Source organism: Lampetra planeri, unplaced genomic scaffold (assembly GCF_965212315.1).
Source record: "Lampetra planeri unplaced genomic scaffold, kcLamPlan1.2.h2 scaffold_164, whole genome shotgun sequence".
Taxonomy (NCBI): domain Eukaryota; kingdom Metazoa; phylum Chordata; class Hyperoartia; order Petromyzontiformes; family Petromyzontidae; genus Lampetra; species Lampetra planeri.
This window is the reverse complement of record NW_027614372.1, coordinates 61,825-186,142: the sequence shown is the minus strand read 5'-3', so window position 1 is coordinate 186,142 and position 124,318 is coordinate 61,825. Positions and strand designations below refer to the sequence as shown.

General features: G+C 56.2%; 3 protein-coding genes across 3 annotated transcripts; 1 reads left to right on the top strand and 2 right to left on the bottom strand.

Annotated features, from left to right (window-relative positions):
* The first annotated feature begins 12,159 nt into the window (after positions 1 to 12,159).
* On the top strand, positions 12,160 to 79,500 carry LOC144739662 (multiple PDZ domain protein-like). The gene is given in 38 exon segments (XM_078622588.1): positions 12,160 to 12,261; positions 17,181 to 17,230; positions 17,966 to 18,210; positions 20,851 to 21,006; positions 22,198 to 22,346; positions 25,356 to 25,539; positions 29,837 to 29,986; positions 31,054 to 31,137; positions 31,913 to 32,110; positions 33,710 to 33,812; positions 34,497 to 34,585; positions 35,017 to 35,374; positions 36,380 to 36,517; positions 37,672 to 37,751; positions 37,918 to 38,064; positions 38,949 to 39,092; positions 41,059 to 41,145; positions 42,191 to 42,559; positions 43,144 to 43,353; positions 43,755 to 43,958; positions 46,498 to 46,569; positions 47,416 to 47,491; positions 49,407 to 49,605; positions 51,252 to 51,296; positions 54,228 to 54,305; positions 55,557 to 55,646; positions 55,937 to 56,117; positions 56,947 to 57,057; positions 61,641 to 61,718; positions 62,434 to 62,565; positions 64,239 to 64,376; positions 66,144 to 66,323; positions 66,669 to 66,752; positions 73,149 to 73,289; positions 73,291 to 73,341; positions 73,825 to 74,054; positions 74,849 to 74,972; positions 76,423 to 79,500. Coding segments are annotated over 37 exon segments (5,268 nt in total). The 5' UTR covers positions 12,160 to 12,261; positions 17,181 to 17,214; the 3' UTR covers positions 76,570 to 79,500.
* A 1,702-nt stretch (positions 79,501 to 81,202) lies between these two features.
* LOC144739663 (uncharacterized) lies at positions 81,203 to 95,380 on the bottom strand. Its single transcript, XM_078622589.1, has 4 exons — positions 94,862 to 95,380; positions 85,818 to 86,694; positions 83,987 to 84,073; positions 81,203 to 81,443 (listed from the first exon to the last, which is right to left on the bottom strand). The coding sequence occupies exons 2-4, from the start codon at positions 86,560 to 86,562 to the stop codon at positions 81,262 to 81,264; spliced, it is 1,014 nt and encodes a 337-aa protein (XP_078478715.1). The 5' UTR covers positions 86,563 to 86,694; positions 94,862 to 95,380; the 3' UTR covers positions 81,203 to 81,261.
* Positions 95,381 to 95,618: 238 nt separating this feature from the next.
* LOC144739661 (uncharacterized) lies at positions 95,619 to 116,249 on the bottom strand. Its single transcript, XM_078622587.1, has 6 exons — positions 116,051 to 116,249; positions 110,833 to 111,038; positions 107,711 to 107,880; positions 105,341 to 105,432; positions 97,041 to 97,139; positions 95,619 to 95,762 (listed from the first exon to the last, which is right to left on the bottom strand). The coding sequence occupies exons 2-6, from the start codon at positions 111,033 to 111,035 to the stop codon at positions 95,619 to 95,621; spliced, it is 708 nt and encodes a 235-aa protein (XP_078478713.1). The 5' UTR covers positions 111,036 to 111,038; positions 116,051 to 116,249.
* Positions 116,250 to 124,318: the final 8,069 nt, after the last annotated feature.

The window sequence follows — 124,318 nt, the reverse complement described above, 5'->3', positions numbered from 1 at the left end:
TGCTTAAGCGGCAAGTGCTACATTGGACAGACGGGACGTAACATTAGTGCAAGACTAAAAGAACAGCAAAAGGAACATTAAAATCTCCCAATCGCAGTTGTCAGCAGCGGCAGAACATGCTCGCCAACGAGGACATTCAATTCGATTTTGATAACTTTGAAGTGTTGTCGTAAAACTAATTATTACTGGCCAAGACTAATTAGAGAACCCATCGAAATTGAGAAGACATAATTTCAACCGCTGTGATAGCTACAGACTCGGCGCAGCCTGGAAGCGTATTAATAACTAATACACAACACACATTGCAGTTCCTTATAGAAGAGTCACATGCTAAGTGGCTGATTACTGATCTTACTTAATTTGGAGCTTTCGTGACTGCAGGAATTACTCTTTGGTTCTTTCGGTAAAGTCACGTATAAAGAGAAAATAATAAATTAAATATCTTCTTGGTTTTTTCGGTAAAGTCACGTAGAAGGGAAGTAATAAAATAATAAAAATAAAACATAATAAAATGAAATTTTTATTATTTTATTACTTCCCTTCTACGTGACTTTACCGAAAAAACCAAGAAGATGAATCCCTGCAGTCACGAAAGCTTTAAATCGAAATAAATTAAATACTAGCATACGACGTTTCGATTGCAACACAAGCAATCATCATCAGGTATAAATGAAATAGTAAACACAAATCTAGTATACTTAGAAATGTAATGTAATACAACAGAGAGTCGGATAACATAACAGTCAACACCCTACCTGGTTGATTACGTTCTTCCTGAGAATGCTTTAGTATACCAGATTTGTATTCCTATTTCATTTATACCTGACGATGATTGCTTGTGTTGCAATCGAAACGTCGTATGCTAGTATTTCATTTATTAGTTTATCTTTATACGTGACTGGTAGGTTGTTGACTGTTATGTTATCCGACTCTCTGTTGTTTTACATTACATTTCTAAGTATACTAGATTTGTCTTTCTATTTCACTTATACCTGATGATGATTGCTTGTGTTGCAATCTAAACGTCGTATGCTAGTATTTAATTTATTATTTTCTCTTTATACGTGACTTTACCGAAAGAACCAAAGAGTGATTACTGATCTATTATATAATTGCAATACCTCCCCCCACCTCCGCCTCTGATCTCGAAACGTGATGGGGTTCAACAACGATGACATCATCCTGAACTATATAAAACAGAAGCAGGTGGATGGCTTCACTATTCTGGCAAATCGCCCCGAACATGCTGGATGTCATTACCAGCGAAACGTCGTACAACTCAAATGCTAAATGTTGTGGATCCACTCTTCAAACACACCGGGTGGGTCTTCTTGGTTCTTTCGGTAAAGTCACGTAGAAGGGAAGTAATAAAATAATAAAAATAAAACATAATAAAATTATTCTCACGACGTTTCGGCCACAACGCAAGCAGCCGTCCTCAGGTGAAAACCAGGTCCGTCTAGGCGACAGAGTCTGGTTTTCACCTGAGGACGGCTGCTTGCGTTGTGGCCGAAACGTCGTGAGAATAATTTTATTATGTTTCATTTTTCTTATTTTATTACTTCCCTTCTACGTGACTTTACCGAAAGAACCAAGAAGATGAATCCCTGCAGTCACGAAAGCTTTAAATCAAAAATCACACCGGGTGGGCTGAAGAAGTAACTCATTGGCGTTCTGTTCACGTGACACAATTTCCAACTGATTGGCCGTGTCGGGTGGTGGAGGGTCGCGACACATTTACAAATAACGCGATCTCACCCCAAAAAACCTTGACTATGAATCTTTGTCTTTGGTCATCTTGCCAAGTGTCTGGCTGGCTGGTTGCCAGGTTGGATTGAGTGGCACTGTGGGTGGGTTTGTTGACAAAGTTCCCCCGTGTAGCCTTCAAACAGACTGTTGGGGCAAGTGCTGCCGGCGAGTAGCAGCACCTACGAAGGCCGGCGCGATGGGGTGGGTGGCCAGCACCACGCACGCACGGCCGCCTTTGTCTCCCCGGTGGCGGTGTTTCTACGCACCGCGCCAGGTACTCATTCGAGGCCGGGTCGACCTAGGGGAGACCCAGCACCGGTTCAGATAATCGTCGCTGGTCTTTGTTGGCCGTGAGCGAGAAGCGAATTCTGGTCGCCGGGTTCGCAGCGCAGCGCTAACCGTGAGTGGGTGGGTAGGTCGGTCTGTGGCTTCGTGGGGGATGAGTGTGGGCAGGCAGGCGAGTGGGTGCATGGGTGAGTGGGTATCACGACCAACACCAGTAACAAGTCGACCCCGAGGTCTACTCAGCCTCAAATGAGTCGCCATTGGGGAGACAAAGGCGGTCGGGCGTGGGTGCAGGCCAACCAACCCCTCAAGTGCCGTGCCCGGCCTTTCATCGGGTGCTGCTGCTACTCGCAAACAGCACTTGCCCCGACAGGCTGTTAGAGGCTACACGGGGGATCTATGTCTTTGTCTCCTTCATAGGCCCTGCTGCTACTCGCAAACAGCACTTGCCCCAACAGTCTGTTAGAGGCTACACGGGGGATCTTTGTCTTTGTCTCCTTCATAGGCGCTGCTGGTACTCGCAAACAGCACTTGCCCCAACAGGCTGTTAGAGGCTACACGGGGGATCTTTGTCTTTGTCTCCTTCATAGGCCCTGCTGCTGCTACTCGCAAACAGCACTTGCCCCAACGGTACGTGAAGGCTATACGGGGGATCTTTGTCTTTGGGCAGGTGGGTGGGCACGGCTGGTGACTTGCCAACGCGGCAGATGGTCACGAATGCTTTTGATGAGATTTTAAAAAAATTGTGCCTCTCTCTCTCTCTCATTTTAACTCTCTCTCTGTGTCTGTCTCTCCCTTTAACTCTCTCTGACTCTCCTTCTCTCACTCTCTCTGTCTCTCTCTGTCTCTCTGCCCGGACCCATGTTCACGGCAGCCAAGACGACAGATGGGGGGGTGGGGTGGGGGGGTGCTCCGGTGCCCCCGTCTGCGCCCCCTCTGCCGCTCACACAAATGGCCAATCGTGAAAACCACGCAGCGCGTCGCTTTGCAGAGTGTGGGGGGTGGTGGTGGTGGGTGGGTGGTGGGTGGTTGGTGGTGGGTGGTGGGTGGTTGGTGGGTGGTTGGTGGTGGTGGGTGGTGGTGGGTGGTGGTGGGTGGTGGTGGGTGGGTGGTGGTTGGTGGTGGATGGGTGGTGGTGGGTGGTGGTGATGGTGAGTGGATGGGTGGTGATGGTGGGTGATGGGTGGTGGGTGGTGGTGATGGTGGGTGGATGGGTGGTGATGGTGGGTGGTGGGTGGTGGTGGATGGGTGGGTGGTGGTGGTAGTGGGTGGTGGGTGGTGGTGGTGATGGTGGGTGGTGGGTGGGTGGTGTTGGGTGGATGGGTGGTGGTGGGTGGTGGTGGTTGGTGGATGGGTGGTAGGTGATGGTGGTGGGTGGTGGTTGGTGGTGGGTGGTTGGTGGTGGGTGGGTGGTGGTGCCCGTGCCAGCTTGTGGGGGGGGGGGGAGCGGTGGCGCAGCGGTCAGGTTCCATTCCCTCTCGCGAGCCGCCACCAAAGCATCGGCGACGGTCAATCCGAGCGGCTCCCGGGTCTCGCCGTAGGTTTGGCTCGGCCTCAAACAGACGAGTAGCGCCGGGTGCCGGTGGTGTGTAAATATCGCCCCGCTAGGGAGACAAAGGCGGCCGGGCGTGTTTTTCTAGCCGCGCGCCCTCTCCTCCTAATCGTGTACCACAGCGCCGGCCTTCAGAGGTGCCAACAGCACTTGCCCCGCTAGTCTGTTGAGAGGCTACACGGGGGACCTTTGTATGTGTCAATACCTCCACCGTGGGTCAGAGGTCGCAAACGGGTTTTGATTCCTTACCCGTACCCGGCCGCACCAGGCTCGCAATCGGGTGCCCGATACCCGTACCCTACCCGATACCCGGCTACCCGTACCCGTCCGGGTATCGGGTAGGGTACGGGTATCGGGCACCCGATTGCGACCTCTGGGATGAAGCCATGTTGCAGGCGCGGGTGGGTTGATTCTAGGAACTTGAATTGTGAGAAGAGACAAGACGTTGGGAAATGAGTGACAAACGGTGACTCGCCAGTGACTCACGGTCTACCCGTACCCGGCCGCACCAGGGTCGCAAACGAGTACCCGTACCCGGCCGGGTACGGGTAGCCGGGTATCGAGTAGGGTACGGGTATCGGGTACCCGATTGCGACCTCTGCCGTGGGGGCTTTGCCAGGTAGGATGGGGGTGGTTTGGTGTTGCGTCTGTCCGTGTTTGTGTGATTGTTTACCTTGCCTCTGCTTGGCACTTCGATCGCGTTTCTGTGATTGTGTTGTTGTTGTTGTTTCTACTGGAAGTCCGTGAGAGAGAGAAAGACAAAGAGAGAGCTTTGCATCTCATCGGATTTCCTCCTGCAGTATAAAATAATTGTTCCGACTCTGCGTGCTCATGCCAGCATGCGCATGCCAGTGAACGCGCTGGAACGCCTCACTGGCTCGCCTTGGGCCCTCTCAGCCTCGCCATCTGTCCCTTCGAAACATGCCAACCTGCTGTTCCTCCTCCTGTCCCTCCGACATAATAATAATAAAACACACGGGGGAACTCCTCTACTTACGAACGAGTTGACTTCCAGAGGTCTGCTCGTGAGTGGATTTGTTTGTAAGTCCCAAATTGATTCCCGTCGATTCCAAACGCGTTGTACGGCGGTGTACACTAGACGCGGGGGATGGCTTTAAAAGTTGTATAATCTCCTGTAGATGTAGATGCCACTGGTTCTTCACGTTCTGCAGATGTAGACGCCACATGTTTTTCACGTTCTGCAGATCTAGATGCCACTGGTTCTTCACGTTCTGTAGATGTAGATTCCACTGGTTCTTCATGTTCTGCAGATGTAGATGCCACTGGTGCTTCACGTTCTGCCGATGTAGATGCCACTGGTTCTTCACGTTCTGCAGATGTAGACGCCACATGTTTTTCACGTTCTGCAGATGTAGATGCCACTGGTTCTTTACGTTCTGTAGATGTAGATGCCACCACCGCCATTTATTGCACGGCGGTTAAACTCACGACTCTCGGACATACGGACCAGGTTTGTTCGTATCTCTGAAAATTCGTAAGTCGAATATTCGTAAGTAGAGTGGGCCCTATAACAATCTCCTACAGCACCCACAGCAGGGGCCGACCGCCATCAGCCATCATGAGCGAGGTGCTGCAGCAGCTCTCAAGCCGAATCGATGTATTCATACTGCAGGAGGAATCCGATGAGCTACAAAGCTCGTTTTTTCTCACAGGCACGGGGTAAGAAGGATACAACAACTAAACGCAATATTTTAAAAAAAATACGATCGTGATGCAAAGGACAACGAATCAACCACGCACATTACAAATCAAAATATAAAACCATCACCATCCTACCAGGCAAAAGCCCGCTGAGGTATTGACATATTTTTTCAAAAGCGACCTGGCAATCACAAATGAAAGCGTCACGAAAGATTGCCCATCGTTAGGGCATTTGCAGCACCAACAGGAGGACGTGGGTTCGATCCCGGGCACTGCCGCCTGCTGTGTATTTGGAGTCTGCGTGTCTCGAACTCTCTCTCTCTCCGCGTGGTCGCGTGGATTTTATCATCCGGGTCCTCCGGTTTTTAAATCCTTTATATTAAGTTCGCTTGCTTGCTTAGGACCGTGCAAATCTTTCGGTCGTTTTTTTAACCCACTTCCCGTGATCCAATCGAGCTGACATTTTCCACACAGACTCGTTGTGCGTGACAATTAATGTTCGTTACATTTTTTTCCCAAAATGTTACACTTTTTAGGACAAAAAATATAATATTTAATTACCAACTGCTTAATGGTGCCATGCAATCATCTGACCCATAGGTGGCAGCCATCTCAAGCCAGAGGACGAGAGGATTCTAGCCGCCACGCATATAAAGGATTTATAGTGAAAAACTTTGTTTTTACGGGTTATACTTATTCCCCTCCACGTTTAGAACCGACATCACGCGTTTGGAGTTATTTGGCCACTGCTATAAATGTCCACGTGATGATGATAATGATGATAAGCCGCCAATTCGTGGAGCTATCGTTTGTGATAGCCAACTCGCTCCTGAAAGGGAGCTGTGTACAGCTCAGGAGGCCTCACCTGGTAACATAAAAAAATAGTGGAAGTTTTAGTTTCATAGACCACAGGGCCACACGAGCTAGCGCCGTCTGTGTGTGTGTGTCTGTGTGTGCCTGGTTGTGTGTGTGTCTGGTTGTGTCTTTGTCTTGTGTCTGTATGTGTCTGTGTGTGGTACTATCGCCGTCTCTGTGTGTGTGTCCGTGTCTGTCTAGTTGTGTGTGTGTCTGTGTCTCTGTGTGTGTGTCTTTTGTCTTGTGTCTGTATGTGTCTGTGTGTGTCTGTATGTGTGTGTATGTGTCTGTTTGTGTCTGTATGTGTGTGTCTGTGTGTGTGTGTCTGTGTGTATGTCTGTCTGTCTGTGTGTGTCTGTGTGTGTCTGGCTGTGTGTGTGTGTCTGTGTGTCTGTGTGTGTCTGGCTGTGTGTGTCTGTGTGTGTGTCTGTGTGTCTGTGTGTGTCTGTGTCTGGCTGTGTGTGTGACACTAGCGCCGTCTGGCGGTGGTGCAGCGGTTAGCGCCACCGCTGCGCTGTGAACCCGACAAAAGCCCCCGAGTTCGATTCCCTCGCTCACGGCCAACGACAGCGGTGGCGAATATCTGAACCGGTCCCCCGAGGTTCTCTCCCCTAGGTCGACTCAGCCTCAAATGAGTATCTGGTGCTGGCCACCCACCCCACCCACCGCCTCGTGGCGCCGCTCGCTCACAGCACTTGCCCCGAGAGTCTCTGGAGGTTACACGGGGGACCTTCGTCTTTGTCGTCCACACCAAAACAACAACAGTCCCAGACTACACCAAGACAACAACAACAGCAACAACAACAACAGTCCCAGCCAATGCAAACCCGCACAGCAAACTACCGAGAAAAAAATTCGTCAAAAATGAGTTTCGACGTTTAAAAATCAAATCGTTCCCATTTCATCGGCTCGCTCCGACCGGGGCATCGTCCAATCGCATCGCCATCAATCGTCGATGAGCAGTGGGACGAGGTCTCGAACGAAGATGCCATCGATCCATGCCCTTTGGTTCTTTCGATAAAGTCACGTGGGTAGAGAAAAAAGTAATGGATCACGGCGTTTCGATCGCAACAACAAGCGACGGTCTTCAGGTGAGAGTGTGGATTCAGGTGAGAGTGTGGATTCAGGTGAGAGTGTGGATTCAGGTGAGACTATGGATTCAGGTGAGACTATGGATTCAGGTGAGACTATGGATTCAGGTGAGAGTGTGGATTCAGGTGAGAGTATGGATTCAGGTGAGAGTGTGGATTCAGGTGAGAGTGTGGATTCAGGTGAGAGTGTGGATTCAGGTGAGAGTGTGGATTCAGGTGAGAGTGTGGATTCAGGTGAGACTATGGATTCAGGTGAGAGTGTGGATTCAGGTGAGAGTGTGGATTCAGGTGAGAGTATGGATTCAGGTGAGAGTGTGGATTCAGGTGAGACTATGGATTCAGGTGAGAGTGTGGATTCAGGTGAGACTATGGATTCAGGTGAGAGTGTGGATTCAGGTGAGAGTGTGGATTCAGGTGAGAGTATGGATTCAGGTGAGAGTGTGGATTCAGGTGAGAGTGTGGATTCAGGTGAGAGTGTGGATTCAGGTGAGAGTGTGGATTCAGGTGAGACTATGGATTCAGGTGAAAGTGTGGATTCAGGTGAGAGTGTGGATTCAGGTGAGAGTGTGGATTCAGGTGAGACTATGGATTCAGGTGAGACTATGGATTCAGGTGAGAGTGTGGATTCAGGTGAGAGTGTGGATTCAGGTGAGAGTGTGGATTCAGGTGAGAGTGTGGATTCAGGTGAGAGTGTGGATTCAGGTGAGAGTGTGGATTCAGGTGAGAGTATGGATTCAGGTGAGAGTGTGGATTCAGGTGAGAGTGTGGATTCAGGTGAGAGTGTGGATTCAGGTGAGACTATGGATTCAGGTGAGACTATGGATTCAGGTGAGAGTGTGGATTCAGGTGAGACTATGGATTCAGGTGAGAGTGTGGATTCAGGTGAGAGTGTGGATTCAGGTGAGAGTATGGATTCAGGTGAGAGTGTGGATTCAGGTGAGAGTGTGGATTCAGGTGAGAGTGTGGATTCAGGTGAGAGTGTGGATTCAGGTGAGACTATGGATTCAGGTGAAAGTGTGGATTCAGGTGAGAGTGTGGATTCAGGTGAGAGTGTGGATTCAGGTGAGACTATGGATTCAGGTGAGACTATGGATTCAGGTGAGAGTGTGGATTCAGGTGAGAGTGTGGATTCAGGTGAGACTATGGATTCAGGTGAGAGTGTGGATTCAGGTGAGAGTGTGGATTCAGGTGAGAGTGTGGATTCAGGTGAGAGTGTGGATTCAGGTGAGAGTGTGGATTCAGGTGAGAGTGTGGATTCAGGTGAGACTATGGATTCAGGTGAGACTATGGATTCAGGTGAGAGTGTGGATTCAGGTGAGACTATGGATTCAGGTGAGAGTGTGGATTCAGGTGAGACTATGGATTCAGGTGAGACTATGGATTCAGGTGAGACTATGGATTCAGGTGAGACTATGGATTCAGGTGAGAGTGTGGATTCAGGTGAGAGTGTGGATTCAGGTGAGAGTGTGGATTCAGGTGAGAGTGTGGATTCAGGTGAGAGTGTGGATTCAGGTGAGAGTATGGATTCAGGTGAGAGTGTGGATTCAGGTGAGAGTGTGGATTCAGGTGAGAGTGTGGATTCAGGTGAGAGTATGGATTCAGGTGAGACTATGGATTCAGGTGAGAGTGTGGATTCAGGTGAGAGTGTGGATTCAGGTGAGACTATGGATTCAGGTGAGAGTGTGGATTCAGGTGAGAGTGTGGATTCAGGTGAGAGTGTGGATTCAGGTGAGAGTGTGGATTCAGGTGAGAGTATGGATTCAGGTGAGAGTGTGGATTCAGGTGAGAGTGTGGATTCAGGTGAGAGTGTGGATTCAGGTGAGAGTATGGATTCAGGTGAGAGTGTGGATTCAGGTGAGAGTGTGGATTCAGGTGAGAGTGTGGATTCAGGTGAGAGTGTGGATTCAGGTGAGAGTGTGGATTCAGGTGAGACTATGGATTCAGGTGAGAGTGTGGATTCAGGTGAGAGTATAGATTCAGGTGAGACTATGGATTCAGGTGAGACTGGATTCAGGTGAGAGTATAGATTCAGGTGAGAGTGTGGATTCAGGTGAGACTGGATTCAGGTGAGAGTATGGATTCAGGTGAAAGTATGGATGCCTGAAGTCACGAAAGCTTCAAGTCAAGAATGCCATCGATCGTCGCTGAACAGCGGGGCGAGGCCTCGAACTAAGATTCTGCCGATGGATCGGCTCGAAGGCGGCAGCTGATTCAAAACGATAATCGCACTTCCGCCCTAAGGGATCCTGGGACACAATCCCACAAACCCCGTGAGGGGGGACTGGGGGATGACGTCACCTGCCAGAAGGTTCTGGAAGGGAGGCGTGTCTAGGGCGGAGCGAGCCACGGACCTGTACATCAGCCGGACCTCTGAAGGGGCCGGCTCAGTCATCTCCAAGCCGAAGACCCAAGGGGCCGTCCATAAATGACGTCACGCGATTTTGGACGATTTTTGACCCCCCCCCCTGTCGTCACACGGCGTCAGAAAAAGTCAGACCCCCCCTCAAATATGACGTCACAAAGCTCTGCCCCCCCCCAAAAAAAAAAACATGCTTCAAATGGCTTTAAACTATTGTCATTGTAGTGCGTATTTAATGTGGCGCTGCACTCTGATGTTGTAGGAGAAAACATTAATTAACGTGTTGTCTATATTTATTAAAAGTTGCGCATTTTGATGTGAAGACACATTTCTCAAACCCCCCCTCCCTCGTCACACATCGTCACAAATGTCTGACCCCCCCCTTCCCCCCTAGGTGCGTGACGTCATTAAGGCCGGAGCTGAGTGGAGGGCTCAGAGCTAGAGTGGCCCCAGTGTTCAAGTTCATTGATTAGGTGTAGCCCTAAATTTCATTCAGACGCTGTCTTTCCGACAGACCTGTTCTTCACCTGAGGACGGCTTCTTGCGTTGTGGCCGAAACGTCGTGAGAATTGTATTTTATTATGTTTTATTTTTATCATTTTATTATTTCCCTTCTACGTGACTTTACCGAAAGAACCAAGAAGAGGTATAGCCCTGTGAGCCATTCGGCCCTTGAATCGGGTGCAACCGCAACAAACAAAAAACAAAAACATGAACAAAAATACATCTTAAAGTGACTATGTGACTGAGTGCAAACAGAAAATCTTAGAAAAGACAGCAAATATTGCAGAAAAAGCACCGTACACCAACGCTGTGTGCAAACATCCCAGGGGGATGCAAGTCAAACAACAACAACAACAACAACCACAAGACAACTTAGATTAAGGCCATCAGTCTAACTCCGTACTACAACAACACAAACATGGCCAAACCAAAAAACGTTTCGAAATCACCAAAATAAAGCCATGAAAGCAATGTAACAGTGATCATAGGAACTGTGACGGAATTTTTACAATAACGACATAAACAACATGGACCATCACCAACACCCTGCAGCCATAGCTGGCGGCAGGTATCGGGTGAAAGGGGCCGTTACCCCTTAGTGTTAGGGACCCCCTGTGTTCAGAGCAGTTCAATAAATATCGTGTTGCCTCACAGAAGTTCTCCCCTCTGGTTATTGGCCCACTACATACACCAAGGCCGTATTTATAATATATATTGGGGGGGACACATAAATATGCTAAATTCCTCTTTATATGCAAATTATTTTGTCAAGGCGCCCTTCCCCCCCCTTCCAACCCAGCTTAAATATACGCTCCAAGCATGGTGCTGTTTCATTCAGACGCTGTCTCCCCGACAGACCTGGTCTTCACCTGAGGACGGCTGCTTGCGTTGTGGCCGAAACGTCGTGAGAATTATCTTATAATGTTTTATTTTATTATTGTATTATTTCCATTCTACGTGACTTTACCGAAAGAACCAAGAAGATGATTGTGGTTATGGTTGTAATCTCTGCCATTACATACAATGAAACAATAAAATATAAAAAAAACAGAGCAATGTCATACAATACACTATGAGACATTATTGTTAAAAATAAAAAAAGTCCATCCTATGTGTTAGGGAATTTTTTAATATTGTAGGCAGGAAATTCGTTTTAAAATTTAGATTTTTTTTTTTCTGGGGGGGGGGGGGAAGATTTGGTCCCCCCCAATGTTGACTCCATGGCTACGGTCTTGACATACACATACGTGAAATAAGTAACCTGGAGTATGGAAGGCGAGGACATGAAATGAAGGGGTCTACAAACATCACATTGGTGACACACTGAGATAGTAACAGGCACGCGCTTATTGCCCGCGCTCCATCCAGTTACTGAGGGGTTGCGCAATCAGAGGGGAGGCAGAGCTCGTCGCTGCCTCACCTCTCGTCTCTCCCTATATTTGCAGCGGAACTCCGCAAATTTGGCGATTTTGACGATAAAAATGATTGGAATCGTACAAAAATGGCATTTATAACACAGATCAGTGGGAAAATTTTAATATTTATTTTATTTGGTTATTTCTTTTTTTTTACTTTTAGTAACAACTATTTTCATTGGAGTATGGCAGGTGAGGCTCTGCCTCCCCTGCCTCCCCTGACCGCACGTACCTGGGTTTTTACTTTGTGTGTTCGGCAGCGTTAACCACTGCGCCACCGCTCCCCCAGCCTCATCCCCCCTCCCCCACTTCCCCCGGGTGGCCCCGCCCCTCGGTTGACCCGGCTGGGTCACGTGGTGTGGGCTACCACCGCTACCCCAACCTCCCCCCCCGCTTCCCCCGAGTGGCCCCGCCCCTCGGTTGACCCGGCTGGGTCACGTGGTGTGGACTACCACCGCTACCCCAACCTCCTCCCCCCCGTTACCCCCGGGTGGCCCCGCCCCTCGGTTGACCCGGCTGGGTCACGTGGTGTGGACTACCACCGCTCCCCCAGCCTCCACCCCCCCCGCTTCCCCCAGGTGGCCCCGCCCCTCGATTGACCCGGCTGGGTCACGTGGTGTGGACTACCACCGCTACCCCAACCTCCCCCCCCCCCGCTTCCCCCGAGTGGCCCCGCCCCTCGGTTGACCCGGCTGGGTCACGTGATGTTTGCTGCCCCCACCCACCCTCACCACTCTAACGGGACCGATCGGAGCAGCGGCAGCCCTCGGATCAGTCATCGTCGGCCAGGTTTGTACCTCGTTCTTTAAGAAAACAAACAAACAACAACAACGACAACAAACTAACTAACAAACAGCGGGCGGGCGGGCGGGCGGCGGAACCTTAAGCGGTCATCGCGGAGCGCGAAGAAGTTAAAAAATAAACTTCGCGGCCGAGTCGTCGTCATGACGACGACGACCGCCATCGCTGACCCACCACCATCCACAAACAACAACAACGACGACGACAACAACAGCAACGACAACAACAACGACAACAACATCGAGCAGCAGCAGCAGCAGCAACAGCAGCGGGCAGGGCAGGGGGGAGGTATGGCGGGGCTTGCGTTGTTAGCAGCAGCGGCTGGCTGAGGCAGGCCGGGCAGGCCTCGGCGGGGCGCGGGTGACCGCGACTCGCTGCGGCGGCTGCTGCTGCTACTACAGCCGGTGGTGGTGGTGGTGGTTGTGGTGGTGGTGGTGTTGGTAGTAGTCAATGTGGTGGTGGTGGTGTTGGTAGTAGTGATTTGTGGTAGTGATGGTGGTGGCGATGGTGGTGGCGGTGATGGTGGGGGTGATGGTGGTGGTGTTGGTTGTGGTGGTGATGATGTTGATGGGTGGTGGTGATGGGGGGGATGGTGGTGATGGTGGGTGGTGGTGATGGTGGGTGGTGGTGATGGTGGGGGGTGGTGGTGATGGTGGTGGTGGTTGTAGTGGTGGTGGTGATGGTAGTAGGGATCGTGGTGGTGTTGGTAGTAGTGATTGTGGTAGTGGTGATGGTGGTGGCGATGGTGGTGGCGGTGATGGTGGGGGGTGATGGTGGGGGGTGATGGTGGTGGTGTTGGTAGCAGTGATTGTGGTAGTGATGGTGGTGGCGATGGTGGTGGCGGTGATGGTGGTGGTGTTGGTAGTAGTGATTGTGGTAGTGATGGTGGTGGCGATGGTGGTGGCGGTGATGGTGGGGGGTGATGGTGGGGGGTGATGGTGGTGGTGTTGGTAGCAGTGATTGTGGTAGTGATGGTGGTGGCGATGGTGGTGGCGGTGATGGTGGTGGTGTTGGTAGTAGTGATTGTGGTAGTGATGGTGGCGGTGATGGTGGGGGGTGATGGTGGGGGGTGATGGTGGTGGTGTTGGTAGCAGTGATTGTGGTAGTGATGGTAGTGGTGATGGTGGTGTTGGTAGTAGTCAATGTGGTGGTGGTGGTGTTAATAGTAGTGATTTGTGGTAGTGGTGATGGTGGTGTTGGTATTGGTAGTAGTGAATGTGGTGGTGATGGTGGTGGTGGTGTTGGTAGTAGTGATTGTGGTAGTGATGGTGGTGGTGATGGTGGTGGCGATGGTGGTGGCGATGGTGGTGGCGGTGATGGGGGGTGATGGTGGTGGTGTTGGTTGTGGTGGTGATGTTGATGGGTGGGTGGTGGTGATGGGTGGTGGTGATGGGTGGTGGTGGTGATGGGTGGTGGTGATGGGTGGTGGTGATGGTGGGGGATGGTGGTGGTGGTGATGGGGGGTGATGGTGGTGGTGTTGGTAGTAGTGATTGTGGCAGTGATGGTGATGATGGGGGTGATGGTGGTGGTGATGGGGGGTGGTGATGGGTGGTGATGATGGGTTGGTGATGGTGGTAGTAGTGATGGTGATGATGGGTGGTGATGATGGGTTGGTGGTGATGGGGGGTGATGGTGGTGATGGGTTGGTGATGGTGGTAGTAGTGATTGTGGTAGTGATGGTGATGATGGGTGGTGATGATGGGTTGGTGGTGGTGGTGATGGGGGGTGATGGTGGTGATGGGTTGGTGATGGTGGTAGTAGTGATTGTGGTAGTGATGGTGATGATGGGGGGTGGTGGTGGTGTTGGTAGTAGTGATTGTGGCAGTGATGGTGATGATGGGTTAGTGATGGTGGTTGTGGTAGTGATGGTGATGATGGGTGGTGATGATGGTAGTGATGATGGGTGGTGGTGGTTGTTGTGATTATGATGGGTGGTGATGGTGGGTGTGATGATGATGATGGGTGGTGATAGTGGTATTAGTGATTGTGGTAGTGATGGTGATGGTGGTGATGATGGATTAGTGATTGTGGTAGTGATGGTGATAATGGGATAGTGATGGTGGGGGGTGATGGTGATGATGGGATAGTGATGGTGGGGGTGATGGTGGTAGTAGTGATTGTGCTAGTGATGGTGATGATGGTAGTGATGATGGGTGGTGGTGGTTGTTGTGATTATGATGATAGGTGGTGATGGTGGTGGTAGTGATGGTAGTCGTGGTGATTGATGATGACGATGGTGATTATTATGGGGGTGATGGTGATTATGTTGCTGCTGATGACGCTGGTGGTGGTTGTGGTGATGGTGCTGGGGAGCGGTGGTGCAGCGGTTAGCGCTACGCTGCGCTACAAACCTGTCGCCCCGAGTTCAATTCCCGCTCACGGCCATCAACACCCAGTGACGATTATCTGAACAGGTCCTGGGCCTCCCCTAGGTCGACTCAGCCTCAAATGAGTACCTGGTGCGGTGTGTGTGAACATCGCCACCAGGGAGACAAAGGCGGCCGGGCGTGGTTCTGGCTACCCGTAGGTGCTGCCCGCTAACACCACTTGCCCCAGGAGTCTGTTGAGGCTATACGGGGCATCTTTGTCTTTGATGGTGCTGCTGATGTTGGGGTTGATGATGGTGATGGTGGTTGTGGTGATGTCGTTGTTTGTTGTCAATAGACTTGTTGTCATAGGCGTCGCCATGCATTGATTAATCCACAAGTGGTTGCTTATTTACTGGCTGCTGTTGCGGTTAAGATGATGATGGTGGTGATGATGACGGTAGTGGTGGTGATCATAATGATGATTGTGGTTGTCGGGAGAGTGGTGGTGCTTCGCTTAGCGCACTGCATTACGAACCCGGCGAGCCGAGTTCGATTCCCGCTCGCGGCTAACACGTGGTGACGATTATCTGAACCGGTCCTGGGCCTCCTGCCCTAGGTCGACTCAGCCTCAAATTAGTACTCGGTGCGGTGTGCAGTAAACATCGCCACCAGGGAGACAAAGGCGGCCGGGCGTGGTGCTGGCCACCCACCCCCTAGGGTGCCGTGCCGGCCTTCATAGGTGCTCGCTAACAACACTTGCCCCTACAGTCTGTTGAGGCTATACGGGGGATCTTTGGGGAGAGCGGTGGTGCAGTGGTTAGCGCACTGCACTACGAACCCGGCGACCCGAGTTTGATTCCCGCTCAATCCACTGCTGGATGAAGGCCCCACCCCCAGCCCCCACCCTCTCCTTACACACCAGGCGGTTCACAGGAATTATCTGACCATACTTCACCACGCTGGGCACCGGGTTGACGAACGCGGGAAGCGCACCTTGGAGCATAGTGCGGTGCGGCGCAACAACCGATTGAGTTACAGGGGTCATTTCAATAAATAATGAGCCACGTGGAGTCTCACCGCTGCCCCCCCCCCCCCAATGCCATCCTTGGCCGCCGTCACGAGCTGCTGGCGCGGGCCTCGTGCCACGCTGGATTCTTGAATCCATCTGTGAGCGGCTGTTGCGCATTTTCCTCCGGTTTCCTCCCCCCCGCGCCCCGCCCCCATCCGAAGCGAAACCTCATTGCTCGAGCTGCTGTCGCCACCCCTGTGGATTCCCGCTCCTGGGCGGAGACCTCCCCCACTCTCCTCCGCACGTTCCTTTCCTTGGTGAGTCTTTGGGTCTTTCTGTGAATCTACACGAGTCTATGGGCGCTCTGTGCGAGTCTATGGGCGCTCTGCGTGAGTCTGTGGGTCTCTGTGCGAGTCTATGGGTGTCTGCGTGAGTCTGTGGGTCTCTGTGCGAGTCTATGGGTGTCTGCGTGAGTCTGTGGGTCTCTGTGTGAGTCTATGGGTGTCTGTGTGAGTCCGTGGGTCTCTGTGCGAGTCTATGGGTGTCTGTGTGAGTCTGTGGGTCTCTGTGCGAGTCTATGGGTGTCTGTGTGAGTCTGTGGGTCTCTGTGCGAGTCTATGGGTCTCTGTGTGAGTCTATGGGTGTCTGTGTGAGTCTGTGGGTCTCTGTGCGAGTCTATGGGTGTCTGTGTGAGTCTGTGAGTCTTTGTGCGAGTCTATGGGTGTCTGTGCGAGTCTATGGGTCTCTGTGTGAGTCTACGGGTCTCTGTGTGAGTCTACGGGTCTCTGTGTGATTTTATGGGTCTCTAAGTCTATGGCGCTCTGTGCTAGTCTATGGGTGCTCTGTGAGTCTACGGGTGTCTGTGTGAGTCTGTGGGTCTCTGTGAGTTTTCGTGTCTCTCCGTGAGTCTATGGGTCTCTGTGTGAGCCTGGATCTGTCTGTGAATCTACACTAATCTACGGGTCTCTGTGTAAGTCTCTGTGTCTCTGTGTGAGTCTATGTGTTTCTGTGGGAGTCTATGGGTCTCTCTGCAAGCCTATGGCTCTCTGCGTGAATCGACGCATTGAGATCATTTCCATTATTTTACTGCTATAAATTTCCACGCGATGATAAGCCACTTCGTTGGGCTGTCATTCCTGGCCAGGTCGCTTCTGAAAAAGAGCTCCAGTGCATAGCTCTTGGCCACGGAACCGGCGGTCGTGGTTCCATTCCCAACCACGGCTCACGTCAGCGGCGAGTGGTATCTGAACCGACTCCGGGACTCCGGGCCCCCCTCTCTCTCCCCCCTCCACCCTCACTCACTAAACCCGCACTGACCAGCCGCGGTGAAGTATGGTCAAGGAACCTCCGTGACCAGGGGCAACCTCAAATAACAAGGAAGAGCCGTTTTTTGTTGTTCGAATTCTGTAAAAAAAAGAAAACACGACTCAATATTGATGAAAAAATAAGAATGTGTTTTTTTGGGTTTTTTTACGCAGGTGGTGTTAAGATATTTAAAAAGTAAGTATATACCTTGATAGACAATGTCACGAGGTAGTCGCAGGTTTGACCTCCCCCCCCCCTCTCTGTCTCTTCTTTGCTTCAACAGATCGCAACCGCGCATCAAACGCACCGCCGGAGGAATGCCGGAAAATCCAGGTGCATAAAATGTTGACGAGCGTCGCTTTTCCGATCGTTGTTGTCTGGTGGTGGTGAGGTGGTGGTGAGGTGGTGGTGGGGTGGTGGTGGGGTGGTGGTGGGGTGGTGGTGGGGTGGTGGTGGTGAGGTGGTGGTGAGGTGGTGGTGGGGTGGTGGTGAGGTGGTGGTGGGATGGTGGTCTGTTGATCTCTCTGGGTACTTGAACCCTCGCCAGCAATCTCTCTGGGTACTTGAATCCTCACCGGTGATCTCTCTGGGTACTTGAACCCTCGCCAGTGATCTCTCTGGGTACTTGAACCCTCGCCGGTGATCTCTCTGGGTACTTGAACCCTCGCCAGTGATCTCTCTGGGTACTTGAACCCTCGCCTGTGATCTCTCTGGGTACTTGAACCCTCGCCGGTGATCTCTCTGGGTACTTGAACCCTCGCCAGTGATCTCTCTGGGTACTTGAACCCTCGCCAGTGATCTCTCTGGGTTCTTGAACCCTCGCCAGTGATCTCTCTGGGTACTTGAACCCTCGCCAGTGATCTATCTGGGTACTTGAACCCTCGCCAGTGATCTCTCTGGGTACTTGAACCCTCGCCAGTGATCTCTCTGGGTACTTGAACCCTCGCCAGCGATCTCTCTGGGTACTTGAACCCTCGCCAGTGATCTCTCTGGGTACTTGAACCCTCGCCTGTGATCTCTCTGGGTACTTGAACCCTCGCCGGCGGTCTCTCGCTTGGTGGCACCCAGCGGACCTGCAGGGCGCCGTGGCTGCCGTGGAGCGGCTGCAGGCGCGGCTGCGCGAGCTGAGCGCCGGCAACGGCGACGCCAGCGGCGGTGGCGGTGCCGCCGACGACGACGACGGCGGCGGCGGGGACGGCGACGCGATGGACGTGTGCGAGCGGCGGCTCGGCGCCCTGCGGGCCACCCTGGAAAGCCCCCTCTTCCAGCAGATCCTGCGCCTGCAGAGCTCCGTCCGGCACCTGCGTGACAAGGTGAGGTCGGCAAACGCCAAGTCGGAATCGGAAATGGGCATCCATCGCGGCGCGTGCATCCTCGCGGCGACCGCCACGGCGGCGGCTTTCGGCTCGGCCGTCGAAACGAAGACGGTGGTCGCTGTTCATCGTCGTCGTCGCGCGGCGCTTTCAGATGCTGCTGCTCCTGCGGCCGTCTGGACCGCTCTCTCCCGATATTCGGAAGCCACTGGGAACTACGGTGCACTTTCAAATCATCGTCGTCTAGATTGACAAACTTGATTTGAAGCTTTCGTGACTGCAGGAATGCATACTCTTTGGTTCTTTCGGTAAAGTCACGTGGGTAGAAAACAAAATAATAGATCTCGGCGTTTCGATCGCAACAACAATCAATCGTGACGGGGCATTATAATGATCCGAGGGGGGGAGGGTCAATATAATGCCCTGTCACAGCGGCTTGTTTCTGTTTCTCACCTGAAGACGGTTGCTTATTGTTACGATCGAAACGTCGTGATCTATTATTTAGTTTTCTACCCACGTGACTTTACCGAATGAACCAAAGAGTATAGATTGACAAACTCGTTTCTTTCGTGCCCGCTTGTGGCGCTTAGTGTTGCAGTCCTTCGCGCGGACCTCCGATTAGCGTACAGAGTCGTTGTTTTTTTCTTGAGAAATCCGAAGAGCTACAAAGCTCTGTTTCGCAGATGCCCGTGCGGTGCGTGGACCGTGCGAGTGCCGCGTCCGCCGTTCGGCACGGAGGGCAGGGGCAGGGCACGGGACGACGATTCGGGTGGCTGGCGTCGTCATGGGCACATTCCCCTCGGGATGACGCACCACGGCAAATCATCGCTCCCCTCCTGCCAGATTAATTCCCACCGTTTTGCAGGCCGCTGCTCACCCTATGCCACCCCCACCCACCCACCGGCCCCACCCACACTCCCCACACCCCCCAACTCTTCTGCCGTGGCATTCTAGGAATGTTCATCTCTCCAGACCGTGGGTGTCTGGAGGCCCACGTGTGTGTGTGTACGTGGCGGTCGCGACGGGCTGTGGTCCCGGCTGGCAGAAGCGCTGCGGATAGCACGGGCGTGTCCTCGGACACGTGTTCATGTTGTTAATGCACAAGACGCAAACGTACAAGGCGCCGGGGTGAGGGCTGGTTAGCAGATGGGAGGTGTTGGGTACGTGTTGGGTACGTGTTGGGTACGTGTGTGCGTGTGGCACAGTAGAGGGGAGGGCATAACTGGGTGCATCTGCCAGTTATCTCAGTCCTGTCGGCCGGGCCTTCGACACTTCACGCGGCCTCAAAGTGCACCTGGCCTGGCACAGGTGTGGATTGGTAGTGGTGTGCGCGTAGGCAGTGGGGAGCGGTAGTGCAACGGGTAGCGCCCTACAAACCCGGCGACCCACCAATGCCAGCGACGATTATCTGCACCGATCCTGGGCCTCCTCCCCTAGGTCCACTCAGCCTCAATTGAGTACCTGGTGCGGCGTGTCGTAAACATCGCCACTCGGGGAGACAAAGGCGGCCGGGCGTGCCGCTTGCCGCCCAACCCCTTCGTGTGCCGTTCCGGCCTTAATAGCTGCCGCTGCTGCTCGCAAACAGCGCTTGCCCCGACAGTCCGTTCAGGATACACGAGGCCCATCTTTGTCTCTGCACCTCGCCAATGCAGCGAGGATCACGTAACGGCCACACGCTCTCCCGTTTCCCTTTCAAGGCAGTAATGGGGTTTAAAGGGCTCAGCCGTGAGGTTACCCGTTGCTCTGTTTGGCTTGCGCTCGGAATGCAGCCGCAGCAGCAGCAGCGATAAGAGAGATTAATTGCATCCTACAGAGTTGAGACCCACGCAGAATTCCACAGCGGTACCCACTCGGCACACACACAGCCTCGCAGCGACAAGGGTCTGGGTTCGATTCCGGACTCCAACACCGGTGTGTTAGAGAGTAAAGCCACAACATCTTGTTGTGGGTTTACTTTCTAACACACCGGTGCGATGTACCAGTAACGCATTGGCATGTGTTTTATTTTGCGACAAACCTTACTAATTGAACCCACGACCTCCTGTACACCAGGCGAGGTAGTTAACATCTCACCACGAGGAGAGAAAGAGAGACACGCAAACTCCAGATATACAGCAGCAGGCGTCAGGGTCAGGACTGAACCCACGACCTCCTGTACACCAGGCGAGGTGGTTAACATCTCACCACAGGGAGAGAGAGAGACACGCAAACTCCACATATACAGCAGCAGGCGTCAGGGTCAGGACTGAACCCACGACTTCCTGCATACCAGGCGAGGTAGTTAACATCTCACCACAGGGAGAGAGAGAGACACGCAGACTCCACATATACAGCAACAGGCGTCAGGGTCAGGACTGAACCCACGACCTCCCGTACACCAGGCGAGGTAGTTAACATCTCACCACGAGGAGAGAGAGAGACACGCAAACTCTAAATACACAGCAGCAGGCGTCAGGGTCAGGACTGAACCCACGACCTCCTGTACACCAGGCGAGGTAGTTAACATCTCACCACGAGGAGAGAGAGAGAGAGAGACTCAAACTCCATATATACAGCAGCAGGCGTCAGGGTCAGGAGTAAACCCACGACCTCCTGTACACCAGGCGAGGTGGTTAACATCTCTCCACCGCGGCGCCGCAGGCGACACAGCTGCCCGGCGAGGTGGAGTTCGGCGTGGCGGAGCAGCTGGGGCTGTCGGCGATGGCCGTGCCGTGCTCCCGCTCGCCGGTGCTCACCTCGGCGCTGGTGTGCGGCGAGCCGTCCGGCTTCGGGCTGCTGGTGCAAGAGATGGCGCAGGTGAGGGTCGCGGTGCGTCCGTCCGGGCGTCCGTGCGTGCGAGTGATGAGCTGTGTCCGCTCATCGACTCAGAGACAGATAGGGGTCTCTGTGGGTCTCTGTGGGTCTCTATGTATCTCTGTGAGTCTCTATGGGTCTCTTTGTATCTCTGTGAGTCTCTATGGGTCTCTTTGTATCTCTGTGAGTCTCTATGGGTCTCTTTGTATCTCTGTGAGTCTCTATGGGTCTCTTTGTATCTCTGTGAGTCTCTATGGGTCTCTTTGTATCTCTGTGAGTCTCTATGGGTCTCTTTGTATCTCTGTGAGTCTCTATGGGTCTCTTTGTATCTCTGTGAGTCTCTATGGGTCTCTTTGTATCTCTGTGAGTCTCTATGGGTCTCTTTGTATCTCTGTGAGTCTCTATGGGTCTCTTTGTATCTCTGTGAGTCTCTATGGGTCTCTTTGTATCTTTGTGAGTCTCTATGGGTCTCTGTGTGTCTCTCAGGGTTTCCATGTATCTCTATGCGACTCTATGCATCTCTGTGTGTTTCTGTGGGTCTCTATGTATCTCTGTGAGTCCCTATGGGTCTCTATCTTTAAGGGGCTCTATGTATCTCTGTCAGTCTCTCTGGGTCTCTTTGTATCTCTGTGAGTCTCTAGGTTTCCATGTATCTCTATGCGACTCTATGCATCTCTGTGTGTCTCTGGATCTCTATGGGTCGCTGGGTCTATCTCTATGGGTTTACGATACGGTCCATCGTGGCTCATGTCTTCAAGCCACAGTGCTGTGTCGTAAGAGCCGCGCTACGAACTCGGCGACCCGAGTTCGATTCCTGCTCACGGTCAACGACAGTGGCGATCATCTAAACCGGTCCTGGGCCTCCCCTAGGTCGACTCAGCCTCAAATGAGTACCTAGTGCAGTGTGCGGTAAACATCGCCACGAGGGAGACAAAGGTGGTTGGGTGTGGTGCTGGCCACCCACTCTCTGTGCGCTGTGCCGGCCTTTCATAGGTGCTGCTCTCGCTAACAGCACTTGCCCCAACAGGCTGTTAAGGCTACATGGGGGATCTTCGTCTTTGTGTACGACTCAGCCTGAAATGAGTACCTGGGTGCGGTGTGCAGTAAACACCGCCATTGGGGAGACAAAGGCGGCCGGGCGTGGTGCTGGCCACCCCTGCTTTTGCCCCAACAGTGTGTGTGTTTGTGTCGCAGGGGCGAGTGGTGGAGTGCGTGGAGCTGCAGAGGCCGCGTGGCGGCACGCCGGGCGGCCTGGGCTTCCGCGTGGCCGGCCTGCGCAGCGACGAGAGGGGCGACCTCGGCATCTTCGTCCGGGACATCGCTCTGGGCGGCACGGCTCACCGGTAGAGCCACATCGGCCGTCCTCGGAGGGTGCCGCCACGAACAACGCCGGAATCCCCGCGGCGACACGAGTTCGACTCTCGGGCTTGGCCTCCCCCCCCACCATCGGTTACCCCCCCCCCACCACCCATCTAGGGCAGAGCTGTAATGGACCGAGAGCCAAGAAGTTGACCCATGAGTTCTGCAAAGAGCCAAACGTCGGTTGGGGGGCGTCGGTTGGGGGGCACCAGTTGGGGGGCGCCGGTTGGCCACCGCTGCCCTAGGGGCGACTCGGGTGCACGGCACTTGACCCGAATATCCCGAGTAGGCTACCCGGGGGATCTTTGCCCTCGCTTAGTTTTTTTGTCGCTCGCCTACCCCCACCCCCCCTCGCGGCAATGGCGCACGCCAGCAGCGCCGAGTGGCAGCGCCGAGTGGCACTCGAGGTCGCCAAAGTGCATCCTGCAGCGGTGAGACGCGAGTGGGCCCAATGCGGCCACCCTGATCCGGTTTAAACTAAAAGTGTAAAAATGTTATGTGTTTTAATTTATTTATTTTATTTTACCACGGCACGGCCCACGCAGCCGCTGCGCAGTAGCTCTTTTTCAGAAGCAGAACATTTCTACTGTAACGAGGAATCCAGTAGGGGTACGGGATAAAAACGTTACAACAACAAACAATACAACAACACGATGGGAGTGCAAAGTACGAGGCGGGGTAAACAAATCACCCAAACACAGACACACACAACACTAAACCATCCCCGTCCAACCAGGCAAAGCCCCACCGAGGTATTAATTCATTTTTCAGAAGCGACCCGACTATCACAACTGATAACCCAGTGACGTGGCTCCTCATCATCATCATCATCACCACCACGTGGACATTTATTGCAGCAGCCACATACTCTAAACGCGTGGTGACGTCGATTCTACACGTGGAGAGGGAAAACCGGAGGGCCCGGAGAAAAATCCACACGACCAACACGGTGGGAGAGAGACACGCAGACTCCATATACACAGCAAGGCATCAGGGTCGGGATTGAACTCACGACCACCTGTACACCAGGCGAGGCAGTTAACATCTCCTAGCCACCGTGATGATGATGAGAGAGAGACACGCAGACTCCAAATACATGGCAAGGCATCATTGGTCGGGATCGAACTCACGACCGCCTGTGTACCAGGCGAGGTAGTTAACATCTCTTAGCCACCGTGATGATGATGAGAGAGAGACACGTAGACTCCAAATACATGGCAAGGCATCATTGGTCGGGATCGAACTCACGACCGCCTGTGTACCAGGCGAGGTAGTTAACATCTCTTAGCCACCGTGATGATGATGAGAGAGAGACACGTAGACTCCAAATACACAGCAAGGCATCAGGGTCGGGATCGAACTCACGACCTCCTGTATACCAGGCGAGGCAGTTAACATCTCCTAGCCACCGTGATGATGATGAGAGAGAGAGACACGCAGACTCCAAATACACAGCAAGGCATCATTGGTCGGGATCGAACTCACGACCGCGTGTGTACCAGGCGAGGCAGTTAACATCTCCTAGCCACCGTGATGATGATGAGAGAGAGAGACACGCAGACTCCAAATACACAGCAAGGCATCATTGGTCGGGATCGAACTCACGACCGCGTGTGTACCAGGCGAGACAGTTAACATCTCCTAGCCACCGTGATGATGATGAGAGAGAGAGACACGCAGACTCCAAATACACAGCAAGGCATCATTGGTCGGGATCGAACTCACGACCGCGTGTGTACCAGGCGAGGCAGTTAACATCTCGTCGACTTGGCATCCCAAGTCGCAGGATCACGAGAGATGGCGAGTCGGAGCCAGATGGCGTTTGTGATATTATTTTTTTTTACTTGGCCCAGTTGAAGTCTGTAACGGCCGTTCGTTCCTCTGCTTGCACGAAGTAAAACGCCCACTGCTTAACGACCGATTTAAACGTGGTGGTTGCCGGCGTAACGAGTCAGTGAATTTGGGGGTTCATCGATGCCGCTATTTTTTCCATCCCTCCTGCTGCTCCTGCTGCTGCTCCTGCTGCTGCTGCTGTTGCTGCTGCTCCTGCTGCTGCTTCTTACTCTTTTGCTTCGCGAGCAGCAGTTAGCGGGAACTTTAAGCGAAGCGTTTACAGAAACCACTCCGGTCGTCGCTCATTAGCTGATTACATTTGGAGCGTCGGTAATTGGTTTGCGCTCTGCCAGTAAAACGAAAAAAAAAACTCCAAATTTAAAACATCGCCAATGTTACTGTGGAGCAATTGCCGTCGTTGTGGAATAATGGCTCTGTCTGTGAGTGTGTGCGTCGTGCGGAGAGCGCTAACCGCTTCGCTGCGCTACGAACCCGATCGACCCGAGTTCAATATCCCGCTCACGGCCACCAACACCGGTGACGATTATCTGAACCGGTCCTGGGCCTCCCCTAGGTCGACTCGACCTTCAAATGAGTACCTGCTGCCCTGTCACGCTTAGGGAGACAAAGGTGGCCGGGCATGTAACTGTCCACTCACCCCCCCCGTGTGCTGTCCCGGCCTTGAAAGGTGTTGCTCGCTTACAGCACTTGTCCCCCAGTGCCTGTGTAGACTACACGGGGAACATTTAGCTTGTGTATATTGAGAGGGATGAGGTTTGTGTGCCTGAGGTGCTGTGAACATCAGTACCGGGGGAGACAAAGGCGGCACTCGTGTGCCACCGTGCCGGCCTTCATAGGTGCTGCCCGCCCATGGCATTTGCCCCAACAGCCTGTGAAGGCTACACGGTGGATCTTCGTGTTGACCTTTGTGTGTGTACACAAGCACAAAGACACGTAAACAACAACAACTTAGATTTGTCCTGCGCCCACAGCGAAACAAACTGTCACGCAGTCACACACGCAAAGACAAAGATCCCCTATGTAGCCTTAACAGATTATTGGGGAAAGTGCTGATAGCGAGCAGCGGGCACCTATGAAAGGGAGCGGTAACTTTGTGTCTTTTTTTCTCGGCTCACCCCCCCCCACCCCCCGCACGGCAGGGACGGGCGGCTGCGCGAAGGCGACCAGATCCTGGCGATCAACGGGCTGCCGCTGGACACGAGCGTGTCGCACGCGTGCGCCGTGTCGCTGCTGCAGCAGGCCGCGGGCCCCGTCACGCTGCTTGTCGCTCGCCCGCCGTGCCGGCCCGGCGGCGACGACGATGGCGGCGGCGGCATCCCGGCGGTAGGGGCCTCCACCCTGCGCGTGCGCGTGTGTGCGTGTGTGTGCGCGTATGTGTGCGCGTGTGTGCGTGCGTGTGTGTGTGTGCGCGTGTGCGCGTGTGTGCGCGTGTGTGTGCGCGTGTGTGCGTGCGTGTGTGCGCGCATGTGTGCGCGTGTGTGCGCGTGTATTTGCGCGTGCCAGTTTAGGCCCCCCCTCTATCTGGCCTAACGGAAGCCGCTTGGGCACGCGGTGGTGGTTGGGCATGCACCTGATGGAGGAGCTCACTGATGATGGGGGAAACTGTTTCCAAATCTTTCAAGGATTCGTGAGAGCTCCTCACACTTTCATCCAGCCTGCAGGTTAAACCCAGGATGGATCTCGTAGGCAGGGCCAGCCTGAGTGTTTTTAACCGGCGCAGATGTTCCGTTAGAAGGGGGTCCACGTCTCGCAAGCATAGAGAAGTGAGGGCATGACAGTGGCCGAGAAAACCCGAAGCTTCGTGTGGAGCGACAGACCAGGTAGCTTCCACACAGCAGCGTTACGCAGTCGATGGAGAAGACAGTGCCGCCCGACTGATTCGGAGTGAGACCTCTGCTGTCAAACCGGAGCTGGTCGTAAGCACTCACACATTCACACGACAACAACTGCCAATAAGTGGCGGTGACGTCACCATGGCGCTTGTGCCAGGCTATGTGCACGTTAAGGCCACGTGAAGTGTCGGACACTTGCGCTGCCCTCCCCCTCAAGATCTGGGGGAATGGTTTTGAAAGTTGTATAATCTCCTGTCGACGTAGATGCCACTGGTTCTTCACGTTCTGCAGATGTAGATGCCACTGGTTCTTCACGTTCTGCAGATGTAGATGCCACTGGTTCTTCACGTTCTGCAGATGTAGATGCCACTGGTTCTTCACGTTCTACAGATGTAGATGCCACTGGTTCTTCACGTTCTGCAGATGTAGATGCCACTGGTTCTTCACGTTCTACAGATGTAGATGCCACTGGTTCTTCACGTTCTACAGATGTAGATGCCACTGGTTCTTCACGTTCTGTAGATGCAGATGCCACTGGTTCTTCATGTTTTACAGATGTAGATGCCACTGGTTCTTCACGTTCTGCAGATGTAGATACCACTGGTTCTTCACGTTCTGCAGATGTAGATACCACTGGTTCTTCACGTTCTGCAGATGTAGATGCCACTGGTTCTTCACGTTCTGCAGATGTAGATGCCACTGGTTCTTCACGTTCTGCAGATGTAGATACCACTGGTTCTTCACGTTCTGCAGATGTAGATGCCACTGGTTCTTCACGTTGTGCAGATGTAGATGCCACTGGTTCTTCACGTTCTGCAGATGTAGATGCCACTGGTTCTTCACGTTCTGCAGATGTAGATGCCACTGGTTCTTCACGTTCTGCAGATATAGATGCCACTGGTTCTTCACGTTCTGCAGATGTAGATGCCACTGGTTCTTCACGGTGTGCAGATGTAGATGCCACTGGTTCTTCACGTTCTGCAGATGTAGATGCCACTGGTTCTTCACGTTCTGCAGATGTAGATGCCACTGGTTCTTCACGTTTTGCAGATGTAGATGCCACTGGTTCTTCATGTTCTGCAGATGTAGATGCCACTGGTTATTCACGTTGTGCAGATGTAGATGCCACTGGTTCTTCACGTTCTGCAGATGTAGATGCCACTGGTTCTTCACGTCCTGCAGATGTAGATGCCACTGGTTCTTCACGTTTTGCAGATGTAGATGCCACTGGTTCTTCAAGTTTTTCAGATGTAGATGCCACTGGTTCTTCACGTTCTGCAGATGTAGATGCCACTGGTTCTTCACGTTGTGCAGATGTAGATGCCACTGGTACTTCACGTTCTGCAGATGTAGATGCCACTGGTTCTTCACGTTCTGCAGATGTAGATGCCACTGGTTCTTCACGTTCTACAGATGTAGATGCCACTGGTTCTTCACGTCCTGCAGATGTAGATGCCACTGGTTCTTCACGTTTTGCAGATGTAGATGCCACTGGTTCTTCAAGTTTTTCAGATGTAGATGCCACTGGTTCTTCACGTTCTGCAGATGTAGATGCCACTGGTTCTTCACGTTGTGCAGATGTAGATGCCACTGGTACTTCACGTTCTGCAGATGTAGATGCCACTGGTTCTTCACGTTCTGCAGATGTAGATGCCACTGGTTCTTCACGTTGTGCAGATGTAGATGCCACTGGGTCTTCACGTTCTGCAGATGTAGATGCCATTGGTTCTTCACGTTTTGCAGATGTAGATGCCACTGGTGCTTCACGTTCTGCAGATGTAGATGCCACTGGTTCTTCACGTTCTGCAGATGTAGATGCCACTGGTACTTCACGTTCTGCAGATGTAGATGCCACTGGTTCTTCACGTTCTGCAGATGTAGATGCCACTGGTTCTTCACGTTGTGCAGATGTAGATGCCACTGGGTCTTCACGTTCTGCAGATGTAGATGCCACTGGGTCTTCACGTTCTGCAGATGTAGATGCCACTGGTTCTTCACGTTCTGCAGATGTAGATGCCACTGGTTCTTCACGTTCTGCAGATGTAGATGCCACTGGTTCTTCACGGTGTGCAGATGTAGATGCCACTGGTTCTTCACGTTCTGCAGATGTAGATGCCACTGGTTCTTCACGTTCTGCAGATGTAGATGCCACTGTTTCTTCACGTTCTGCAGATGTAGATGCCACTGGTTCTTCACGTCCTGCAGATGTAGATGCCACTGGTTCTTCACGTTCTGCAGATGTAGATGCCACTGGTTCTTCACGTTCTGCAGATGTAGATGCCACTGGTTCTTCACGGTGTGCAGATGTAGATGCCACTGGTTCTTCACGTTCTGCAGATGTAGATGCCACTGGTTCTTCACGTTCTGCAGATGTAGATGCCACTGGTTCTTCACGTTCTGCAGATGTAGATGCCACTGGTTCTTCACGTTCTGCAGATGTAGATGCCGCTGGTTCTTCACGTTCTGCAGATGTAGATGCCACTGGTTCTTCACGTTGTGCAGATGTAGATGCCACTGGTTCTCCACGTTCTGCAGATGTAGATGCCACTGGTTCTTCACGTTCTGCAGATGTAGATGCCACTGGTTCTTCACGTTTTGCAGATGTAGATGCCACTGGTTCTTCACGTTGTGCAGATGTAGATGCCACCACCGCTGTCTATTGCGCGGCGGTTTAAATTACGACTCTCGGTCCGAACGGGCCGCAACTGGACATACGGACCAGGTTTGTTTGTACCTCTGAAAGTTCGCAAGTCGAATGTTCGTAAATAGAGGAGTCCCCTGTATTGTTAACTTACAAAGCAGTGAACCATCTTGCACCCAGCCTACATCATTGACGACGCTGCACCCATTTGTCCCCCTCAAGGTTCCTAAGACGTGGGGGGTGCACATCATCTCTCTGCATTCCCAGATCGAGGCTTCTTCGGCCTATGGCTGACCGAGATTGTTTTCCCCGTGTAGCCCCCAGGCTACGGAACCCTCTCGGAGTCTGTGGACATTTTTTTAAAAATGCGTCTTAAAACCTATTTACATAGGCTTCCGCTTTTTCAACTTTTAGCGCATTTGGCGACACGGATTTTTAAAACGTACTTGTAATATAATTGGTTTTCATGCCGAGTGCCTGCTGCTGCTGCTGTCGTTAACAGCGCTTTGAGATCCATGACAGAAGTTATTTGGGTTAGATTGCGTAAATATAAATGTGTCATTATAAACCCGTCACCATCCGACACAGCCAATTTAGTAAGGGGTTTGTCACGTAAACCAAACGTGGCCAATTCGTTACAAGTACAGCACCCACCGGTTGTGTGTTGGAGAGTAAACCCACTACAACGTTTACAATTCCAGTACCGTGATGTTTCGCTTGTCATGACAACAACCAGCATCATCAGGCTGTCTATCTTGGATAAATGTTGGTCGCGAAAGCCTACGTGTTAAACTGCTTTGAGAATACGCGAGGCCTTAAATACGTGACTTTACCGAAAAACCTAAGAATATGAATCCTTGCAGTCACGAAAGCTTCAAATCTAGAATCTTCTTGGTTCTTTCGGTAAAGTCACGTAGAAGGGAAATAATAAAATAATAATAATAAAAAACCAATACAATAATTCTCACGACGTTTCGGCCACAACGCAAGCAGCCGTCCTCAGGTGAAGACCAGGTCTGTCGGGGAGACAGCGTCTGAATGCTTTGAGATCCTTGATGAAAAGCGCTACATAAATGGAATTATTATTATTATCACCTGTGCCCCCACCCCACCCACCGCCGTCACCGCCACCGCCACGGCGCGGCAGGAGGGCGACGTCCCGCCGTGGGGCTGGGAGCGGGCGGTGGACACGGTGGAGCTGACCAACGACGGCTCCGGGCTCGGCTTCGGCATCGTCGGGGGCAAGGGCACCGGCGTGGTCGTCAAAACCATCCTGCCCGGGGGGGTCGCCGCTCGCGTGAGTCCCCCACCCACACCCTCGCCTACCCCACCCCAAGGTGGAATAGGACAGATTTTCTTTTTTTTTTCTTCTATCTCTGGTTCGCCCATGACGATCAGACGATAGGCCGTCGCGACGTCATCGTCGCCACCGGAGATACCGTCCGGGAGGAAATCTCGTGGGGGGGGGGGGGGGGTGGGAAGGACGGCACCCCCCCCCCCCCACCCCGCGCTTGCGGATATCGCGGAGCCACGACCCGCGAGTTCCTCCCTTTCCGCATAGACGAAGATTCCACCCCCGCCCCCCCCCCCCCCCCCCCGTGTAGCCTTAACAGACTGTTGGGGCAAGTGCTATTATAGCGAGCAGCACCCGGCGCGACACACGAGCGGGTGGATGGCCATCGCCGCGCCCGGCCGCCTTTGTCTCCCCCAGTGGCGACGTTTACTACACCACGCCGCACCGGGTACTCATTTGAGGCCGAGTCGACCCAGGGGAGGCCCGGGACCGGTTCATACAATCGTCACCGATGTTCGTGGCCCGTGAGCGGGAATCGAACCCGGGTCGCCGGGTTCGTAGCGCAGAGCGCTAACCGCTGCACCACCGTTCCCCACGCCCCCGCCCCCATGCCTCCACCAAGGTGGAATAGGACGATTTTATTAGGACTGATTGGCCTCCACCTTTTGCCGTTGTTTCTCTGGTCTCACACTGGTGGTGAGACTGGGACACAAAGGAGGCCGCCTATGGCGTGGGCCAATCTATTTCAAAGACAAATGCATCGATTATCATCGGAGCATGTTTGTTTGATAGCTTGCACAAGTTTTCTATTGGGTGTTTGAACATCTAAACACCTCCTGTTTCATTGGCAGAAATGGTAAAAACCTATTGTTATTTTTCATCATTTTGGATACTGCTAAAAAGGCGCCGTGGATATCTATGGGCGGTGTGTATGTACGTTGAACTTCTTTCGCACCGTAAGAAGCCAGTCTGAGGTGCAGCGCTGCGTCTATGGATGATGCTGCTGATGATGATGACGATAATAATAATAGCGATACAAATAACAACAGCAACAACGTCTGGCCCTGCAGGATGGGCGGCTGCAGAGCGGAGACCACATCCTGCAGATCGGGGACACGGACGTGCAGGGCATGGGCAGCGAGCAGGTGGCGCAGGTGTGCCAACGCGCCCGCTGCGCGCACACGCACGCACCCCTCGCTCGTCTTCCCGTTCGGAGTTCCGGTGCGGTGAAGGGCGATGCCGGTGCCCGCGCGTGTCCGTGCGTGCGGTATATGCGCTGTTCCGCGCGTGTGATGCACGCGCCGCGTGCGTGTGTGTGTGTACACGCGTGCGTGTCTGTGTACACGCGTGCGTGTGTGTGTACACGCGTGCGTGTGTGTGTACACGCGTGCGTGTGCGTGTACACGCGTGCGTGTCTGTGTACACGCGTGCGTGTCTGTGTACACGCGTGCGTGTCTGTGTACACGCGTGCGTGTGCGTGTACACGCGTGCGTGTGCGTGTACACGCGTGCGTGTGCGTGTACACGTGCGTGTGTGTACACGCGTGCGTGTGTGTGTGTACACGCGTGCGTGTGCGTGTACACGTGCGTGTGTGTACACGCGTGCGTGTGTGTGTGTACACGCGTGCGTGTGCGTGTACACGTGCGTGTGTGTACACGCGTGCGTGTGTGTGTACACGCGTGCGTGTGTGTGTACACGCGTGCGTGTGTGTGTACACGCGTGCGTGTGCGTGTACACGCGTGCGTGTCTGTGTACACGCGTGCGTGTCTGTGTACACGCGTGCGTGTCTGTGTACACGCGTGCGTGTGCGTGTACACGCGTGCGTGTGCGTGTACACACGCGTGCGTGTGCGTGTACACGTGCGTGTGTGTACACGCGTGCGTGTGTGTGTACACGCGTGCGTGTGTGTGTACACGCGTGCGTTTGAAGGTCCTGCGCCAGTGCGGCACGCACGTCAAGCTGGTGATTGCGCGCGGCCTGAGGGAGGCCGAGCGCCCGTCGCCGCCGTCGTCGCCGCCGCCGCCGCAGTCCCCTGGGGGGTTGTCGTCGTCGTCGTCCACCCGGTCGGCCTCGAGGGAGGAGGAGATCCCCTCGGTCGCCTCCCTGCACGCCCTCCGCTCGGAAGAGGTGCGACCGGTGAATCGCCGGAATGGCCGAGCGCAAATGGCCGCCCGCGCAATTGCTCGCCGCGTGCGTTTGGTCGCGGGCGCGCGTGTGTGTGTGTGTGCGCGTGTGTGTGTGCGTGTGTGTGTGCGTGTGTGCGCTTGTGTGCGCGTTTTGTGTCGACTCTGCCTCGATTGAGCGCCGGGGTGCAGTGTGGTAAAACATCGCCGCCGTGGAGGCAACGGCGGCCCGGGCGTGGAGTTGGCCGCCCGCCCCCTCGTGTGCTGCCGCGCCGGCCTTCATAGGTGCTGCTGCTGCTCTAACAGCACTTGTCCCCACCGACGGTCTTGTTGAAGGCTACACGGGGGGGGGTGGGGGGACCTTTGTCTTTGCGTGCCCACGGTCGTGACCGCCAGCGGCGCGTCGGATTTCTCAACAGACGCGCGTGGTAAGCGTTTAGAAAGCGTTTGGCTCTCGCGCGATCAGCGCTGCGTGCGCGCACAGCTCGTTAGCCGCGTGATTTGCGCCCCGGCGACAGATGCCGCCGCGTGATGAGCTCGGAGATCGGCGATGGCTCCCCCCCCCCACCCCCCCGCGAGACGACTTCAAAAATCTGGTGCCGCAGATGCCACCGGGACTGGGAATTCGGCAGACGCGCGATAACGAGCCCTTGCCACCGTAACCCCCTCCCCGTGCCCTTCCCCACCGCCCGCCCATCCTTGGCAGCTGCTAACGACAACAGCAGCAGCAGCAACGACTCAAAGGAAGGGAAAAAAAAGGATGAAAAAAATCCGGCACAAAATTTTGCACCGGGGGGGGGGGGGGGTGGTGGGGGGCGAGGTGCCTGTTTGCCCGGCGCGTCGGCGCCAGCAGGCCCGGGCGCCAGCCTTGCGCGCCGGCCAGCCGTGGCGGGCCGTTGCAAATTGGCTCCGTCTCATCGACCTGAATTAATGAATTTGTCCCGACGAAGTAGCTTTGGATTTCTTGAGTAACAAAAAAAACTGAAAAAAATCTGAAATTTATCAAAGTGACGTTGGCGCCCGTGAAACTGAGCTTGTGAATTCGACAACTTATCCGCCACCGCCGCCACCACCGCCGCTGCGTTGGGGCAGTGGTGCACGAGCACAACCAACAACAACAACACAAACCTGCCCAACGCGGTCTCTGTGTCAACAACAACAACAACGCCTCGTGTGTGTGTGTGTCACGCTTGCTAACAGCACTTGCCCCAGCAGTCTGGTAAGGCTATAAGAGAGGGGTCTTTGTATCAGTGTGTCAGCACGTGCGTGGAGCGGTGGCGCAGCGGTTAGCGCGCCGCGCTACGAACCCGACGACCACGAAGTTCGATTCCCGCTCACGGCCACCACCAACGTCGGTGACGTTTATCTGAACATGTCCTGGGCCTCCTCCACTAGGTCAACTCAGCCTCAAATGAGTAACCTGGTGTGATGTGTAGCAAACATCGCCACTGGGGAGACAAAGGTGGCCGGGCGTGGTGCTGGCCACTCGCCCCCTGGTGTGCGGTGCAGGTTCGTCATGGGTGCTGCTCGCTAACAGCACTTGCCCCATAGGCGATACTCGCTTGTTGAAGGCTACACGGGGGACCTTTGTCTGTGCCAGCAGGGCGAAGGGGTGGGTGGCGTGGAGGCCTACGAGGTGGAGCTCACGAAGGACACGCAGGGGCTGGGCATCACCATCGCTGGCTACGTTGGCGATAAGAACTCTGGTAACGTCTCGCCATCGGCGTGTCTATGGGTCTCTGTGTTGCGTCGATAGTTTATGTGTGAGTCTGCGGGTCTCTGTGTGAGTCTGTCGGTCTCTGAGTGAGTCTGTGGATCTCTGTGTGAGTCTGTGGATTTCTGTGTGAGTCTATAGGTCTCTGTGTGAGTCTATGGGTCTCTGTGTAAGTCTATGGGTCTCTGTGTGAGTCTATGGGTCTCTGTGTGAGTCTATGGGTCTCTGTGTGAGTCTATGGGTGTCTGTGTAAGTCTTTGGGTCTCTGTGTGAGTCTATAGTTCTCTCTGTGAGTCTGTGGTTTCTTTGTGAGTCTATGAGTGTCTGTGTAAGTCTATGGGTCTCTGTGTGAGTCTATGGGTCTCTGTGTACATCTATGAGTCTCTATGCGAATCTATGGGTCTCTGTGTGAGTCTATGGGCAGTAAGATATTGTATCTTGACCAGGCTACTCCCGAAGTCGGCCTCTGGCTCACACACCGGCCGAGGCTATGGGTGGGGGGCTGGGTGGGGGAGGCCTTCATCCAGCAGTTGATTGATCGTGACGACGACGATGTGGTTCAACTCCTCGCCCGCAAAGTTTCCAAGTGTAGAGCGTGTAGCCTGCGTGGCCGCGCAGGGCTGACGCTGCGTTGTTGCCGTGTGCGGCTGTTTTTGTGCGGTTGGCCGCCGAGCAGAGCTGTCGGGAATCTTCGTGAAGAGCATCACCCCGGGCAGCGCCGCGGAGCACGACGGGCGCATCTGGGCCGGGGACCAGATCATCGCCGTGAGGCTCGCGCGGCACGCACGCACGCTCGCACAATCACGCGTTCACACGCACACACACTCACGTACTCGCGCTCGCACGCGCACACGCACTCGCACGCACGCACTCGCCCGCGTGCATTCACACGCACACACACACTCATACACTCATGTACTCGCACACGCACGCACTCACGCGTACACGCACCTTGCACACACTGACACGCAGACGGCGCACATACGTACACACACATACACACGACACGCGCGCACAAAGAACGGTTCGGATTAACGTCACTGGTGTTTGGTGACCGTGAGCGGGAATCGAACTCGGGCCATAACCGCTGCACTACCGCTCCCCACCACACACGCACGCACACACACGCACACACACACACGTACACACACGCACACACACGCGCACACACGCGCACACGTGCGCGCGTACGCCAGGTGGACGAGACGGACCTGCAGGGCTTCACCAACCAGCAGGCGGTGGAGGTGCTGCGCCGCACCGGCAGGACGGTGCGCCTCACGCTCGCCCGCCGGGAGCCGCGGCACGGCGCGGCCGCCGGCGGGCGCCGCTCCTCCCGGCACAGCCCCGGCTCGGGGTCGAGCGAGGGCGGCGACGACGACGGGGACGACGGTGACGACGGTGACGAGGTGGAGGAGGAGGGGCGACGGCGCTCAACCTCTCCCGGCGGCCGGCGCGGGCTCGGCGGCGGTGGCGGCAAGCGAGAGAAGATCTGGAGCGCCGACGCGGAGACGGACGCCCCCACCGTCACCGTCACCATCTCGCCCTCCAGGCCCGGTGAGACTTTGGGTGCGCTACGGTGGGCTCGGAGATGTTGACTACATCGCCTGGTGTACAGGAGGTCGTGGGTTCGATCCTGACCCTGACGCACGCCTGCTGTATATTTGAAGTCTGCGTGTCTCTCTCATCATCATCATCATTACGGTGGCTAGGAGATGTTAACTACATCGCCTGGTATACAGGAGGTCGTGGGTTCGATCCCTACCCTGACGATGCCTGTTGCTGTGTATTTGGAGTCTGCGTGTCTCTCTCTCTCTCCCCGTGGTGGTCGCGTGGATTTTTTTCTCCGGGGTCCTCCGGTTTTTCCCCTCCACATTTCGAATCAACGGTCATGTGCTTAGAGTTATTTGGCTGCTGCTGTGAATTTCCACGAGATGATGATGATGATGGTAAGCCGCCACTTCGTTGAGCTATCGTTTGTGATAGCCAGGTCGCTTCTGGAACAATATCTACAATATAGCTCAGTGGGCCTTACACCTGGTGAATAAAAAATAGTTTAGTTCAGTGGTGGTGGCGACGAGCGGTTGCCGGGTCGCAACAAACGTCGGGCGGCCTCCACCGTGCACGCACCACCCACTCTGCCGGGAGATGGCGGCACAGCAAAGGTGCCGCGCCGGATAATTATCGTCTTTGTTTTCTTACCTTATACAGATTTACAAACACTAATTATGTTTTCCCAATCGTGGTTGTTTTCACTTATTTTTAATCGGCCAAAATCTTTGACCGTGATGCCCGCGCCGGGCGGCACGTCGGTATTAACCAGGACGGCCGCTGGGCTGAAACCGCTCGGGTCGCGTCAAGCCCCGAATCGTTTCGCCGCCGGATCGGTTTCTTCGTCGTCGTCGTCGTTGCCGAGGAGGAGGCGGCGGTGGCGGTGGCGGCGCTAGGCGGTCACGCGGCGGCGGCGGCGGGCGAAACGTTACGGACACACGAGCGGCGAGCGAGCGATCGACGAGCGATAGACGAGCAATCGACAAGCGGGCGTTGTGTTGGCGCGCGTAGGCGGTGTGTGGGGCGGCGCGAGGCGCACCAGCGGCGGCGGTGACGGTACCACGGTGAGCGCCGCCGGCACGGACAACGATGAGGAGGAGGCGGACGATGCTCGTGGGCGGGAGGCCGAGCGGCGTCGCTTCCTCCCCGGTTAGCTCGCCCCCGACCCCCCACCCCCCACCGCCCCCCCCCACCCGCCTTGACGGCCACCAACGGGAAGGCGAGTTTGACAACAGCGATCCACCAACCCTCCCGCTGCTGCTGCTGCTGCCTCCACAGCGCCGGGTTACAGGGCAGCAGCCACCGCCGCCGCTGCCGCCACCCGGTTCCGTCCCGCGTTGCGCTGTTTTGTTCGGCGTAGGGGAGGCGGCGTGAGGCCCGCGGCGTTTGTTGACGTTGGCCGTGCCGATTGTCGTCGGCGTGGCGCCAACTCGCGAGCTCTCTCCCCATCACCCCCCCATCTCCCCCCCCGTCGTGGATAGGAGATGTTAACTCCCTCGCCTGGTATACAGGAGGTCGTGGGTTCGATCCCGACCCTGACGCCTACTGTATATTTGGAGTTTGCATCTCTCATCATCATCATAACGGTGGCTAGCAGATGTTAACTATCTCGCCTGGTATGCAGGAGGTCGTGCGTTCGATACCAAACCTGAGGATGCCTGGATTTTGCGTGTCTCTCTCTGCCCGTGGCGGTCGCGTGGATTTTCCCTCTGGATCCTGCAGTTTTTCCACCTCCACGTTTAAAATGGACGTGCGAGTATTTTGGCTGCTGTGCATGTTGACGCGATGAGACACCGCTCCGTCGAGCTGTCGTGCGTGATGGTCAGGCAGCTTCTCAAAGAGAGCTGCATCGCTCAGTGGGCCTTACTTGGTAGAATAATCTAAATCGTTTACAGTCTTAGTTTACCTGCTCCGTCGCACGCACGCCGATTCGTAGCTCGTGGTGCCCACGCCGCTATTTCAATCATCACGAGCTTTCGTGCCCGTCCAAGGACGTGTCTATATCGCAGTAAATCTGAAATATTCAATAGAAAAATTGTTCAGCTCATGATTATTAATGAAGGGGGGTGGGCCTCACGTGGAGTGACGTCACGCGCGGGACACGCACACATTCTTGGCTTATTATATTAGTAATCGTCTAGATTGACGAACTCACTTCTTTAGACCTGCTTTTTGTGTGTTTAGTTTGTTGTCCTTCCGCCCCCGTCCCTCCGATGAGCACGTTTGGCTACGTACGGTGCGAAAGAAATTCAACGTGCACACAAACTCCTCCTCATCACCCTCCTCCTCCTCGTCTCGCGCAGGAATCAAGGCCTCCACCGAGGACGACGACGTCGTCAGGGCCAGCTGGCAGAACATCCTCGGAGCGGGGAAGGAAGTGGTGGTGCGACGCCCAACCACGCACTCCCGTCGCCGCCCGCCCTCGGGGACGGGCACGCGCCCACCCCCATTGGCGCGCGGTTGGCTACGTGCGGCGCGCCGGTAAAAGTACAAGACGGACGTGAAGCGTTCGCGTCGTCGTTCGTAACCCCCCTCCCCCCTCCGTCCAGGTGTCGCGCGTGTTCAAGACGAGCGAGCGCAGCGGCCTGGGCATCAGCCTCGAGGGCTCCCTGGGGCACCACCACATCCGCTCCATCCTGCCCGAGGGGCCCGTCGGGCGCAGTGGCCTGCTGCTCAGCGGGGACGAGCTGCTGGAGGTCGGGGCCCACCCCACCCACCCCACCCACCCCACCCACCCCACCCCACCCACCCCCAGCCATCTGACCCACCCCCCCACCACACCACCCACCCCACCCACCCCACCCCACCCCACCCACCCCAGCCATCCCACCCACCCCACCCACCCCACCCACCCCACCCCACCCACCCCACCCCACCCACCCACCCCACCCCACCCACCCCACACACCCCACCCACCCCCAGCCATCTGACCCACCCCCCCACCACCCCAGCCATCCCACCCACCACTCCACCCACCTCACCCACCCCACCCATGCCACCAAATCCCAACCACCCCACCTACCCCACCCCACCCACCCCAGACATCTGACCCACCCCCCCACCACACCACCCACCCCACCCATGCCACCCACCCCACCCCCCCCACCCCTAACCACTCCACCCACCCCACCCCACCCACCATACCCATTACACCCACCCAACCCCACCCACCACACCCATAAACCCCCCCACCCACCCAACCCCACCCACCCCACCTACACCCCGACCCCACCGACCCCACCCCAGCCATCCGACCCACCGACCACCTCGAACCCACCAACTCCACCATCCCACCCACCCCACCCACCGACCCCAACCTCCAGCCTCCCCTCTCCCCTCTCCACCCGCCTACTCCCCACCCACCCAACTACCCCTCTACCCCATACCGTCCCCTCTCCTCTCGCCACTCCCCCCCCCTTAGTGGGAGTGAGGGAATGGAGGGGGGAGAAGGAGAGAGGGAGGGGGGGGACGGAGGGAAGAAGCGTGGGTGGGGGGGCAGAGGGAAGGAAAGTGCGAGGGAGGAGGGGAGTGAGGGAGGTCACGCGTGTTGACGGGGCGCTCCCTCTGGCCCGCCCCCCAGGTGAACGGCACGCGCCTGCTGGGCCGTGCCCACCGCGAGGTGGTGGCCATCCTCAAGGAGCTGCCCCTCGCCGTCACCATGGTGTGCTCCCGGCACGCCCACGACTACGACGCCGGCAGGCAGAGCGCCTCGTCGCCCGGCCAGGTGAGAGCCGGGTCGGCACTCACTCGCTCTCTCTCTCGGCCATAGACTCAACACTGCACCATAGACTCAACACTGCACCATAGACTCAACACTGCCCATAGACTCAACACTGCACCATAGACTCAACACTGCACCATAGACTCAACACTGCACCATAGACTCAACACTGCCCATAGACTCAACACTGCCCATAGACTCAACACTGCCCATAGACTCAACACTGCCCATAGACTCAACACTGCACCATAGACTCAGCACTGCCCATAGACTCAACACTGCCCATAGACTCAGCACTGCCCATAGACTCAACACTGCACCATAGACTTAACACTGCACCATAGACTCAACACTGCCCATAGACTCAGCACTGCCCATAGACTCAACACTGCACCATAGACTCAACACTGCCCATAGACTCAACACTGCCCATAGACTCAACACTGCCCATAGACTCAACACTGCCCATAGACTCAACACTGCCCATAGACTCAACACTGCCCATAGACTCAACACTGCCCATAGACTCAACACTGCCCATAGACTCAACACTACCCCATAGACTCAACACTGCCCATAGACTCAACACTGCCCATAGACTCAACACTGCCCATAGACTCAACACTGCCCATAGACTCAACACTGCCCATAGACTCAGCACTGCCCATAGACTCAACACTGCACCATAGACTCAACACTGCCCATAGACTCAACACTGCCCATAGACTCAACACTGCCCATAGACTCAACACTGCCCATAGACTCAACACTGCACCATAGACTCAACACTGCACCATAGACTCAACACTGCACCATAGACTCAACACTGCCCATAGACTCAACACTGCCCATAGACTCAACACTGCCCATAGACTCAACACTACCCCATAGACTCAACACTGCCCATAGACTCAACACTGCCCATAGACTCAACACTGCCCATAGACTCAACACTGCCCATAGACTCAACACTGCCCATAGACTCAGCACTGCCCATAGACTCAACACTGCACCATAGACTCAACACTGCACCATAGACTCAACACTGCCCATAGACTCAACACTGCCCATAGACTCAACACTGCCCATAGACTCAACACTGCCCATAGACTCAGCACTGCCCATAGACTCAACACTGCACCATAGACTCAACACTGCACCATAGACTCAACACTGCCCATAGACTCAACACTGCACCATAGACTCAACACTGCACCATAGACTCAACACTGCACCATAGACTCAACACTGCCCATAGACTCAACACTGCCCATAGACTCAACACTGCACCATAGACTCAACACTGCACCATAGACTCAACACTGCCCATAGACTCAACACTGCACCATAGACTCAACACTGCCCATAGACTCAACACTGCCCACAGACTCAACACTGCCCATAGACTCAACACTGCCCATAGACTCAACACTGCCCATAGACTCAGCACTGCCCATAGACTCAACACTGCCCATAGACTCAACACTGCACCATAGACTCAACACTACCCATAGACTCAACACTGCACCATAGACTCAACACTGCCCATAGACTCAACACTGCCCACAGACTCAACACTGCACCATAGACTCAACACTGCCCATAGACTCAGGGCCGCACCTCCGATTAGCATGGTTGGCTACGTACGGTGCGACAGAAGTTTAACGCATGGTACACACATAACGCTGCACTTCTGATTCCGGTCGCGTGGTGCGTCTCACGTCACTATCATCGCCTAACGCACGGCTTGTGTACGATTCTACTGGTGTGCCTGTGTGTCCGTGTTTTCGAGTCTACGTGTCTGCACGTGCGTCCGTGCGTGCGAGTCTACGAACGTTGGCAGCATCGACATCTCTGCGTGACCATGCGTGCGTGTTGTACCACACGTGCGCCTACGTACCGTATCCACGCGCGCGTGACGGACCGTGCGTGTGTGCGTGCCTGCGTGCGTGCGCGCGTCTCTCGGCAGCTCGGGTTGCCCGCCCCGCGACTGCCACCTTTCGCGTGGGGGGGCAGCCAGCAGAGCCTCGCCAGCTCCGACCACAGCCTGGGCCAGGTGAGAGCGGCACAGCCCTCGACGTGGGGCCCTCCCGTGGCGGCGTCGGCCCCGCGCCGCTTCGTGCGTCCGCAAATAGTTTGTAGTTTTCTCGGTTAGTTTTAGAGATGTTTGTGGCTTGCCAGGCCGTGGTGGCGAGAGGGTTGGCGGGTCGTGACCGACGTCACGAGGCTTACGCCGCGCGCGCCGGGAGGAGGGGCCGCACGATGGCCGCACGGCAAATGCGCCACGCCGGCAAATTATCGTCTGTCCCTTATTACGTCAAGTGTAGATTTGGAAGGCGCTGCTATGTAGGTTATGACATTGTACGCAAGATGACAGTGGTTGAGACGGGGTTGTTATTAATGGCGGTGGTGTAGTCATGGTACGTACTCTGGACTTCTTTCGCACCATACGTGGCCAACTGCTAATCGGGTTCGGCGATGGATCGTCGGCGCTGGGCAGCACCAGCGCAGCTTCTCTTGCGCATCGTGGGGTGAGGTGTGAAACTAACTTTTTTATCTATTTTTCTTATTGATCAGGTAAGGTCCACTAAGCTACATAGCTCTTTTTCGTAAGCGGCCTGGCTGTCACAAACGATAGCTCTACGTCAGTGGTTTATCCTCATTGCGTGGAAATGTACAGCAGCCAAATACTCTTAAACGCACATCGATTCTCAATGTGGAGGGGAAAAACCGGAGGACCCGAATAAAAATACACACAGAGAGAGAGGGAGACACGCAAACTCTAAATATACAGCAGGCGTCAGCATCAAATCCACGACTTCCTGCATACCAGGCGAGGTTGTTAACATCTCCCGGCTACCATGATGATGATGAGAGAGAGACGCAAACTCCAAATATACAGTTTAACACGTAGGCTTTCGCGACCAATATCATCCATTAATGAGGTTTTGGGTTAGATCGTGTATACAGCAGGCGTCGGGGTTGGGATTAAATCCACGACTCCCTGCATACCGGGCGAGGTCGTTAACATCTCCTAGCCACCGTGGCGCCCTTAGTGACCGCGACCTTCGCCCCCCACCGCCCCCCCCCCCCCCACGCAGATGTGGTCCGGGGGTAGCCCCCCCGCGTCTCCAGACAGCGCTCTCGCGGCCGGCAGGCCCAAGGCTCCGGCCGCGACGAACCTCGGGCCCCAGAGTGGCGTCTCCTCCTCCTCCTCGTCTCCCGCGGCGTCGCGGACCGAGACGGAGCGAGCGCCGTGGAGCCCGGACGACGGCGGCGCCGGAGTCGTTCTCGGGGGACCCCGGAGCGCCGGGCCGGTGGGGGGGGGCGCGACGGGGACAGAGGCCGAGGAGGAGGGAGGGGTGGCGGCGGTTGCCGGAGGGCAGCAGCCCATGTGGGACTCGGAGGTGCAGTGGATCGAGCTGGAGAAGGGCAGCCAGGGGCTGGGGTTCAGCATCCTGGACTACCAGGTGAGTGAGAGGCCAAGGGACCATCCCGGGAGGCTCCCCAGTCGCAGCCGTCGTCGTCAGCAACATTGTCGTCGTCGTCACCATCATCATCATCCCCGTCGTCATCATCGTCACCATCATCATTACCGTCGTCATCGTCGTCACCATCATCATCATTACCGTCGTCATCATCATCGTCACCATCATCATCATTACCATCATCATCATCGTCACCATCATCATCATTACTGTCGTCATCGTCGTCACCATCATCATTACCATCGTCATCATCATTGTCACCATCATCATCATTACCATTGTCATCATCGTCACCATCATCATTACCATCGTCGTCATCATCGTCACGATCATCATCATTACCATCATCATCATTGTCACGATCATCCTCGTCAGCAGCCATGGTCAACCCTTCCAGCCCCTCCCATCACGGCCGCCCCCCCCCCCACCATGGCCGCCCTCATGGCTGTCCCCACGGCCGCTCCCACGGCTGCCCCCCCCCACCACCACGACTGCCCCACCCACCACGGCCGCCCCCGCAGCCGCCCCCACTGCCACCGCCTGCCGGTGCCGCGTGTTGCTGGCAGGACCCGTGGGACGCGGACTGCAGCGTGGTGCTTATCCGATCGCTGGTGCCGGGCGGCGCCGCCGAGCGGGACGGCCGCCTGCTGCCCGGCGACCGCCTGGCGTTCGTCAATGAGCGCGACCTCACCGGCGCCGGCCTGGAGGAGGCCGTCGCGGCCCTCAAGGGGGCACCGACGGGCACCGTTCGCATCGGCGTGGCCAAGCCCCTGCCGGTGAGAAGGGGAAGGGAGGGAAGTGGGAAGGGAGGGAGGCAGGGAGGTGAGGGGAGGGGAGGGAGGATACTCCATTGGCTGTGCTAGGCCCAAGCATACCAAGCAAAGGCATAGGGCCCCAAGCAGCTGAAGGAGATCCGATATTAAAGCGAAAGAAGCTCAAACATTCTGTACGCACACGCACACACACGCAAGCCCTGTGCAACCCCCTCGCTCGTTTCATTCCGAACGATTCCTCACCGTCGCTCTAACACCCCCCCCACCTCCGCCGCCCCACCTCCTCGCTCGTTAAACCTAACGGGGCGCTCCCTCTGTGTTTTCCCCCCTCCCGACCCTCGTCCCTGTCTAACCGACTAACCGCACCGCGGCCACCGCCGGCGTCGTCGTCGTCGCGCGGGCAGCCCGACCCGGCGCCGGGCTCCTCGGGCCGTCGCGCCGGCCGCGACGCTCCGGCCGTCACCAGGGAGACGCAGCTCCCCGGCGCCGCTGCCCCCGTCGCTAGGGCGGCCGTCGCCACGGCGACCCCGTACCGCACGCGGGGGTTCCAGCTGCCGCCGCGCGCGCCGCGCGTGAGCTCGCCCCTCTTCCACGCCGAGCTGGCGCTGGTCTGTGTGCGACGCGCTCGTGTGCGCGCGTGTCGCCCCCCGGTCACGTGCCCATAGTTGTGTGTCGGCGTGTGCCCAGCCTCGTGTGTCTGTAGTTGTGTGTAGGCGTGTGCCAGCGCTTGTGTGCCCGTAGTTGTGTCGGTGTGTGCCCATCCTCGTGTGTCTGTAGTTGTGTGTCGGCGTGTGCCAGCGCTTGTGTGTCTGTAGTTGTGTCGGTGTTTGCCCAGCCTCGTGTGTCTGTAGTTGTGTGTCGGCGTGTGCCAGCGCTTGTGTGCCCGTAGTTGTGTGTCGGTGTGTGCCTGCGCTCGTGTGTCTGTAGTTGTGTCGGTGTGTGCCCAGCCTCGTGTGTCTGTAGTTGTGTCGGCGTGTGCCCAGCCTCGTGTGTCTGTAGTTGTGTCGGCGTGTGCCAGCGCTTGTGTGCCCGTAGTTGTGTGTCGGTGTGTGTCCGCGCTCGTGTGCCCGTGATCGCGTATCAGCATGTGCCAGCGCCCGTGCACCAGCACTCGTATGCCCACGGTCCTGTGCCCGCGCTCGTGCCGAGATGGGCAACCAGCTGGCGGTGCCTGGCAGAGCCGCCGCCGTCGAATCCGAGGTGGTTTCAATGCGTAATTTGTACCGGATTTCTGAGAGATTTGCAAAGCGATATCCACGAGATATCCGCGAGATTCGGGGTCACTCGGCAGGCCCGTCAAGCCCCGACGTAAGCCGCGTGTGAAGACGCGAAGCATTCTAGGATTGACCAGGTGACCTGCTCCAGTGTGCCTGGGGGTGGCCAGGCGGGTGGGGGGCGCTGTGACGCTTGCATGCTCGGCGCTTGCGCCAAGACCGTCGGCACGCGGGTGCAGCGGCGTAGCTGCGGGTGGGGGGGGGGGGGGCATCCCTCAAGCTGGAATGGGAACACGACGACAAAGGGGGACCCAGCGGGGGAACCCAGCGGGGGGAGCCAGCGATGGTGACGACGATGACGACGACGACGATGATGATGATGACGATGATGACGACGATGACGACGATGATGATGATGACGACAACGACGATGATGATGATGACAATGACGACGACGATGATGATGACGACGATGATGATGATGACGACGATAAGGATGATGCCTCCTCCTCCTCGTTGCCTTGCATAGCGTTGCCTCTCCTCGAGCCTGTACTCACGACTAATCCACTAACAATGCTGCAGTAGCTGGTCAGGCCTGGGTCATTGTCGGTGTGGGAGTCGGAGGGGGATGGGGGTGCTCGGTTTTGGTAGCTTAAGTTGAGTGTTGTTGTTTATGTGTTTGTTGTTGTTTGAGGGGGGTGGGAGGGGGTGGGGCGGCCTCCTTGAGCACTTCTCTGCTGATCTCTGTAAGAGTCGCCTGAGCGCGGGCGCCGTGACGGCCAGCGGCCGGCTGCGAACGGCGCTGTGGGTGCCACGAGGTGCCGGTGGCAGCCTCCAGTCGCGAACAAAACTCCCAGCAGGAAACACCGGCCTGCCCCCCCCCCCTCAACCCCCCACTGCCCGCCCGTACTACGGCAACTACCGGCGGCGCGAGTTCCAAACGTGTCGATGTGCGCCTCACTGCGCGGCGCGTCGCGTGCGCACACCACGCTCGTGTACACACGGCCGTGTGAGCTCATCGCGTGGCCGTGTCCGCTCGTCGTGTGCGCGTAGTCGTGACCACGTGATCGTGTCCGCTTGTCGTGTGCGCGTAGTCGTGACCGCGTGGTTGTGCACGTGTGGTCGTGACGGCGTGGTCGTGTCCGCTCGTCGTGACCGTGTGGTTGTGTACGTGTGGTCGTGACGGCGTGGTCGTGTCCGCTCGTCGTGACCGTGTGGTTGTGTACGTGTGGTCGTGACGGCGTGGTCGTGTCCGCTCGTCGTGACCGTGTGGTTGTGCACGTGTGGTCGTGACGGCGTGGTCGTGTCCGCTCGTCGTGACCGTGTGGTTGTGTACGTGTGGTCGTGACGGCGTGGTCGTGTCCGCTCGTCGTGACCGTGTGGTTGTGTACGTGTGGTCGTGACGGCGTGGTCGTGTCCGCTCGTCGTGACCGTGTGGTTGTGTACGTGTGGTCGTGACGGCGTGGTCGTGTCCGCTCGTCGTGACCGTGTGGTTGTGTACGTGTGGTCGTGACGGCGTGGTCGTGTCCGCTCGTCGTGACCGTGTGGTTGTGTACGTGTGGTCGTGACCGCGTGGTCGTGTCCGCTCGTCGTGACCGTGTGGTTGTGTACGTGTGGTCGTGACCGCGTGGTCGTGTCCGCTCGTCGTGACCGTGTGGTTGTGTACGTGTGGTCGTGACGGCGTGGTCGTGTCCGCTCGTCGTGACCGTGTGGTTGTGTACGTGTGGTCGTGACCGCGTGGTCGTGTCCGCTCGTCGTGACCGTGTGGTTGTGTACGTGTGGTCGTGACGGCGTGGTCGTGTCCGCTCGTCGTGACCGTGTGGTTGTGTACGTGTGGTCGTGACCGCGTGGTCGTGTCCGCTCGTCGTGACCGTGTGGTTGTGTACGTGTGGTCGTGACGGCGCGGTCGTGTCCACTTGTCGTGTGCACGTAGGTGGAGCCCACCGAGTCGGAGGCCTTGGAGTCGTCGTCCACCTCGGGGCAGTCCCACGGCTCGACCTCGCAGGCACGCCGGCACCACCAGCACCACCACCACCACCAGCACCAGCACCACCACAAGCACCACCACCAGCACCACCACAAGCACCACCAGCACCACCACAAGCACCACCACCACCAGCACCACCACCAGCACCACCACAAGCACCACCACCAGCACCACCACCAGCACCACCAGCACCACCACCAGCACCACCACCACCAGCACCAGCACCACCACAAGCACCACCAGCACCACCACCAGCACCACCACAAGCACCACCACCAGCACCAGCACCACCACAAGCACCACCAGCACCACCACCACCATCAGCACGACCACCACCAGCACTACCAGCACCACCACCAGCACCACCACCACCAGCACCACCACCAGCAACTCCCAGTACCACCAGCACCACCAAACCATCACGACCAGCAGCAACGACAGCACCAGACACTTCCACTGCTAACACCGGCGCCACCACTAAGAGCAACAACAGCAGCAGCAATAGCAGCAGCAGTAGCAGCAGCAGCAACAGCAGCAACAGCAGCAGCAGCAGCAACAACAGCAGCAGTAGCAGCAGTAGCAGCAGCAGCAACAACAGCAGTAGCAGCAGCAGTAGCAGCAGCAGCAGCAACAGCAGCAACAGCAGTAGCAGCAGCAGTAGCAGCAGCAGTAGCAGCAGCAGTAGCAACAGCAATAGCAGCAGCAGTAGCAGCAGTAGCTGCAGCAGCAACAACAGCAGTAGCAGCAGCAGCAGTAGCAGCAGTAGCAGCAGCAGTAGCAGCAGCAGTAGCAGCAGCTACCTGCAGTGTTAACCGTGAATCCGTGACCCTCTGACTCTCTGACCCTCTGACTACGTGTGTCCAGGTGAGCGACGGGGTCACCCGCCCTCCGTCCGAGTTCGAGAAAACCATCACGGTGAACAAAGGGACGTCCAGCCTCGGTGAGCTGCAGCCGTGGATGCTCGGTCCACTGCTGACTGAATGCCTCTCCGCTTGCCCTGGTCTGCGTGTCCTTGAGTGCAGGGCGCGTGCAGAGGAAACAAGAAGATGCTCGGGGTAGTCGGCACTTTGCTTCGTTCATCATTTCGTTTTTTTTGTTTTTTTTTCAATGCTTTGCTTTATGTGCCCCCCCCCCCCCCCATCCCTTTTTAAATGAAAGATTTCACAAAATATTTCACGCTCTGCTCTCCCCTTCCCTCTCTTTCTACCCCCTCTCTCTACCCCCTCTCTCTGCCCCCCCTCTCTCTGTACCCCCTCTCTCCCCTACTCTATGTCTATGTTCCCCCTTTAAAGCTTTCGTGACTGCAGGGATTCATCTTCTTGGTTCTTTCGGTAAAGTCACGTAGAAGGGAAATAATAAAATAATAAAAATATAACATAATAAAATATTTTATTACGTTTTATTTATTAACATAATATTTTAATATTTTCTATTTCTATTATTGTATTATTTCCCTTCTACGTGACTTTACCGAAAGAACCAAGAAGATGTGTTCCCCCTGTTTTCTATGTAATATTTGTAAAAAAGCATTTTTTACTACGACAAGTGCTGCATCTGCACCCAGCCCTTCTCGCGTGCACCCTTCCGTGCGTGAGCGCCAGCGTGTTGGCCGCGAGCGGGAATCGAACCCTGGCCGCTGGGTTCGTGGCGCAGTGCGTGGCTAACCGCGGTGCCACCACTCCCCTCCCACTCCCACCCCGCTCCCGAAACCCAAACTCGCGTTGTGCCGTGCCGGCCTTCACAGGTGCCGCTGCTACTCGCTGACGGCACTTGCCCCAGCAGTCTGTTAAGGCTACACGGGAGATCTTTGTCTTTGCGTCTGTGATTGCGTGACAGTTTGTTCCACTGTGGGTGCAGAACAAACGTTAATTGTTGTTGTACAAAGACAAAGATCCCCCGTGTAGCCTTTAACAGACTTCTAGATTTGAAGCTTTCGTGACTGCAAGGATTCATATGCTTAGGTTTTTTCGGTAAAGTCACGTAGGTAAAACATCAAAATTAATAAAAAAATAAAATAACGTCGTGATTTTTATTTTATTTTTATTAATTTTGATCTTTTACCTACGTGACTTTACCGAAAAAACCTAAGAATACTTTAACAGACTGTTGGGGCAAGTGCTATTAGTGAGTAGCACCTATGAAGGCCGGCACGGCACATGGAGGGAGTGGGTGGCCAGCACAACGCCCGGCCGCCTTTGTCTCCCCAGTGGTGATGTTTTTACTCACCGCACTAGGTACTCATTTGAGGCTGAGTCGACCTAGGGGAGGCCCAGGACAAGTTCAGATAATATAATCGTTGTGAGCGGGAATTGGACTCGTGTTGTAGATGCAGTTGCTAACCCCCTACGCCACCGCTCCCCCCACCTTTGTCTTTGCGCACTCACACACGCACTCACGCACACACGCACTCACGCACACACTCACACACGCACACACGCACACACGCACTCACGCACACACTCACACACGCACACACACACTCACACACGCACTCTCGCACACACGCACACACGCACACACGCACACACTCACGCACACACGCACACACGCACACACGCACTCACGCACACACGCACGCACTCACACACTCACACACGCACTCACGCACTCACGCACGCACTCACACACGCACTCACGCACACACTCACACACGCACTCACGCACACACTCACACACGCACACACACACACACTCACACACGCACACACGCACTCACGCACACACGCACACACGCACACACGCACTCACACACGCACGCACTCAAACACTCACGCACGCACTCACGCACTCACACACTCACACACTCGCACACGCACTCACGCACTCACGTCCTGTTGCCGGCGGCACTGCTGCAGGCATGACGGTGACGGCGGACCCGGAGGGCGCCGGCATGATGGTGCGCAGCGTGATGCACGGCGGGGCGATGGGGCGCGACGGGCGCGTCACGCCGGGCGACGTGCTGGTGGCCGTGAGCGGGGAGCGCGCCGCCGGCCTCGGCAGCGCGCAGGCTCGGGCCCTGCTGCGCAAGCACTCGCTCATCGGGGCGCAGATCGAGTGAGTGAGCGGGCGGGCGGGTGAGCAGGCGGGCGGGTGAGCGGGCGGGCGGGCGACTTCCCTTGTTCATGGTCTTTCTCCGCTCTCCCGTGAAGAAGGCCCATCGCCTGAAACGTCACCTGCATTTAAGCGACAAAAAGATCCCCGTCCTTTTAGGGCGGTGCTCTTGACGAGCGTGGGCCCGCTTCTCGTTACGTCTTCTACGCTCCGCTTAACTGCTTTTCGCCCTCTGCGTGCGTGTGAGTGCGTGTGAGTGCGTGCGTGTGTGCCAGTGTGTGTGTGCCAGTGCGTGTGAGTGCGTGTGAGTGAGTGCGTGTGAGTGCGTGCATGCGAGTGCGTGTGAGTGCGTGTGAGTGCGTGCGTGTGAGTGCGTGCGTGTGAGTGAGTGTGTGTGAGCGGAGTGCGTGCGAGTGCGTGTGAGTGCGTGCATGCGAGTGCGTGTGTGTGCGAGTGCGTGCGTGCGTGCGTGTGAGTGCGTGCGTGTGAGTGCGTGCGAGTGCGTGTGAGTGCGAGTGCGTGCGTGCGTGTGAGTGCGTGCGAGTGCGTGTGAGTGCGTGCGTGTGAGTGCGTGCGTGCGTGTGCGTAAGTGCGTGCGTGCGTGTGTGTGAGTGCGTGCGTGTGAGTGTGTGTGAGTGCGTGCGAGTGCGTGTGAGTGAGTGCGTGTGAGTGCGTGTGAGTGCGTGCGTGTGAGTGCGTGTGAGTGCGTGTGAGTGCGTGCGTGTGCGTGTGTGCATCGCTACGCAGTAGCACACATGCGGCAACTCTCCCACGTGGCGACCGTTGCCCGTTAACCCGGCGGCGACCGTTGCCTGTTAACCCGGCGGCGACCGTTGCCCGTTAACCCGGCGGCGACCGTTGCCCGTTAACCCGGCGGCGACCGTTGCCCGTTAACCCGGCGGCGACCGTTGCCCGTTAACCCGACGGCGACCGTTGCCCGTTAACCCGGCGGCGACCGTTGCCCGTTAACCCGGCGGCGACCGTTGCCCGTTAACCCGACGGCGACCGTTGCCCGTTAACCCGGCGGCGACCGTTGCCCGTTAACCCGGCGGCGACCGTTGCCCGTTAACCCGGCGGCGACCGTTGCCCGTTAACCCGGCGGCGACCGTTGCCCGTTAACCCGACGGCGACCGTTGCCCGTTAACCCGGCGGCGACCGTTGCCCGTTAACCCGGCGGCGACCGTTGCCCGTTAACCCGGCGGCGACCGTTGCCCGTTAACCCGGCGGCGACCGTTGCCCGTTAACCCGGCGGCGACCGTTGCCCGTTAACCCGGCGGCGACCGTTGCCCGTTAACCCGACGGCGACCGTTGCCCGTTAACCCGGCGGCGACCGTTGCCCGTTAACCCGACGGCGACCGTTGCCCGTTAACCCGGCGGCGACCGTTGCCCGTTAACCCGACGGCGACCGTTGCCCGTTAACCCGGCGGCGACCGTTGCCCGTTAACCTGACGGCGACCGTTGCCTGTTAACCCGGCGGCGACCGTTGCCTGTTAACCTGACGGCGACCGTTGCCCGTTAACCTGACGGCGACCGTTGCCCGTTAACCCGGCGGCGACCGTTGCCCGCAATGCCGATGTTCCTGCCGTGCCGCTCACTGTCGCCCCCCTTTCGCCGCCGCCGCCGCCCTCTCCCGTCTCCCCGTGGCCCAGGTGTGATGGGCCCTCCGTGGGGCCCAGGGAGGCCCCTTCCCTAGAGTGAGTACCCCCCCCCCCCTACTCCTTCTTGCCCCCCACCCCCCCATCATCTGCGCTGCCCCCCTCCCCAAGCCTTTGATTAGTTACCAACAATGATAACAACAATAACGTCACCGACCGCATTTTATACTGCGCCCGTAAAGTAACACAACACTTAAACGTCCCGAGTTTGGCGGGTTGGGGGGGGGGGGGGTCCCCGTTTTATCGACCTGTGGAGGGATGATGATGATGATGGTGATCATGATGATGGTGAAAACAACGATCGTTTTCATTTTTGAGTCAATCAAAACAACTAATCGACTAACTAACCGTGGAGCGAGAGAGCGGGCAGGCGTGTCACGTGACCCACCCGACCCCGACCCCTGACGACGCCTGCTGCTGCTGCTGTATATTTGGAGTTTGGTGGTGGGATGGATATTTTTGTTATCTCTCCGGGTCCTCTGGTTTTCCCTCTTCCACATTTAGAATCGACATCACGCGTTCAGAGTATTTAGCTGCTGTGTTTGACGTCGTGTATTCACGGCGCCGTTTCGCCTCACGCCACGTACAACGACTTCTCTTCTCGTGTCCACGCCGCAGCCTGCTCGCTCCCCCGCCCCCCCCCCACCCACCCCACTAACCCCGGCGTCGTGTCGACCGCTGCCGGGCCTCCGCATGCGCCCCGAGCTGCTGGCACCTGTGCCGCGTTTGCACGGCTCTCACTCTGCCGGAAGCGCCACCACCACCCCCACCACCACCGCTAACGCCACCGCTACCACCATCGCTACAACCACTAGCACCACTACCACCGCAACCACTACCGCCGTTATCACCACCACGACCACCACTACCACCATCACCGCTACCACCACCACCACTACCACCGCTGCCACCACCACGACCACCACTACGACCGCTACCACCACCACCGCTACCACCACCACTACGACCGCTACCACCACCACGACCACCACTATGACCGCTACCACCACCACCGCTACCACCACCACTACGACCGCTACCACCACCACGACCACCACTACGACCGCTACCACCACCACCGCTACCACCACCACTACGACCGCTACCACCACCACGACCACCACTACGACCGCTACCACCACCACCGCTACCACCACCACTACGACCGCTACCACCACCACGACCACCACTACGACCGCTACCACCACCACTACGACCGCTACCACCATCACCGCTACCACCACGACCACCGCCACCATTACCACCGCTGCCACCACCACTACCACCACCGCTACCACCATTACCACCGCTACCACCACCACTAACACCGCTGCCACCACCACTACCACCACCACCACCGCTACCACCACCACTACCACCACTACCACCATTACCACCGCTACCACCACCATTACCACCACCACCACCACTACTACCACCGCTACCACCGCTACCACCACCACTACCACCACTACCACCACCACTACCACCACCACTACCACCACCACCACTACCACCACTGCCACCACCACTAACACCGCTGCCACCACCACTACCACCGCTACCACCACCACTACCACCACTACCACCACCACTACCACCACCACTACCACCACCACCACTAACACCGCTGCCACCACCACTACCACCACTACCACCACCATTACCACCGCTACCACCACCACTAACACCGCTGCCACCACCACTAACACCGCTGCCACCACCACTAACACCGCTGCCACCACCACTAACACCGCTACCACCACCACGACCACCGCTACCACCGCTATCACTACCACCGCTACCACCACCACTAACACCGCTGCCACCACCACGACCACCGCTACCACCGCTATCACTACCACCGCTACCACCACTGCTACCACCACCACCGCTACCACCACCACTAGTACCACTGCCTGCCCGACGCCCATCTCACCAACACGGCTCGTCGTGTCCTCGCCGTGCCGTCGACGAGCTGCGCGCTGGCGCGAGGATTTGCGCTAGCGGGGGTGCCACGCAGCAGCCTGCTAAAGGAGCTGCTGGTGCTGCTGCTGATGCTGCTGCTGATGCTGCTGATGGTGCTGGTGGTGCTGATGCTGGTGGTGCTGATGGTGCTGATGGTGCTGATGCTGCTGGTGGTGCTGATGCTGGTGGTGCTGATGGTGCTGATGGTGCTGATGGTGCTGGTGGTGCTGATGCTGCTGATGCTGCTGATGCTGGTGGTGCTGATGGTGCTGGTGGTGCTGATGGTGCTGGTGGTGCTGGTGGTGCTGATGCTGCTGATGGTGCTGCTGGTGCTGATGGTGCTGCTGATGCTGATGGTGGTGCTGATGGTGCTGCTGATGCTGCTGATGCTGCTGATGGTGCTGATGCTGTTGGTGCTGCTGATGCTGCTGATGCTGCTGGTGCTGCTGGTGGTGCTGATACTGCTGTTGGTGCTGCTGATGGTGCTGATGCTGATGGTGCTGATGCTGCTGGTGGTGCTGGTGGTGCTGATACTGCTGCTGCTGATGGTGCTGATGGTGCTGATGCTGATGCTGCTGGTGGTGCTGATGGTGCTGATACTGCTGCTGCTGATGGTGCTGATGGTGCTGATACTGCTGCTGATGGTGCTGATGCTGATGGTGGTGCTGATACTGCTGCTGCTGATGGTGCTGCTGCTGATGCTGATGGTGCTGTAGCTGCTGGTGGTGCTGGTGGTGCTGATACTGCTGCTGCTGATGGTGCTGCTGCTGATGCTGCTGATGCTGCTGATGGTGCTGTTGGTGGTGCTGACCCTGCTGGTGGTGGTGCTGGTGGTTCTTAAGCTGGTGGTGCTGCTGATGCTGGTGGTGCTCTTGGTGGTGCTACTGGTGCTGATGGTGGTGCCGCTGGTGCTGGCCCTGCTGGTCTAACGGCAACGTGGGGCGTTTTGTTTGCGGCCGTGCCGCCGTGTCGCTTGTGCCCGGTTTGGCGCCGGCCGTGCAGGCTCGCGTTCGTGAGTGCGGGCGACCTGGAGGAGTACCGGGAGAGTCGGCGCGCGCACGCTGGCGCCGCGGCAAGCAGGTGACACGCTGCCGCTACCTCGTCGTCGTCGCCACCGTCATCGTCGTCGTCGTCGTCGTCACCGTCATCGTCACCGTCATCATCGTCGTCGTCGTCATCATCGTCGTCATCGTCACCGTCGTCATCGTCGTCATCGTCGTCATCGTCGTCATCGTCATCATCATCGTCGTCATCGTCGTCACCGTCGTCATCATCATCGTCGTCATCGTCGTCATCGTCATCATCATCGTCGTCATCGTCGTCGTCGTCACCGTCGTCATCGTCGTCATCGTCGTCATTGTCGTCGTCATCGTCACCGTCACCATCGTCACCGTCGTCATCGTCGTCATCACCGTCGTAATCATCATCACCGTCATCACCGTCATACCTACCATAATTACCCAGGAATGTCTGTCCGTAACGCTCGTGACGTCACTCCACATCGACCAGCACCCCGCATTAATAATCATGAGCAGGTGACGTCCTCCTTAATGGACACCCCCCCCCCCCTCCCCCATTAATAATAACTAGCGGCTGACGTCACTCCACATGGGGGGCCAGGGCGCCTCTCCCCCCCCCCCGCCTCGGCGTCAACTCACAACCCTCACGTCACGCGATCTCCGTCACGCTGTTGAGACGTCAAAGTACAAAGGACGTCGTGATGACCAAGGGATTATAATCTTAAAATGTAATAGGTCGGTGTCACCGCGCCCTTACAAATTGCACACGCATGCATGCAATGAATATATCACGTCGAGGTCTGCTTTTCGCTTGCGAGTTTCAGATTTACTGCAATACACCCGTCCTTCATTGTCATTGTCATCGTCGTCATCATTGTCATCATCATTGTAATCTTTGTCGTCATCACCATTGTCATTATCGTCGTGACCATCATCATCAGCGTCATCGTCCATACCATCAGCTGCTGGCGCTGCTGCCGCTGGTGGTGGTGGTGCTGCTGGTAGTGTAGCGGTTAGCGCTACGCTGCGCTACGAACCCGGCGGCCCGAGTTCGATTCCCGCTCGCGACCAACATTATCTGAACCGGTCATGGGCCTCTCCTAGATCGACTCAGCCTCAAATGAGCACCCGGTGCGGTGCGTAAACATCGCCACCGGGCAGACAAAGGCGGCCGGGCGTGGTGCTGGCCACCCGCCCCCTCGTCTGCCGTGCCGGCCTTCGTAGGTGCAGCTCGCTTAGCAGCACTTGCCCCGACGGTCCGTCACAGGCTGCGCGGGGGACCTTTGTCTTTGTGTGCGTGTGGCGGGAACAGAGAAGCCGATCTGCCGGAGCGCGAAGCTGGCGAGGGGGAGGAGAGCAACGAGCGGGGACCCTCGCAGGTTCACTGGGGGCCCCCCCGGCGGTAAGGACCCCCCCCCCAATAAAGACCCCTCCGTCCCCCCCACCAGTAAGGACCCCCCCCCCCCCACTGCCCCCCCCCCCCCCCCCAATAAAGACCCCTTCTTCCCCCCCACCAGTAAGGACCCACCACCCCCCCCCCCTGCCGGTAAGGACCTCCTCCCCCACCCCCCAACAGTCTGACTATAGAGCATCATCGAGTCTATGGGCAACGGTCTGTTTAGGCAACATGGGGGGGATCTTTGTCTGCGTGCGCGTGCGTCCACGTGCGTGCGTCCACGTGCGAGCGAGCAGGGTGCTGGTGGACCGCGACCCCGGCGGGCGCTCGCTGGGCATCAGCATTGTGGGCGGGCGCGGGATGGGGGCGCGCCTGACGCCCGGCGAGGTGCTGCGGGGGATCTTCATCAAGCATGTGCTGCAGGACAGCTCCGCCTCGCGCCTCGGGGGGCTCAAGGAGGGCGACCGCATCCTGGAGGTGCGTGGGTGACGGCGTGGGTGACGTGTGGATGACGGCGTGGGTGACGTGTGGGTGACTGTGTGGGTGACGCGTGGGTGACGCGAGGGTGGTGGTGTGGGTGACGCGAGGCAGGTGGGTGGTGCGTGTGTGACGGTGTGGGTGACGGCGTGTGTGACGGCTTGGGTGACGCGTGGGTGACGGTGTGGGTGACTGTGTGGGTGACGCGTGGGTGACGCGAGGGTGGTGGTGTGGGTGACGCGAGGCAGGTGGGTGGTGCGTGTGTGACGGTGTGGGTGACGGCGTGTGTGACGGCTTGGGTGACGCGTGAGTGACGTGTGGGTGATGGTGTGGGTGACTGTGTGGGTGACGCGTGGGTGACGCGAGGGTGGTGGTGTGGGTGACGCGAGGCAGGTGGGTGGTGCGTGTGTGACGGTGTGGGTGACGGCGTGTGTGACGGCTTGGGTGACGCGTGGGTGACGGTGTGGGTGATGGTGTGGGTGACTGTGTGGGTGACGCGTGGGTGACGCGAGGGTGGTGGTGTGGGTGACGCGAGGCAGGTGGGTGGTGCGTGTGTGACGGTGTGGGTGACGGCGTGTGTGACGGCTTGGGTGACGCGTGGGTGACGGTGTGGGTGACGCGTGGGTGACGCGAGGGTGGTGGTGTGGGTGACGCGAGGCAGGTGGGTGACGCGTGGGTGACGGCGTGGGTGACGCGAGGCAGGTGGGTGGTGCGTGTGTGACGGTGTGGGTGACTATGGGTGACTGTGGGTGACGCGTGGGTGACGGTGTGGGTGACTGTGGGTGACGGTGTGGGTGACTGTGGGTGACGCGTGGGTGACGCGAGGCAGGTGGGTGGTGAGGACCTCCGTGACGCCAGCCACGAGCGTGCGGTGGACGCCATCCGGCGAGCGGTGCACCCCGTCGAGTTCGTGGTGCAGAGCCTCGTGCCCAGGGCCCAGGTGAGGGCGCCCCCCCCCCCACACACACACAAAGACAAAGATCCCCCGTGTAGCCTTAACAGACTGTTGGGGCAAATGCTGTTAGCGAGCACCTATGAAGGCCGGAACGGCACACGAGGGGGTGGGTGGCCAGCACCACGCCCGACCGCCTTTGTCTTCCCAGTGGCGATGTTTACTACACACCGCACCAGGTACTCATTTGAGGCTGAGTCGACCTAGGGGAGGCCCAGGACTGGTTCAAATTATCGTGTTGACCGTGAGCGGGAATCGAACCTGGGTCGCCAGGTTCATAGTGCAGCGCGCTAACCGCTACACCACCGCTCCACACACACACACGGTGACACAGACAAAGCTCCCCTGCGTAGCCTGTAAAGGACTTGTGCCGTTAGCGAGCAGCGAGCGCCTACGAAGGCCGGCACTGTGACACGTGACGGGGGGGGTGGGGGGGTTTGGTGGGTGGCCACCGCACGACGCCTGGCCGCCTTTCTTTCCAGTCGTATGTCTGGGAGGGTTACGGACGCGGCGTTGTCATCGCGACTCCGTTAGAGCGTTCGGTTGATGTTCCGCTGCCCGTAATCGGTGCCACTCATCCTGGGATTCTGCCCTCTCATCATTTCCATCTCGTCCATCCACTCCATCATCTCCTCCATCAGCTCCATCATCATCTCCATCATCATCTCCATCATCATCTCCATCATCATCTCCATCATCATCTCCATCATCATCTCCATCATCATCTCCATCATCATCTCCATCATCATCTCCATCATCATCTCCATCATCTCCTCCATCAGCTCCATCATCATCTCCATCATCATCTCCATCATCATCTCCATCATCTCCATCATCATCTCCATCATCTCCATCATCATCTCCATCATCTCATCCATCATCATCTCCATCATCTCCTCCATCAGCTCCATCATCATCTCCATCATCATCTCCATCATCATCTCCATCATCTCCATCATCTCCATCATCATCTCCATCATCATCTCCATCATCATCTCCATCATCATCTCCATCATCATCTCCATCATCTTCTCTATCATCTCCATCATCTCCTCCATCATCTCCGTCCACTTCATCCACTCCATCATCTCCTCCATCATCTCCATCATCCTTCGTGCCCTGCTCTCACTCACCACTGCTCACCACATCTCTCTCTCTAGGCCCTGCCTCTCTCCTTCCCGTGCATTTTCCCTCTTCGTCCACCGGCACCACCGCCATCCCCATCCCCCACACCCCCCCCCATTCCGCTCTCTCTCTGAATCGTCCCAATGCACGCCCCTAACGCTCGCACCGCAGCGCAAGCAGCCGCGTGTTCCGCACTTTGCCTCGGTCCTTGTTGCTGTGCTGCTAACCCCTTGTTGTTTTGCATGTCCCGTCCGCTCTCTGTTGTTTGGCTGTCCGACCCCCCCCCCCACCCCACGACCCCCCCTCCCCCCCCACCCCACGACCCCCCCCCCCCCACCTCCGCCCCCCCCACCCCACCCCACCGTGTGTTCCTCGCTCCTCGCTGCCCTCGACCCCAACCCCCACCCCCCCCATCTTCCCCACACCTTCACGCTCGCTCGCTCGGTTCACACCCGCCCACTGGTCCATCCTCGCTCACCCACCGACTCACCCCTCGTGCCCGCTCATCCACTCGCCCGTCCTCTCGCCCGCCCGCTCGCCCGCCCGCTCTCCCGTACGCCCACTCACCCGGCCGCTCACCCGCCCGCTCACCCGCACGCCCGCTCACCCGCCCTCTCGCCAACCCGCTCGCCCACCCGCCCGCCCGCACATTCGCCCGCTCACCCACCCACTCGCCCGCCCACTCACCCGCCCGCCCACTCACCCACCCACTCACCCGCCCGCCCACTCACCCGCCCGCCCACTCACCCACCCACTCACCCGCCCACTCACCCGCCCGCCGGTTGGCGTGATCGGTGGGAGCAGCCCACGACGCTCCCGCCACCGGGTCCCCAGCCGCCCGCGCTCCCCGTTCGTCTCACCGTGCGCTAGCGCCCCCAGGGAGTGACTCGCAGGCGCACAAAGGCAAAAGCTCCCAAGAAGAGAGATAGCCTCGTTGGGGCGAGTGCCGTTAGCGACGATAACAGCCGACGGCAAACAGCCGCCGTGCCCCACCAAAGTGGCGGTGACATCACCGTGGCGCTCGTGCCAGGCTAGGTGCACTTGGAGGCCGTCACCGTGAAGTGTCGAAGGCTCTCGCTGGTGGCAGGAGGTCACGGGACAGACCCAGGTGGAGGTTAAGGAGGGGGACTGCTTCACGTGCAGGGGCAGCGTTAGGTCTATGGGCAGTGTTGAGTCTATGGGTAGTGTTGAGTCTATTGGTAGCAGTGTTAGTCTATGGGCAGTGTTGAGTCTATGGGTAGTGTTGAGTCTATTGGTAGCAGTGTTAGTCTATGGGCAGTGTTGAGTCTATGGGCAGTGTTGAGTCTATGGGTAGTGTTGAGTCTATTGGTAGCAGTGTTAGTCTATGGGCAGCGTTAGGTCTATGGGCAGTGTTGAGTCTATGGGTAGTGTTGAGTCTATGGGTAGTGTTGAGTCTATTGGTAGCAGTGTTAGTCTATGGGCAGTGTTGAGTCTATGGGCAGTGTTGAGTCTATGGGTAGTGTTGAGTCTATTGGTAGCAGTGTTAGTCTATGGGCAGTGTTGAGTCTATGGGCAGTGTTGAGTCTATGGGTAGCAGTGTTAGTCTATGGGCAGTGTTGAGTCTATGGGTAGCAGTGTTAGTCTATGGGCAGTGTTGAGTCTATGGGTAGTGTTGAGTCTATGGGTAGCAGTGTTAGTCTATGGGCAGTGTTGAGTATATGGGTAGCGGTGTTAGTCTATGGGTAGTGTTGAGTCTATGGGTAGCAGTGTTAGTCTATGGGCAGTGTTGAGTCTATGGGTAGCAGTGCTAGTCTATGGGCAGTGTTGAGTCTATGGGTAGCAGTGTTAGTCTATGGGCAGTGTTAGTCTATGGGTAGTGTTGAGTCTATGGGTAGCAGTGTTAGTCTATGGGCAGTGTTGAGTATATGGGTAGCAGTGTTAGTCTATGGGTAGTGTTGAGTCTATGGGTAGCAGTGTTGAGTATATGGGTAGCAGTGTTAGTCTATGGGCAGTGTTGAGTCTATGGGTAGCAGTGTTAGTCTATGGGCAGTGTTGAGTCTATGGGCAGTGTTGAGTCTATGGGTAGCAGTGTTAGTCTATGGGCAGTGTTGAGTCTATGGGCAGTGTTGAGTCTATTGGTAGCAGTGTTAGTCTATGGGCAGTGTTGAGTCTATGGGCAGTGTTGAGTCTATGGGCAGTGTTGAGTCTATGGGTAGCAGTGTTAATCTATGGGCAGTGTTGAGTATATGGGTAGCAGTGTTAGTCTATGGGTAGTGTTGAGTCTATGGGTAGCAGTGTTGAGTATATGGGTAGCAGTGTTAGTCTATGGGTAGTGTTGAGTCTATGGGTATCAGTGTTGAGTATATGGGTAGCAGTGTTAGTCTATGGGTAGCAGTGTTGAGTCTATGGGTAGCAGTGTTGAGTCTATGGGTAGCAGTGTTAGTCTGTGGGCAGTGTTGAGTATATGGGTAGCAGTGTTAGTCTATGGGTAGTGTTGAGTCTATGGGTAGCAGTGTTGAGTATATGGGTAGCAGTGTTAGTCTATGGGCAGTGTTGACTCTATGGGTAGTGGTGTTAGTCTATGGGCAGCAGTGCTGAGTCTCGTGTTGAAGTTGATTCCAGTGTAGGGGTTGCAAGGAGGGAGAAGGATTGAACAATGGATTGGGCACAGGGAGTAGGCGTGGACAGATACACTGTGAGTCACAACCGTAGACTTCTCGACGCCTCACATATATACAGAGAAAGAAATAACTTGACGTGTGTGAGTGTGACGTACTGGTCGCGACGCTGAGCCGCTCCGGTGTCGGCGGTCGGTCGCGTCAAATTCCTCGGGCGGAAGCGTCTCCCCACTCGCGCCGAGGTCACGTCCCCCGCTCGCGGCACATTGACATTCGCGAACCGCGCGTCGTGAGCCGCCATCGTCGCTGCGACGACGGTGATCGTCGTCGTCGTCGTTCATGTCAATAAAAAATAACATTTCAAAATGTAACGCTGCTCGCTGCTTGCTGCTGCTGCTGCAGAACCGACGGTCGTTTGAAGCCCGGATTCTGCGGCTGCGGAGGGTTTTTCGTAGCGGGTGGGGTCAGTGGGTGGGGCTCGAGTGGTCGGCTGCGACGTCCGACGTTTTGCTCCACGCGTCGACGGAAGCTTGATAGCCGAACGAGAGTGGGGGGGGGCGGGGGGGGTGGCTTGCGCGACCCGACAGCGCGTGCGTGCGTGTGTGCACGTGGTTGCGTGCGTGTGTATATGTGCGTGGTTTGGTGTGTGCTCGCACGCGCGTGTACGTGCGCGCACGCGTGCGTGTGCGTGCGTGCGTGCGTGTGCGTGCGTGTGTATATGTGCGTGGTTTGGTGTGTGCTCGCACGCGCGTGTACGTGCGCGCACGCGTGCGTGTGCGTGCGTGCGTGCTTGGGTGTGGTTCCTCGACCGGCGCGTTGCATTCACGTCCGCGCTGCGTCTGATTTTCACGCCTGCGCTGGGAAAAGTCGCGGCAAAAGTTTGCCACGCCGCGGCAAGACTTCAGCCTTAAGCCTAGCAACCCTTTCTACCACCTACTAACCCAGGTCAGTGACTAACCCTGCCTCCCCCACCCACTCGCCCACTCACGCACCCACGCACTCACCCACGCACTCACCCGTTCACCCTGCCTCACCCACCCAGCCACTCACCCAGCCACTCACCCACCCACCCAAACATTGACATCTGTCATTGCCGACACAACCACACCCACGCTCGGCCACGCTCGCCCCGCGCTAACGCACACGCAGGGCAGGCGCCGAGCGAGCGACGCACTAACACGCCCCTCCCTCACCCCCCCACTACCACCACCACTACCACCGCCACTACCACCGCCACTACCACCGCCACTTCCACCGCCACTTCCACCACCATTACCACCGCCACTACCACCACCACTACCACCACCACTACCACTACCACCGCCACTACCACCGCCACTTCCACCGCCACTACCACCGCCACTTCCACCGCCACTACCACCGCCACTACCACCGCCACTACCACGGCCACTTCCACCGCCACTTCCACCGCCACTTCCACCGCCACTTCCACCGCCACTTCCACCGCCACTACCACCGCCACTACCACGGCCACTACTAACGCTAACAAGAACGCTTTCGCCGTCCGTTCCGTTGCGTGCGCGCGAACGCCTCCGCTGCTGCCGCCGCCGCTTTGTTCCGGGGCGTCCTCTGCTGCGTCCGACCTCCGACCTCCGCGGCCGCTCGGGGTCGCCGGCGATCGGCCGCGTCGCTTGCCAAGTCGGCGGGTAGCCTAGACGCGCCGCCGCCGCTGCCACCGGCGCCGGCTTCGCCCCCCCCAAAGCCTCCTCCTCCGTCCCTGTACAACCCCTTCCTCTTCCACGCCACCACCGCCGCTGACCCCCGCCAACAGGTGAGTCGGCGGGCGGCAGTGGTCAGCGCCGCCCCCCGCGGTGGCTTGCGACACGTTGACCGCCTCCACTAATTGCCGTCACGGCGGGTCATCGGTCATTCGGCAGCTTTGGCTTGAGGGGGCGGTGCGCCGGATATTTTTTTTATAAAACGCCGGATAATGGATCGCTACGTCACGGTGATTTACAATGAGCTTATTGCACAGTCTTGCTTGACGTTGTGTTTTTGATGTTTAACGATCGACGGACCGGTTAAAGCCCTTGGAGCGGTTTGCCGGTTTCGCCGGATCGGCCCGGCACCGCCGAATAATGTTGGAAGCAGCCGGATAATCGATGGTCAACTGTGTTGTTGTATTTTATTTTATTTGTTTTTACTTTTCCCAGGGAAGGCCCACCAAGCTGCTGTAGAGCTCAGAAGCGACCTGGCCACCACAAATGACGTCAGCTCGACGAAGTGGGCTCATCATCGTCGCCAGTCGCGTGGACGTCTTTATAGCGGCAGCCAAAGCACATCTTTAAACGCGTGGTGACGTCGATTCTAAATGTGGAGGGAGGGTGAAAACAAACTGAAAAATCCACGCGACCCCGGGGAGAGAGAGACACGCAAACTTTTAATATACAGCAGGTGTCCGGGTCGGGATCGAACCCACGACCTCCTGTATACCCGGCGAGGTAGTTAACATCTCCTAGCCACCACGGCGCCCGCCTCGCCTGGTATACAGGAGGTCGTGGGTTCGATTCCGACCCTGATGACGCCTGCTGTGTATTTGGAGTCTGCGTCTTTCTCTCTCTCCACGTGGCCGTCGTTTGGATTTTTCTCCGGGACCCTCCGGTTTTCTCCCTCCACATTTAGAATCGACGTCGCGCGTTCAATAAGCGTGTTTGACTGCCGCTGTGAAGTCCGCGCGACGACGACGACGATGATGATGAACCCACTTCGTCGAGCTATCGTTTGTGGTGGCCAGCCAGGTCGCTCCTGGCAAAAGAGCTCTCTCTATCTAGCTCCGTGTGGGCCTTGCGTGGTCAAATAAAAATCGTAGTTTAGTTTTAGCGCCGCTGCCACGGCGCTCGCTGCCACGGCGCTTAAAGCTTCGCGCGCCGGCACGCCGGGCACCTCGGCCTGCGTGCCACGCCGAAACAAAAGTCGCTCGGGCCCACGCGACACGTTCCGCTCGACACGTTCCGCTCGACACGTTCCACTCGACACGTTCCACTCGACACGTTCCACTCGACACGTTCTACTCGACACGTTCCACTCGACACGTTCCGCTCGACACGTTCCGCTCGACACGTTCCGCTCGACACGTTCCACTCGACACGTTCCGCTCGACACGTTCCGCTCGACACGTTCCACGCGACACGTTCCGCTCGACACGTTCCACTCGACACGTTCCGCTCGACACGTTCCGCGCGACACGTTCCACTCGACACGTTCCACTCGACACGTTCCGCTCGACACGTTCCGCTCGACACGTTCCACTCGACACGTTCCGCTCGACACGTTCCACTCGACACGTTCCGCTCGACACGTTCCGCTCGACACGTTCCGCTCGACACGTTCCACTCGACACGTTCCGCTCGACACGTTCCGCTCGACACGTTCCACTCGACACGTTCCGCTCGACACGTTCCGCTCGACACGTTCCGCTCGACGGCCGTGGCCGCGTCTTTGCAGGACGCCGCCGGCGCTCGCGTGGGGTCGGAGGTTGCCGCGACGGGGACGGACGAGGAGGAGGAGGAGGACGAGGGGGAGGGGAGCGGGGAGGGAGGGCGGCACGTGGACTTCCCGCTCGGAGCGCCGCCACCCGCCGCCGCAGCAGCAGCGTGAGTCGTCGCTCGGCCTGTGGGGCACAGCAACCACCTCCACTCACCTCGTGGACGTCACCGCATCGCGAACCTCCCTCCCCTCACGCCCTCCCTTCACTCCCTCCCCTCCCTTCCCTCCCCTCACTCCCCTCACTCCCTCCCTTCCCTCTCCTCCCTCCTCTTCCCTCCCCTTCCTTGCCTCCCCTCACCTCCGTCCCTCCCTCCCCTCCCTTACCTCACCTCACTCCCTCCCCTCACTCCCCTATCTTCCCTTCCCACCTCCCCTCCCTCCCTTCCCACCTCCCCCCCCTCCCTCCCTCCCTTCCCACCTCTCTCCCCTCCCTCACTCTCCTCCCTCCCCTGTCCAACTTACCACCCTTCCTCTATCCCTCTCCCCCTCCCTCCATTCCACATATTCCTCCTTGCTCCCAGGATCTGCTGCTCCACCATATTAGCTGCGTCATTCTGTTGTTCTCTGTGTGAGTCTGTGGGTCTCTGTGTGAGTCTATGGGTCTCTGTGTGAGTCTGTGGGTCTCTATGTGGGGAGTCTATGGGTCTCTGTGTGGTGAGTCTATGGGTCTCTCTGTGAGTCTATGGGTCTCTGTGTGAGTCTATGGGTCTCTGTGTGAGTCTGTGGGTCTCTGTGTGGGGAGTCTATGGGTCTCTGTGTGGTGTGTCTATGGGTCTTTCTGTGAGTCTATGGGTCTCTGTGTGAGTCTATGGGTCTCTGTGTGAGTCTATGGGTCTCTGTGTGAGTCTGTGGGTCTCTGTGTGAGTCTACTATGGGTCTCTGTGTGAGTCTTTTGATCTCTGTGTAAGTCTGTGAATCTCTGTGTTATTCTGTTGCTCTCTGTGTGAGTCTGTGGGTCTCTGTGTGGTGAGTCTATGGGTCTCTGTGTGAGTCTATGGGTCTCTGTGTGAGTCTATGGGTCTCTGTGTGGGGAGTCTATGGGTCTCTTTGTGGTGAGTATATGGGTCTCTGTGTGGGGAGTCTATGGGTCTCTGTGTGGTGAGTTCATGGAGGTCAGAGTAGCTGTGAAAGGCAGAGTTGGAATAGTAGGGGGAGCACAGCTGGTGCCTCTGCCAGTCGTCTCAATCAGTCAGCCCCATAGCACCTCCTGCGAGCAGCGACAACCTTCGACACCTCACGTGACGACCTCAAAGTGCACCTAGCCTGGCACAGGCGCTGTGGTGAGTTGGCGGCCGCTCTGGATTATTCTGCCCCCACCCCCCCATTTGGCGGCACTCCATCACTAACACCCGCCCGGTCGTGCTGGTGGTGGTGATGCTGGTGGTGGTGCTGGTGGTGGTGCTGCTGCTGGTGGTGGTGCTGGTGGTGGTGGTGGTGCTGGTGGTGGTGCTGGTGGTGGTGCTGCTGGTGGTGGTGCTGGTGGTGGTGGTGGTGCTGCTGCTGGTGGTGGTGGTGGTGCTGGTGGTGGTGCTGGTGGTGGTGCTGGTGGTGGTGGTGCTGGTGGTGGTGGTGGTGGTGCTGGTGGTGGTGGTGGTGGTGCTGGTGGTGGTGGTGGTGGTGCTGGTGGTGGTGCTGGTGGTAGTGCTGGTGGTGGTGCTGCTGCTGCTGGTGGTGGTGCTGGTGGTGGTGGTGGTGCTGGTGGTGGTGGTGGTGCTGCTGGTGGTGGTGGTGGTGCTGGTGGTGCTGGTGGTGCTGGTGCTGGTGGTGCTGCTGGTGGTGCTGCTGGTGGTGGTGGTGGTGGTGCTGGTGGTGGTGCTGGTGGTGGTGCTGGTGGTGGTGCTGCTGGTGGTGGTGGTGGTGCTGGTGGTGGTGGTGCTGGTGGTGGCGGTGGTGCTGATGGCGGCCATTGCTGCAGCAGTGCCGGACGGCGTGGGGGAGCCGGCGTCGTGCGCCATCGTGCCGGGCCTGGAGACGCGCATCGCCATCGCCAAGGGGCGCACGGGCCTGGGCCTCAGCATCGTGGGCGGCACCGACACGCTGCTGGTGAGAGACTCGCACGCACGCACGCTCGCCCGCACGCTCGCCCGCACGCTCGCCCGCCTGCCCGACCGCACACTCGCACCCTCGCTCGCCCGCCCGCACCCTCGCCCGCCCGCACGCTCGCCCGCCCGCATACCCGGACACTCGCTCGCTCACTCGCTGGCTCACCCGCACACTCGCTCACTCACCCACTCGCTCACCCGCACACTCGCTCACTCACCCACACACTTGCTCACTTACTCACTTAGCCCATGAGCCAAGGAGCAAATGCCTCCGGAGTCCACCACGGGTAGCATCCACCCTCACAAGCGGCGTCCACCACTCTCCTGCACCTCTCTCGTCCCCCAGGGAGGCATCATCATCCACGAGGTCTACGAGTCCGGGGCTGCGGCGAAGGACGGACGCCTCTGGGCGGGTGACCAGATCTTGGAGGTGACGTGGCGGAACTCCGCCTGGCGTGCCGCTCGCCGGCGGCGGCGGTGGCACTGCTCGTTGTCACAGAGAGGATCCTGCGTGGGGGGGGGGTGTGGGGTGTGGGGGAGGGGGGGGGGGTGTGGGGGAGGGGGGGTGTCCGCTGTTGCAAATGGTATCACCGCATGAATGTTCAAGTACGTTGAACTTCTTACGCACCGTACGTAGCCAACCCTGCTAATCGGAGGTGCAGTGTTGAGTCTGTGGTGCAGTGTTGAGTCTATGGTGCAGTGTTGAGTCTATGGGCAGTGTTGAGTCTATGGGCAGTGTTGAGTCTATGGGCAGTGTTGAGTCTGTGGGCAGTGTTGAGTCTATGGGCAGTGTTGAGTCTGTGGGCAGTGTTGAGTCTATGGGCAGTGTTGAGTCTATGGGCAGTGTTGAGTCTATGGGCAGTGTTGAGTCTATGGTGCAGTGTTGAGTCTATGGGCAGTGTTGAGTCTATGGGCAGTGTTGAGTCTATGGGCAGTGTTGAGTCTATGGGCAGTGTTGAGTCTATGGGCAGTGTTGAGTCTATGGGCAGTGTTGAGTCTGTGGGCAGTGTTGAGTCTATGGGCAGTGTTGAGTCTGTGGGCAGTGTTGAGTCTGTGGGCAGTGTTGAGTCTGTGGGCAGTGTTGAGTCTGTGGTGCAGTGTTGAGTCTATGGTGCAGTGTTGAGTCTAGGGTGCAGTGTTGAGTCTATGGGCAGTGTTGAGTCTGTGGTGCAGTGTTGAGTCTATGGTGCAGTGTTGAGTCTATGGGCAGTGTTGAGTCTATGGGCAGTGTTGAGTCTTTGGGCAGTGTTGAGTCTGTGGTGCAGTGTTGAGTCTGTGGTGCAGTGTTGAGTCTTTGGGCAGTGTTGAGTCTGTGGGCAGTGTTGAGTCTATGGTGCAGTGTTGAGTCTATGGTGCAGTGTTGAGTCTGTGGTGCAGTGTTGAGTCTTTGTGCAGTGCTGAGTCTATGGGCAGTGTTGAGTCTATGGTGCAGTGTTGAGTCTGTGGTGCAGTGTTGAGTCTTTGTGCAGTGCTGAGTCTTTGGGCAGTGTTGAGTCTTTGGGCAGTGTTGAGTCTATGGGCAGTGTTGAGTCTATGGTGCAGTGTTGAGTCTGTGGTGCAGTGTTGAGTCTTTGTGCAGTGCTGAGTCTATGGTGCAGTGTTGAGTCTATGGGCAGTGTTGAGTCTATGGTGCAGTGTTGAGTCTGTGGGCAGTGTTGAGTCTATGGGCAGTGTTGAGTCTATGGTGCAGTGCTGAGTCTGTGGGCAGTGTTGAGTCTATGGGCAGTGTTGAGTCTACGGGCAGTGTTGAGTCTATGGTGCAGTGTTGAGTCTGTGGGCAGTGTTGAGTCTGTGGGCAGTGTTGAGTCTGTGGGCAGTGTTGAGTCTATGGGCAGTGTTGAGTCTGTGGGCAGTGTTGAGTCTATGGGCAGTGTTGAGTCTTTGGGCAGTGTTGAGTCTATGGGCAGTGTTGAGTCTATGGTGCAGTGTTGAGTCTATGGTGCAGTGTTGAGTCTGTGGGCAGTGTTGAGTCTATGGGCAGTGTTGAGTCTATGGGCAGTGTTGAGTCTGTGGGCAGTGTTGAGTCTATGGTGCAGTGTTGAGTCTATGGTGCAGTGTTGAGTCTAGGGTGCAGTGTTGAGTCTATGGGCAGTGTTGAGTCTGTGGTGCAGTGTTGAGTCTAGGGTGCAGTGTTGAGTCTATGGGCAGTGTTGAGTCTATGGGCAGTGTTGAGTCTAGGGTGCAGTGTTGAGTCTATGGGCAGTGTTGAGTCTATGGTGCAGTGTTGAGTCTATGGGCAGTGTTGAGTCTGTGGGCAGTGTTGAGTCTGTGGTGCAGTGTTGAGTCTGTGGTGCAGTGTTGAGTCTTTGGGCAGTGTTGAGTCTAGGGTGCAGTGTTGAGTCTATGGTGCAGTGTTGAGTCTATGGGCAGTGTTGAGTCTAGGGTGCAGTGTTGAGTCTATGGTGCAGTGTTGAGTCTATGGTGCAGTGTTGAGTCTGTGGTGCAGTGTTGAGTCTGTGGGCAGTGTTGAGTCTGTGGTGCAGTGTTGAGTCTGTGGTGCAGTGTTGAGTCTTTGGGCAGTGTTGAGTCTGTTGTGCAGTGATGAGTCTATGGGGCAGTGTTGAGTCTGTGGTGCAGTGTTGAGTCTTTGGGCAGTGTTGAGTCTATGGGCAGTGTTGAGTCTATGGGCAGTGTTGAGTCTATGGGCAGTGTTGAGTCTATGGGCAGTGTTGAGTCTATGGTGCAGTGTTGAGTCTATGGGCAGTGTTGAGTCTATGGGCAGTGTTGAGTCTATGGGCAGTGTTGAGTCTATGGGCAGTGTTGAGTCTATGGGCAGTGTTGAGTCTATGGGCAGTGTTGAGTCTGTGGGCAGTGTTGAGTCTATGGGCAGTGTTGAGTCTGTGGGCAGTGTTGAGTCTATGGGCAGTGTTGAGTCTGTGGGCAGTGTTGAGTCTGTGGTGCAGTGTTGAGTCTGTGGGCAGTGTTGAGTCTGTGGTGCAGTGTTGAGTCTATGGTGCAGTGTTGAGTCTAGGGTGCAGTGTTGAGTCTATGGGCAGTGTTGAGTCTGTGGTGCAGTGTTGAGTCTATGGTGCAGTGTTGAGTCTATGGGCAGTGTTGAGTCTATGGGCAGTGTTGAGTCTTTGGGCAGTGTTGAGTCTGTGGTGCAGTGTTGAGTCTGTGGTGCAGTGTTGAGTCTTTGGGCAGTGTTGAGTCTGTGGGCAGTGTTGAGTCTATGGTGCAGTGTTGAGTCTATGGTGCAGTGTTGAGTCTGTGGTGCAGTGTTGAGTCTTTGTGCAGTGCTGAGTCTATGGGCAGTGTTGAGTCTATGGTGCAGTGTTGAGTCTGTGGTGCAGTGTTGAGTCTTTGTGCAGTGCTGAGTCTTTGGGCAGTGTTGAGTCTTTGGGCAGTGTTGAGTCTATGGGCAGTGTTGAGTCTATGGTGCAGTGTTGAGTCTGTGGTGCAGTGTTGAGTCTTTGTGCAGTGCTGAGTCTATGGTGCAGTGTTGAGTCTATGGGCAGTGTTGAGTCTATGGTGCAGTGTTGAGTCTGTGGGCAGTGTTGAGTCTGTGGGCAGTGTTGAGTCTATGGGCAGTGTTGAGTCTATGGTGCAGTGCTGAGTCTGTGGGCAGTGTTGAGTCTATGGGCAGTGTTGAGTCTACGGGCAGTGTTGAGTCTATGGTGCAGTGTTGAGTCTGTGGGCAGTGTTGAGTCTGTGGGCAGTGTTGAGTCTGTGGGCAGTGTTGAGTCTATGGGCAGTGTTGAGTCTGTGGGCAGTGTTGAGTCTTTGGGCAGTGTTGAGTCTATGGGCAGTGTTGAGTCTATGGTGCAGTGTTGAGTCTATGGGCAGTGTTGAGTCTATGGTGCAGTGTTGAGTCTGTGGGCAGTGTTGAGTCTATGGGCAGTGTTGAGTCTATGGGCAGTGTTGAGTCTGTGGGCAGTGTTGAGTCTATGGTGCAGTGTTGAGTCTATGGTGCAGTGTTGAGTCTAGGGTGCAGTGTTGAGTCTATGGGCAGTGTTGAGTCTGTGGTGCAGTGTTGAGTCTAGGGTGCAGTGTTGAGTCTATGGGCAGTGTTGAGTCTATGGGCAGTGTTGAGTCTAGGGTGCAGTGTTGAGTCTATGGGCAGTGTTGAGTCTATGGTGCAGTGTTGAGTCTATGGGCAGTGTTGAGTCTGTGGGCAGTGTTGAGTCTGTGGTGCAGTGTTGAGTCTGTGGTGCAGTGTTGAGTCTTTGGGCAGTGTTGAGTCTAGGGTGCAGTGTTGAGTCTATGGTGCAGTGTTGAGTCTATGGGCAGTGTTGAGTCTAGGGTGCAGTGTTGAGTCTATGGTGCAGTGTTGAGTCTATGGTGCAGTGTTGAGTCTGTGGTGCAGTGTTGAGTCTGTGGGCAGTGTTGAGTCTGTGGTGCAGTGTTGAGTCTGTGGTGCAGTGTTGAGTCTTTGGGCAGTGTTGAGTCTGTGGTGCAGTGTTGAGTCTGTGGTGCAGTGATGAGTCTATGGGGCAGTGTTGAGTCTGTGGTGCAGTGTTGAGTCTTTGGGCAGTGTTGAGTCTATGGGCAGTGTTGAGTCTATGGGCAGTGTTGAGTCTGTGGGCAGTGTTGAGTCTATGGGCAGTGTTGAGTCTTTGGGCAGTGTTGAGTCTGTGGTGCAGTGTTGAGTCTGTGGTGCAGTGTTGAGTCTTTGGGCAGTGCTGAGTCTATGATGCAGTGTTGAGTCTATGGGCAGTGTTGAGTCTATGGTGCAGTGCTGAGTCTGTGGTGCAGTGTTGAGTCTGTGGGCAGTGTTGAGTCTGTGGGCAGTGTTGAGTCTATGGTGCAGTGTTGAGTCTGTGGTGCAGTGTTGAGTCTTTGTGCAGTGCTGAGTCTATGGTGCAGTGTTGAGTCTGTGCTGCAGTGTTGAGTCTATGGGCAGTGTTGAGTCTGTGGGCAGTGTTGAGTCTATGGGCAGTGTTGAGTCTATGGTGCAGTGCTGAGTCTGTGGGCAGTGTTGAGTCTATGGGCAGTGTTGAGTCTACGGGCAGTGTTGAGTCTATGGTGCAGTGTTGAGTCTGTGGGCAGTGTTGAGTCTGTGGGCAGTGTTGAGTCTGTGGGCAGTGTTGAGTCTATGGGCAGTGTTGAGTCTGTGGGCAGTGTTGAGTCTATGGGCAGTGTTGAGTCTTTGGGCAGTGTTGAGTCTATGGGCAGTGTTGAGTCTATGGTGCAGTGTTGAGTCTATGGGCAGTGTTGAGTCTATGGTGCAGTGTTGAGTCTGTGGGCAGTGTTGAGTCTATGGGCAGTGTTGAGTCTATGGGCAGTGTTGAGTCTGTGGGCAGTATTGAGTCTATGGGCAGTGTTGAGTCTTTGGGCAGTGTTGAGTCTGTGGTGCAGTGTTGAGTCTGTGGTGCAGTGTTGAGTCTGTGGTGCAGTGTTGAGTCTTTGGGCAGTGTTGAGTCTATGGGCAGTGTTGAGTGTGTGGGCAGTGCTGAGTCTATAGTGCTGTGTTGAGTCTTTGGGCAGTGTTGAGTCTGTGGTGCAGTGTTGAGTCTATGGTGCAGTGTTGAGTCTATGGGCAGTGTTGAGTCTGTGGGCAGTGTTGAGTCTGTGGTGCAGTGTTGAGTCTGTGGTGCAGTGTTGAGTCTTTGGGCAGTGTTGAGTCTATAGTGCAGTGTTGAGTCTGTGGTGCAGTGTTGAGTCTGTGGGCAGTGTTGAGTCTATGGGCAGTGTTGAGTCTGTGGGCAGTGCTGAGTCTATGGTGCTGTGTTGAGTCTATGGGCAGTGTTGAGTCTGTGGTGCAGTGTTGAGTCTGTGGGCAGTGTTGAGTCTGTGGGCAGTGTTGAGTCTATGGGCAGTGTTGAGTCTATGGTGCAGTGCTGAGTCTGTGGGCAGTGTTGAGTCTATGGGCAGTGTTGAGTCTACGGGCAGTGTTGAGTCTATGGTGCAGTGTTGAGTCTGTGGGCAGTGTTGAGTCTGTGGGCAGTGTTGAGTCTGTGGGCAGTGTTGAGTCTGTGGGCAGTGTTGAGTCTATGGGCAGTGTTGAGTTTATGGGCAGTCTTGAGTCTGTGGTGCAGTGTTGAGTCTATGGGCAGTGTTGAGTCTGTGGTGCAGTGTTGAGTCTATGGGCAGTGTTGAGTCTATGGGCAGTGTTGAGTCTATGGGCAGTGTTGAGTCTGTGGTGCAGTGTTGGGTCTATGGGCAGTGTTGAGTCTGTGGTGCAGTGTTGAGTCTATGGTGCAGTGTTGAGTCTGTGGTGCAGTGTTGAGTCTATGGTGCAGTGTTGAGTCTATGGTGCAGTGTTGAGTCTATGGTGCAGTGTTGAGTCTATGGTGCAGTGTTGAGTCTATGGTGCAGTGTTGAGTCTGTGGGCAGTGCTGGGTCTATGGGCAGTGCTGAGTCTATGGGCAGTGCTGAGTCTATGGTGCAGTGCTGAGTCTATGGGCAGTGCTGAGTCTATGGTGCAGTGCTGAGTCTATGGGCAGTGTTGAGTCTGTGGGCAGTGTTGAGTCTGTGGTGCAGTGGTGAGTCTATGGGCAGTGCTGAGTCTATGGGCAGTGTTGAGTCTATGGGCAGTGTTGAGTCTATGGGCAGTATGTACCGTATGTTGAACGTCTTTTGCACCGTACGTAGCCAGCCGCGCTAAACGGAGGTGCGGTGCAGGGGAAGGACGTCGAACTGAATGCAACACCGAGCAGTTCTAAAGAAACAAGTTCGTCAAGCTAGATGATGATGATGATGATTTGAAAGTGCACCGTAGCTCCCAGTGGCTTCCTCACGTCGGCATGGAAGAGAGCCGCAGTGGCAGCGCGTCCGAGAGCGCCGCGCGGCGATGCGGTGACCGCCGCCTTTGTTCGACGTCCGAGCCAAGAAGCCGTTGCCCCCCCCCCCCCCCCGCCCGCCCCCCCACCCCCGCCCCCCCCAGGTGAACGGAATCGACTTGCGTTGCGCGACGCACGAGGAGGCGATCGCGGCGCTGCGCCGCACGCCGGCCACCGTGCGCCTCATCGTGTTCCGGGACGAGGCTCAGGACCCCCCCCCTCGCGACGCGCCGGACGACGACGGCGGGGGGGGGCGGCCCCCCCACCGAGCGTACGTGGGGCCCCCCGGAGCCTCGGGTAACGCAGCGAGCAAAGCGGCGGTTCTACTTCACACGTGTGCATTCGTCAAAACATTTGAATAAAATAAAATTTTCTTTTTTTATAATGTCGTTATGGCCGTCGCGTCTCCAGACGCGGGATCCCCACCCACTCGACCACCCAGCCACTCACCCACCCACTCACCCACCAACCCACTCACTCACCCACCCACCCACTCACCCATCCACCCACTCACCTACCTACTCACTCGCCCAACCACTCACCCACCCACTCACCCACCCAGTCATCTAACCACCCACCCGCTTACCACACCGCAGCTCACAACAACGCACTCAGCCGTTCACTCCCCCACCCACCCACCCACTCACTCACTCACTCACCCACTCATCCAACCACCCACCCACTCACCCAACCACCCACCGCTCACCACTCCTCAGCTCATCACACCACACTCCTGCATTCACTCACAACTCTTCCCCATCTGCTTCTTGCCCCCCACAGGCCGAGTACGAGCATGATCCGCCACGGCAGCCACCACAGCAGCTTCCACAGCAGCAGCTCCCGCTGCAGCAGCAGCAGCAGCAGCAGCTCCCGCTGCAGCAGCAGCAGCAGCAGCAGGGGGGGGGGGAGGTGGCAGACGAAGTGCAGGCCGGAGACGAGGCGCAGGAGGTGGCCGCAGCGGCGCCTGCCTCACCGCCGCACCACGGAGACCCCTCCTGGGACGAGCGCAGGTCGGTGTCGCCCCCCCCCCCCCACCACCCCAGCCTCGCCAGTGCTCGCCAGTGCTCGCCAGTGCTCGCCAGTGCTCGCCGTAGTGACGGCGACTGGGGGTTGGTTTGGTAGGAGGGGGTAGGGGGGGTGCGGTTGGTACGGCAGCCACGGTAGAGAAATGTTAACTACCTCGCCTGGTGTACAGGAGGTCGTGGGTTCGATCCCAGCCCTGACGCCTGCTGCTGCTGTGTATTTGGAGTCTGCGTCTCTCTCTCTCTCTCTCCCCGTGGTGAGATGTTAACTACCTCGCCTGGTGTACAGGAGGTCGTGGGTTCGATCCCAGCCCTGACGCCTGCTGCTGTATATGTGGAGTCTGCGTGTCTCTCTCTCTCTCCCCATGGTGAGATGTTAACTACCTCACCGGGTGTACAGGAGGTCGTGAGTTCGATCCCAGCCCTGACGCCTGCTGCTGCTGTGTATTTGGAGTTTGCGTGTCTCTCTCTCTCCCCGTGGTGGTCGCGTGGATTTCTGTCCGGGTCCTCCGGTTTTTTCCCCTCCACGTTAGGAATTGACGTCACGGCGTTTAGAGTACTCGGCCGCTGCCATACATTGCCGCGTGGTGATGATCGGCCACTTCGTTGAGCAATCGTTTGTGGCAAGGCTACACGGAGGGTCTTTGTCTGTGTGTGCGTGTGTGCCGTGCCGGCCTTCATAGCCGCGGCCACTCGCTCACGGAACTTTCCCCGACAGTCCATTAAGGCTACACGGGGGGTGGGGCTTTGTGTGTGCCGTGCCGCTGTTCGGTGGAGCGCAGGCCGGGCCAGTGCCGCACCGTGGTTCTTCACCGGGGCCCCGAGGGGCTCGGCTTCAGCATCGTGGGGGGCCGCGGGAGCCCCCACGGAGACCTGCCCATATACGTGCGCAGCATCTTCAGCAAGGTGAGTGTGTGTGCGAGTGTGTGTGTGCGGGTGTGTGTGTGTGCGAGTGTGCGGGTGTGTGTGTGCGAGTGTGCGGGTGCGAGTGCGAGTGCGAGTGTGTGTGTGCGAGCGTGCGTGCGAGTGTGTGTGTGCGGGTGTGCGAGTGTGTGTACGGGTGTGCGAGTGTGTGTGTGCGGGTGTGCGAGTGTGTGTGTGTGCGGATGTGCGAGTGTGTGTACGGGTGTTCGAGTGTGTGTGTGCGTGTGGCACCATAGGGGGCACAGGTGATGCATTGGCCAGTCATCTCAGTCAGTCAACCCATGGCACTTGGGTCTGCCCCGTGACTTGCTGTCGGCACAAGCACCGTGGTGACATCACCGCCACTTAGTGGTGATTGTTGTGAGTGTGCGTGTGCCGTGCCGGCCTTCATAGGTGCTCGCTAACAGCACTTGCCCCAACAGTCTGGTCAGGCTATACGGGGGATCTTTGTCTTTGTGTGCATGTGTGCGCACTCACAACAATGAGCAAAGCGCCGGGCGGCCAAAGCACAGCAAGTTGACGCAGTAGGGGGCACAGGTGGTGCATCTGCCAAACATCTCAGTCAGTCAACCCCATGGCACCACCTGGGTCTGTCCCGTGACCTCCTGCCAGCGAGCCTTTGACACATCACGTGGCCTCACAGTGCACCTGGCCTGGCACAGGCGCCGTGGTGACGTCACCATCACGTCGTGGCCAATGGCGGGTGTTGTCGTGTGTGTGTGTATGGGGGGAGCGGTGGTGTAGCGGTTCGCGCTACGTTGCGCTACGAACCTGGTGACCCGGGTTCGATTCCCGCTCACGGCCATCACCAGTGACGATTATCTGAACCGGTCCTGGGCCTCCCTCCCCTAGGTCGACTCAGCCTGAAATGAGTAACCTGGAGACAAAGGCGGCCGGGCGTGGTGCTGGCCACCCACCCCCTCGTGTGCCGTGTCGGCCTTCATAGGTGCTCGCTAACAGCACTTGCCCCTGCAGTGTCTTTGTATACAGAGAGCGGTAGCGTAGCGGTTAGCGCGCTGCGCTACGACACCGTTGGCGACTATCCGAGCCGGTGCTGGGGCCTCCCATCCCCTCTAGGTCGACTCGGCCTCAAATGAGTACCCGGCGCGGTGTGTGTGTGTGTGCGCTAAACATCGCCGCTGGGGAAGACAAAGGCGGCCGGGCGGCGGTACGCGGCGTGAACCGTGAAAAAACACCGCGCGCTCCGCACATTCCGGGTGCCGAACCCAATGGCACAGCCAACAGCATCAGCTCTGCCTGCCTGCGTCAACGCCTGCCTGCGTCAACGCCTGCCTGCGGCAACGGCTCGCGGTACCATTTTACTTTGTTACAAAAAAAAAAATATCTCCCTTGACGGACGACGCCCCCCGGTGCCCTCGCCCCCCCCCCCCCGCGCCCCCCCCCTCGCCCCCCCCCCCCCCCCCCCCCGCAGGGAGCGGCGGCTGAGGACGGGCGGCTCCAGCGGGGCGACCAGATCGTGGCGGTGAACGGGGAGGCGCTGGAGGGGCGCACGCACGAGGAGGCGGTGGCCGCCCTGAAGCGTGCGGCGGGCACCATCACGCTGAGCGTGCTGTCCTGACGGACGCGGCGGGAGGGGGGGGTCCCGACGGCGGCGGCGCAAGAGGGAGGGAAAGACCGCGGCGAAATGTCACAAACAAAAAATGCGCGCGCAGATTTCGTTCGCTCTCGGGGACGCGCGGAGAGAGGGCGGGGGGGGGGGGGCTTGAGAGTTCCCGGTGATTATCCCTGAGGAGGTCAGTCTCGACGCGGAGGCGGGAGGTCGACGTTATTCCCCGAACGTATTTTTCTTCGGCTGTACTTTCCTTTTTTTCTACTACTCGGTCGCTCCACGTCCAAAGAAACGCTGAGGTTACGTACAACGCTGCAGGCTGCATCGGGTGGGGAGCGGCGGGGCGGAGGTGGGGCTCCCATTCATTCATTGACGACACGCGTATGTACACGTGTGTTGAACTTGTTTCGCACCGTACGTAGCCAACCGTGCTAATTGGAGGAGCCGTGTTGAGTCTGTGGTGCAGTGTTGAGTCTGTGGGCAGTGCGGAGTCTATGGTGCAGTGTTGAGTCTATGGGCAGTGTTGAGTCTGTGGGCAGTTCTGAGTCTATGGGCAGTGCTGAGTCTGTGGACAGTGTTGAGTCTGTGGGCAGTGTTGAGTCTGTGGGCAGTGTTGAGTCTGTGGGCAGTGTTGAGTCTATGGGCAGTGTTGAGTCTGTGGGCAGTGCTGAGTCTATGGGCAGTGTTGAGTCTATGGGCAGTGTTGAGTCTGTGGGCAGTGCTGAGTCTATGGGCAGTGTTGAGTCTGTGGGCAGTGTTGAGTCTATGGGCAGTGTTGAGTCTATGGGCAGTGTTGAGTCTGTGGGCAGTGCTGAGTCTATGGGCAGTGTTGAGTCTGTGGACAGTGTTGAGTCTGTGGGCAGTGCTGAGTCTATGGGCAGTGTTGAGTCTGTGGGCAGTGTTGAGTCTATGGGCAGTGTTGAGTCTATGGGCAGTGCTGAGTCTGTGGACAGTGTTGAGTCTGTGGGCAGTGCTGAGTCTATGGGCAGTGTTGAGTCTATGGTGCAGTGTTGAGTCTATGGTGCAGTGTTAAGTCTATGGGCAGTGCTGAGTCTATGGGCAGTGTTGAGTCTGTGGTGCAGTGTTGAGTCTGTGGTGCAGTGTTGAGTCTATGGGCAGTTTTGAGTCTGTGGGCAGTGCTGAGTCTATGGGCAGTGTTGAGTCTGTGGGCAGTGTTGAGTCTATGGGCAGTGCTGAGTCTGTGGACAGTGTTGAGTCTGTGGTGCAGTGTTGAGTCTGTGGTGCAGTGTTGAGTCTATGGGCAGTGTTGAGTCTGTGGGCAGTGTTGAGTCTGTGGGCAGTGCTGAGTCTATGGGCAGTGTTGAGTCTGTGGGCAGTGTTGAGTCTATGGGCAGTGTTGAGTCTATGGGCAGTGTTGAGTCTGTGGGCAGTGCTGAGTCTATGGGCAGTGTTGAGTCTGTGGACAGTGTTGAGTCTGTGGGCAGTGCTGAGTCTATGGGCAGTGTTGAGTCTGTGGGCAGTGTTGAGTCTATGGGCAGTGTTGAGTCTATGGGCAGTGCTGAGTCTGTGGACAGTGTTGAGTCTGTGGGCAGTGCTGAGTCTATGGGCAGTGTTGAGTCTATGGTGCAGTGTTGAGTCTATGGTGCAGTGTTAAGTCTATGGGCAGTGCTGAGTCTATGGGCAGTGTTGAGTCTGTGGTGCAGTGTTGAGTCTGTGGTGCAGTGTTGAGTCTATGGGCAGTTTTGAGTCTGTGGGCAGTGCTGAGTCTATGGGCAGTGTTGAGTCTGTGGGCAGTGTTGAGTCTATGGGCAGTGCTGAGTCTGTGGACAGTGTTGAGTCTGTGGTGCAGTGTTGAGTCTGTGGTGCAGTGTTGAGTCTATGGGCAGTGTTGAGTCTGTGGGCAGTGTTGAGTCTATGGGCAGTGCTGAGTCTATGGGCAGTGCTGAGTCTATGGGCAGTGTTGAGTCTATGGTGCAGTGTTGAGTCTATGGGGCAGTGTTGAGTCTATGGTGCAGTGTTGAGTCTATGGTGCAGTGTTGAGTCTATGGGCAGTGTTGAGTCTATGGGCAGTGTTGAGTCTATGGTGCAGTGCTGAGTCTATGGTGCAGTGTTGAGTCTATGGGCAATATGTACGTATGTTGAACTTCTTTCGCACCGTACGTAGCCAGCCGTGATAATCGGAGGTGGCTTACGAATGTCGGCAAAGAGCGGCGTTCCGGACAGCGCATCTGAGAGCGCCACGCGGCGCGACGGCCAGAAGCCGCGACGGCGCTTGGCACCAGCTGCGGCGACGTATTTGTCGCTCGCCGTTGCGGAGGTGTGACGGTGTACACGCACCGCCGTGTCCCCGTGTCCCTGTGTGTACACTCACCGCTGTGTACCTGTGTGTACAACACCACGTGTCCCTGTGTGTACACTCACCGCTGTGTACCTGTGTGTACAACACCACCTGTCCCTGTGTGTACACTCACCGCTGTGTACCTGTGTGTACACGCACCGCCGTGTCCCTGTGTGTACACTCACCGCTGTATACCTGTGTGTACACTCACCACATGTCCCCGTGTTCACATATTCCCGTGTCCCCATTGTCCCCATTGTCCCCATTGTGTCCGCGTGTAGAGATTTGCAGTGTTCCTCATGAATGCAGTGCCGTGTCGTGTGTTCGTGTCGAGTCGTTAGTGCAGCGTCGCGCGTTCGAGTCGTGCGATCGTGTCGTGTGTCGTGCGTTCGAGTCACGCGTTGGTGTGTCGTGCGTTCGTGTCGTGCGTTTGTGTCACGTGTTCGTGTCGCGCGTTCGCGTCACGCGATCGTGCGTTCGCTCCGTGTGTCGTGCGTTCGTGTCGTGCGATCGTGTCGTGTGTCGTGCGTTCGCTTCGTGTGTCGTGCGTTCGAGTCGTGCGTTCGTGTCACGCGTCGCGTAGGCAGTGCGATCCATCAGCGGGAACAACGCGAGGCAAGTAAAGGTTAAGTCGAGTTTAATACTCCCCGTGGATTTTCGCTTCGTTGTTGTGGTGAGTGGGTTGGTGAGTGGGTGAGTGTGTTGTAACCTGCAGTGTGTGGGTGGATTGGTGAGTGGATGGGTGGGTGGGTTGGTGAACGAGTGGGTTGGTGAGTGGGTGAGTGTGTTGTAACCTGCAGTGTGCGGGTGGATTGGTGAGTGGATGGGTGGGTGGGTTGGTGAACGAGTGGGTTGGTGACTGGGTGGGTGGGTGAGTGTGTTGTTGTTGTGACCTACAGTGTCGTGAGTGGATGGGTTGGCGAGTGAATGGATGAGTGGGCGAGTGGATGCGTTGGTGAGTGAGTAGATGATTTAGTGAGCAAGCGGATGAGCAAGCGGGGTGAGCGAGCGGGTGAGCGAGCGGGGTGAGCGAGCGGGTGAGCGAGCGGGGTGAGCGAGCGGGTGAGCGAGCGGGTGAGCGAGCGGGGTGAGCGAGCGGGGTGAGCGAGCGGGTGAGCGAGCGAGCGAGCGTGCGTTGATGGCACACTTGAACTCGCGCTCGTTTGCGAGCCGACGGTTCGCTGTTTGGATTGTCAAGACCTCCTCTGGTGGTGTGCGCCACAGCCCGCCGCCACGTTGGCCACTCTCAGCCACTCTCGACATTCCCAGCTCAGCATTTTATTTTATTGTTTTTGCGCAGTGCAGAGGCACACCCGGTGACCCGCTCCCTTCCGCCCCCGCCAGGTCAAGAAGCCAACAGTCTTACATCGTCCACGACAAAAAAAACCACAACCACAACAACAACAACCGCCTCGACCGCGCAAGCGGGCGGACAAGCGCACGACGCCCACGTGTGCCCGCCCCCTTGGGCAAGGTTGCCGACACGAAACGACGGTGGGTTCACTGTTGACGTGACAAGCCCCTGACTGATTGGCTGTGTCGGGTGGCGGTGGGTTTAACGACACACACATTTATATTTACTTGATCCGACCCAACAAAAAAAACACCTATTATGGATAATATTGGTCGCGAAAGCCCTACTACTACTACGACGTGTTAAAACAACAACAACAGCCGGTCCAAAGAATTCGGTGGTGGTGGGGGATGGTGGTGGTGGGGGGTAGTGGTGGGGGATGGTGGTGGGGGATGGTGGTGGGGGGCGGTGGTGGTGGGGGGTAGTGGTGGGGGATGGTGGTGGGGGGCAGTGGTGGTGGGGGATGGTGGTGGTGGGGGGTGGTGGTGGTGGGGGGCGGTGGGGGATGGTGGTGGGGGATGGTGGTGGGGGGTTGTGGTGACGGATGGTGGTGGTGGGGGATGGTGGTGGGGGATGGTGGTGGAGGGTTGTGGTGGGCGGTGGTGGTGGGGGATGGTGGTGGTGGGGGATGGTGGTGGGGGGCGGTGGGGGATGGTGGTGGTGGGGGGTGGTGGTGGGGGATGGTGGTGGGAGGTGGTGGTGGGGGGCGGTGGTGGTGGGGGGCGGTGGTGGGGGGTTGTGGTTGTGGTGGGGGGCGGTGGTGGTGGGGGGCGGTGGGGGATGGTGGTGGGGGGTTGTGTTGACGGATGGTGGTGGGGGGTTGTGGTGGGCGGTGGTGGTGGGGGATGGTGGTGGTGGGGGGTGGTGGTGGGAGGTGGTGGTGGGGGATGGAGGTGGGAGGTGGTGGTGGGGGGCGGTGGTGGTGGGGGGCGGTGGTGGGGGGGTTGTGGTGGGGGGCGGTGGTGGTGGGGGATGGTGGTGGGGGGTTGTGGTGGGGGGTTGTGGTTGTGGTGGGGGGCGGTGGTGGTGGGGGGGGTGGCGGTGGGTGCTACTGCAGGATGCCTGCGGCCAAGCGCATCTCGGTGTAGGAGAGCTGGCGGTCGTGGTTGAGGTCGAAGCCGAGGAAGCGCTCCCGCGTGGGGGCTCCGTCGCCCAGCTGGCGGCGGACGTCGTCGTAGGTGACGAGGCCGTCGCGGTCCCCGTCGCAGCGGTACAGGAACCACTGCAGGTCTGTTGCCGGCGGAGACGGAGAGAGACGGAGAGGCACGCAGAGACGCATAGACTCACACAGAGACACAGACTCACACAGAGACACAAACTCACATAGAGACGCATAGACTCACACAGAGACCCACACTCACACAGAGACACACAGACTCACATAGAGACATAGACTCACACAGAGACACATAGACTCACACAGAGACGCATAGACTCACACAGAGACACAGACTCACATAGAGAGACACAGACTCACACAGAGATGCATAGACTCACAGAGACACACAGACTCACATAGAGATGCATAGACTCACACAGAGACACACAGACTCACATAGAGACACAGACTCACACAGAGATGCATAGACTCACACAGAGACCCATAGACTCACACAGAGACCCACACTCACACAGAGACACACAGACTCACATAGAGACACAGACTCACACAGAGACGCATAGACTCACACAGAGACCCATAGACTCACACAGAGACCCACACTCACACAGAGACACACAGACTCACATAGAGACATAGACTCACACAGAGACACATAGACTCACACAGAGACGCATAGACTCACACAGAGACACAGACTCACATAGAGAGACACAGACTCACACAGAGATGCATAGACTCACAGAGACACACAGACTCACATAGAGATGCATAGACTCACACAGAGACACACAGACTCACATAGAGACACAGACTCACACAGAGATGCATAGACTCACACAGAGACACACAGACTCACATAGAGACACAGACTCACATAGAGATGCATAGACTCACGTAGAGACACAGGCTCACACAGAGATGCATAGACTCACACAGAGACACAGACTCACACAGAGATGCATAGACTCACATAGAGACACAGACTCACATAGAGACACAGACTCACATAGAGACACAGACTCACACAGAGATATAGACTCACATAGAGACACAGACTCACATAGAGACACAGACTCACACAGAGATGCATAGACTCACACAGAGACACACAGACTCACATAGAGACACAGACTCACATAGAGACGCATAGACTCACATAGAGACACACAGAGACACAGACTCACACAGAGACACAGACTCACACAGAGACACAGACTCACACAGAGACACAGACTCACACAGAGACACATAGACTCACATAGAGACACAGACTCACACAGAGACACATAGACTCACACAGAGACACAGACTCACATAGAGACGCATAGACTCACACAGAGACACAGACTCACACAGAGATGCATAGACTCACACAGAGACACAGACTCACACAGAGACGCATAGACTCACACAGAGACACAGACTCACATAGAGATGCATAGACTCACATAGAGACACAGACTCACACAGAGATGCATAGACTCACACAGAGACACAGACTCACACAGAGATGCATAGACTCACACAGAGACACACAGACTCACACAGAGATGCATAGACTCACACAGAGACACAGACTCACATAGAGACACAGACTCACATAGAGACCCATAGACTCACACAGAGACCTACAGACTCACACAGAGACACATAGAGACCCATAGACTCGCATATAGACCCATAGACTCACACAGAGACCCACAGACTCACACAGATACCTATAGACTCACACAGAGACACAGACTCACACAGAGACACATAGACTCACATAGAGACCCACAGACTCACACAGAGACACAGACTCACATAGAGACACACAGACTCACACAGAGACCCACAGACTCACACAGAGACACATAGACTCACACAGAGACACATAGACTCACACAGAGACACAGACTCACATAGAGACCCACAGACTCACACAGAGACACATACTCACACAGAGACGCATAGACTCACACAGAGACCCACAGACTCACGCAGATACCTATAGACTCACACAGAGACACAGACACACAGAGACACATAGACTCACATAGAGACCCACAGACTCACACAGAGACACAGACTCACATAGAGACACACAGACTCACACAGAGACCCACAGACTCACACATAGACACATAGACTCACACAGAGACACATAGACTCACACAGAGACACAGACTCACACAGAGACCCGTAGACTCACACAGAGACCCACAGACTCACACAGAGACCCACAGACTCACACAGAGACCCACAGACTCACACAGAGACCCACAGACTCACACAGAGACCCACAGACTCACACAGAGACCAATAGACTCACACAGAGACACATAGACTCACACAGAGACACATAGACTCACACAGAGACACAGACTCACATAGAGATGCATAGACTCACACAGAGACACAGACTCACATAGAGACACACAGACTCACACAGAGACACACAGACTCACACAGAGACCCATAGACTCACACAGAGACCCACAGACTCACACAGAGACCCACAGACTCACACAGAGACCCACAGACTCACACAGAGACCCACAGAGACCCGTAGACTCACACACCTCTGATTCGCACGGTTGGCTACGTACGGTGCGAAAGAAGTTCAACACACGTGTACATGAGTAAACCAAGATGACACGGCCCTCACCTCTGAGTGAGACGATCCCCGGCAGGTCAAAGTGAGCGTCGTCATCTTCTGCTTGAGCCGCCCCGTCGACCCAGTCGGCTCTCATCTCTGCGGTTCGACAGACGCACGCAGCGCGTGCGTTGGCCACGTTACGTCACAGACACCGCAGTCGCCCATATCCCACTCCCCCCCCCACCAGCCCCCCATTATAAAACTGGCAGCAACAACACACACACAACACACACAACACATACACACACAACACATACAACACACTCACACCCCACACACAACACATACAACACAGAAAAACACAACACACGCACAACACACTCATACCCCACACACAACACACACAACACATACAACACAGAAAAACACACACACAACACACTCACACAACACACACAACACACACAACACAGAAAAACACACGCACACCCCACACACAACACACACAACACAGAAAAACACACGCACACCCCACACACAACACACACAACACAGAAAAACACAACGCACACACAACACAGTGGGGGACGATGCCAACAACAGTCGCAAGCAATGATGAAATTATCGCTTGCAACTTTCATCATCTAGCTGAGACCATGCTACTAAGGGTTTAAATGGGGTCCTGGGTGTACGCCCACCACCGGAGTGGAAAAATGGCAGGCGCATCTTATAAGTGACAAGTCGATGGTCAGTGGGCAGATCAGCTCCACGGTAGGTCCTGGTGTCAAGGAAATGGGCCCGCATCCGCTGTTCCGTCACTATGTAGTCCAGCAGATGTTCTTGCTTGGACCCGGCATGCATCCATGATGTTGTGTGGATGTGCCGATGCCGGAACAGCATGTTGGTAATTACAAGCCCATGGGCTGCATAAAAATCTAGCAGCCTCCTGCCATTGTTATTGAGCTGATCTGGTCCATGCCTTCCAATTAATCCAGAACAGGTGCCAGCATCATGACCAACTCGGGCATTGAAGTCACCCAACAAGATGACTTGTTGGGCCACTTTAGCTAGCACCCGTGGCAGGAGGTCATAGAAGGTATCTGACTCATCGGCATTGCCTGCATCCTCTTCAGTGGGGGCATAAGTAACCATGACCACCACTCCTCGCCTCTGGTTGATGGGAAGGCGAGCCCAAAGTAGCCTGCGGCTTACAACTTCCCACACCTCACCGTCATGCTCCCACGCCCCCTTCATTCTTTTGTTCAGAAGAAGAGCCACACCCTGTTGTTTGGCAGTCTCCTGCCCCGAGTATAAGACTGTCCACCCCTCATGGTGGCAGGAGCCAGTGCCGGTCCACTGGACCTCCTGAATACTACAGAGATCCAGGCGGTACCAGTCCAGCTCCCGACAGAGGAGTGGCAGCCTCTCCTCTGCAGTGAGCGTTCGAACATTCCACGTGGCCACACGTAGTTGTTTTTTGTTGTTTCTGGAGGAGCCCCGAGGGTAAAGTTTCAGTCTCCTGGCGCCGCCAATTGAGGTTTGGCCAGGAGACATCATAGACGCCTGTCCCCCCGGGGCCTCCGGCACAAGCTTATTAATTCAATTTTGTGGTCGTGGTTTAGTGGTAATTGAAGGTGGAGGGGTTACCAGCCCCTCGCAGCCATCCAGAGCCCCCATTTAGCCACTGTGGTGGTCACAGATTGCATGAGGGGAACGGCCAATCGGAATTGGCCCTCCCCCCACAGCGTTGCCCGTCCGGCACCACGAGGAGGTAGGGGGTTGTTTTGCACACAACAACACACAGCGACACACAACACCCGACACCGCCCCACCATACGCACCACCACTACAAGAACAACACAAACAACAACACACGGCGGGGGACGCGTCGCCACTCAGCTGTCACAGCCGCTCGTGGGCCCGTCGCTCCGCGTCTCCGAGAGCTCGCGTCCGCGCTCGTCCGTGCACCAGCACTCGGCGCGCCCGCGCGAGCACTGCGTCGCGCCGTAGCGCCCCGAGCCGTCGCAGCTCGGCACGAACGCGCCGGGCGCCAGCAGGCCCCGCCGCAGGGCCCGCTGGGCTCCCAGCAGGACCTCGGCGCAGCTCGGCGGCTCCTCCTCCTCCTGCTGCTGCTCGTCGTCGTCCGCCACCACATCGTCCTCCTCGTCGGCCGCGGTCGTCCGGAGCGTCGTCCCGACCGTCGTCGTCGTCGTCGTCGCGGCGGGCGCCGTCGTCGTCGTCGGTGCCGCGTCCTGGCCGGGCCCGGGGAGTCCGACGTCCCCGCCGCCGCCGCCTGCCCCGCCCCGTGGTAGCGCCCCGGCGGGGTGAGCTTCCATCCACTGCTTGCCCAGGATCCTCTGCAGCACGGCCTGCATGCCCGCGCGGTCCTCCTCGTCCTCCTCCTCCTCCTCGTCGTCGTCGTCGTCGTGGTCGCCGCCCTCCGCCGCGTCCACGCTCATCCCGGGAACGTCGCCCAGTTTCACTTCGATAACCTCGTGCGGCCTCCCCTCCTCCTCCTCCTCTTCCTCCTCCTCCTCCTCCTCCTCTTCCTCCACCTCCTTCTCGGCATCCTTCACCTCTTGCTCAGTCTCAAACACCTCCTCCACCTGACCCCCCTCTTCCTCCGAGGAGGAGCCGAAGCCCATCCCCAGCCGCACCTTGGTGAGCACCCCCTGGTTGCGAGCCGCCTCGGACTCCCTGGACGTCCAATCCGCCGGTCGATCTTCTTCATCCTCTTCCGACGACGACGCCGACGACGAAGACGACGATGCAAGGCCCTGTAGGAAGGGGGGGGGGGCAGTGGGGGGGGGAGAGAGGGGAAGTCATCGATCTATGCCGGGTTTTGTAAAAACGTCTCGAGTCAAGCGGAATGTCGAACGCGGAGTCTCGCGCTCGCCATTGCTACTCTGCGATATTATTTTCGGGTTTATTGTTCTCGTCATTATCTAGTCACGGTGGCTAGGAGATGTTGACCACCTCGCCTGGTGTACAGGAGGTCGTGGGCTCGATCCCGACCCCTGACGATGCCTGCTGCTCTATATTTGGAGTTTGCGTGTCTCTCTCTCATCATCATCATCACGGTGGCTAGGAGATGTTGACTACCTCGCCTGGTGTACAGGAGGTCGTGGGCTCGATCCCGACCCCTGACGATGCCTGCTGCTGTATATTTGGAGTTTGTGGTGTCTCTCTCTCATCATCATCATCACCACAATGACGAGATGTTGACTACCTCGCCTGGTGTACAGGAGGTCGCGGGCTCGATCCCGACCCCTGACGATGCCTGCTGCTGTATATTTGGAGTTTGTGTGTCTCTCTCTCATCATCATCACTGTGGCTAGGAGATGTTGACTACTTCGCCTGGTGTACAGGAGGTCGTGGGCTCGATCCCGACCCCTGATGACGCCTGCTGCTGCTGTTGTACATTTGTAATCTTCTTCTCTCTCTCCCCCGTGGTGGTCACTGCGTGGACTTTTCTCCGGAGTCCTTCGGTTTTTCTCCCTCTACATTTCGAATCGACAGAACGTGTTCAGAGCTATTCGGCTGCTGCTATACATTTCCACGCGACGACGACGACGATGATGATGATGACAACCGCTTTGGAATACGTCGAATTTGGTATATGTCATGTTTTGACGAGAGAGAAAATTGTCTTGGGATACGACGTCTTGCTTGGGATACGACGCGCTTGCTAGAACTTGTATGGGTCGGGATGAGTCACCGCGTACCCACGTCTACCCCGTTCACGACTCCTCCCCTTCCTCACCACCATCCTCGTAGGCTTTCAACTCCTCTCAGCAAGGTAAAGTGACGTTAAATTTTATTGTTATTTCAATTTATTTCAATTTATTTATGCATTTATTTGAATTTATGTATGCATTTTAGTAATAAGTAGTGTCTAAATTATTTTATACAACCCCATTTATGTATAATATTCCACATAAAATATAATTTCTTATACTCTGGAACGGATTATTTCCTTTCCCTTTATTTCTTATGGGAAAAATTCGTTTGGTTGACGTCATTTTCGGTATAAGTCCTCCTACCTTCTGGAACGGATTAGCGACGCATACCGAGGTGCCACTGCAGTGTGATCGTTGATTTGGAGCTTTCGTGACTGCAGGAATCCATCCTCTTGGGTTCTTTCGGTAAAGTCACGTGGGTAGAAAATTAAAATGAATCGCGACGTTTCGGTGTGTGATAGTTTGAGAGCCGGATAGCCTCACCGAGTCTCGAGACTCGTTTCCAGGAGGGTCCCGCCAGGTTTTCGCAGTGCGCTAACCACTGCGCCGCCGCTCCCCATAACACGGGGTTGGGGGGGGGGGGATGGGGGGGTTGGGGGGGGGAGGGATGGGGGGGTTGAGGGGGGAGGGAGGGATGGTGGGGGTTGGGGGGAGGGATTGGGGGGTTGGGGGGGGTTTGAGGGAGGGTGGAGAGGGATGGGGGGGGGAGGATGGAGGGGGTTGGGGGGAGGGATGGGTTGGGGGAGGGATGGGAGGTTTGGGGGGAGGATGGAAAGGGATGGGGGGGGTGATGGATTGAGTAATCGCCCAACTTGAACGCGGTATTTTAAAATCCTTTATATTAAGTTCGCTTGCTTGCTTGTGTAATAACAGCCATAGAGGGTTCACGTGGGGATTGGCTTGCCGGTCCTGCTTGTAGCCAATAAGGGTTGAGATAGGACCATGGCCCATGCGTCATCACGACAGGTCATCAGGAGTGATTGGCCTAGCCATTCGGGGCCCCAGCCAATGGGGAGCCGGATGAGGGGCGTGGTCCCGGGATTGACAGGGAACCATCGAGAATGGTCAAAGCTGTCCATGTACGATTGGCTGGGGGAACCACGTGACGAAGGTATTAAGAGCGAGTGGAGGGGAACGATCGGGAGCAGACTGAAACTGACAAGAGCAGGGTCACGCGCGGACGGGGGCTGGGGTTGCCACGTGCGCGTGGGGACTTAGTGCGTGGTCTGTCCTCTCTCCGTTGTCTGCCAGCAACGGAGAGTGAGTGAGCAAAGTGTATTGTGGAGTGGAAATAAAAGGACCGATTCCGAATACCGTCTCTGGAAGGATTATTACACTTGCTTAGGACCGTGCAAATTTTTCGGTCGTGTTTTAACCCACTTCCCGTGATTCAATCGAGCTGACATTTTCCACACAGACTCGTTGTGCGTGACAATTGATGTTCTTGAAAAAAAATTTCCAAAATTTTACACTTTTTAGGACAAAAATATTATATTTAATTACCAATTGCTTAATGGTGCCATGCAATCATCTGACCCATAGGTGGCAGCCATCTCAAGCAAGAGGACGAGAGGACTCTAGCCGCCACGCATATAAAGGATTTATAGTGAAAAACTTTGTTTTTACGGGTTATACTTGTTTTCTCGTCAATTCGCGAAGGGTCTCACCGCTGCACCGGCGCGTGACGTGACGCGCGGCGCCTCCGTCTCTCGCTCCACCTCGGGCCGGCGAACCGGTTTCTTGCGTCATACAAAGCCAAAGCTCCCCCCCCCCGGCATAGCCTCAACAGACTTTCGGGGCAAGTGCTGCTGAGAACTTGCCCGCAGCAGCAGCAACAACAACAACGACAACAACAACAGTAGCAACAACGACGACAACAACAACGACGGCCGCCGTTCGCCAGTGAGTGTGCGGGGAAGTCACCGCGGCGCTCGTGCCAGGCTAGGTGCACATTTGAGGCCACGTGAACTTGCCCACGCAAAGACAAAGATCCCCCGTATAGCCTTAACAGGCTGTTGGGGGCAAGTGCTGTTAGCGAGCAGCACCTATGAAGGCCGGCACGGCACACGAGGGAGTGGGTGGCCAGCACCACGCCCGGCCGCCTTTGTCTCCCCAGTGGCGACGTTTTACTACACACCGAACCAGGTGCTCATTTGAGGCTGAGTCGACCTAGGGGAGGCGGCCCAGAAACGGTTCAGATAATCGTCACTGGGTGTTGGTGACCGTGAGTGGGAATCTAACTCGGGTCGCCAGGTTCGTAGCGCAGCGCTAACCGCAAGACCACTACCCCACTTACACATACGCACAGGTACACACATACACAGGTAGATGCACACAGGTACACACACTCACACGTACACACAACAACCGCCATTCGCCACTAAGTGGCGGTGACGTCACCACGACGCTTGTGCCAGGCTATGTGCACGTTGAGGCTATCACGTGAAATGTCGAATGCCCGCTGGCAGGAGGTCACGGGGCAGACCCAGGTGCCACGGGTCGACTGACTGAGACGACTGGCTGATGCACCACCTGTGCTTTAGCCACCCGGCGCTCTGCTCGTTGTTGTGAGCGTCGCTCCTCCGCCCTCCGTTGTTGTTGGAGGGCGACTGCCTCCAACTGCTCAGTAGCGTCCTTCACGAGCCTCCTCCACTGAGGCCGATCTTGACACCGCTGATAGCAGTCATTGGCAAGTCCACTCAGCTCCACATCCTGTACTACATCACTCCATCTTCTTCTCTAGCCCGTTGCCCCGCCATTTAGCCCCCTCGATCCGGCCGAACAAAAGCTGTTTAGGCATGCGGTGGCTGGGCATGCGGGCTACATGACCCAGCCAACGCAGCCTTGCAATCGGGAGGAGCTCACCAATGGGACTTTGTCCCAGACCTTTCAAGCATTTGTGAGCTCCTCATGCAATCCAGCCTGGTTAAACCCAGGATGGATCGTAGGCAGGCCAGCCCTAAATGTTTCTAACTGGCGAAGATGTTCCATTAGGGGGGGTCCCACGTTTCGCAAACGGGAGGGAATGACTGTGCCCGAGAAGACCTGAAGCTTCGTGCAGAGCGACAGACCAGGTAGCTTCCACACAGCGTTACGCAACCGATGAAAAAGATAATGCCGCTCGACTGATTCGGAGTGAGACCACTACGTTTAAACTGGAGCCAGTCATGAGCACACTGCCCAAGTATGGGAAACTCTCCACTCTCTCCACAACAGCCCCATCACCAATTGGGAGTTGTGGGGGTGGAGTGTCCGATGGTACAAAATACCCTGACCGGTGCTTAGTTTTGGTGGGCTGATAGTAAGGCCCCACCTCTTAGTGGCAAGCTCCAGGTTTAGCAGCAGCGCCTCCAACTCCTCTTCTGAGTGAGCAGCAATTACCAGATAATTGGCATACATAACATGGTTGAGCAATAGGGAGCCATCCCTTGACCGCACCTGGGCATCGATTAGCCTCCCATTGTATCTGTACCAGATGGAAATTCTTCTGGTACAGCTACTGAAAGCTTCCGAACTACGTGGTCGAAATAGATGTTAAATAATGTGGGAGCCAGAGGACATCCCTGTCGCACCCCAAGGTGTACAGAGAACGACTCCCAGCCACGTAGTTTTACCCGGGCCTGCTCACCATCATGAAGGTCCTTAATGATCATGAGCAGAGAGTCACGGACTCCGAAAACATGAAGAACAACCCAGAGCCCCGGCATACTGATGGAATCAACGGCCTTGACCAGGTCAATAAAGCAGAGATGTAGGTCTTGTTGGAATTCCCTACACCTCTGCTGTAGCAGACGGACAGAAAATATGGCATCCGTGCAGGACCGCCCTTTCCTGAAACCGCATTGGGGCTCCACAAGCCTCCCCTCAGCGTGCCTAGCAAGGCGATGTTCAATAATCCTTGCCAAGACCTTTCCCGGCGCTCTGAGGAGTGAGATGCTCCTGTAGTTGTTACAGTCTGTGTGGTTTCTCTTAAAGAGGGGGACCACCAGGACATCCTTCCAATCATGTGGAACCCATCCAGTGTTTCAGACTGTTGTTATGATGTTATGTAGGGCAGTCTGTGCACAAACGCCACCCTCCCTCAGCATTTCGCTTGGGAGATCATCTCTGCCCGGTGCCTTTCATGGTCTCAGACTCTGGATCGCCTTCAGTACTTCCTCAACAGACGGCACCTCAGCCAGCCCCTCACAGGGGGTGACTTCTTCCAATATTTGAGGCACCGCAGCCTTGGCAGGGTCATCCCCACTATGTCCCACGTTGTTATCCAGGCTGAGGGATGTCCCCCTCCCCCAGGATCTCACAGAAATGCTCAGCAAATCTGCACACCTGTTCCTGGGGGTCAGAGATTGGATGACCGTTCTTTCCCCTAATGATGGTAATAGATGTGGTGCTGCAGGTTACTTTTTTGATGGAATTAAAGAGTGATTTGTGATCGCGGAAGACTGAGGCAGACTCCATCTCCTCAGCAACCCGCCTCACGGCTCTCCGAACCTCCGAGCGAAGGCTGCGGTGAGAGTGGACCTATTGCTTTTTCTCAGCCAGCTTGAACACCTCCTCTATCAGCCAGGGTCTCTGGGGAGGACTGGACCGTGTACCCAAAGCAGCCATTACAGCTGCATGAGCCACAGTCCTAAACCTCGCCCATTTCCCCTCGACATCAGGAGGAGTGGGGGACGATGCCAACCCAAACCGCAAGCGATGATGAAATTCTCGCTTGCAACTTTCATCAGCTAGGTGAGACGATGTCACTAAGGGGTCCTGGGTGTACACCTACCACTGGAGTGGAAGAATGGCAGGCGCATCTTACAGATGACAGGTCGATGGTCTGTGGGCAGATCAGCTCCACGATAGGTCTTGGTGTCAAGGACATGGGCCCGCATCCGCTGTTCCGTCACTATGTAGTCCAGCAGATGTTCTTGCTTGGACCCGGCATGCATCCATGATGTTGTGTGGATGCGCCGATGAGGGAACAGTGTGTTGGTAATTACAAGCCCATGGGCTTCACAAAAATCTGGCAGCCTCCTGCCGTTGTTATTGAGCTGATCTGGCCCATGCCTTCCAATCACTCCAGACCAGGTGCCAACATCATGATCAACTCGGGCATTGAAGTCACCCAACAAGATGACTCTATCCCGAGGGGCCACTTTAGCCAGCACCTGTGACAGGAGGTCATTGAAGGCATCTGACTCATCGGCCTTGCCTGCATCCCTCCATGGATATTCGTTTTTAGTGGGGGCATAAGTAACCACGACCACCACTCCTCGCCTCTGGTTGATGGGAAAGTGAGCCCAAAGTAGCCTGGGGCTTACAGCTTCCCACACCACACCGCCAAACTCTCACGCCCCCTTCATTATTTTGTTCAGAAGAATAGCCACTCGCTGTTGTTTGGCAGTCTCCTGCCCCGAAAAGAGGACTGTCCATCCCTCATGGTGGCAGGAGCCAGAGCCGGTCCACCGGACCTCCTGAATACCACAGAGATCCAGGCGGGTACCGGTCCAGCTCCCGACAGAGGAGTGGCAGACTCTCCTCCGCAGTGAGCGTTCGAACATTCCAATTGGCCACATGTAGCCCTCCCCCCATGGCACTACCCACGACAGCGTTGCCCGTCTGGCACCACACACACAGGTACACACATACACAGGTACACACACAGGTACACCGTACACATACACAGGTACACACACACAAGTATACACACACACACACAGGTACACACGCGTGCGATTTCACACCACTGATCGGTCACCTGACTCCGACTCCCTCCCACATGGGGAATGTCTCAAGCATCGCGTGGGTCCCCTACCCCCTACCCCCTTACCCCCTACCCCCTACCCCCTACCCCCTTACCCCCTTACGCCCTACCCCCCTTACGTCCTACCCACTCGGGGCAAACAAAACGAACACGGCCTCAATACTACCACCACCACCACCCACCGCGACACAACAGCTGCGGCAGCACCGTGGGGGGCGCGTGGGGGGCCCTGCCACGGTGACGGTGCCGGCTGGGCCGGGATGGTCGCCGCGTGGCCCCGGGGAGAGGAGCCGGCGCCTCCGGGACGCCGAGTTCGGAGTTCGGAGTTCCAGGACTCGAGAGGTTCGTTGCTGCCGGCGAATAAACCGGAACCCCCCCCCCCCCCCCCCCCATAACCCAAAACATAGTTCCTGCTTGGGGCCCCCTTAATGGGGTAGCAGCACCATCGCCGCCACCATCTCCGCTACCGCCACCGCCGACGCCACCACCGCCACCATCGCCGCCACCACCACCGCTACCGCCACCACAGCTGACACCACCGCTGCCGTTAGGGTGGAGCGGTCATCTCACCTGGGATGGAGCGGCGGTGGTGACGGTGGTGGTGGTGGTCGACCCCGAGTCATCTCACCTGGGATGGAGCGGCGGTGGTGGCGGTGGTGGTGGTCGACCCCGAGTCATCTCACCTGGGATGGAGCGGTGGTGGTGACGGTGGCGGTGGTTGACCCCGAGTCATCTCACCTGGGATGGAGCGGTGGTGGTGACGGTGGTGGTGGTTGACCCCGAGTCATCTCACCTGGGATGGAGCGGTGGTGGTGACGGTGGCGGTGGTCGACCCCGAGTCATCTCACCTGGGATGGAGCGGTGGTGGTGGTGACGGTGACGGTGGTGGTGGTTGACCCCGAGTCATCTCACCTGGGATGGAGCGGTGGTGGTGACGGTGGCGGTGGTTGACCCCGAGTCATCTCACCTGGGATGGAGCGGTGGTGACGGTGACGGTGGTGGTGGTCGACCCCGAGTCATCTCACCTGGGATGGAGCGGTGGTGACGGTGACGGTGGTGGTCGACCCCGAGTCATCTCACCTGGGATGGAGCGGTGGTGGTGACGGTGGTGGTGGTGGTCGACCCCGAGTCATCTCACCTGGGATGGAGCGGTGGTGGTGACGGTGACGGTGGTGGTGGTGGTTGACCCCGAGTCATCTCACCTGGGATGGAGCGGTGGTGGTGACGGTGACGGTGGTGGTGGTGGTTGACCCCGAGTCATCTCACTTGGGATGGAGCGGTGGTGGTGACGGTGACGGTGGTGGTGGTGGTTGACCCCGAGTCATCTCACCTGGGATGGAGCGGTGGTGGTGACGGTGACGGTGGTGGTGGTGGTCGACCCCGAGTCATCTCACCTGGGATGGAGCGGTGGTGGTGACGGTGACGGTGGTGGTTGACCCCGAGTCATCTCACCTGGGATGGAGCGCCGGTGGTGACGGTGACGGTGGTGGCGGTGGTTGACCCCGAGTCCGCTCCGGGGCTCGCCGAGGTTCCAGATTCTGCGGAGTTCCCCGCGGGGGAGTCCACGTCGGACTCCACGGGGGAGTCCGATGGGAAGTCCACGGGGGCGGAGTCCACGGGGGAGTCTCCGGGGGAGTCCACGGAGAACTCCACGGCGGAGTCTCCGGCGGAGTCCACGGGGGAGTCGACGGGGGCGGAGTCCACGGGGGAGTCCGATGGGAAGTCCACGGGGGAGTCGACGGGGGCGGAGTCCACGGGGGAGTCCGATGGGAAGTCCACGGGGGAGTCGACGGGGGCGGAGTCCACGGGGGAGTCTGCAGGGAAGTCTCCGGCCGAGTCTCCGGTGGAGTCCCCCGCGGGGGAGTCTGCGGGGAAGTCCGCGTGCGTCTTGGGAGCGGCGAGGGCGTCGTTGATGCGCTTGCCGAGTTGCCCCAACGTCTTCCCCACGGCCTCCTCATGCTCGGCAGCCTGCCAGCAGCGGGGGGGGGGGGGGGGGACAGGAGGGGGGGGGGACAGGAGTAGGGGGGGGTGGAGAGGAGAGGGGGGAGGGGGCACGAGGAGGGGGTGGGGGGGGGGGCACGAGGAGGGGGTGGACACGAGTGGAGGGTGGACAGGAGGAGGGGGTGTTTATCGCCGTGAGCTCATCAGGAGCGGCAGCGCAGTGGGAGGGCGCTCACTCGGCCACTGGGCCTGCTGGCGCGTGCGTCGGTCATCCCAGAGGAGGACGAGGGGAGGGGGGGGAGGGGGGAAGGGGGGCGGGGCTCGCCTGCTGGAGGAAGTCGCTGAGCTGCTGCTGCAGAGCCTCGCTGTGGACGCGGATCTCGTCCATGCCCAGAGTGAGGGTTTGCACCTCCTGCACAGCACGTCACAGCACCGTCACAGCACCGTCACGCAACCGTCACAACACGTCACAACACGTCACGGGACCGTCACGTGTCATCAAGGCGGTGCACCTGCACCGGGGCGTTGGGGAGCTACGACCAACTGGGGGTGGGGGGCGGGGGGGTAGGGGGGGTTAGGGGGGGTGGCGAGTAAGGGGGGGGGGCTAGGGGGGGTGGGGCTAGGAGGGGTTTAGGGGGTGGCGAGTAAGGGAGGGGGGGTCTAGGGGTGGGGCTAGGGGGGCTAGGGGGGTAAGGGGAGTAAGGTGGGGGGGGGGTCTAGGGGTGGGGCTAGGGGGGTAAGGGGAGTAAGGTGGGGGGGGGTCTAGGGGCGGGGTCTAGGGGTGGGGCTAGGGGGGTAAGGGGAGTAAGGTGGGGGGGGGGGTCTAGGGGTGGGGCTAGGGGGGTAAGGGGAGTAAGGTGGGGGGGGGTCTAGAGGGGGGGGGTCTAGGGGTGGGGCTAGGGGGGTAAGGGGAGTAAGGTGGGGGGGGGGGTCTAGGGGGGGGGTCTAGGGGTGGGGCTAGGGGGGTAAGGGGAGTAAGGTGGGGGGGGTCTAGGGGTGGGGCTAGGGGGGTAAGGGGAGTAAGGTGGGGGGGGGGGTCTAGGGGTGGGGCTAGGGGGGTTAGGGGGGTAAGGGGAGTAAGGTGGGGGGGGGGTCTAGGGGGGGGGTCTAGGGGTGGGGCTAGGGGGGTAAGGGGAGTAAGGTGGGGGGGGGGTCTAGGGGTGGGGCTAGGGGGGTAAGGGGAGTAAGGTGGGGGGGGGGGTCTAGAGGGGGGGGGGTCTAGGGGTGGGGCTAGGGGGGTAAGGGGAGTAAGGTGGGGGGGGGGGTCTAGGGGGGGGGTCTAGGGGTGGGGCTAGGGGGGTAAGGGGAGTAAGGTGGGGGGGGTCTAGGGGTGGGGCTAGGGGGGTAAGGGGAGTAAGGTGGGGGGGGTCTAGGGGTGGGGCTAGGGGGGTAAGGGGAGTAAGGTGGGGGGGGTCTAGGGGTGGGGCTAGGGGGGTAAGGGGAGTAAGGTGGGGGGGGGGTCTAGGGGTGGGGCTAGGGGGGTTAGGGGGGTAAGGGGAGTAAGGTGGGGGGGGGGTCTAGGGGGGGGTCTAGGGGTGGGGCTAGGGGGCTAGGGGAGTAAGGTGGGGGGGGGGTCTAGGGGGGGGTCTAGGGGGGGGTCTAGGGGGGCTAGGGGGCTAGGGGAGTAAGGTGGGGGGGGGGGTAAGGGGGGGGGTCTGGGGGGGGGGGGTAAGGGGGGGGTGCCGCTGACCTCCTGCATCTCGGTGACGATGTCGGGCAGCTCTGCGAGCCGCGCGGCCTGCTGGGAGTTCTCCTCCAGGCGCGCCACCACCTCGCTCAGCCTGGCCAGCTGCACGCACGCGGGCACAGGCAAAGGTCCCCCGCATAGCCTTCACGGGCTGGAGGGGCAAGTGCCGTTAGCGAGCAGCAGCACCTGTGAAGGCTACTGGCACCGTGGCACACGAGGGGGTGGGTGGCCGGCACCGCGCCCGGCCGCCTTTGTCTCCCCGGTGGCGATGTTTACCACACACCGCAACGGGTACTCGTTTGAGGCTGAGTCGACCTAGGGGAGGCGGCCCAGGACCGGTTCAGATAATCGTCACTGGGTGTTTGTGGCCGTGAGCGGGAATCGAACTCGGGTCGCCGGGCTCGTAGCGCAGCGTAGCGCTAACCGCTGCACCACCGCTCCCGTACACACGCTGGCACACACGCGTACACAGCTACACACACAGCTACACACACACACAGCTACACACACACAGCTACACACACACAGCTATACACACACACAGCTACACACACACACAGCTACACACACACACAGCTACACACACACACAGCTACACACACACACAGCTACACACACACACAGCAACAAACACACGCACAGCTACACGCACACGCACAGCTACACGCACACGCACAGCTACACGCACACGCACAGCTACACGCACACGCACAGCTACACGCACACGCACAGCTACACGCACACGCACAGCTACACGCACACGCACAGCTACACGCACACGCACAGCTACACGCACACGCACAGCTACACGCACACGCACAGCTACACACACACACAGCTACACACACACACAGCTACACACACACACAGCTACACACACACACAGCTACACACACACACACAGCTACACACACACACAGCTACACACACACAGCTACACACACACACAGCTACACACACACACAGCTACACACACACACAGCTACACACACACACAGCTACACACACACACACAGCTACACGCGCGCACAGCTACACGCGCGCACAGCTACACGCGCGCACAGCTACACGCGCGCACAGCTACACGCACACACAGCTACACACACACACACAGCTACACACACACACAGCTACACGCACACACAGCTACACGCACACACAGCTACACGCACACAGCTACACGCACACAGCTACACACACACAGCTACACACACACAGCTACACACACACAGCTACACACACGCACAGCTACACACACACACACAGCTACACGCGCGCACAGCTACACGCGCGCACAGCTACACACACGCACAGCTACACACACCCACAGCTACACACACACGCACAGCTACACGCGCGCACAGCTACACGCGCGCACAGCTACACGCGCGCACAGCTACACGCGCGCACAGCTACACGCGCGCACAGCTACACACACGCACAGCTACACGCACACACACAGCTACACGCACACACACAGCTACACGCACACACACAGCTACACGCACACACACAGCTACACGCACACACACAGCTACACGCACACACACAGCTACACGCACACACACAGCTACACGCACACACACAGCTACACGCACACACACAGCTACACGCACACACACAGCTACACGCACACACACAGCTACACACACACACACACACAGCTACACACACACACAGCTACACACACACACACACACAGCTACACACACACACAGCTACACACACACACAGCTACACACACACAGCTACACACACACACAGCTACACACACACACACAGCTACACACACACACAGCTACACACACACACAGCTACACACACACACAGCTACACACACACAGCTACACACACACACAGCTACACACACACACAGCTACACACACACACAGCTACACACGCACACAGCTACACGCGCGCACAGCTACACGCGCGCACAGCTACACGCGCACACAGCTACACACACACACAGCTACACACACACACAGCTACACACACACAGCTACACGCACACACAGCTACACGCACACACAGCTACACGCACACACAGCTACACGCACAGCTACACACACACGCACAGCTACACGCGCGCACAGCTACACGCGCGCACAGCTACACACACACACAGCTACACACACACGCACAGCTACACGCGCGCACAGCTACACGCGCGCACAGCTACACGCGCGCACAGCTACACGCGCGCACACAGCTACACACACACACACACAGCTACACGCACACACAGCTACACGCACACACAGCTACACACACACACAGCTACACGCACACACACACAGCTACACGCACACACACACAGCTACACGCACACACACAGCTACACGCACACACACAGCTACACGCACACACACAGCTACACGCACACACACAGCTACACGCACACACACAGCTACACGCACACACAGCTACACACACGCACACAGCTACACACACACAGCTACACGCGCGCACAGCTACACGCGCACACAGCTACACACACACATAGCTACACACACACACAGCTACACACACACACACAGCTACACGCACACACAGCTACATGCACACACAGCTACACGCACACACAGCTACACGCACAGCTACACACACACGCACAGCTACACGCGCGCACAGCTACACGCGCGCACAGCTACACACGCGCGCACAGCTACACGCGCGCACAGCTACACGCGCGCACAGCTACACGCGCGCACAGCTACACGCGCGCACACAGCTACACGCACACACACAGCTACACGCACACACACAGCTACACGCACACACAGCTACACGCACACACAGCTACACGCACACACAGCTACACGCACACACAGCTACACACACACACAGCTACACACACACACACACAGCTACACGCACACACACAGCTACACGCACACACACAGCTACACGCACACACACAGCTACACGCACACACACAGCTACACGCACACACAGCTACACACACGCACACAGCTACACACACACAGCTACACGCGCGCACAGCTACACGCGCACACAGCTACACGCGCACACAGCTACACGCGCACACAGCTACACGCGCACACAGCTACACACGCACACAGCTACACACGCACACACAGCTACACACGCACACACAGCTACACGCACACACAGCTACACGCACACACAGCTACACGCACAGCTACACACACACGCACAGCTACACACACACGCACAGCTACACGCGCGCACAGCTACACGCGCGCACAGCTACACACGCGCACAGCTACACACACACGCACAGCTACACGCGCGCACAGCTACACGCGCGCACAGCTACACACGCACACAGCTACACACACACACAGCTACACACACACACAGCTACACACGCACACACAGCTACACACGCACACACAGCTACACGCACACACAGCTACACGCACACACAGCTACACGCACACACAGCTACACGCACAGCTACACACACACGCACAGCTACACACACACGCACAGCTACACGCGCGCACAGCTACACACGCACACAGCTACACACACACGCACAGCTACACGCGCGCACAGCTACACGCGCGCACAGCTACACGCGCGCACAGCTACACGCGCGCACAGCTACACGCGCGCACAGCTACACGCGCACGCACAGCTACACGCGCACGCACAGCTACACGCACACGCACAGCTACACGCACACGCACAGCTACACGCACACACACAGCTACACGCACACACACAGCTACACGCACACACACAGCTACACGCACACACACAGCTACACGCACACACACAGCTACACGCACACACACAGCTACACGCACACACACAGCTACACGCACACACACAGCTACACGCACACACACAGCTACACGCACACACACAGCTACACACACACAGCTACACACACACAGCTACACACACAGCTACACACACACACACAGCTACACACACACACACAGCTACACACACACACACAGCTACACACACACACACAGCTACACACACACAGCTACACACACACAGCTACACACACACACAGCTACACACACACACAGCTACACACACACACAGCTACACACACACACAGCTACACACACACAGCTACACACACACACAGCTACACGCGCACACAGCTACACGCGCGCACAGCTACACGCGCACACAGCTACACACGCACACAGCTACACACACACACAGCTACACACACACACAGCTGCACACACACACACAGCTACACGCACACACAGCTACACGCACACACAGCTACACGCACACACAGCTACACGCACAGCTACACACACACGCACAGCTACACGCGCGCACAGCTACACGCGCGCACAGCTACACACACACACAGCTACACACACACGCACAGCTACACGCGCGCACAGCTACACGCGCGCACAGCTACGCGCGCACACAGCTACACACACACACACAGCTACACACACACACACAGCTACACGCACACACAGCTACACGCACACACAGCTACACGCACACACAGCTACACACACACACAGCTACACACACACACAGCTACACGCACACACACAGCTACACGCACACACACAGCTACACGCACACACACAGCTACACGCACACACACAGCTACACGCACACACACAGCTACACGCACACACACAGCTACACACACGCACACAGCTACACACACACAGCTACACGCGCACACAGCTACACACACACACAGCTACACACACACACAGCTACACACACACACACAGCTACACGCACACACAGCTACACGCACACACAGCTACACGCACACACAGCTACACGCACAGCTACACACACACGCACAGCTACACGCGCGCACAGCTACACGCGCGCACAGCTACACACACGCACAGCTACACACACACGCACAGCTACACGCGCGCACAGCTACACGCGCGCACAGCTACACGCGCGCACAGCTACACGCGCGCACACAGCTACACGCGCGCACACAGCTACACACACACACACAGCTACACGCACACACAGCTACACGCACACACACAGCTACACGCACACACACAGCTACACGCACACACACAGCTACACGCACACACACAGCTACACACACACAGCTACACACACACACACACACAGCTACACACACACACACACACAGCTACACACACACACACAGCTACACACACACACACAGCTACACACACACAGCTACACACACACACAGCTACACACACACACAGCTACACACACACACAGCTACACACACACACAGCTACACACACACACAGCTACACACACACAGCTACACACGCACACAGCTACACGCGCACACAGCTACACGCGCGCACAGCTACACGTGCGCACAGCTACACGCGCGCACAGCTACACGCGCGCACAGCTACACACACACACAGCTACACGCACACACACAGCTACACACACGCAGCTACACACACGCACACAGCTACACACACGCACACAGCTACACACACGCACACAGCTACACACACACAGCTACACGCGCGCACAGCTACACGCGCACACAGCTACACACACACACAGCTACACACACACACAGCTACACACACACACAGCTACACACACACACAGCTACACACACACACACAGCTACACGCACACACAGCTACACGCACACACAGCTACACGCACACACAGCTACACGCACAGCTACACACACACGCACAGCTACACGCGCGCACAGCTACACGCGCGCACAGCTACACACACACACAGCTACACACACACGCACAGCTACACGCGCGCACAGTTACACGCGCGCACAGCTACACGCGCGCACACAGCTACACACACACACACAGCTACACACACACACACAGCTACACACACACACACAGCTACACGCACACACAGCTACACGCACACACAGCTACACGCACACACACAGCTACACACACACACAGCTACACACACACACACAGCTACACGCACACACAGCTACACGCACACACAGCTACACGCACACACAGCTACACGCACAGCTACACACACACGCACAGCTACACGCGCGCACAGCTACACGCGCACACAGCTACACACACACACAGCTACACACACACACAGCTACACACACACACAGCTACACACACACACAGCTACACACACACACACAGCTACACGCACACACAGCTACACGCACACACAGCTACACGCACACACAGCTACACGCACAGCTACACACACACGCACAGCTACACGCGCGCACAGCTACACGCGCGCACAGCTACACACACACACAGCTACACACACACGCACAGCTACACGCGCGCACAGTTACACGCGCGCACAGCTACACGCGCGCACACAGCTACACACACACACACAGCTACACGCACACACACAGCTACACGCACACACACAGCTACACGCACACACACAGCTACACGCACACACACAGCTACACGCACACACACAGCTACACACACACAGCTACACACACACAGCTACACACACGCACACAGCTACACACACGCACACAGCTACACACACACGCGCGCACAGCTACACGCGCACACAGCTACACACACACACAGCTACACACACACACAGCTACACACACACACAGCTACACACACACACACAGCTACACGCACACACAGCTACACGCACACACAGCTACACGCACAGCTACACACACACGCACAGCTACACGCGCGCACAGCTACACGCGCGCACAGCTACACACACACACAGCTACACACACACGCAAAGCTACACGCGCGCACAGCTACACGCGCGCATAGCTACACGCGCGCACAGCTACACGCGCGCACAGCTACACACGCGCACAGCTACACGCGCGCACAGCTACACACACAGCTACACGCACACACAGCTACACGCACACACAGCTACACACACACAGCTACACACACACACACACACAGCTACACACACACACACACAGCTACACGCACACACACAGCTACACGCACACACACAGCTACACGCACACACACACACACAGCTACACACGCACACAGCCACACAGCTACACACACGCACACAGCTACACACACACACACAGCTACACACACGCACACAGCTACACACACACACACAGCTACACACACACACACACAGCTACACACGCACACACAGCTACACACGCACACACAGCTACACACGCACACACAGCTACACACACACAGCTACACACACACAGCTACACACACACAGCTACACACACACAGCTACACACACACAGCTACACACACACACAGCTACACACACACAGCTACACACGCGCACAGCTACACACACACACACACAGCTACACGCGCGCACAGCTACACACACACACGCACAGCTACACACACACAGACTTGCGGTGTCTCAAGACGTTCAGCTTTGTTATCGACCGTAAGGTCCGCACGTTAAAGACCTCGCGCCAACCCGCTCGCTCACCCACTTCATCCATCACTCGCTCACTTCATCCACCACTCGCTCGCTCTCTCGCTCACTTCATCCATCACTCACTCTCACGCTCACTCACTCAGTCGCCCGCTCACCCACTTCATCCATCACTCGCTCTCACTCACTCACTCACTCGCTCGCTCACTCACTCAGTCGCCCGCTCACCCACTTCATCCATCACTCGCTCTCACTCACTCACTCACTCACTCGCTCACTTCATCCATCACTCGCTCTCACACTCGCTCACTTTATCCATCACTTGCTCGCTCGCTCGCTCACTTCATCCATCACTCGCTCGCTCGCTCACTTCATCCATCACTCGCTCTCACACTCACTCACTCACTTCATCCATCACTTGCTCGCTCGCTCGCTCACTTCATCCATCACTCGCTCTCACACTCACTCACTCACTTTATCCATCACTTGCTCGCTCGCTCACTTCATCCATCACTCACTCTCTCGCCCGCTAATTCCCTCGCTCACTCACAGCACTCGCCCGCTTATCCGGTTGTACAAGAACGGCAAATGAACTTATGGGTTTATTTATTTTGTTAAACCGCCCCAGGTCACACAACCCACACACACCCCCCACACACACACACCAACGGGTGGCTGACTGAGTGACTGAGTGGCTGACTGACTGAGTGACTGGCCGACTGAGTGACTGGCCGACTGAGTGACTGGCCGACTGAGTAACTGGCCGACTGAGTGACTGGCCGACTGAGTGACTGGCTGACTGACTGAATGCCTGCCTGACTGCCTGCCTGACTGACTGACGTGACTGAGACCAGGTTGCACTCCGGGTCACGGGTGAACTCGTGTACCGCACCGTGGCGCTTGCGGGCTCATCCAGCAGTGGACAGGTCGTGGCTGGTGACGGCGGCACGAACCTGGGCACTGAGCACGCCGGGCGGTGGCGGTGGCAGTGACGGCAGCGGCGTCTCATCTCGATCGTACAGCATGCCCCCATCACTGATCAGCACTGTTAAGAGGCACACAACACACACACACACAGACAAATATCCCCCGTATAGCCTTAACAGACTGTAGGGGCAAGTGCTGTTAGCGAGCACCTATGAAGGCCGGAACGGCACACGAGGGGGTGGGGTGGCCAGCACCACGCCCGACCGCCTTTGTCTCCCCAGTGGCGATGTTTACACACCGCACCGGGTACTCATTTGAGGCTGAGTCGACCTAGGGGAGGCCCAGGACCGGTTCAGATAATCGTCACAGGTGTTGGCCGTGAGCGGGAATCGAACCCGGGTCGCCAGGTTCATAGCGCAGCGCGCTAACCGCTACACCACCGCTCCCCACACACACATGACACACACACGCCAAAGACAAAGCTCGCCCGTGTAGCCTTAGCAGACGGCTGGGGCAAGTGCTGTTGGCGAGGATCAGCAGCGCCCGACCGCCTTTGTCTCCCTCGCGGCGAGGTTCACACCGCGGTCCAAGGTGGTTTTGACCGACACGTTCATTTAATAATTATTATCGAACGAACGAATAAGCGAGCGAATGAGTAAACGAAGGAACGAGTAAACGAACGAACGAGTAAACGAACGAATGAGTAAACGAACGAATGAGGAAACGAATGAGTAAATGAACGAATGAGTAAACGAACGATGAACCATGAGGTGCCACCGCACACATCACGACCAATGCCACCACCGCCCACTAAGCCACCACCAAACGTTCGCCCACGAAGTGGCCGGTGACGTCACCACGGCGCCTGTGCCAGGCCAGGTGCACGTTGAGGCCTTCACCTGATGTGCCGAAGGTCTCTAGCCGCCGACAGGAGTAGGTCTCGGCACGGACCCAGCGGGTGCCGCGCGAGTTGGCTGACTGAGATGACCGGCAGATGCTACCACCAGCTGTACCCTCCTACTGTGCCGACTTGCTGCGTTTTATCCGCCCGGCGCTCCGCCCGTTGTTGTGAGAGCAGCGTCGCTGCCCCCGCCCTCCGTTCGCGTCGGAGGGGCGACTGCCTCCAACTGCCCAGCAGCTGCGGCCTTCACGAGCAGAGGTCGCAAACGAGTTTTGATTCCTTACCCGTACCCGTACCCGGCCACACCAGGGTCGCAAACGGGTACCTGTACCCGTACCCGGCCGTACCCGTACCCGGGCGGGTATCGGGTAGGGTACGGGTATCGGGTACCCGATTGCGACCTCTGGGATGAAGCCACGTTGCAGGCGCGGGTGGGTTGATTCTAGGAACTTGAATTGTGAGAAGAGACAAGACGTTGGGAAATGAGTGACAAACGGTTACTCACCAGTGACTCACGGTCTACCCGTACCCGGCCGCACCAGGGTCGCAAACGGGTACCCGTACCCGGCCGGGTACGGGTAGCCGGGTATCGGGTAGGGTACGGGTATCGGGTACCCGGTTACGACCTCTGTTCACGAGGCACCACCGCCACCACAGCCACCCCCACCGTGCCAAGCGATCGAACGTCACGACACGTGGCCGGTGACGTCACAACACGTGGCCAACGACATCACGACACGTGGCCGGTGACGTCACAACGCGTGGCCAACGACGTCACAACGCGGTCCACGCTTCGAGGACGGCGGCCTGGGGCCGCGTCGCCGCTGTCGCACGAATGTTGCTGCCGCTATTTATAGAGTGTCGCGTTGGCAGCGCGCCCTCCCGGCCCTCAGGGCGCGCTGCCAAGTTCAACAAAAGCGGCGTCACGGACGGAGCGACGGGGCCGGGGGCAGAGAGGCGCTGGGGAGTGAGCGGCGGAGATCGCGGCCAGCGCCACCACCACAGCCACCGAGCCAAGCGATCGAACGCGCGGCCGGTGACGTCACAACACGTGGCCGGCGACGTCACGACGCGGGGTCAGTGACGTCTCAACACGTGGCCGGCGAGCAACCGTCCACATCGTTATCACCACCCCCACCACCCCCACCACCACCACCACCCCCCCCCACCCCCCACCACCACCACCACCACCCCCCACCACCACCACCACCCCCCCCACCCCCCACCACCACCACCACCACCACCCCCACCACCACCACCACCACCCCCACCACCCCTACCCCCCCCACCCCCCCACCACCACCACCACCACCCCCACCACCCCCACCACCCCTACCCCCCCCCACCCCCCCACCACCACCACCACCACCCCCACCACCACCACCACCACCCCCACCACCCCTACCCCCCCCACCCCCCCACCACCACCACCACCACCCCCACCACCACCACCACCACTACCACCCCCCCCGCACCCCCCCCCCCCCCCACCGACCTCGCTCGTAGTGTGCGTCGCTCTGCGCCTCGTGGAGTCTCTCGACCTCGTGGCGCAGCACGAGGTGCGAGGCGGCGAGGGCGGCCGCCACGGCCAGCACCGCCGACAGCTGCAGGGCCACGCAGGCCCAGCCAGGCCCACCGCCGCAGCCACTCCGACAGCCGTGGGGCCTGCACAGGGGAGAAGACGAGACATCTCCATGGGTCTCTGTGAGTCTCTGTGTATCTCTATGAGTCTTTATGAGTCTGTGTGGGTCTCTATGAGTCTCTATGTATCTCTATGGGTCTCTATGATTCTCTATGAGTCTCTATGGGTCTCTATGTGTCTCTGTGTGTCTCTACGGGTCTCTATGGGTCTCTATGAGTCTCTGACAGCTGCAGGGCCACGCAGGCCCAGCCAGGCCCACCGCTGCCACCGCAGCAGCCGCCCCGACACCCGTGGGGCCTGCGCAGGGGAGAAGACGAGACGTCTACCTGTCTCCATGGGTCTCCATGAGTCTCTGTGAGTCTCTGTGGGTCTCTGTGTGTCTCTATGGGTCTCCATGGGTCTCTATGAGTCTCTATGTGTCTCTATGGGTCTCTAAGTCTCTGTATATCTCTATGTGTCTCTATGGGTCTCTATGGGTCTCCATGGGTCTCTGTGAGTCTCTGTGGGTCTGTATGAGTCTCTATGTATCTCTATGGGTCTCTATGGGTCTATGTATCTCTATGTATCTCTATGGGTCTCTAAGTCTCTGTGTATCTCTATGTATCTCTATGGGTCTCTATGAGTCCATGTATCTCTATGAGTCTCCGTGTGTCTCTGTGGGTCTGTATGAGTCTCTATGTATCTCTATGAGTCTCTATGAGTCTCTGTGTGTCTCTATGGGTCTCCATGGGTCTCTATGAGTCTCTGTGTGTCTCTATGGGTCTCTATGTATCTCTATGGGTCTCTATGAGTCCATGTATCTCTATGAGTCTCCGTGTGTCTCTGTGGGTCTGTATGAGTCTCTATGTATCTTTATGAGTCTCTATGAGTCTCTGTGTGTCTCTATGGGTCTCCATGGGTCTCTATGAGTTTCTGTGTGTATCTATGAGTCTCTATGTATCTCTATGGGTCTCTATGGGTCTATGTATCTCTATGGGTCTCTAAGTCTCTGTGTATCTCTATGGGTCTCAATGAGTCGATGTATCTCTATGAGTCCCCGTGGGTCTCTATGAGTCTCTACATATTCTATGGATCTGCTTGGGTCTCTATAAGTATCTGTGTAGGTCCGTGTATCTCTATGGGTCTCTATTGGTCTCTATGTGTCTGTATGGGTCTCTGTGGGTCTCTATGAGTCTCCATGCATCTCTACGAGACTCTATGTAATGCTGCACCAAGCGTGCGCGCGCACGGACTAAGAACAAGACAAAGATCCCCCGTGTAGCCTCTTAACAGACTGTCGGGGCAAGTGCTGTTAGCGAGTAGCAGCAGCACCTATGAAGGCCGGCACGGCACACGAGGGGGCGGGTGGCCAGCACCACGCCCGACCGCCTTTGTCTCCCCAGTGGCGATGCTTACTACGCACCGCACCAGGTACTGATTTGAGGCTGAGTCGACCTCGGGGAGGCCCAGGACCGGTTCATGTAACCGTCACTGGGTATCGGCCGTGAGCGGGAATCGAACCCGGGTCGCCAGGTTCGTAGCGCAGCGTAGCGCTAACCACTACACTACGGCACACACTTACACACACAGGTACACACACACAGGTACACACACTTACACACACACACAGGTACACACACACTTACACACACACACTTACACACACAGGTACACACACACAGGTTCACACACTTACACACACACACAGGTACACACACACTTACACACACACACTTACACACACAGGTACACACACACAGGTTCACACACTTACACACACACACAGGTACACACACACAGGTACACACACTTACACACACAGGTACACACACACAGGTTCACACACTTACACACACACACAGGTACACACACACAGGTACACACACTTACACACACACACAGGTACACACACACTTACACACACACACTTACACACACAGGTACACACACAGGCACACACTTACACACACACACAGGTACACACACACTTACACACACACACTTACACACACAGGTACACACACAGGTACACACACTTACACACACACACAGGTACACACACACTTACACACACACACTTACACACACAGGTACACACACAGGCACACACACCTGCACACACAGCTACACACACACTTACCACACATAGGTACACACATACAGGTACACACACACACAGGTACACACACACAGGTACACACACTTACACACACACACAGGTTCACACACACAGGTACACACACTTACACACACACACAGGTTCACACACACAGGTACACACACTTACACACACACACAGGTACACACACTTACACACACACACAGGTACACACACTTACACACACACACAGGTACACACACTTACACACACACACAGGTACACACACACTTACACACACACAGGCACACACACCTGCACACACAGCTACACACACACTTACCACACATACAGGTACACACACTTACACACACACACAGGTACACACACACTTACACACACACACACAGGTACACACACAGGTACACACACACACAGGTACACACACACAGGTACACACACACACAGGTACACACACACACAGGTACACACACACAGGTACACACACACACAGGTACACACACACAGGTACACACACACACAGGTACACACACACAGGTACGCGATTTTGCTGAGTTGCTCAATTTTACGAATTCCCAACGCCGTCACTGCAGTGCCCCACCCCCCCAATACCCCCCCACCCCCCGCCCCCCCAAAGACCCCACCATCCCCACTACCCCCTCACCACCCCCACCACCCCCCACTACCCCCAACCACCCCCCACTACCCCCCACCACCCCCACCACCCACCACCACCCCCACCACCCCCCACCACCCCCCACTACCCCCCACCACCCCCACCACCCACCACCACCCTCACCCCCCCTCACCTCCCCCCACCACCCCCCACTACCCCCCACCACCCCCACCACCCCCCACCACCCCCACCCCCCCTCACCTGCATTTCTCCCCCGGGCCAGGCGGCTCGCCGGCGCACGCCTCGCCCCCTGGAAGCGCCACCTCGCAATCGGAGCAACCTCCACCTCCTCCACCTCCACCGCCTCCACCTCCACCACCTCCTCCACCTCCTCCACCTCCAACCTCGTCCTCCTCCTCCTCGTTCCCCACGAGGGAGTACTTCTCCTTGGCGGGCCTCGCCATCTCCTGCGGTCGCCACCAAACAGCCGCCCGCCTGCGTGACACCAGCACCACCACCACCGCCACCGCCAGCACCACCACACACAGCCCCCACCAGCACCACCACCACACACAGCCCCCACCAGCACCACCACCACCACCACCACAGCCCCCACCAGCACCACCACCACCACCACACACAGCCCCCACCACCACCACCACCACCACCACCACAGCCCCCACCAGCACCACCACCACCACCACACACAGCCCCCACCACCACCACACACAGCCCCCACCAGCACCACCACCACCACACACAGCCCCCACCTCCACCAGCACCACCACCACACACAGCCCCCACCAGCACCACCACCACCACCACACACAGCCCCCATCAGCACCACCACCACCACCACACACAGCCCCCACCAGCACCACCACCACCACCACACACAGCCCCCACCACCTCCACCACCACCACCACACACAGCCCCCACCAGCACCACCACCACCACACACAGCCCCCACCTCCACCAGCACCACCACCACACACAGCCCCCACCTCCAGCACCACCACCACCACCACCACACACAGCCCCCACCAGCACCTTCACCACCACCACACACAGCCCCCACCACCTCCACCACCACACACAGCCCCCACCACCACCTCCACCAGCACCGTGTTGGTACCAAAGTGTCGCTTCGTCATCGCCTCGTGTGGCAGTCGCACGCTAAGCGACGACTCCACAATCTGAAAGCCACGTGGCCGGTAGCGGCCACGGCAGGGGCAGCGACGGAGTGGCGGTGTCAGAGACGGAGTCAGAGACGACGGACGTCGTCTCTGTAGGCCAGTTTAACACGTAGGCTTTCGCGACCAATATTGTTCATAATCAACGATTTTTGGGTTTAGATCGCGTTATTTATAAATGTGTCGTAACCCTCCACCACCCGACACGGCCAATCAGTAAAAAAAGTGTCACGTTGACAAAAGACAAGATAGTTCACTGCTTTAGCCCACCGGTGTGTTGAAGCGTGAAACCACAACATTTACAATTTGAGTAGTACGACGTTTCGCTGGTAATTGCATCCAGCATCATCGGGCAATTCGCCAGAATGGTGATGCTCTGCTCTGTCTCCCGTTCTTATATAGAGCAGCAGCTGCAGGGTGACGTCATCATTAACTCATTAACTCGTCAGGTGCAAAGATTTGAGGGGGGGTTATTGTAATTATATACTTGATTAGTAATAAGGCTATTGTTACGATGCGAGTTGTAGATTAGTAATCATTTGGAATGTGTTCTATTGTGATTATGCTACATTAATAATCAGTTAGTGCTTGTTTCCCTTATAAGGAATTGTAATGCATCTTATTTAGGTTGAGTCACAAACCGTACCTCTCCATAACAAAGGCTCACCCTCTTAAGCCTCACCTTACCATATGAATGAAAAGTGTGCTGCACTTGCGCCTTCCTCCCCTCTCCAACCATTATATAAACGGAGTGGTAGCTCTTGCAATCTCTCATTTGCTTGATACAGCTGTCGTGGCTGTGACGGTTCCACCTGAAGACGGAGGCTTGTGTTGCCTCCGAAACGTCGTGATTTTTTATTTTATTTTACTTTTATTAATTTTAATGTTTTACCTACGTGACTTTACCGAAAAAACCTAAGAAGACGGACGTCTCCTTTGTGTTTGTGGATGTTGCCTTGTTGTATAAAGGTAATAAAATAATACAAATAAAACATAATAAAATAATTCTCACGACGTTTCGGCCACAACGCAAGCAGCCGTCCTCAGGTGAAACCAGGTCTGTCGAGGCGACACCTGAGGACGGCTGCTTGCGTTGTGGCCGAAACGTCGTGAGAATTGTATTTTATTATGTTTTATTTTTATTATTTTATTACTTCCCTTCTACGTGACTTTACCGAAAGGACCAAAAAGATAAATCCCTGCAGTCACGAAAGCTTTAAATCGAAATTGTATAAAGGTGTCAGTTTTTGTACCAGTTGAAAGGGTAAAAACCTACTACTATATTTTGCCACTGGTAAAGGAGATGTCTCATAGTGTAAATGCTTTACCCCGAGCTCTCAATACTCTGATAGTGCGCTGTCTTTGAGTTGTGCGCCTTTTGGCGTCATCTGGTCCAACACCAATGGAGACTAGGCTCTAAGAAAAGCTGTCTCGGGTGTGGACCAATCAACTTCAAGGACAGTGCATATCATTATCATCATCAGAGTTGTTTATTTTTGTTTGCATTTTGACTGCTTGTGTTGTGGTTATTGCAAACATGATGCCTTGTATAAAGGTGTCAGTTTTTTGTACCAGTTGAAAGGGTAAAAACCTATTACTATATTTGTGCATGTTGTTGTCGATGTCATCGTTGTGGTCGTTGTTGTTGTTAACGACGGTCTGTTCTGCATGACCACAGTCTGCACCACCACCACTGTTGTGGAGAGGGTCTTCATTGCCCCACGGTGTGTGCAGTGGATGAGGTTTAGGGTGGACCATGAGCTTTCACTTATTAGGAGACGCTTTTGTTGAACTCACTGTGTCTGTTTGTCGTTGTCATATTCTCAAATCTTGTAACTCAATTTTAAGCCACTTCCCAATGTGGCATCGACTGCAAACTTGGTATACTTATGTCATACTGATGACAATACTATACTCTATCATTAAAAAATAAAATTATATATTTTTAAAACATTCTTTTGTATATGTTATGTTTCGGCTTGGGTCTAATAGTCCACGCTCAACTGACGTTGGCTGTAAATCACCACGGCCTCTTATGGCAAGCCTCGGGGCCACTTCCTGGAGTTGTGGCGTTCTTCCATTACTAGTACGGTACATTTCATGAAAGCGTGTTTTTAAAAAAGTATTTTTTAAATATTACTAATTAGACTAAGCGCTTACAAAGTGGGAGTCGGGGTTCTGTTGGGGGGGCAGACCCCGCCCCCCCCCCACCACCAAACTCAGATTGCCTCTTGCAAAACCATCTCGTGTCTTCTCAATGTACGTACGTTGAACTTCTTTCGCACTGTACGTATCCGACCGTGCGAATCGGTTGGCCACGTTCAATGAGTTATCATAACCCAGAAAACTATCAACTATTTAAAATTTCGATTTAAAGCTTTCGTGACTGCAGGGATTCATATTCTTGGTTCTTTCGGTAAAGTCACGTAGAAGGGAAATAATAAAATAATACAAATATAAAACAATACAAATGCTCACGACGTTTCGACTGCAAAACAAGCAATCATCATCAGGTGTGGAAAACCGCCACTTTTTTCAAATTTTCTTGCTGTGGATTTCACACCTGATGACGATTGCTTGTGTTGCAGTCGAAACGTCGTGAGAATTTTTATTGTTTTATATTTTTATTATTTTATTATTTCCCTTCTACGTGACTTTACCGAAAGAACCAAGAAGATCAAATATTTTATTTTATGTTACCAGGTAAGGCGGCCCCCCACTGCGCTACGTAGTCACAACTCTTTGTCAGAAGCCACGCGTCCATCACAACTGACAGCTCAACGTCGTGGATTGTCGTCGTCATGTGGAAAATGATATCAGCAGCCAAACACTCTCAACTGTTGCCACACACTTTTCAAGTCTAGATTAAGAAGTGTATTTCTTAAGAACGGATGTTGTGTGTTTCGTGTCGTCCTTCCCCCACCCCTCCGATCGGCGCGGTTGGCTGCATGTGCGCAGTCACACATGCAACACGATTCTAAACGTGGAGGGGAAATACCCAGAGGACCCGGAACAACATCCACGCGACCACGGGGAGAGAGACACGCAGACTCCACATATACAGCAGCAGGTGTCAGGGTCAAGATCGAACCCACGACCTCCTGTACACCAGGCGAGGTAGTTAACATCTCACCACAGAGAGAGACACGCAGACTCCACACATACAGCAGCAGGCGTCTGGGTCAGGAGTGAACCCACGACCTCCTGTGCACCAGGCGATATCGCGAACCAGCTGATGGTGAGGGTACTGAGCGTGTCGATGTTGCTACCGAGGTGCCCACGAGATTGTAAGACGCGAGGCACAACACTGAGTGTTGATAAAGTTCTACAAATAAAGTTCTACAAATCTCTCTCTCTCACGCACACACAAAGACAAAGATCCCCCGTATAGCCCTCAACAGACTGTCGGGGCAAGTGCTGTTAGCGAGTAGCAACCTATGAAGGCCGGCACTGTGGCACACGAGGAGGTGGGTGGCCAGCACCACGCCCGGCCGCCTTTGTCTCCCCCAGTGACGATGTTTACGACACACCGCACCACGTACTCATTTGAGGCCGAGTCGATCTAGGGGAGGGAGGCCCTAGGACCGATTCAGATAATCGCCACTGGCATGTTGCCGGGCTCGCAGCGCGGCGCAGCGCTAACCGCTGCACCACCGCTCCCCACACAACATGCAGAGTCCAAAGATCCCCCGTGTAGCCTCTAACAGACTGTCGTGGCAAGTGCTGTTAGCGAGTAGCAGCAGCGCCTATGAAGGAAACAAAGATCCCCCGTGTAGCCTCTAACAGGCTGTCGGGGCAAGTGCTGTTAGCAAGTAGCAGCAGCAGCACCTATGAAGGAAACAAAGACAAAGATCCCCCGTGTAGCCTCTAACAGGCTGTCGGGGCAAGTGCTGTTAGTAGCGAGTAGCAGCAGCACCTATGAAGGAGACAAAGCCAAAGATCCCCCGTGTAGCCTCTAACAGGCTGTCGGGGCAAGTGCTGTTAGCAAGTAGCAGCAGCAGCGCCTATGAATGAGACAAAGACAAAGATCCCCCGTGTAGCCTCTCACAGACTGTCGGGGCAAGTGCTGTTAGCGAGCAGCACCTGCGGATGCCGGCACTGCGGCACACGAGGGGATGGGTGGTCAGCACGACGCTCCGCACGCTCCTCACACGCGCACAACGCACAGCACACCGGGTCCGTGAGACGCATCCTCGCATTTTTTACCTTCAAAACTTACAAATCCTATCGTGCGAAAGGTACGTGCCACGTCTCTGTGTGTGTGTGGGCGCGTTAGACAACTCACTTGTACCGGGAGGAGATCGTCAGTCCGACCGCTCACAACAACAACAACAACAGCAGCAGTAGCAGCAGCAGTAACAGCAGCAGTAGCAGCAGCAGCAGTAGTAGCAGCAGCAGTAGCAGCAGCAGTAGCAGCGGCCACTCGCGAGAACTTTGTTGACGCTTCAAACTCAGCCCGCTCTAACGACTTCCCAGGACTCACGGGGGAAGGGAGGGAGGTGGTGCATTGTATCGTCTCACGCCCACCAACCTCAAAAAAGACCCACCCACCCACCCCCCCCGTGTAGCCAGTTGGGGCAAGTGCTGCCAGCGAGTAGCAGCACCGATGAAGTCCAGGGGCAGTACACACGCACAGAGATCTCCCGTGTAGACTTAGACTCCTGGGGCAAGTGCTGAGCACCTATGAAGGGCAGAGGCAGTACACACGCACAGAGATCTCCCGTGTAGACTTAGACTCCTGGGGCAAGTGCTGAGCACCTATGAAGGGCAGAGGCAGTACACACGCACAGACAGAGAACTCGCGTGTAGACTTAGACTCCTGGGGCAAGTGCTGAGCTACTACACATGTAGCTACTACACGTGTAGTAGTAGCTACTACACGTGTAGTAGAAGCTACTACACGTGTAGTAGCTACTACTACACGTGCAGCTACTACACGTTTAGTCGCTACTTGTGTTACTCGGATAATCCGGCACTGGCCCCGAGGCAAGGGGGCTCAGCTGACCCCCCCCCCCGCCCGCCCGCCCCCTGTGGGCCCACAGAGACCCTGGGAGCGACTTGCCGTGCCAGGCCGCTCCTTCTTGCCCGACCTGATCTGTCACTTTGAGTCACGAGGCGACCGCGCCTCGCTGCTGGAACGTCCGAGTGACGTCGGGTCCGTGACAGCGAAATGCGACGTGGGTCTGCTTGGGGGTCAATGGGTCTCTGTGTGAGTCTGTGGGTCTCTGTGTGAGTCTACGGGTCTCTGTGTGAGTCTATGGGTCTCTGTGTGAGTCTATTGGTGGGTCTCTGTGTGAGTCGATGAGTCTCTGTGTGTGTCTCTGGGTCTCTGTGTGAGTCTATGGGTCTCTGTGTGAGTCTATGTGTCTCTGTGTGGGTCTATGGGTCTCTGTGTGAGTCTATGGTGGGTCTCTGTGTGAGTCTATGGGTCTCTGTGTGAGTCTATGGGTCTCTGTGTGAGTCTACGGGTCTCTGTGTGAGTCTATGGGTCTCTGTGTGAGTCTATGGGTCTCTGTGTGAGTCTATGGGTCTCTGTGTGAGTATATGGGTCTCTGTGTGAGTCTATGGGTCTCTGTGTGAGTCTATGGGTCTCTGTGTGGGTCTATGGGTCTCTGTGTGAGTCTATGGGTCTCTGTGTGAGTCTATGGGTCTCTGTGTGAGTCTATGAGTCTCTGTGTAAGTCTACGGGTCTCTGTGTGAGTCTATGGGTCTCTGTGTGAGTCTATGGGTCTCTGTGTGAGTCTATGGGTCTCTGTGTGGGTCTATGGGTCTCTGTGTGAGTCTATGGGTCTCTGTGTGAGTCTATGGTTCTCTGTGTAAGTCTACGGGTCTCTGTGTGAGTCTATGGGTCTCTGTGTGAGTCTATGGGTCTCTGTGTGAGTCTATGGGTCTCTGTGTGGGTCTATGGGTCTCTGTGTGAGTCTATGGGTCTCTGTGTGAGTCTATGGTGGGTATCTGTGTGAGTCTATGGGTCTCTGTGTGAGTCTATGTGTCTCTGTGTGAGTCTATGGGTCTCTGTGTGGGTCTATGGGTCTCTGTGTGAGTCTATGAGTCTCTGTGTGAGTCTATGGGGGTCACTGTATGAGTCTATGTGTCTCTGTGTGAATCTGTGGGTCTCTGTGTGAGTCTACGGGTCTCTGTGTGAGTGTGGGTCTCTGTGTGAGTCTATGGGTCTCTGTGTGGGTCTATGGGTCTCTGTGCGAGTCTATGAGTCTCTGTGTGAGTCTATGGGGGTCACTATATGAGTCTATGTGTCTCTGTATGAGTCTATTGTCCTCTGCGTTACCACTCAACTCTCTCTCCTCTCTCTCCCTCCCTGTCCTTGCTTCTTCCTCCACGTGTGTGCCAAATCGCCTTTGCCACTCGACTCGGCCTCAAACGAGAACCCCGATGCATCGATGTGAAACAACGTCGCAGCTTAGGGAGACAAAGGCGGCCGGGCGTGGAGTTGGCCACCAAACCCCCTTGGTGTATAGTAGTGTATAGTGTAGTGTATAGTAGTGTAGTGTATAGTGTAGTGTATAGTGTAGTGTATAGGGTAGTGTATAGTGTAGTGTATAGTAGTGTAGTGTATAGTGTAGTGTATAGTGTAGTGTATAGGGTAGTGTATAGTGTAGTGTATAGTAGTGTAGTGTATAGTGTAGTGTATAGGGTAGTGTATAGTGTAGTGTATAGTAGTGTAGTGTATAGTGTAGTGTATAGGGTAGTGTATAGTGTAGCGTATAGTAGTGTATAGTGTAGTGTATAGGGTAGTGTATAGTGTAGTGTATAGTAGTGTAGTGTATAGTGTAGTGTATAGGGTAGTGTATAGTGTAGTGTATAGTAGTGTAGTGTATAGTAGTGCAGTGTATAGTGTAGTGTATAGTAGTGTAGTGTATAGTGTAGTGTATAGCAGTGTAGTGCCTCCATAGAGCCCAATGTGTAGTGTATATAGTATATAGTAGCGTGCCGTGGCAGCCTTCGACGGGTGCTGACTCGCGAACAACAACAGCAGCAGCAGCAACAGCAGCAGCAACAGCAGCAACAGCAGCAGCAGCAGCAGCAACAGCAGCAGCAACAGCAGCAACAGCAGCAGCAACAGCAGCAACAGCAGCAGCAACAACAGCAGCAACAGCAGCAGCAACAGCAGCAGCAACAACAGCAGCAACAGCAGCAACAGCAGCAGCAGCAACAGCAGCAGCAGCAACAGCAGCAGCAGCAACAGCAGCAGCAGCACTTGCCCAAAAATCCTCTTAACAGCCTATACGGGGGGGTTGGGGGGGTGTGTGCGAGACACAACATGTGGTGCGTGCCATTTCATCGACACACAAATCTTCGTCTGACTTTACTGAGCGTCTGCTATCTAAGACGATGGTAATTCGTTTTGTTTTTTCTTCATTCGAGCGATGGTGTCACGTCTGTGAAACATCACGCGACTCGCCTGCTCAGCCGGAATGTCACTGCGGCCTCGGCCGACGACGAGTACTGAATATTCGAAACGCGACGCGACGCCGCAGGCGATACTGGCTCGAAGATAATTGCTTTAGTACCTGTGAATACGTCTCTCGTGTAATTTTAATATATACACACACGAGCCTTTTGGCCCGTGCAAGGACGGGTGTATTGCAGTAAATCTGAAACTTGCAAGCGAACAGCAGATCTCGCCACGTGATATATTCATTGCATGGATGCGTGTGCAATTTGTAAGGGCGCGGTGACACCGACTTATTTCATGTAAAGGGTACAATCCCTTGTTCATCGCGACGTCCTTTTTACTTTGATGTCTCAACGGCGTCACGGAGATCGCGTGACGTGAGGGTTCTGGCTTTGTGGTGAGGGTTGTGAGTTGACGCCGAGGAGGGGGGGAGGAGGCGCCTCGCCCCCCATGTGGAGTGACGTCACCCGCTAACTATTATTAATGATGCTGGTGACGAGGGTAACGATGGTGACGATGATGTGCAGGGGAAAAAAACCCGGGAGGACGCGAGAAAAATCCACGCGACGACCACGGGCTGAGAGAGAGAGAGACACGCAAACTCCAAATATACAGCAGCAGGCATCGTCAGGGTTGGGATCGAACCCACGACCTCCTGTACACCAGGCGGGGTAGTCAACATCTCCTAGCCACCGCGATGATGATGATGAGAGAGAGACACGCAAACTCCAAATATACAGCAGCAGGCGTTGTCAGGGTCGGGATCGAACTCACAACCTCCTGTACACCAGGCGAGGCAGTTAACATCTCCTAGCCACCGTGATGATGATGAGAGAGAGAGAGAGAGACACGCAGACTCCTAATATACAGCAGCAGGCATCGTCAGGGTCGAGATCGAACCCACGACCTCCTGTATACCAGGCGAGGTAGTCAACATCTCCTAGCTACTGCTGCGACATCGGTGGCTCAGGAGGGGGGGGGAGGGGTCATAGAGCGTGGGTGCAAAAAAGCAAACCAAGCCACCGAGGTTAAGATCCTGGATCAGGATCCGGGTTTCGGCCACCCGCGACTAATCCGTTCTGTCAAGGTTATGGCGAGTTGGTGGTGATCTCAGCGTCTTAGGTTATGCAGTCTATTCTTAGTCGTAAGCCTCACCTTACCATATTAATAAAAAGTGTGCCGTACTTGGCCCTTCCACTCTTCAACCATTATATATACGGAGTGGTAGCTCTTGTAATCTCTCATTTACTTGATACAGCTGTCGTGGCTGTGGCGGTTCCACCTGAAGACGAAAGCTTGTGTTGCCTCCGAAACGTCGTGATTTTTATTTTATTTTTATTAATTAAAAAACAAAAATTTACCTACGTGACTTTACCGAAAAAACCTAAAAATATGAATCCTTGCAGTCACGAAAGCTTCAAATCTAGGATCTCAGCTTCGCTTACCAATGACGGCATAACAATCAAGCACGCACACACACACACAAACAACATATTCCGGTCGAGTTGAATTTCCCAGTTCCCGTAATTGACGTCGCGGATTGTTCCAGCTGCAAGTTAAAACAATGGAAGAATACATCCTTCCCGTGTTCGGTAAAATCAAATTGAGTGCCGCAGTGGTGAGATGTCAACTATCTCGCCCGGGATACAGGCAGGAGGTCGTGGGTTCGAGCCCGACCCTGACGCCTGCTGCTGTATATTTGCAGTCTGCGTCTCTATCTCTCTCCCCGTGGTGAGATGTCAACTACATCGCCTGGTATACAGGAGGTCGTGGGTTCGAGCCCGACCCTGACGCCTGCTGCTGTATATTTGCAGTCTGCGTCTCTATCTCTCTCTCTTTCTCCCCGTGGTGAGATGTCAACTACATCGACTGATATGCAGGAGGTCGTGGGTTTGATCTCGACCCTGGACGCCTGCTGTGTAGTTGGAGTTTGCGTGTCTCTCTCTCTCCGTGGTCGCGTGGACTTTGCGCCAGACACTCCGGATTTTCCCTCCACATTTAGAAACATGCAGTTCCGAGTATTTGGCCGCTATAAATGTCCAAATGATAAGCCACTTCATAGGGCTGTCACATGCGGCCAGCTCGCTTCTGGAAAAGAAAAATAAAGCTGTACAGTATAGCCCAGTGGGCTTTACCTGGTAAAATAAACAAGTTTCATTTTTAAGCGCTACTTTTGCGCAAGTCAACAACGGTTGTCCCATCTGTTGGGGAGATTCGCCAATGCCCCCCTCCCTCCCTCCATAGAATCAGAATTTTAATTGAGACCCGAGGAATCCGATGAGCTATGAAGCTCTTCCCCCCCCCCCGCCCCCCTAACAGATGTCCAGTGTGTGATGGGTGCCGAGGTCATCCAAGAGTTTCTTGAGAGAAATGTCACCTCCAGCTCGGAGCCGTAAACGGATGGGCTCCGAGCCGCGATGAAGCCCGTCGGAGCGGGAGACACTTTGAACGCGGCCCCGCGGATCGTCAACAGAGTTGCGTGTCGCGCACGTCATCGTCAACGTTCAGACTCAACCACCGGTGCGCTTGTTCAAACCAAGACGAGCGAGCGAACCAACACGCCGGAGCCCCGGAGGGTGCTTCAATCGGCACGCAGCCCGTTCGTGGCGCGGCTGGCATCGAGTTACAGGCACTTTGAGCAAAGAGTGCCACCACGACGACTACTACGTATCTCAGGGCGTGTGAGCCCTTCCCTTTGGCCACCGACAAATCTGGCAGCTTCCAGCAGGATTGAAATCGAGTCGAGCCTGACCTACCGACCAGACACTGCCGTTTGTCGAGACCAGTCCGCCGCCGTTTGACTTCTTGGAGATGAATCGACGCTGCCGAGAATGGCTCACTCCGAAGGTGGTCGTGGCGCTGATGGGTTGTTAAGAATGCAGTAGACCCCCTCTTAACGACGACCCCTGTTAACGACTAATCCGCTTAACGACGGGTCTCCATAGAACCCAATGTGTAGTGTATAGTGTAGTGTATAGCAGTGTAGTGTATAGTAGTGTATAGTGTAGTGTATAGTAGTGTATAGTGTAGTGTATAGTAGTGTATAGTAGTGTATAGTGTAGTGTATAGTAGTGTATAGTGTAGTGTATAGTAGTGTATAGTGTAGTGTATAGTAGTGTATAGTGTAGTGTATAGTAGTGTATAGTGTAGTGTATAGCAGTGTATAGTAGTGTATAGTAGTGTATAGTAGTGTATAGTAGTGTATAGTGTAGTGTATAGTAGTGTATAGTGTAGTGTATAGTAGTGTATAGTGTAGTGTATAGTAGTGTATAGTGTAGTGTATAGTAGTGTATAGTAGTGTATAGTAGTGTAGTGTATAGTAGTGTAGTGTATAGTAGTGTAGTGTATAGTAGTGTAGTGTATAGTAGTGTATAGTGTAGTGTATAGTAGTGTATAGTGTAGTGTATAGTAGTGTAGTGTATAGTAGTGTAGTGTATAGTGTAGTGTATAGTAGTGTATAGTGTAGTGTATAGCAGTGTAGTGTATAGCAGTGTAGTGTATAGTAGTGTATAGTGTAGTGTATAGTAGTGTATAGTGTAGTGTATAGTAGTGTATAGTAGTGTATAGTGTAGTGTATAGTAGTGTATAGTGTAGTGTATAGTAGTGTATAGTGTAGTGTATAGTAGTGTATAGTGTAGTGTATAGTAGTGTATAGTGTAGTGTATAGCAGTGTATAGTAGTGTATAGTAGTGTATAGTAGTGTATAGTGTAGTGTATAGTAGTGTATAGTGTAGTGTATAGTAGTGTATAGTGTAGTGTATAGTAGTGTATAGTGTAGTGTATAGTAGTGTATAGTAGTGTATAGTGTAGTGTATAGTAGTGTAGTGTATAGTAGTGTAGTGTATAGTAGTGTAGTGTATAGTAGTGTATAGTGTAGTGTATAGTAGTGTATAGTGTAGTGTATAGTAGTGTAGTGTATAGTAGTGTAGTGTATAGTAGTGTATAGTGTAGTGTATAGTAGTGTATAGTGTAGTGTATAGCAGTGTAGTGTATAGCAGTGTAGTGTATAGTAGTGTATAGTGTAGTGTATAGTAGTGTATAGTGTAGTGTATAGTAGTGTAGTGTATAGTAGTGTATAGTGTAGTGTATAGTAGTGTATAGTAGTGTAGTGTATAGTAATGTATTGTATAGTGTATAGCAGTGTAGTGTATAGTAGTGTAGTGTATAGCAGTGTATAGTAGTGTATAGTGTAGTGTATAGTGTAGTGTATAGCAGTGTATAGTGTAGTGTATAGCAGTGTATAGTGTAGTGTATAGTAGTGTATAGTGTAGTGTATAGTAGTGCATAGTGTAGTGTATAGTAGTGTATAGTGTAGTGTATAGTAGTGCATAGTGTAGTGTATAGTAGTGTATAGTGTAGTGTATAGTAGTGTATAGTGTAGTGTATAGTAGTGTATAGTGTAGTGTATAGTAGTGTATAGTGTAGTGTATAGTAGTGTATAGTAGTGTAGTGTATAGCAGTGTAGTGTATAGTAATGTATTGTATAGTGTATAGCAGTGTAGTGTATAGTGTAGTGTATCGTAACCGATAGTAGTGTAGTGTATAGTACTGTAGTGTAAAGCAGTGTATAGTAGTGTAGTGTAAAGTGTAGTGTATAGTGTATTGTATAGTAGTGTAGTGCCTCCATAGAGCCCAATATGTTCGCTTAACGACCATTCCCCTGTTAACGATGGGCTGTAGTAGGTACAGTAAATATTAATTAATCCATTCATTACCTGCGTTTCTTTTCATGTTGCGTTCATAATGTTATTAGTATCTTTTTCGATGCTATCGGAACGAATTAGGCCTTTAACCTGCGCATTCCCTACACCCGCTTAACGACCAAATCACTCAACGACCGTGGTTAAGAGGTAGGAGGGGTGGGGTTCTACTTGGTTGTGTGTGTGTGTGGGGGGGTCTTTATTTAAACTTGGAGACGCAGTGACGCGAAGGAAACGTATCGTTTGCCGATTCTGTTTGGATTGGTTTTTTTAAAGCCCGGCTACCAGTGGTGCCAATTTTTTTTTAAACAAAAATGTTCAACAATCACAAAATGAGCGTCGTGCCTCGAGTCCATCACACGCTCACTTATTAATGATCGAAAACGGGTCGCGCAGATTTAAATGGAGTTGCATTTTGTCCTCCCCACCCCCCTCCCAA

Bases quoted from the DNA above. Each gene is read 5' to 3' on its own strand.
- LOC144739661 (XM_078622587.1), bottom strand. From the start codon at position 111,035: ATGGCGAGGCCCGCCAAGGAGAAGTACTCCCTCGTGGGGAACGAGGAG. The intron at 107,881-110,832 runs GTGAGGGGGGGT...TCCCCTGTGCAG, and splicing joins GGCCCGGGGGAGAAATGCAG to GCCCCACGGCTGTCGGAGTG. The intron at 105,433-107,710 runs GTCGGTGGGGGG...GCCTCTTAACAG, and splicing joins CGACGCACACTACGAGCGAG to TGCTGATCAGTGATGGGGGC.
- LOC144739663 (XM_078622589.1), bottom strand. From the start codon at position 86,562: ATGGGCTTCGGCTCCTCCTCGGAGGAAGAGGGGGGTCAGGTGGAGGAG. The intron at 84,074-85,817 runs GCTGAGTGGCGA...GTCGAACCGCAG, and splicing joins GCCCACGAGCGGCTGTGACA to AGATGAGAGCCGACTGGGTC. The intron at 81,444-83,986 runs GTGAGGGCCGTG...CGCCGGCAACAG, and splicing joins GGGGATCGTCTCACTCAGAG to ACCTGCAGTGGTTCCTGTAC.